The sequence below is a fragment of the Papaver somniferum genome, chromosome 3, assembly GCF_003573695.1.
Source record: "Papaver somniferum cultivar HN1 chromosome 3, ASM357369v1, whole genome shotgun sequence".
In the NCBI taxonomy this organism is placed as follows: Eukaryota; Viridiplantae; Streptophyta; class Magnoliopsida; order Ranunculales; family Papaveraceae; genus Papaver; species Papaver somniferum.
The window spans coordinates 131,370,240-131,514,418 of NC_039360.1; the positions used below are offsets into that span (position 1 = coordinate 131,370,240).

The window sequence follows — 144,179 nt, forward strand, 5'->3', positions numbered from 1 at the left end:
GTAGATAAGTTCATCTCTAGCAGTTGAGAATGAAGATTTGCAAGTGCTTTTTTTGAATCCTTTAACCTCAGTTCATGGTATTTAATGCAACCTTTAACAAAGTTAATCTGTTTTCTTAGAGAGTCTCGAGAGATATCATGAAGAGGAACATCATGAGATTCAGTTGTAACTGATGCACAAAGTGCTAGATGACCAACATATGATTTTTCTTTTTATGATTTCTCCATATGCAAGTGATTGTCTTCTCTCGGAAAAGAAGAGAATATAAGACAGGAGAGAATCAAGGAATTTCCAAGAATATCTAAGAATTTTGGTTTATGAAAAACCGAAATTATTTCTTCCCAAAAATAAGAAATATTCAATATTTTTCACTGAAGAAAATATTTTTGCCCAGATTCATGCTTCCTCACAATCAAGACTTTGGGAAACACGTGAGGATGCAAATCTCAACACCATCAGTGATTGTTGAGGTGAGAATAATCCTCACCATCCATAACCGAATCATTCATCGAATGATTTAATGACACAATTGACTGTGTTTCCTTGGGATTTTCTTTTCTCTTGTTACGCCAAGAGTCAGTACATAGTTTCTGAAATCCCAAAAACTTACATATCTTCCTTAATCTTTTTCGAAGATTTCGGAAGAGTTTGACTTCACAACAAGTAGTGAGATCATCTTCTTCACGAAGGATTAGTTTGCTAGAAGGGAAAACTTCGTGTATTTATAGACAAGGAAGTTTGGATACCAAATAATTTCCAAAACCGAAAATATTCTCAAGATATTCATAAGTGCACAGATTCGGTTTTCATAATTCCTGGAAATGCTTTGTCCAAAAATATAATCGAAATCTCTTGGAAAATCTAATTAGCAAATGCACATTACTAATTCTCAAAGTTTCCATCCACGATAAATTAATAAAACTTAATTAAAAGATTCTTAACTTATATGTTTCGATTCTGGGATTCTCTTCCATTTAGCCTTTAAGGAATATCTTTGAACAACTATAGAAATAAACATTCATCACATGTTCATATTTGTCGACATATTTACTTTGTAAGTTCTCTTTCACACTTACAATCTTGAAACAGATTTGCCACACTTCCAAACAAGTTTAGAATTGATTCATCTGACTTTCAAGAACTATGTGATTGATCAAACCAAACATTCAATCACAATCATGGGTTTGCAGTTCCACCAAAACAAGTTTCGGTTCTACCTCCATGTGAATACTACGCATAGTCACACTAGCTTACCAAAGATATGGTTGACTAGGTACTAGGATCGGCTCCCCACATATATATGGTATCTAACTTATATGTGTTGCACCCCTTTACAGGATCGGTTCCCCTTTCTACTGTAAATGTGTTGCACCCCATACAAGGATCGGTTCCCTCTTGCACTGCACCCCTTACTAGGATCGGCTCCCCTTCACCCCTTACAAGGATCGGTTCCCCTTACACGCCTTACTAGGATCGGTTCCCTTCACCCCTTACAAGGATTGGTTCCCCTCATCCATTTGGCAGTTGCATCCGATCATACCAAGGTCATTACTTAAGATTGGTTTTACTAATAAAAGTTCTACCAATACAAAAGTCAGGACTTTGTGAACAGTTCTACTAAGAACACAACACGTTGTGAGCGGTTCCACTTTATCACACATATTGGTTGTTCATAAGATAAGCAATGAATAACAAAACCAATAACTCCTGTCAATTTCCTTTTCGGTTCACAAAGCAAGTTTATGAACTTACTTCCTTAGAACATATGTAAACATTGTTACCTAGGATGAAATCCTCACCTTATACCGATACATAATCACAATAGCATTCAAATTATTATGGCGATGTCTTATCTACAAATTTTAATGGTTAAGAAATAAACCTCGTATTGTATTCCTTAATACTATGTCTATCTAGAGTTCAAACATGCTTTGCAGTTATGTTTTCAATATGCACGACTTGAAAGATAAGATAGGGAATGAGACAGTTCAAGTCAAATATCACTAACCTCAAGTGGAAGGATGATTGTTGTTGTAGCTTATCTTTTCTTCACATCTTCAAGACTTCTCAATACTTTTAATGTCTCATATCCTAAAGCTTTCAAGCTAACCTATATGAAGTATAACTCTAGTACATAATCAACCAACTCTTAACATGAGTTCTGGTTCACTAAAATATGACAACCAAACATAACAACGATTGGTGGGTTTAACCGAGCAATGCTCTAACAATAGATACCATATATATGTGAGGAACCGATCCTAGTACCTAGTAGACCGAATTTTGTAAAGCTAGTGTGATTATGCACAATACTCACATGGAGGTAGAACTGAAACTTGTTTTGGTAGAACCGGTAAACCCGTGATTGTGATTGAATGCTTGTTTGATCAATCGCATAGTTCTTGTAAGCCAGATGAAACAATTCTAAACTTGTTTGGAAGTGTGGAAAATCGGTTTCAAGGTTGTAAGTCTGAAAGAGAACTTACAAAGTAAGGATGCCGACATACTTGGAACACGTGTTATGAATGTTTATTTCTTTAATTGTTCAAAGTTATTCCTTAATAGCTAAGGGAAGAGAATCCCAGGATCGAAACTTAAGTAAGTTAAGAATATTTTTAATTAAGGTTGTTAATTTCATTTTGTAGGGAAATATAAGAATTACTAATGTGCATTTACTAATTAGATTTTCCGAGAGATTTCGATCATTATTTTTGGACACAGCATTTCCAGGAATTATGGAAACTGAATTTGTGCTTTAATCAATATCTTGAGAATATTTTCGGTTTTGGAAATTCCTTGGTGTCCAAACTTCCTTGTTTAAAAATACTTGAAGTTTGCCTTTCTAGCAAACTAATCCTTTGTAACAACAAATTTCCTCTTTTGTTGTTGTTACTGGTGTAGCCGCCTATCCGGAGAGGAGAGTAACCTAATTAGACGAAATCTCTTACGGCCGCTCAGTTTAAAGTCTTCTTTGGGATTGAGAATCTCTAGCGTGTACCGTTGGTGGGAAACTAGATAATTGCGGTTTATCTTTGTTTTCGATTGATTTGATTGACTAACATAGGTTGAATTCTGATTGCACCTAGTTTGTTTATTCTTGAGAATCTTCTCTTCTGATATAAGATTCACTCAAACTAGTTCATAGTTTCGACAGGGATCTTTAGACTGTTGTTAGATCTAAAGACGATCTTGTGATAATCCATTGTTAACATACTCCGTTCTGTGCGTGATTGATCACAAGAGATTCAAGTTATTGTGTGCAGGTTTTTATTGAAGATCAAAGAATATTTGAAGACGAAGAAGATATTGAAGATCTGACTTGGGTTTATAATCTTTAGTGTGCACAATACTTGATTCGGTAAAAGAGGATCCAATTAATAATCGGTTTATCCTTGTGGTAGATTGGATTGATTAATTGAGTAGATCGGCATCAACACAATTCTTTGGATTAAGAGTGTTGTTTTCTTAATCTTGAACGATTACTTCGGTAATTGAACATAAGATAGATCTAAGGACCAGACGAAGGAGTTTATGCTAAGATAAACGGAAGATCCTTTGTCCGACTCATATCACTTGGTTGAATAGAGTTGATACCAAACAGATTTTTTGTTCCTTTACTGTTTGGAATACGCATCAAAGGAATTGTTCCAAGTACGTGACTTATTTATAAGTTGGAGGCGTGGGAATACAGAAGGAACTAGGTGAACTACAGGTTTAGTTGCTTGGTCTCAACTATACGAAGTTAGGTGTAATTTTTTGTAGCGGCTTACAATCCTGTACAAGGTCCCGGAGTTTTTCTGCATTTGCGGTTTCCTCGTTAACAAAATCTTTATGTGTCATTTACTTTATATTTACGCATTATAATTGTTTTATTATAATTAAAGTAAATTACACAAACTTTAATTCATATTTACTTCATAAGCACTCTATTGTGTTTGGTTAAGTCCGAACCTTTGTATCAAGTAAACATACTTCGTTGTTGTATTGTCTCGATCTCGTATCCATAGATGATCACACGAAGTGTGAACCAATTATTTGTATTGTCTCGACTCAGTCCATAGACAATCACTTTCGGAGAAAGGACTTATAGGTAGGAAAAGTTTTAGCTTGAGGTATATTTGGGTACCCTCGCCTTTTCAATTGGTATCAGAGCAGGCAAACACGAAAAGATCTAACAATCTGTGTTAGGTGCGATCCAACCTGTAAGAATGAACTCTAGTTCTCATGAATCGACTACAATTAACGTACCGCAAATATTTGACGGAACAAACTATCTATGGTGGAAATATGCTATGAGATCTTTTCTTCAATCACGAGACTTTAATACTTGGCTATTAGTCGTCGATGGTTATATTCTTCCAAAGATAGATAATTCGGAAACTGAGTTTAAATGCTTAGAAGATTTTTCAAACGAAGAAAAGGCACTTGCAAGCAGAATTCAGATGGTTTGAATGCTATTATTCATGCTGTAAGTTGTGATTTAAAACATCACGTGTGAACATGTAAAACTTCGAAAGAAGCTTGGGATAATCTTCAGATCGTATTCGAGGGAAATTCATCAGAGGAAGAATCTAGACTTCAAACTCTCACTTCCGATTGGGAAAACCTTCGAATGGATGACAACGACACTTTTGAAGAGTTTCATATTAAACTCTCTGAGATAATTAATGCCTCTTTCTCGTTAGGAAAGACTATTTCTGAAAAAGATATAGTATGCAAGATTCTCAGATCGTTGCCATCTAGATACGATTCTAAGAAGCATGCAATCATAGAAACAAACGATCTTTCAACTCTCTCACGAAGCGCACTCGTTGGTAAGTTAAACATCTTTGATCATGAATCACAGTCTATTCAAAGTAAAGGAATCGCTTTTAAAGCTGCAAGAATTTTGAAGGCTCCAATGAAAAGGAATAGACAGATGGATGATTCAAATGAACAGATTGCAGAAAATTCTGATGATGAAATTGAACAATCATTGTCATTAATTACTATACAGTTTCGATATTTCTTAAAAAAAAGAAACAAGATATTCGTTAAGGATACTTATCGATCTTCACTCCCACATGATCGAGTTCCTGTCAAAAAGGATCATGAAGAAGATGATAAATATCAGCCACAGTGCTTCAAGTTTAAAGAGTTCGGTGATATTTCTAAAGACTTTCCCAATCTTAAGAAATACGCTGGAAGTAAGGCATTGGCTGTAACTCTAGATGAGACCTCTGATTCATACGATTCTGAAGAAGAGAAAACAACTAATATTTCATTAGTTTTCAATCTTATTTCTTCCTCCTCCATTAGTGATTTACCCATTTTAAGAATGGACATGTCTTCCGATGTTATTAAATCACCTAATAGTAAAGGAAAAAATAAGACAAGATGCAAAAACTATCTCACAAACAGAATTGCTAAGGGTTTCACATGCAGTTCCAGTCTATCCCAAGATACTTCGTTAGTTTGAGGTAACAAAAGGAGATTTTTTCATACTATACTAGATAAAGAACACTCTGGTTGTTCAAATTCCATAATGAGAGAAAATCTCGTACTAATGCCACTTGATCGGTATTAGAATTCATTCCTCACCACGTGTGCCAAATCTTTGAGTGAAGAAAAAGAAAAATCAAGGCACCTTGTGTAGATTATGGAAATAATATATAGGTATCTAGCATTTGAAGATATTTGATATATTCGTATTTTTAGGAATATTATATTTTCGTTGGTATGAAAAAATATAAAAAGATTCTTCTCCTATTTTTGATCATTCCTTGTCCGAACTATGGGTCTGGGTTAAATGATTTCTCTGGAGAAACTTCAAGTTCACAAAGATCATCTTAAGACTAAGTCTGGATTGTCTCTTGATATTAAGGGTAAAATCAGAAATGGAGATTATCTTAGCAAGAAGGAAAGAGAGAATACTCTGAAGAAAGATCAGTGTATTGAGGCATTGACACACTTTTCTGTTCAATCAAAGACATAATTACATGCTCTTGCAGAATCCTTCACGATTTCTCATCTGCAAGAGATTCTGGTCAAGCAACAAGGTTTTCTACTTGAAGAAATTCAAAAGCTGAAGAGTAGTAATCCACCTTCATTCAACTCTGATATGAAGGACTAGGTTGCAAGAATAATAGACATCAATTTTTGATTTCTTTTTTGATTGTATTGGTCTATTATGAATAAAACTATCATGAATAAAATTATTTTATTTATAATTTTCTTGTGATAGTTTTTGGTTTACATAGCCTGTGCTTGAATGCTTTTATCTTATTTCTATGTATGTTTATGGGATGTTTGATTTCGGTTTTACTACCTTAATATTCGATTTCATATATTGTGAACCCTTGTGGTTTGGGTGACTTTTAGCAGGATTAAGTTCTATCCCATCATGGTAGGCTTTATCAAAGAATCATGAGGGGTTCTGGTAGAAACAATATGTGACTAAGTCACAATATGTTGAATCGGTTTTGGTTTAGCATAAAAGAATATGTGTTTCGACGGTTTTCAACTTTTGCTTGCAATTGTTAAAACCGATTTTCAACCTTTCTCTGGTAAAGGTTGGTTGTTGTTATTCTTTTGTTTATGCATAAGGATGACAACATGATGATATTTCGATATCAATTCTCCCTGGACGAAGATGCAAACATATTGGAGAAGTGGATGTGAAATTTGAGGTAACAACCTTGTTAGTTAATTGTTTTCCTGTTTAAGAAAAGCCTGAGTTTATATTATATATATTTATTGCTTTTTCTTACCAAAATTTCGGTACGATTGGTGATTATGCCATGATGTGTGTGTGGATGTGTGTGATTCAATTGGTTCCGGTTATGAAAAACTATTGTTGTCTTACTTTTTATTGTGTGATATCAATTGTTTAGGCTTACAAAATTTCGGTACAATTGATGTTGTGTGTGATTCAATTGGTTTCGGTTAAGAAAAACCACTGTTATCTTGCGTTTGTATGGTATCGATTGTTTTGGCTTACAAAATTTCGGTGCAATTGTTATGCTTTTAATGTCTATGTTGTTTCAATTGCTTCCGGTTGAGGTGAATAATTATGCAAGTTGATTTATGTTGGTTTCTATGAATTATTTATGGCTTAACGAAATAAAAGGTGTACGGGATGAGTTGTTTAGTCCAATTCAATTCCGGATAAGAGAAACTAAGTTAATTCTGATCTTAGTTAGACTTATCGAAGTGAGGTTTCGGTTATTCAAGTCTAATCGAATGCCTTAACAAGAAATGCTAGTTAACTAACCTAGTTCTTGTCTTGTTTAAAATTGAAAGGTCTAAGTTTATGGATGATTAGAACCCGATGAGAAAAATAGAGTTATCTTTATTTTGGTCTTATCGAATTAAGCGGTTGTTTTTGAACAATCGGTTTAGCAAAGGGACTAAAGTGCATAGTTGTTTTTGTTTTGCTAAATTAAATTGGAAAAATTGTTTCGGAAAATTATTTCCTTGGTAACATATCAAAATAAAACTACTTGTAGTTTCGGTTTTGATATTGGTTATCAGAACATGATGTGTGGAACCCTCGTGCCTAACTCTACAGATTGCAAGTGAGATTTGTAAGATTCTTTTCGTATTGTCCTTTATTTTTTCGTTTCTTTGTCATTTTTGTGACAAAAATGGGGAGAAATATATGGAGTAAACAGGTGATACTGGCATTAATTTTATATTGATTGGTATCGCAAAGGAAAAGAACATTGGTGCTTGAACGTTTATCTAATTAAAGAGTGAAAGCACATACTAAGGGGGACTAACATGTCATATGAATTGGTATAACAAAGACGTGCATATTGAATATCTACCTATCTTCCTTAGGGGGGGGGGGGTATTAGCTTTGTTATTATAATGTCAACAACGACATTTTGAAGGATTGAATGTAAGCAGTTTATTGTGATGTTGAATTCGGGAATCAAGTGTATGTGTAATGAATTCTTGTAATTTGTTTATCCATATGATGTAAGAGTTTTGTCACTAAAATTCACAAAGGGGGAGATTGTTAGAGCATTGCTCGGTTGAACCCACCAAGCGTTGGTATGTCAAGTTTGGTTGTCATATTTTAGTGAATCAAATTCCAAGTTAAGACTTGCTTGATTATGTACTAGAATCAACTTCGTATAGGTTACCTTGAAAGTATTAGGATATGATACATTACAAGTATTGCGAAGTCTTGAAGATGTGAAGAAGCAAGGAGCTACAACGAAAACAATCATCCTTCCACTTGAGGTTAGTGATATTTGACTTGAACTGTTTCATTCTCTAACGTATCTTTCAAGTCGTGCATATTGAAAACATAACTGCGAAGCATATTTGAACTCTAGATAGACATAGTATTAAGGAATACAATACGAGGTTTATTGCTTAACCATTAAAATCTGTAGATAAGACATCGCCATAATCATTTGAATGCTATTGTGATTATGTATGGGTATGAGGTGAGGATTTCATCCTAGGGAATAATGTTTACATGTGTTCTAAGGAAGTAAGTTCATAAACTTGTTTGTGAACCGAAAAGTAAATTGCCAGGTGTTATTGGTTTTGTTATTCATTCCATATCTTATGAAAAACCAATATGTGTGATTGAGTATAACCGCTCACAACTTGTTTGTGTTCTTGGTAGAACTATTCACAAAGGCCTGACTTATGTATTGTCACTTATTAATCTTCCTGAGACATAAGCAGCTTGAAATAGTGAAATTATTTTCTCCGTTAGAGGCTTCATCCTATTAACAATTGAAAAAGCGGGGGTCTAACAACATCACCCAATATTTCGTTTGGAAATATGAATAGACAAACTCCAATATAATTTCAAGAGAATCAACTAGACAGTTAGACTCAATCTATAAAAATTATGTCAAAGAGTTTTATATCTCTATCTCTTAATTCAATCCGCAATCAGCAAATAGGGATTTGCGAGCCCGATTATAAGTGGATTAACTTGAACGGTACCAAATACCAATGTTCAAGTGTCAATCAATTCACTCAACAACCCTAAGGTCTGATACAAGAACTGATTGGTCTTAACGTACAACCTGTGATATTTCTATTATATATATAAAATATAATGCGGAAAAGAAATAGCACAGACACCAGATTATGTTAACGAGGAAATCGCAAATGCGGAAAAACCCCGGGACCTAGTCCAGAATAAACACACCCTGATTATAAGCTGTTACACCAAATTCCTACTACCTATTCGGACTAGATGTAATACCTTCTTCAGCACTTATAGAACTCCTAGCAGAATACATATTCTCTTTAGAAATTTTTCACACAAATCTTCTAGCTGAACCCGAGGTTCTCTTTAGAATATACACCAACACGATTAATACGATTTGATATTTTGTTTGCACAAAACACCGATTTGATTTCCCTTTAGATGTGAATCAAGGTTTTGGAAATCCTGTGTTTATTTTGATAAAAACAATTACTAGGTAAAAGTAATATCAAAACAAACGTGTATATTAGGGATTATTATACTCTTCAATAAAGGAAGAGAAACCTAATTATTCGACCACAAGAACAACTAGAATAAATCTAGAGATATCTTGTTTAAAACTTCTCAAGGATTTTTACGAGATGCCTCAAAAGAAGTTTTTCTTTCTATCCTCTGATTTCGACTAACAAGTGTTGGTATACGACCGGAAACTGAAATCTATCAAACCTAGGGTTTATGATCAACAACTCTTGAATGGTTTTATATCAGAAGATAAAACCTTAGAACAGACAAGAGGTGAAAAACCTAGATTACAAGTTGTATGATCAATCGCGAGGATTAAATCCAACCTGGCTTTGTGATCCCTAATACAAAGACTTTTATCTCACTCTTGTTCACGAAGAATAAAAGACATGGAAAACAACCTGCAGAGCTTACGCCAATGTTCCAAAGGGATGAAAAACGTGTAAACTCAGGAACTCATTATTTATAATGAACAATAGCTTGGGAGCTAAGCAAAGCTATTTTCCTTTTACAAGACTCTCCTAAATATGGAAGTCTTTCCTAAGTTAAAACTCATGCCAAAATAATTAAATAAATAACTTATTTAGCAAAAATTATATTTATGTGAATAAATTACATTTTAACTTAGACAGGAATCACAAACACTTTAATATGGTAATCAAAAGTGTTTGGACCAATAGCTAACTTTCCTAGATAAGGAAACATCACCAACTTGACCAAAAATCAGTTTTAGTCACGTATTGGGCCCAAGTTCACGGACCACTCCAAAGCCCATGGAATGTTTCCTACTATTGAACTTAAATCACTCATAACTTTATCGTTATAACTCGGAATTGAGTGATTCTTGGCTCATTGGATTCGAAATCTCATTTATTATAACATGAGATCCTATATAGGGATAAAGGTTATTGTCTCCAAGGTCATGAATCAAATAACCTCAAGTATATATACATACATGTACATTTACCGTCATTGGAATTGTTCCATATAGTTAGCATATATCTTCATAGATTAGAAAGGTAAAATTGAACAAGAATCCAAATTAAATCAATCACATACCTTTGATGAAGTACTTTTTGATGTCTTCTTGTAGTCTTAAATCTTCAATCTTCATCCTTTAAGGATAGCTTCGATTCAACTTCTTAGACCTAATCTAGTATGAAACTATCTTTAGTATGCTAAATCAAGAATGCATTTTGGCAACTAAAATTGACAACTAACTTGACATACCAACGCTAGTGGGTTCAACCGAGCAGTTCTCTAATAATCTCCCCCTTTTTCAATTTTAGTGACAAAACCATTTTACATATGGCTTGTACTTGTTAAAAGTAAAAACGACAATCTTGTACTTGGTTCTTCAACTCTTCATGTGTTCATCCTGTACTTGTTGAAGATCCATCAAAGTATTATTACACAACATCAAAGTTTCATTGTATCACAACTTTGACAATAATACTACGGTGATATGTATCACTCCCCCTTAGTCAATACTCCATCTCGATCATGGAAACCACTCCCCATTACACAATGATCCGAAAACCATATGTATTTGTAGTGTGAACTACATTATTTCTCCCCCTTTTTGTCAATAAAATTGGCAAAGGTAAAAGAACGGGACCATAATGAAATTTCCACAAGAGACATTTCATAGACCAAAAGAAAAAAAATACATACCAACTTAATTTAGATGCAATCTTATAGTCGAAGCTAAGAGCATTCATCAAGTAGTTTTAAAGATACAAGATAACCCCTATGAAATTCCATAGCCGCACACCCCGCAAGATATTACCATTACGCACAAGTTCAAAAGAACTCTCCCCCATTTGATGTCATTCCCGAGAGAACAACAAGAGCGACCTTAATTTCGAAAGAAAAGAAGGATTTATAATGGATCTTAGAAATCCTACAAGGAGATATGATTTAAGAACCAATCATTGAAAGTCTCTCATGATATCATGTTACTAGAAAGTTTATAACTATCTCATGGTAACAATACACAATATGTGATCATGAAGATCAAGTATTGTGCTCATCTTTTCTAAGATACAAATTTGTATAAACAAGAATTGATATGCTTAGAAGGAAGAATAAACTTTTCCACAAGGATTTACACCAAGAATGGTTACCATAAGAGTATGAAAAAGATTCTTTTACGATAAAAACAACATCCATGGCTTTGATAATTGCTTCTAACATGTTATATTTAAGAATTTTAATCACAAATCAAGTTAGGTAATTAAGACTCATACATGTGGTATCTAACCATATTCTTCTTCACCATAACTAATTCAAATGACTTCAAATGAACTGGTTAGAGAGTTTTTCAATTGCTATGAGATCTTATGTTACTACACAAGACACAATTGAAACAAAGATGATTCGATTCGATTGAATCGGCTCATGAACTTTTATAGCCATGGTTTGCATACTGCATTCCTTAGTAATTTAAGTACACAAACAAGTTCGTGGACTTAAGATAACTGGTTGACTTTTCCAAACTCAACAGAAATTCTCGGCAAGAGAACTTCCGCCAGTTCGCGGACTGAGTTAGGGAACTAAGCACACAAACGAGTTTTGGAAATCCCAACAGAAATTCTCGGTCGAGAACTTCCGTCAGTTCGTGGACTGAGTTCGGGGACTGGGTTCGCGGACTTGGAAAAGCCAATTCCTCCGGTTTCTCTCAATCAACAAAGTACGAAAACTTCGGATTAAGGAATACATGGTTATGTTATCTAAAATCTCATTCCAACCATTGAGACGTTCTCTGAGGATGTTATATACCCGTTATTCACAGACCATTTTGCCTCAGAGCAATTCTCAAAGTGATTGAAACTTTTCATGACTTTTGTCACTAGGTGAAGATAAACTTGATTGAAGCGAAAGCTTACCAACACATGTTTCGAGGAATATATAAGCGAGTTAAACTCAGCTCGAAATAATAAATTTTTCCACATATTCAGAAATTTCCCAACTTAATATGTGCGCCCCAATTCTTTTGCAATCCTCACCGTATTTATTAGGGCTTCTTGGCGAGGATGCACTTTCAACACAATCAGGTTGTGTTGAGGTGAGCAAAATCTTGCTCACTATAGGTATTCGAAACAAAATCATGCATGGACTCGAGGAATTTAAAAACTTCCTTGAAACTTTCAATAAATGTTCCATACCTTTTTAAGATGTTATCCCTTGTCAAGCTCTTGTCTGGGAGATCCTTCTTGATAATACTCGTTGCTTTATTAGTCTTCTTTGGTACCCATATCTGAGCAGCTTTTGGAGCAACGTATTTCTTTTTCTCCCCAATATAATTATGAAACTTCTTTGGGGGAATACTGAAAAAACTGGTATTATGAGACACAGTTTTTCTCCAGTTTGGAATATCAGATCTTTTCATCTTAACAGAATCATATCTGGTTTTATCTCGTTTAAGATATCTGCAACTCCTTTCAAATGACCTTGTTTTCCACAATAAAAACAATGTTTAGTAGAATAGAAAAAAGTTATGTTTAGTGTTACCTAAACGTGTATGTGCTTGTTTTGGAGCTTGATAGAATTTCCTCTTGTCTTCAACGGCAATTTGTAGAGATACTTTTCTTTTGTAAACCGTGGAAGGTTTTGATTGAGAAGAATCTTTAGCTTTGACAAATTTTACCTCTTTGCAAAAACTAGGAGCGTCATAGCCCAATCCTCGTGTATCACGATGAATTCTACATGCTCCTAATATCAAGGTTAATTTATCTGAGCTGCTATTTCTAGACAAACTCTCTTTTAAGCTCGAGTTTTCTTCTTCCAAACTTTTTGACCTTTTCAAGTGCAGTAACTAGATCATTATTGGATGATTCACATTGAACTTTGATATCTTCTCGTTACGAATCAAATAACAAGTTCATCTCAATATTCTCCAAGTTATCTAGCTTTGCTTGAAGAGTAACTTCCCGATCTCGACCTTCGGAAATTTCTTCTTTAAGCTTTCTATTTCGTTGAGATAATCTCTTGCACCAATAGAATCAAGTTGGTCTTGCAAGTCTTTATTCCGACTACGAAGTCTGTCATATTTAACTTTCTCACTGAAAATGGTGCTTTCATCTTCCGAGAGTCTACGATGTCTTTCTTTAAGAAGATTATTAGCTACTGGATCATCATGGAACACTTCTTCGTCAGAATCAGAATCAGAAAGAATTTTTCCAGAAGCTAATGCAACCTCGCCTTCCAACTCTTGAGGAATATAAAATTTAGGTCCATCATCAAGAGTAGGCAAATCTGTTGCATATGTCGATTGTCTACGGCTCCATCTAGGACATACTGCAGAAAGATGCCCGAAACCACGACAGTTATAGCATTGGACATCATCCTTAGGAGATGACACACTTTTAAAAAAATAACTTTTTCCTGTATCTCAAGAGTTTTCTAAATTGTCGTGGAGTAACATCTTTAGTATCTGGCAAACCAGATTTATCCTTAGGGGATTCAGAATTGTTTGCAGCTTTAAGAGAAATCACCTCTTTTCTTGCGTGTTCATTATCAAAGATCTTTAACTTTACAACAAGAGTATTTTTGGAGAGTGTAGAAAGATCGTTTGCTTTTTCAATGGCATGTTTCTTAGACTCGTATCTTGATGGTAGAGACCTGAGAATTTTGCACACAATATCTTTCTATGGAATAGTTCTTCCTAATGCAAACGAGGCGTTAACTATTTGATAAAGTCTTTGGTCAAACACATCAAAGGTTTTGAAGGTTTTCCCAGTCAGATGCTAGGTATTGAAGCCTCGCTTCTTTTTCTGCGGCACTCCCTTCAAATACGGTTTCTAAGATATCCCAAGCATCTTTAGACTTATTGCACGTAGTCACGTGGTGCTGAAGATATGGGATAATAGCATTCAAACCGTCGGAATTTTTCTTTGCAACAAAAATCTCAGCAGGGCTATATTCACCAATAGGTTTGGGAACGTTTACATACCCATGATTGAAAATCACGTGCTTGAAGAAAAGCTCGCATAGCAATTTTCCACCATAAGTAGTTCGTGTCATTGAAGACTGGAGGTACGTTTATAGATATAACACCTCTGTCCATAGAATCAGATTGCTACAAACACAGACTTATGAGGTCTTAGTGTGTTTTCCTGCTCTGATACCAATTAAAAAAGCGGGGGTCTAACAACACCACCCGATATTTTGTTTGGCAATCTGAATAGACAAACTCCAATATTTCAAGAGAATCAACTAGACAGTTAGACTCAATCTATAAAAAGTATATCAAAGAGTTTTATATCTCTATCTCTTAATTCAATCTGCAATCAGTAAATAGGGATTTGCGAGCCCGGTTGAATATAAGAGGATTAACTTGAACGGTACCAAAGACCAACGTTCAAGTGTCAATCAATTCACTCAACAACCCTAAGGTCGGATAAAAGAACTGATTGATCTTAACGTACAACCTGTGATATTTCTATTATATAAATAAAATATAATGCGGAAAAGAAATAACACAGACACCAGATTTTGTTAACGAGGAAACCGCAAATGCAGAAAAACCTCGGTACATAGTCCAGAATAAACACACACTGATTATAAGTTGTTACACCAAATTCCTACTACCTATTCGTACTAGATATAATACCTTCTTCAGCACTTGTAGAACTCCTAGCAGAATACCGATTCTCTTTAGAAATTCTTCACACAAATCTTCTAGCAGAACCCGAGGTTCTCTTTAGAAGATACACCAACACGATTGATACGATTTGATATTTTATTTGCACAAAACACCGATTTGATTTCCCTTTAGATGTGAATCAAGGTTTTGGAAATCTTGTGTTTATTTTGATAAAAACAATTACTAGGTAAAAGTAATATCAAAACAAACGTGTAGATTAGGGATTATTATACTCTTCAATAAAGGAAGAGAAACCTAATTATTCTACCACAAGAAAAACTAGAATAAATCTAGAGATATCTTGTTTAAAACTTCTCAAGGATTTTTACGAGATGCCTCGAAAGAAGTTTTTCTTTCTAGCCTTCGATTTCGACTAATATACGATCGGAAACTGAAATCTATCAAACCTAGGGTTTATGATCAACAACTCTTGAATGGTTTTATATCAGAAGATAAAACCTTAGAATAGACAATAGGTGAAAAACCTAGATTACAAGTTGTATGATCGATCGCGAGGATCAAATCCAACTTGGCTTTGTGATCCCTAATACAAAGACTTTTATCTCACTCTTGTTCACGAAGAATATAAGACATGGAAAACAACCTGCGGAGCTTACGCCAATTTTCCAAAGGGATGGAAAACGTGTAAACTCGCGAACTCATTATTTATAATGAACAATAGCTTGGAAGCTATGAAAATCTATTTTCCTTTTACAAAACTCTCCTAAATATGGGAGTCTTTCCTAAGTTAAAACTCTTTCCAAAATAATTAAATAAATAACTTATTTAGCAAAAATTATATTTATGTGAATAAATCACATTTTAACTTAGGCAGGAATCACAAACACTTTAATATGGTAATCAAAAGTGTTTGGACCAATAGCTAACTTGCCTAGATAAACATTACCAACTTGACAAAAAATCCCTTTTAGTCACGTTTGGGCCCAAGTTCGCGGACCACTCCAAAGCCCATGGAATGTTTCCTACTAATGAACTTAAATCACTCATAACTTTATCGTTATAACTCGGAATTGAGTGATTCTTGGCTCATTGGATTCGAAATCTCATTTACTATAACATGAGATCCTATATAGGGATAAAGGTTATTGTATCCAAGGTCATTAATCAAATAACCTCAAGTATATATACATAAATGTACATTTACCGTCATCGGAACTGTTCCATATAGTGAGCATATATCTTGATAGATTAGAAAGGTAGAATTGAACAAGAATCCAAATGAAATCAATCACATACATTTGATGAAGTACTTGTTGATGTCTTCTTGTAGTCTTCAATCTTCAATCTTCATCCTTTAAGGATAGCTTCGATTCAACTTGTTGGACCTAATCTAGTCCGAAACTATCTTTAGTATGCTAAATCAAGAATGCATTTTGGCAACTAAAATTGACAACTAACTTGACATATCAACGCTAGTGGGTTCAACCGAGCAGTGCTCTAACAACAATAACTTTAGACATTACATTATAAGAAGTATTACGCAGTCCAATAGGTATGTAATCACTAAAAAAAATGGTTTTTCTTCTTCTTTGGGATTAAAGAAATATATGTCTTGTTAATTTTCTCTAGGACGTGTTTGCTTTTAAAGAACCTTTTCACCATAAAACATGCATCTTCACCAACTATCTCCCACTGAATTTTATAGAAGCCTGCTTGAATTCCTTCTGGACCAGGAGCCCTCCAATTTTCCATAATTTTTAGTGTGTTGTGAATTTCATCATTTCAAGGAATCCTTGTGAGAGCAGCATTGTCTTCAGTTGAAATAATATAAGGAAGAACATTGTATAGACTTTCATCAATAACAGGATTTACAGAAATACTGATATTCTTAAAGTGCATAGTCAGGTGACTAGAGATTTCTTCTCATGTTTGCAACCACTTATTATCATGACCTTGAATAGAGTCTATGTTGTTTCTAGTCTTCCTTATGTTTATTTTAGTATGAAAATACTTACTGTTGTTGTCCATATATTTAATAAAATGATCCCTCCACCTATGTGGATAGAATTCACTTTTGATATTATGCCATTTGCTTAAATCATTGTTGAGCTTGATTGTTTATTCTTTGTTGCTTGAATTAGAAGGCTGCTCCTGAAGAAAGCTTAAATATTTTTGCAGACTGTCCACAGTTTGATTGATGTTTCCAAAATGTTCTTTGTTCCATAAAGACAATTTCCTTATGGTGATGTGTTGTTTACTTACCAATTGATAGATACGTGAACCAGTGACACTGGAACTCCAACCATTAACAATAACAGTTTTACATGAAGTATCATTCAACCAAGTTAAGAAAAACTTAAAAGGTTTCCAACAACTAGGGATAGTGGCATATGTAACTAACATGATGGGACTATGATCACTTCCTATTATAACTTATTGTTGGGAAAGTTTAGACATCAATTAACATTGCCTAAGGCCATGTCTATTCTTGATTTCTTAGTATCAGTGCGCGTATTGTTATTATTCCAGGTGTAATTCTTTCCTACAAAACCACATGAGGAAATAATACTATTAACCATACCATCTGCAGAAGAAAAAGCATTAGTGTCACAATCAATCAAGTGAAAACTTAGATCTCCTAAGATTTCCCAAGGTCTGTTATTGCCATTACTAATAGTTTGAATGTTGTTCCACTGTTCATTTTTCCTAGAGTAGTTTGAATAACCATACATATGCGGTATTGAAAATCAAATTATTTTAGGTTTTATCTGACTCTCTATTTGTGGTGCTTGTGTTGGATTATCCTTTGCGTTGATTGTTTGAGAAGTTTGAATGTCTTTATTGTATGTAGTGGCAGTATTGGCAGAAGTATACAAGTTGCAGCAAGAGGAACATCTGCATCGACTTTGGATGTTTTTCCTAGCCTAATATCCTCATTATCTCCTTCCCCTTCCCCTTTATTAACCAAGAAATTCATGTTGATAACTTCTCCATCCTTAGGTGGTACGAAAACAGTGTTCTTCACAAATTTATTTTGAGTGATTTTGGGAAGATGAGCCAAGCTTGAAGATATGGTAGATATATTCTTCCGTATTGTTTTTGGATTACCAAAATAGTATGGCTTCTCACGTGCTTTTGCTAAAACATTAGCTGCATCCTTACAAGCAACTTTGCAGTGCGTAATAACATAACGCTCAGAACAAATAACCATAGCTTCTGCATTAGAAAAGGCCTATTTCGGCCAATAGGAAGCGAGGGTTTCATCTCAACGTGGAAGCTTATTTTTCCAAGCACTTTAAGGGGGAAGATAGGGCTATTATGCGTTAATCCTAATCACTTGACTTTGATCATATAGTCAATCGATTATATTACCGCAACTATTTTCAAGTGAATATCAAGTTGTCGTATTGTCTCGAGTATTGTCCATAGACGGTCACACTTGGTATCGGGCTTATAGGTTTATATAAAAAGATTGTGGTGTATTTAGGTACCCCTCGTATTTTCATGAACGTTGATCGAGTACGTCACATGATGCATAACATGATATAATCTATGAAGATTTTTGGAAATCCCAGTTTGCTGAAAGCCGGTTTGATGAATTCTCAGTTCAAGTTTTCATAGGATTTCCGGTTAGACATGAAGTTTTTATATGGTGGAATAGTTCTTCAGCAATTGTTATGTTATCGTGTATTGATCTTTGTGGTACGAATTGATAGGGGGGCTTATTAAAAAAGCTAGGAGCGGTCTAATTTGATTGACCAAGATTTTTGCAATGATTTTATATGTGATGTTGCATAGTCCTATTGGTATGAATTAAGAAGGCTTTGATGGATGATCTATTTTTGGTATCTGCATATGTGATTCATTCAAGTTGTCGGAAAAACATTGTAAGTTAGCTACAATTGAAAATTAGTTGTCTCCCAAAACACTTTAAAGAACTTACTCGTGTAGCCATTTGAACCAGGATCATTCTCGGAGTTTATTGAGAAGAGAGCTTGTTTAATTTCTGTCGTGGTTACTTTTTTAATAAGCAGGTCCATTTGTCTGGGAGTTAATCTTGGATCAATATCTGCAAAAAGATTGTTATCTATAACTGTTGGTGGGGTCATGTACTGTTCAGAATAATTATCAAGAACGAGCTGAATCACATCACCTTAATTATTAACTCAGTTGTTTTGAGAGTGTTTGGGGTTGTTGTATATTGTTACAGGCCCGGTAAATAGCTTATTTAGTGTGAAAGAAGGTTGTGTTGAAGTCGCTTGATTGAAGCCACTAAATCCTGGGTCTCTGTTACGAATATGTTGCATGACATTGTTACAAAAATAAAAAAAAAAAAATAATAGTAATCCGCTTTCATTTAAACAAGTACGTTGGTCACACACGTGACCTACAAGTCATTTGGTTATCATGTCCGACAAAATCTTAGCTTCCTAGGTTGAGTCCTGACTCTCCAACTCTGAACTCGACAAACTTTGTGATTTTGTGAGGGTTTGCGGAATCAAATCATCCAAATTCTGATTTCATCAAGTTGTTGTAATTTACAATCAGTCCAATTGGAACGGGCATAACAATCAAGAAATGTATCAACATTTGTATTGGACATGGTTTGAAGAACACTAATCTAATAAATCTTCTGTTTTTTCTCTAAGAATGATGTTGTCTTGGATCCCTGACTTTGATCTTCCAATGTTCATCAGGTATGCTGGCAGTTTGTGATATCTTTCTCCACTTTTTGATCCTGGCATCTCCACTTTTAGAAAGATCACAAAATGCATGCAACTTCTTTGGCATTTTATCGTAAACTTGCCACCATTTGCTATGAGCTGAATCGCTTGCAAAATCTCTATGATCCATTTTATCCCAATTACAATCATAATCTCTGTAACACATCCATGGTTTCAGTCCCAAGTAATGCACCGCATAAACCGAACCCGGTAACTCGTGCGCAGCATCTTCAGCATTTAGGAAAAATTTAAGAAAATTCAGTTTAGTTGGAAATCTATGCCACCATGTAAATGCTTCATTAAGAAATCCTTGATCACCTCCATTATACGACTTCAAAGTATATCTTTTCTTCATTAAACTTTCAAATGCGCAATCAGATGGCTCGATTAACATAACACCCGAATTGAATATTACCTTATCGTTACCCACGGCTGATAATTGCGGATACTCGAAGAACTCATCGATGTTTTTGAGAACAACAAGGTCAGAATCTATGAACATGACCTTATCATACTCCGTGAGTTGCCATAGTCTAAGCTTACTATAATTCCATTTGTTGTAAGCATTTTTCTTTGCAAGCGGACTTCTAATCCGTCCAATTATCTTAATCTTCCATCCTGCCTTTCTTAGGCCCCTGAGACTTTTTACAGACACTGAATTATCAACCAGAATAACTAGATCTTTTGTAGAGTTGGTCTGAATTATGCTTTGAGCTAAAGCTATTGCACCACAAACATAAGCTTCAGAAGAATGGAGTAGTGTCACATAGGCTTCTCTTGGCCGACTGATTGCCATAGCTTTGGTAAGTTTTGACAAATTCGGGTTCATTATCTCTTTCTCTGCAGTTTACAACACAAGAATAATAAATAATAAATATCAAAAATCATTTACAATGCTGAGAATAAATTTTTGATGTGGTTTGTTGTCCTGATGTAATAAAATACTCCATACGTTTTTGAAAAAGAGATACTTTCACGTTTTCATTTTAACTTAAAAATATGTTAAATTGTTAAAGTGATAGTATCTCTTTTCCAAAAACGGAGGTAGTATTAGTAGTCCGGGATTATGACCAACTGACCTATTCACCCTAGGAGGAGTCTAAAATGAGGGTAGATGGGAAGTCTCTAGGAATTAAGTCATGAAATATACAGCCAAGAATGTGTTGAGAACACCTTGTCAGCTGCAACCACCAAAATTCAGTCATGAGAAGACATTGGTACGCACCTACAACAAGTATATTAGTAAACACATTCATCTATCTAACCACCTCTCTAAGAATAATTGATAATTTGGGGGTGGGGGTGGGGGTTACAACTGTTGTTGATAGTGTCATAAGAAAACTACATTTGACCTAATTAATTTAATAACTCTTATACCAAACTTAGATAATCTTTAATAACAAGAACAATCGCATATTCATTCATATGCATATTTTCTGTGACGTAAATATGAGTTTCTGCCACCACTTTTATTCACATTACGTTTTCTCTTTTTACTAAAGGTGGCAAAAAAATAAATGTAAAAGGCCATTTACAATGACTTAAGGATATCAAAAGGGTATTAACTTTAATTAAACACAACTACCAAAAAAGAAAACAGTTCGAATTTACCATCAATCACATTCCTTATCAGGAAAAACAAGCACATTTTCAAGATTGCTAATAGGGTATCAATTTTACCAAATTTTATATAAGACAAAACACTTTTAACCTCTGGAGTGGTACACCCCCAAAAATACTTGCACCCCCTATTAGCATCCGTGCATTAAGCAGTTGCATTACGCGTTTTTGCTAACAACTAAATTCTTGTTCACGGACCATTTCAAGATGGTGCACAATTTTGGACTAAATAAAATGTCTATGGGCAGCCATGGTGATGTTGATTTTAAGAACCCTCCAAAAGAAAACTCTTTTCTTTAGTTAGAAGATTACAAGGTTTTGAAAAAGTTGATCCTAGAAATTTGTTTAAGATTTCAATAAGCGGAAGAAAAAGAGAGATATTGACGACGTAGTAATGAATGCTAACCTTGTTTTTTGTAAGTAAGACCAAGTTGACAAGTTCCAACAGGCATAAGAATTTTCTGAGCCAATCTTCTCAAATCAGGTCTGTAAATCCAGACATTCCCTTCATGTCCCAAAAGATCATCGCATCTGAATATCTCCCACATAGGTCCGCATGATGATCCAACAAACACGACGTAAACAGGCCGATCATCGTCCGCATGCTCGTTCCGTACTGCTAAATTAGCTACAACCAAATTCACTTGTAATCTAAAAACATCTCTAATGCCTTGACCTTGTTTAGTATCATTAGAACAATAAGGTACATTTACAACGACAACATCGAATTCCCCGTACGTTTCATAATCCGGCATTGGGATATCCGGACATGATGGCGACCTCCATTTCTTCTCTTCGTCAATCCATTCCGGAAAGTAGTCTCCCCATTTTCGTTCTTTCGATACTCTTTCCAAGTTTACTAATGTCGTAGCACCTAACTCTTTCCATTCTTCCTCTTCTCCATGATCATTAGTACTACTACTACCTATATTAACTAAACCAATTTTGATGTCTCTCCCTTTAAACTCTCTTATAAAAAAATCAAAAGGTAGAGATTGTTTGGTTCTCACATGTTGAACCCTCTTTGCAGATGTTGTCGCAGGTAATGATGAATATTCATCTCCATTTCTCAAAGCATGGGTGATGATATTCTTATTGTCTATTCTTGAAATAGAGGTGAAGATTAGAAAATAAGAAAGAGTTATGGAGAAGAAAATGATTAGGATGAGAATGAGTTTCAAGTTGATGTTTTTGGTTCTTGAAACCATTTCAACTTCTTCGTCTTCCTCCTAACTTGTGTTGTAAGGGAGGAAAGTGAGAAGAGGCAAATGAAACGTCTTGTACATGGTGGGGAGTGTTAGAGAGGAAGTGGGTGTGCATGGATGGGGTGCACGTTAGTAATGTATTTAGCCGTCCTCATTGAATTGATTTCTATGTGGCATGTATGTATAGGAGTAGTAGATAGAGATGGAAATGGTCCATGATAATGATGATAATATTGGACTTTGCATGTATTAAGACAACGAAGCGTTAAGAAGCTTGATCAATCAAATAAAAAATTAATGTAATTTTAAAAACAGTTTATTTGCTGTTGTTGTTATTCGGAAATTGAAAAATCCCACTAGGAACATTGATAATTTGGTGGTTACACGACCACAAAATAATCTGATGCCAATTATCGGATACGGGTAAGTTTCTTCTTCTTAATTTCCCCGAAAGAAGCACACTCAGGCTCAAGAAATTACGTAACAACGCATTATGACATGCTACTATCCGTTTCGGAAAAAGAGATACTGTTTTTTTCTTCATTTTAATCTGAAAATGGGCGAAAGTGGAAAAATTATAATAACTCTTTTTCAAAAACGGAAAGTGCATTATTTTTATTGGATTTATTCACGTACCGGATGAATCTACATCCGAACGTAGTGAAAATTGTCACCTGAAGAATGAGAATAAGAGTGATTTGTGAGAACAAGGTGAAAAAATGACTTAATATGAATATTAGCTATCAAGTTCATCGATGGTCATTGCCTACCAGATATATAAATGATCCATAACATTATTGGATGCAAAGACTCTGACTTTTGGTATAAAGAAGTGGATTGGGTAGATAGCTACATATATGGTGGTTCGTACAACCAAAATTGTAATACTAGCTAGTTGTTGTGTACATACATGACATATCAAATTATGAAAAAAGAAATCTGATCCATATGAAAATCATTTGCTTCTTCATTTGAAGCATAAAAACATTTGCTAGTTTTATTATGAGCAGCCAAATTTTGGTGGCACGCATATAAGTTTGTCAAAATTTTCAATTTCTCATGTATAAATTCCGTTATGATGCAAAAGATTAAGACTTCGCGATGCAGGCTTTGCGGATGACTTTCAGAGAAACAAAAGGCTTTTCAAAGAAATCAACATCTCATAATATACTTATTTTTGATAGAACATGAGCATCAGAGGAAAACTAAATAGATTGAGAGAGAAATCTCCATTGCATTGTGTATATTAGATTGGCAAAGTTGTAGTACATATACCGAGATTACAACGAAAAGAATGGAAACAAAATAAACAAAAGATACGTACAAGGGACACGTACAATATTATGACAACACTAAATATATATGCAGTTAAGAAGAGGATATGTAAAGATACTATAGTATCTCGTAACACCCCCCCTCAGACTCAAGATGGTGCTGAACTCATCTTGAGTCTGGAAAGCAAGAACTTTAGTCGAGGAGTAGGATGTGACTTGGTGAATAAATCTGCCAATTGAAATTCTGAGCTTACGTGAGGAAGAGTAATTGTTCCATGCTTAAAGTGATGTCTTGTAAAATGACAGTCAATCTCTATGTGCTTTGTTCTTTCGTGAAAAACGTCATTATGAGTAATCTGAATTGCAGCTTTGTTGTCACAAAATAGAGGTGTAGGCGTAGAAATGACAACTCCCATGTCACTGAGTAACCATCGAAGCCATATGATCTCAGAAGTAGTATGAGCTAGAGCTCGATATTCTGCTTCAGCACTTGAACGAGATACAACAATCTGCTTCTTACTTCTCCAAGATATAAGAGAATCTCCCAAGAACAAGCAGTACCCTGTAATGGATCGCCTATCTGTAACATCCCCTGCCCAATCTGAATCTGAGTATGTTCTAAGAATAAGTTTAGATTTAGATGAGAACTGCAACCCCTGATATAAGGTTCCCTTGAGATAACGAAGTATTCCAAGAACAACAGCATAATGAGTAGAACGAGGAGCTGACATGAATTGACTTACAATATGAACTGCATGACTTATATCAGGTCGAGTAATGGTTAAGTAATTCAGACTTCCTACCAATTGTCGATATAATGTTGGATTGGATAAAAGCTTTCCATCTGAAGGACCATGTCTGACATTCACTTCTAGTGGAGTGTCTGTAATTTTATCATCAGTAATTCCAGAGCGTGCAATGATTTCAGATGCATATTTAGCTTGAGAAACTAAATAACCATCAGCTAACTTGCTCACCTCAATACCAAGAAAATAACTGAGTGGACCAAGATCCTTCATTTGAAAACATGTACTTAGATGGTTTTTAAGATCTCTGATACCTTCAATATCACTGCCAGTGATAACCATATCATCTACGTACAATAGAAGGATAACAATACCTTTGTTTGATGATCGTGTAAACATTGTTGAATCGTAGTAACTCTGTGTAAAACCATATTAAAGAATTGCACTACTGAATTTTTCAAACCAAGCATGAGGATCTTGTTTCAGTCCATAGAGAGCTCGACGAAGTTTACACACCTGAATTGGAGCATGATCTAATACAGGAGGAGGACGCATGTAGACTTCTTATTGAAATTCCCCATTAAGAAATGCATTTTTCACATCCATTTGATGAAGATCCCACTGTCGAACAGCAGCAACTGCGATGAGTGTACGAACAGTTACCATGCGAGCAACATGAGCAAATGTTTCCTCATAGTCTATGCCATATTCTTGAGTATAACCCTGAGTAACAACACGAGATTTGCACCGTTCAAGACTCCCATCTGACTTGGTTTTGACTTTGTAGACCCATCTGCTTCCAACAACTGATTTTCCAGGGGGAAGATCTACCATTTCCCACGTACCAGCTTCTTTATGTACAGTCAACTCATCTGTCATCGAATCCTGCCAGTCTGGTATAGCTGCAGCTTCTCTGTAGTTTCTTGGTTCATAAACAGACATAATGGTAGATAATGAGCAATGATAGTCAGAGAACTTAGATGGAGGTCTTCGATTACGAGGTGGAAATGTGTCAACTTGAGATTAGAATCTCTTTCCAAGGAAACATTGTTAGGTGGAGGCATAGAGTGGTCGGACGCAGCTGGAATCTGATGAGTATCATCAGTATGTGGAACAATTTCATTACTAGACACAGGCACTAGAGATGTATTGGTGCTAACTTCACTAGAAAAAGGATCAGTGTAAATGAAGTTCTCAAAGGAAGATGATTTACTGTTTGGAAGAAACCAAAATGGAACCTTTTTCCCAAAAGGTTACATGTCTAGAGACTCGAAGTTTTCTACTAACAGGATCATAACATCAATATCCCTTCTGTTCAATACCATAACCAAGAAACACACAAAGAACATTCTTTTGAGTAAGCTTATTTCGTTCACGCTCAGGAAGGAGAACAAAACATGTTGAACCAAAAATTTTAAGCTCAGAGTAATCAGGTTTCTTACCTTAAAGGCATTCATAAGGAGAAATACCTCCAATGATAGATGTTGTAACACGATTGATGGTATAAACTGCTGTAAGAACTGACTCTCCCCAGAAATTTGATGGAACTGATGCAGAAACAAGTTGGGTTCTAGCTGTTTCGATAATATGACGATGTTTACCTTCTGCAACTCCGTTTTGTTCTGGATTTTCAGTACAAGATAGTTGTAATAATATGCCTTGAGTTTTGAGAAAATCTTTGAAAGGAGTGGATATATATTCACCTCCTTGATCAGCACGAAAGATTTTGATAGATTTACCAAAGGTTTGACCATAGTTGAAAAGGTTATATATAAGTTAAGAAATTCTGTTCTTGAACTAAATAGATAAACCCAAGTAAACCGAGAATAATCATCAATGAAACTCACATAGTATAATGCACCTCCTTTTGACATCACTGGAGTTTTACCCCAAACATCAGAGTGAATAAGAGCAAAAGGTTCAGTAGTTTTTGAGGTGCTTGCGTTAAAAGAAAGTGCTGGTTGTTTTTCCAGTTTACAAGAAATGCAACTAGCTTCTTTTTCTACTTGTGTATCTCCTAGTAGACCTTTATTGACCATATATGAAAGACGAGAAAATGAAACATGACCTAGTCTAGAATGCCAAGACATAAAAGGAGATGTGGAATGAGATGTAGAGGTTGTAGCTGCAACATGATTTCCGAGTTTTGATGGAATAATCAAAGTCTGTAGAAGATACAATCGACCCACTCTACGGCCTATCCCAACTAGCTTCCCTGTTTTGAGATCCTGAATAGCACATCCAATAGGAGAGAAAACAATGTTAAAACCTTGATCACATAGTTGACAAATTGAGATGAGATTCATTGTAATCTTAGGAACAATAAGAACATCTGGTACACAAATGTTATTTGAATCTCTAACCACCCCAATGTGACTGGCGGTTTCAACAGTTCTATCAGCAGTGTGAATCTTAGGAGCAACAACTGGACAAAGACTGTCAAAAACTTTTGAATCATAAATCATATGATTGGATGCTCCAGAATCTAGATACCATCCAATTGAGAAAATACCTGAGGAAGTAGAAAAGACTGATGCAGTTGCAGTATTGTTACTGACTGAAAGAGCTTGTTTAATCATCTCCTGTATGTCAGCAAGACTAGGTGATGATGTATCAGATGAAACTATTGATTGAGATGGTGCAGATGGTAATGCTTCAGCATATGAAACTGGTGCAGCAGAGAATCTACTTGAACCATTAAACCTGGTTGTACCATTAGCGTTTAATCTCCACATATTCCTGAAGGTTGGAGATGTACAGTTTCTGGTAGAATGCCCAAGTTCTTTGCAGTAGTTGCACTGTGTGGTAGGAGTATCTTGCGGTATTGCAGCAGGTGGCAGAGTGCAGTCCCTTGCTATGTGACCAGTTTTCTTGCAATTATGACAAACGGGTTGTGAAGAATCACGCTGTGTTGCAAAACTATTCTTCTGATTGTTGAAGTTTGGACGAGGTGCAGGCATAGCAAATACTCCTGAGATTTCTGGCTTGATACGTTTGCGTGTTTCTTCAGTGATCAGCTCAGATAAAGCAGTTTCTACGGATGGAAGAGGTGAACGATGAAGAATAGCACCTCTGACTGATTCAAACTCTTCTCGTAGAGCCATCAAGAGTTGAACCAGTCTTTTCTCTATATTTTTCCCATATTTCCAAATCAGTTGTCCATTTTGGCTACATAAGTGCAAGTTGATTCCAAATTACAGACATCTCATAGTGAAAGTCAGAAATCGATTGATCTAATGGTTGCTTCATAGAACGAATATCTTGTTCAAGTTTGTATCTTTGAGCAAAGTTAATTTGTGTGTACCTTTTTGAGAGAAAGTCCCAAGCATCTTTAGCAACTTCAAAACTTGTAAGATGCATACTGATTGAATTAATCACTGTGTTGCCAATCCAAATCAGGATCTTGCGATTGTTTGTCTCCCAGGTTTCAAGACTACTTGATGATGTTTCGGTTCCCTTATCTTTGATGATAGAGGTAGATTATTTGGGTTTTGTTTCTGTCCATCTATGTATTTCCACATGATTTTGCCTTTGAGAAAGCTTTTTATAAGGAAAGACCAGTGAGTGTAATTAGTACCATCTAGTTTTGCAGTAATAGGCTGAAAATCTTCGCGTGACATGATTGTCAGGAGAATGAGAAAAAAATAACTGGATTAGGGTTTAAAAAACTAAAGATAAAAAGGTGCTAAGGCACAAGAGTAAAAGATTACTGGCTGGCTTAAGGAGATTGTTTGTTTGCAGCAGAAGGCGGCCTTTCAGATCTTACCTAGCTCTGATGCCATGATAGAACATGAGCATCACATGAAAACTAAACAGATTGAGAGAGAAATCTCTATTGAATTGTGTATATCAGAATGGCAAAGTTGTAGTACATATACAGAGATTACAACGAAAAGAAAAGAAACAAAAGATACGTACAATATTATGACAACACTAAATATATATGCAGTTAAGAAGAGGATATGTAAAGATACTATAGTATCTCGTAACAACTTTTAGCATCAAGCTTTTGAGAAGAGGCACAAACAGCAAAAGTTAGGATTTTAGAGCGCTTTTTTTTTAATGTGTTTCATGTACTGCCTCCGTTTCTGCAAAAGGCATTATACTAAAATGAAAAAGTAATACAGTAGAACCCCTATAAATCAATCCGCGATAAATTAATAATTACGATAAATTAATAAATTTTGCTGGTCCCGAATCGGGACCAACGTGCTAAATTAATAATTCGCTAAATTTATAAAATAATATTTTTTTTAGCTTTCTATAGGTCCCTTCGAATGTATAAATTAATAAATCTCCGATTTATATAAATTTAATTTTACATTTATGCTAATCTGGTAAAGAATGATTTAAATTGTGATTTGATTTTTTTTAAATTAATGTCACATTGAATTTCATCTTGGATTTTTCTTAACGTTAGAAGAGTTTTTGGTGTTGTCGTTTCCTGATGCAATAAAAACCTATTCAATATTGTTGCATCTATGATAGCTTCTTTACGGGAAGGTGGCTATGTAACTACACTTTCATCTTCGACTTCCACATCGTCAGTTTCTTCTTTTCCCATGACACTCTAATTTATTCTTTTTTAGTCAACAAATCTGAAATAATATCCTTTTGAGGGCAGTTTAAAAGAAATTCAACATCCATTCCACCGTGATCTAGTTCCTTCATTATTTAACGTTTCACTTGGATTCTTTGATGTGTGTGTCACCCATTAAACAAATCTTACAATGACGAAACAACTTGCAATGGAATAAGGTGTATTAGTTCATTTTGTTGATTTTTTTTTTAGAGTTAAACAATATTTTGATAAATTACTAATTAATATGTAATTAGTAAAAGAAAATGCAATTTAATAATTATTAATTTATGCGATTATTTAATATCGCGATAAATTGATATATTTTGCCGGTCCCGACGCTATTATTTTATAGGGGTTATACTGTAGCAACATTTTTGCAGAAATAGAGATAGTATTTTACTAAATCCATAAGTGTCTAAATTTTGATTGATTGAGAATTATTTCAGATGTTCTGACCATGAAACCTTTTTCTATTTTTATTTTGAAGATGTCTATTTTGTTTGTCTTAGCATAACTATAGACAATTCTCAGAATATGTTACTCTCAGACTCGTTCATTTATCTATTCAATAACACTAGTACTGTCTTCTACCGTTTTTTTCTCATTCGTGTGTCTTTTATTCCTCAGCTTCTAATTAAGTTTCTATTCAATCAATCTACATGCTAAAAAAGAAGAAAATGTTCCATGATTGTTGTTTATCATTTGTCTTTAACCTGCTTCAAATCTATATTTCTTTCATGTTTGGCCTGTTGAATTTATTAGTAGTGGAGCAAAGGTCCATAACCAAGAAGATAATTACAAAATATCCACTCCCTCAACATTCAGATAGTTATTTCTAAACTTGTGTTGTTGACAGTGCTTGTGTTGTTGACAGCACTGTCATGCTTCTCTCATTGATTCCTGCATTGTAACCATAAGAGGATACAAAACCAGATTCATCTATGAAATCGACTATTAGTCACACTAAGTATATTGTAATTGGTTGATAAATTAAAAATTCTCTATCAAATTTCAGAAATGGGATTGCTTAGAAGACACACATGCTTAGGCAACAATCGTATATATACCTTCTTTCTTTCATGAGAAAAGTAGACTTGGTATTCAGAATAACATGAGACAAATAATCTTGCTTGCTCAACACCTTAAATACATAAAGCCCTGTATTCCTCTTTAACTCAGAAGATGCAGAATCCTGAGTTAATTTAAGTTAAAGAAAAGAATAAGTTAAAGAAAGCAACTTTAAATCTCATTTCAGGGATACAAAAAGTTCCTGGGGCATAGATCACTTTCAGGTCTTTAACAAAACTTGATAAATTGATTGTACAAGCTCAAAACTCTTTTAGTAAAACTATGATCAGTTTATATGGTTGCTAAAATCAACATTAACATCCTATAGATGAGGTTCTGGCGTTGACCCACTACACAGTCACGGAAAACCACCTTATTATTATGTTGCAGAAACTAGTATAATAAATTGGGTAAAAACTACACTAATTCATGAAACTCTATAAGAGTACTCTCATCTGAAGCAATATTTTATTCGTATAGGCTGATTTCTACATATATATATAACAGTAGGCAGTAGTAACAAATCACCATTGTCAGCAGCTAGGTTAAGAGGATGGCAGCGTTGGCAGTTGAAGCAGAAGATTTCAGCACTGGAGTATATTTACTTTTAGGGCTAAATAAACTGAGTGAAGGGGTTGTTCTAGGAACTCCTAAGGTGATATCTGCTCTTTCTTTGATTCTAGGGAGAGTTGTAAGAAATAATGAAAAGATAATGGAAACAACAAAGATGATGGACACTATTACTATCTTTCATGCTGTCAGAGCACCAAGCTTAAGCATTCAGCAATATATAAATCGGATTTTCAAGTATGCAAGCTGCAGTCCTTCCTGCTTCGTCATAGCATACATATACATAGATAGATTTCTAGAATGTGCAGATGTTCATGTGACGTCTCTAAATGTTCATCGACTCTTTATCACAAGTGTGATGATAGCAGCTAAGTTTATTGACGACTTGTAAGTAGAACTATCAGACACCTGTTTTACTTTTCAAACTTTACTTGCGAGAGACTAATATAACAAACTATTTGTGACCAAAACCTGGAAAATTGGATGACAAAATTGAGACCCTACACAGATTTTACAACAACGCATATTATGCAAAAGTGGGAGGAGTAAGCACTGCAGAGATGAACAAGATGGAAATCAGTTTTTTGTTCAGCTTAGATTTCAGACTCCAAGTAACAGAAAGAACTTTCAAACACTACTGCTTGCAGTTAGCGAAGGAAGGGACCAAGTAAACTACCGACACATACAAGGTGATCCAAGTTATTGAGAGATGAAAAATGAAAAACCGAAAATACTCACATTTTGCGAATGTTGCATAGTTAACCTAGCTAAAAGCATTAAACATTGCAGTCCTAAAATATGTTTTGTGATTGTTGCAGATTTAAAAGTGCTTAGTGCTACTGCTAAAGTAAGAATGTTAATATATATAGCTAATAACTAAGTCTCAGCTGGCACACAGAAATGCGAAGTTAATCATCTCTATGCAACCAGAACAGCAGGACTACCTTATCATCTATACAAGGGCAATGCTAACAACTCTCACACCGCTCCCTACTGCTGGAGCTTCTCCGACCATCAAATTCTACACAAATAATGCGCTCTTCTAAGGTGTCTATAAAATTTACTTCTTAGTTTGTGAACAAACACTATGTAGTTGATACCATTTAAGAGAAAAATACACTGCAATACTACTAGTAATGATTAATCAAGATTCAAAATTCATTAATAAACTTAATAATCCATTAACAAACCCACACTTTCTTAAACCCAAATAAACCGAAAAAAAGAACTAATCAACCTTAATCGAAACATCAAAATTTCTCTCAAAATTCTTAGAAAAGGAGTTCAACTCCAAATTGCATAAAAACAAACCAGAGAAAATCAACGGTAAGACTTCTGAAACCTGGAACGAGCACCACGACCACCAAACTTCTTAGGTTCACAACGTCTTGGATCAGCAACAAGTAGAGTACGATCGTACCTGACAAGTATATCTTTGATCTCTTTCTTTTGTTGTTCATCAACATACTTCTGATAATAAGCCACTAAGGCTTTAGCAATACTCTGACGAATAGCATAAATCTGTGAAGTATGACCACCACCACGAACCCTAATTCTCATATCAACACCAGCAAATCTCTGACGACCTAATATGAGAATCGGTTCATAAGCTTTGAATCGAAGAATCTCTGGTTCAACCAACTCGATTGGACTTCCATTGATCTTGATTAAACCACGACCTTTCTTGCAGTGAGTTACAGCTACTGCTGTCTTCTTACGCCCGAAACACTGGACTGACTCGGTTGGTGCCGCCATGGTTGAATCAGAGCTTCTTCTGAGATGGGAATGAGAATGAGGACAAGGAGGAGAAAATCGATGGCTATCTATGTATAGGAAAAACCCTAAAGTGGGGATTTAAAATAAGATCGTCATTCGCTGAGTTGTGCCACGAGTTACATGAGACGATTCATTATTTATTTATTTTGACCAACCAGGGTCCAGAAGAGGTTATAGTAGATGCTATCCTTGGGTCGGAGGCCGAGGTCTTATTAAGACCTTTTTTTTTAGAGGGTCATTATTGTTCCCTCGTCGGAAAATGCATTTTCTTAGAATAAAGCCTATTCTTATGCATAAAGTTAAAAAAATATGTTTGAAATACCAGATGGCATGATAAATGAGTTGCGCCACTATAGGAAAACCAAAAAACAACATAGTTTCTAGCGAACAATATTTATTATAGCACTGGTGATAATGTGATTATAGTTGGCGTCATAGTTACCATCGCTCGATTTTCTTTATATCGCTCAACAACTACTTTATAACACGACGCTATTCCCCCCCCCCCCCCACACACACACCCCATCTTCTATATGTACGCCCATATTCTTCTTCAAATCACTCTTACATACTTCTATATTTATTTCACCAATTTTTGTTTGCCAATTTCTGTATTTGTATCCGCAATTTTAAATTTCATAATCGTCAATGGAGGAATCCAATGAAAAGAGAAATGTTATTATGAATCGGTTTAGATTACAGCAAGAAATGCATCAAGGGAGGTTCAAGACCTTGACGATGAGGAAGCCGAAGATAATAAACTAATCGACACTCTGATGCTCATTCGAGCGAAATACCTAGAGTTCCAGAGCCAAAAGAAGTATTCTCAAGAAGATATACGTATCGAGGGAGGGAATTTTACTACTAGAAGTTGATGCACGATTATTTTCTTCCCAATTGTGTGCACTCTGATCAAGATTTCCAACGTTGATTCCGCATGCCTCGACATCTGGTGAAAAAGATTATTGAAGAGCTTTGTTGAGTAGAACCTCAATTTAATTATCAGTTTGATGCACTGAATATTAAAGGTCATAGTCTTGAATAAACATTTTGGTTTCTTGGGGTATCTGGTGAAGAATTTGATGAACATGGTGAAAAGGGTGAAGAATTTTGTGTTGCGGGAGAAGAATTGTATGGTGACCTTTCAAGTACTTGTTGATTAGCTTCTAACATGTTTGTATTATATTTATTCAACACCTTTAAAATATGATAGCTTTCAAATTGGAAAAAATTTCCATTCTTGTGTGCCAATCTGTACGATACTATCTTTCCACGTCAATATCCGCAACACCACTCTCCCGGTTTCTCTTGGATTGCATTTTCGCAGCAACATAAGAGCCGACTTCCTTATTGATCGTAATGAAGCATTGTGCCAACCCAATCGCGTCATGCTCATTGATATTCATGGTTTTCTCTTGATACATCTCAAAAATATATTTTCCAAACATGGTGTTACCATGTTGCTGTGCACCATCAATACAATCTTGGGTAAAAAAAAACATAATTACGAAAAATACATTCATCTTCTGAGATATTGAATTTTGCACCCGAACTTTGATACTTTTTTACCTTTACCTTTGCCCTGAGATTGAGAATTCATATTACAATAAATTAAGAAGTGTAGAGAAGGTGTGATTAGTTTTTCTTGTTTTAGATTAGAAGAATATTAAGAGATTGAGAAATTCTAGAGAGATTTAGAAATTCTGGTGTGAGTTGAAATGATTTTGAAGTTGGGTATTTATAGAGGGGGAATTTCTATCAGTTGGCCGAGGAAATGCTGAGCAATGATCAAATCGACGAGCAATAACAAGACTATCGCAGGTGATTTTTAAACCATCGAGTGTTATTCTGACCATTGAGTGATGGAGTCCCTATTTCTCGTTAGAGATTCTGTCGCGTATGCCTAAGTAATATATTTGACACTTTGGCACATACGTTTGCCACTTTTCCATACCAGTGGCGAAATATGTTGTTTAACAAGTGCATAAGAATGGGTCTTATCTAACAAATTTTGTTTAAATTTAGAACCAAATGTTGATGTGGACTTAAAACCCAAGGTCATTAAGAAAGTCTATTTCTCCTTTACCTCAACTTTTCTATGTCATCTTTTTTGAAAACCTTGACTCTGACATCTGAAATTAAAATTTGGTGGAAAAGGTCTTAAATCCTATATGTCATACTTTTTTTAAGACCTTGGTCGCTTGCATATTGCATGGTACCTAAGATTTAAGATATCATACTTTCTCCTTTACCCCCACTTAGCCATGTCATCCTTTATGTTGAACTTCACCTCTGAATTGGTGATGAAACTTTGGAAAAAGGTCTTAAATCTTAGGAGTCATACAATTTTAGGATCTTGACCCCTTTCACTGGAGATGTTCTTAAGACCTGCAAAATAAACTCTCTACATTCAAAGTAGGAATGGTGATGAAGGCTTACCTCCTGATTAACCAAATAAATTCAACTTTTGTCGATAGATATTCATAGTCGTCGGATTGTAGTCGGTTAAACTGTGCTTTTTTTACTGGTCGAGATTTTTACTTATTTTATGCATACAGTGGTTTACAACTTTATATTTTTAAGAAAATTAAACATTACTCATTTTCTTTAAACAATTTAGATTTATAATCTGATTTTTTTATTAGAAAATCACAAGAAAAGAATAAACTTAACCGGAATCTCTTCAATTCGGAAATACATTTTGGTTCGATTTCATGGCATGAAATAATTCACCTTTTCAATAAACTTAACTAGAATCTCTGCAATTTGGAAATAATTTGTGGTTCGATTTCATGGCATGAAATAATCCGCCTTTTCCTCGTTTTTTTCTTCATTCAAGTTGCTTTAAAGATATGGCATGAAAACTTGTAAGTTTATGCTTTCCTAAAGGTAGTTTCTTTGAAGAGATATTGTAGAACGACGTGACTGTAGATTTTGGAGTTCCACTGCTTTTGCAAAAGAGTAAAGCTGACTCTTTTAATCATCTTGTGGAAAATTGTAGAGGTAGACTTGCTCCGTGGAAATCTATATACATTGCCCAACCAGGTAAAACTGTGCTTAATCAAACTGTTATAGGAAGCATGGAAAATCACCACCTTGCTGTTTTCCAAATGCACAGAGTATAATCTCTGATATTGACTCCATTCAAAGGGATTTTTGGTGGGGAAAACAACAAAGTAGTAAAGGCCTCTACATAAAAGGTTGGTCCGATGTAGCCTTACCAAGGGAGTTAGGTGGTCTCAACATTAGGAGGACTGAAATTATAAATCAAGCTCTCCTTGCAAAACTTGCATGAAGAATAATTGAGCAACATGATGCCCCTTGGGCTAAAATCCATAGTGGTAAGTATTTTGATGGAAAAAATCCTTTGATTGATATTTTGCCAGAGAATGGCAGGTATAGAGATTATTAGGAAAAAGGGGATTTTAATAAAGTGCCACACTTCCAATTTGCAGTTTAAGAAAATGCCACCGTTTTTTTCAGAGTTTATTTAATGCCACACGTTTGACCTTTTCCATCCAAAAAAACTGTTGCCATCAGTTAGTGCATAGGTGGCATTTATCCAGCTTAGTAAAAGACATATACACCCTCAAATCTGTCACCAACTCACCAAACCCATTCCTTATTTTGGCAGTTCCCTTCTTTTCTTACACTTCTTGTAGCTTTCACCGTCAGTTCATAGCTCAATCTTCTCAGCTTACAGCTCTATCTCTGCTTAAACATCTCAACTCCATTTACTCCAGACATCACCATGTAATCTTGCATACTCAGCTTCACCAGGACCACGGCCAGCTTAACCTCCTTTCTTCATTTCCAGCAATCTCTGCCTGCGAACACATCAGAACTACCACCAAACTGCAGCGGCAACAATACCAGCTGCACCATTTCATCTCATAAACATACATCTCCTCATACCATTTCCAGTTTCAATTCAATTTCATTACCAGCACATCTGTTACTCATCTCGCTTGCAATCTCGCCATGTCCAGTTCAACAACATCATACCCATCCGTAATCCATCACCTATTCCTCCTTGTTCCCTGCAACATCCACCAGTAAAACTCTCCAGCATCAACACTGTCATGTCACCTGTCCTAGCATTCATCTAAGTCACCAAATACCCGTGGAACTCTGTAGCAACACTTCAGTTCCATGGCAATTCATCACCAACCATCGCAGTCATTTTCTCTTGTTTCATCTCAAGAGCCTACAACAACTCCCTGCAGCTCCTGTGACATTAACCAAGCACAAACCACCTTGTACACAGGCTCAACTGGTAGAAACTGAGCTTGAAGAGGTGAAGAAAAAACCATTTAGGACTTTTATCGAACACCTAATGTGCCATTCTCATCTTGGTGTAACATTGAAATTTCTAGCGCTTCTAAACTCACCGAAACACCTGCAAATTCAATCCCATGACAGTTCTACCATTTTATATCCATATATCCCCTGGAAAACCATCTTCAGTTTCATTCAACACCTATCAGAAAAAACGTCACCAAACCCATGGAACCAACATCATACATCTCCATTACCACCAACCAGTTCAGTCTCTGCAACTCCTTCTTCAACCTGCCATCACCTGCAACCATGGCCCAAGCCATGACATCACCACCAATACTGCTTCATCATGACAACCATCATAATCAAAACAATTTACAGTAAAAAACAATTAGAAACCCTAATTAACATACGAAACTGGAAAAAAAATGAAAATCAAGCTAAACCCTATTCTTAAAACAACTTGAATTCTATGAATTAAACATAATTTTGACGAACCCTAAAATTATTTCCCAAAACTTTAAGAAAGAATTTTGACAAATCCTATATGTAGGTTTCACAAAACTGATTTTGATACCATCTCATCACTGTTCTTGCTTCATCACAAAATTCTAACCAATTCTCGATTTGATTCAAACCCACAATCATCACAGCATCCATCAGATCAATATCTTGATCTCTATCGGCAAATCCAACCCAATGTTCAATTTATTCTCAATTATCCACGACTGTAGCTCAGTTCAATTTCATCATTGTACCCTATCAATTCTTCTTCATCTTCCATTTCTAAAGATCGACAACAACATCAACTCCAAATGTTCATCTGAATCACCAAGAACACCTCCAATTTTAAAACAAATCCTCAATTTGAACCTTCACAATCTCAACAGATCTAATTCTAAGACCAATCTTCATTTTTTACTCGATTTCATCTCTCAATTTCTCTGTTTTTTTCTCGACCTAGTTCTCGGCAATAATAGCAGCAGCTGCTGCTTTTCTCCTCTCTCAGATTCTTTGTTCTGCTTTCTCCTAATTAGCGATTCACAAGTCTTTAAGGATTGTGAAGGGTAAATAGGGAATGATAACATATTTTCTTGACTTGTTCAACGCATATAGACCGGTTTGGTAGGCCCTGACGGAATATTTAACGGTTGTGGCATTTAATTAACTCTGAAAAAACGGTGGCATTTTCTTGAATCGGGATTTGCAAGTGTGACAGTTTGTTAAAATTCCCTAGGAAAAATTATGTCATGGAAGTTGGTACTGGTGAAAGTGTTCATATATGGAAACATAATTGGATACCAAACTTACCTGGCCCTCCTAGATCCTCCTTGTATTCTTCAAACATAATTTTTGTTAACCAACTTATTGACCAGAATACAAAAAATTGGAATTTTAAAACTTTGCATGCCTTGTTTGACCAGCAAACTGTTAATGCTATAAGTAACATTAGGATTCCAATGTATGGAAATGATAAAATAAGGTGGAGGCCTGCTGCTAATGGTGTTTTGTTCTGTGAATACAACCTATAGAGTCATTCTAGATGAACACCTAAGAAATAATCCAACCAAAAACAATTTGAATATCAAATGGAAATCCTTTTGGAAGTATAAACTTCCACCTAGGATACATCATTTTTTGTGGAAATGTCTTCACAATTGTGTTCCTGTGAAGGAAAGATTAGCTAGGTTCTCTAGACATCAAGATACCAATTGTGTTATGTGTGGTAATGGTGTTGAATTTTTACACCATCTGTTTGTTGATTGTGTTGTTACAAGAAGAATTTGGGCAGGTATTAACAATCAAATTCATGCATAATTTGAATCGCAAAATTTTCATGATTGGTTATGTGGTGCTTTTAGTATTCACAATTCTAACTTGCAGGTGGAAAGTAAAAAAGTTGAAATAATAGGCTGTACTATTTGGCACATATGGAAATCCAGGTGTTCTAAACTTTTTGATAATGTGCAGGTCAATGAAAATTCCATTATATGGAATATCAAAACTGAATTAAGTGATATCATATCTTTAGATGTTACACCTTCAAATACTGTTGGTACCAGTATTGAAACAGTACCAAGATGAAAATGTTCAGAACACTTAATAAATATGATCAATTTTGATGCATCTCATATTATAGATACTGGATGCTCTGGAATTGGACTAATATGTAGAACATACGCAGGTGAGTGCAATGGAATATGAGGACAGCCAGCAAAATCCCTAGACCCAGAACAAGCTGAAGCAAAGGCGCTGTTGGAAGCTGTAATGTGGGCAAAAGAGATGGGAAAAAGGAGGATTCATTTGGAAGGGGACTGTGTTAACGTAATAAATGCCTTGAATGGAAATAGTTTAGCGGTCAAATGGATTATCTTTAATTTGATTTATGATGCACTTGTTATTAGGAGAATTTGATTTTTGGTGTTGATCTCATGTTCATATAGATGCAAACCATATTGCAGACTCAATTGCAAAGTATGCAAGGTCTGAAGTAAGTAATTTTGCTTGGGTAGAGAATATCCCTGGTTGGATTCTAAATCTAATCCAACAGGATGAAAACTATTTGTAATTTTCATTTATTTCAATATATTTCCTTTCCTATTAAAAAAAAAGATTTTGATATCATTATACTTCATATGCATGATATGTCTAATGACATCCATTCCATTGTTTGGGGCATCTCTCTTATTATTTCAGAGTGATAACTTAATTGGATTGTGACTTTTGTTTTAGTAGGTTTTTACCAAAGAACTTTAATAATGCATTTTTGGGGAATCATCGAAATGGTTTGAAGTGCAATGCCGTTTATAAAAACAGTAAAAAAATCTGCGGTATTGAAATATTACAACTTACTGGTTAAGACTTGTCTGTGAGGAACGAAGCATCGTTTGGGCACTTCATATTTTTAGGTTAAATACTTTTAGTTGGGGTAGTTAGCAATCGTATCACATACTACTTGGATAAATAACAACGTGTGTTGTTCAATTTTTTATTTTGGTCCAATTCGAGGCTGGAGTTTCGATGCATTATCCCGTAAACCTTTCATCATCTGCAACTATCTTATAAAGTACTCATGAATAGTGATAAAGTTTTGGTTGTCCAATTTATTTCGTGCTAGAGGAAATAATTTCGGTATTTGCATTGAAGAATGTATTTATGTTTTTAGTAATCCAGAATATGCGTTTGTAATTGTTGATCAGTTTAGAACTTTCAGTGGAGAGAGCTATGGTATAAAACTGGTGGTATTAAGGGAAATTCTGGTTTGGGTGGAATAATATACTCATTTGTTATTTAGTATATATATTGGGATTGTGTTTCAACGGTAAAATAGGCGGGAGAAGATGAAATTAGAGTTTTATAGTGAGAAATCTATTAAACAACCCTTTAGTATTAAGTATTAACATATTTTGTTTATCAACTCAATGTGAGAAGATAGCATTGTTGTCTTGCATAGGTACCTTATACGGTTTCCTAATAAGATAATAAGTGAACACAATAATATTTTGGCTAGTTGCTTAGGAACCAGTGGAGCTGTCTAACGGTTTGGAAGATAACTGGGTGTGTTAGGGTATTTATCTTTTTTGAAGGATGGTTTGCCATGGTCTCGCTTGGAATAAATTAGTGCATGTTTTGGGATAATGTTGACTAAAGAATATGCACACGACATAAAAGTGTGTTTGTTGCAAAATTTTCCCTCCATGGTGAATCATGCATATTTATATCCGAGTCCTATTAGTTTTGCTAACTAAGTCGACAAAATCAAAACTGAATTCTTAAAATAAAAATAATTAACATACATACATATGCGTCATGGATGGAATTCTAATAAGTAGAGTTACATCATATCTTTCAAAGTTAAAAATTATACATACATGCATTATTCTTTATTCTTAAAGTTAAAGAGAAAGTACAACGTCATATTATGAGTTAGGAAGAAAAACAAATGAGTTTTTTCTTTCCTTTTGCTTTTGTTGTAAATAAAACAAACAACTATTTTGTGTATCACATGATTTTGTTTAATAAAGCTAGAGACAAAAACTTCACTTTCAAGTTAGAAGACAAGCATGTGTTAAACAAACAAAACAAGCCGTCACTATTACGAGGTTTAATATCATGTGACATATAAAGTAGAGAGACACATATATCACTTTCAAAAAGAGTAAGCAAGTATATGATAATGGAAGGAATATTAATTTGAGGTATACTCTTTTTTGTTTTTTGGAAATCCTATTTGATAAAAAGATTGAACCAACAACTTTTTCTTAGTGAAGGATCAATGCTCAATTGGAAACAAAGTGTTAATAATGTAATAAGAGATCAATAAGAGGCAAGATACAAAGAAGAAGAAGAAAGGCCCTGTACCATTAGTTTCTTGTTTCCTTTTGCAGAAAAGAATGAGAAGCATGCAAGTATTACATGTGTTGAAAGGGACTTGAAAGAAGTTTAGAGATGTTTAATATCAGGGATGACAACCGTTATATGTGTCTAGTACACTACATGAGTGGTTATCCACACTACTAAGTGGCACACTATTATTTTTTAGTAAAATTTGTATGTGTATATTTATTTTAAACAAGGTTTATATTTAAGCTTAAAGTTAATGTCTGTGTTAGTCTATAAATATTTTATTTTATAGCTAAATTTTTCATGTTGAACAAATGATCATTTTTGATAATTCTTGTCGGCAATTCTTAAAAGAAATATTTTCATGTATTGGTAGCTAAGTTTGCTACTTCACATGAGTTAAATTAAGACCTTTGAAATTGAATACAAGTAAAACCTAGCTTATAATGAATGAATTATCTACACAGGCTTTCAACATACTTCTCGAATTACCCACTCGCCAAATTTGATATACCATGTTGTCTAGTTGGTGAATGGGCTAGTAGCGCATTTGAAAAGTTAGTTGTCATATGATTTTGATGGTTTAGTCCTTTTAGTTCTAAAATTTTATCTTTGTTGTAATCGTTTTCTTCTAGTATCATGATTAACTTTATCTTTTGATTTGGTATCTTCTATTGTTTTTCTTTTCTCGGTTCCTGATAGTTAAAGTTTTTTTCCAATTTTCTTTTCAGATTAGGTCATGGTCTAAAGGAGAGAGCAACATAGGGTTTTGGTGTCCACCATTATGAGATTGAGGATTTGATAAGATTTTTGAAGAAGTTGTGGAGGTTTCTTCCAGGTATGGTTTCTGATTTCTTCAACAATATCTAATATTAGATTTAGGGCGATAAGATACTGAAGATTTTTTGCGTATGCTTTATAGCATCAGTTATGTTTCTGTTTGAACCGTTGTTCATTTATTGGGATTTTTTTATTAATTTAGGGTTTGATTTTTTATTGTGTAGATGATTAAAAAAGCTTTGTTGGCGGTGAATGAAGTCATTACAAGAACATTTCTTCTTATAATAATCAAATATTGTAAAGAAAATGTGTTTAAAACAAATCTTAACTAGTGTTAAGATATACATGCATTGATGATCATATGACTCATTCTGCGATCTCGCAGCAGCTTCACATAATCCAAGTACCGATTTCTTGTAATAAATCATAGCAATCAGCTTCACATAATCCAAGTACCGATTTCTTGTAATAAATCATAGCAATCAGCCTCGCATCAAGATTATTATAAGCTTTGGTAAGCCTTTCTCCCATATTTATGACCTTGTTGTGGATTCCAACACATTCTTGTTTCGTTAGTTTCACTTCCTCTTGAATTTCTTTCGCCTCTTTGTTCAGATTTTCTACCTTTCTCAAACATCTAATAACTAAATGCCCAAGGTTTTGGATGACACCTCTAATTTGATAGAACACCTTGTCAAGGTGTCGACGAACAACATCAGAATGAACCTCCATGTCTAGGTTCGTAACAGGAAGAAGAGAGTCGCTTGTAACCCCAACATACTCTCTAACGTAATCTCGATCTACGAAGCAGCCAACAAACACCAACAACAAGATCAAGACGACCTTCAAACTACACATCGTTAGGGTATAGATGGGAATTGGGGAAATGTAGATGAAGGCTTTTTAGACAACGGCTGGATAGAGAGAGAGGGAGGGAAGAAGAGAGGTATTAGAATATTGGGGTTTTGTAATAATCGTTGTTCACATGTTCTCGTGTTTCTTTTTTTTTCCTTTTTTTTTTGACACATATAATATTCTCGTGTTACTTAGGGCGGTTCCTATGGGTATGACCATACATACACCCTCGGAAAATCTAAATTCGACGCATAATTAATAATGATATATTATATTATATTATTAACTAAATAATGATGACTTGAAATGAATATAAATATTCAACACATAATTAATAATGATGTTAAATAATTGTAAAATTTGACGCATGATTAATAATAATGATATTAGTTACTTATGAGCACAGTCACTTAATAGCAAATTTAACTTGTTTCGTTTTCTCTCTAAGTTTTTTTTTTCTTTATTGAAAGAGAAATTTATTAGAATGAGGAGAAATGTACTAGAAAAAAGAAAATTAAGTAAAAATTACATTCCAGCTGAAAACAGTATTAGAAGAATTCAGAATCATATTTTTCCCAAAAACAACAACCCAAGCAAGAACCAAGCTTTGCGCTTTAATGCCAAGATCTCCATTTGTTTTGAATAAATAGTTTTCTTCAAAAACACGAGAATTTCTTAATGTTATTAAGTCTCAAAAAACTCTTCCAGAAGGAGATAAGCATGTATTATGGCAACAATGAGCAAGATTATAAAGAGTTCCCGGGAAGGACCAGTACCAATTTGACAAAGGTAATAACATTAACTAAACCTTGTGTGCTATGCAGTGTAGAAGTAAATGATCTGAAGTTTCGTTACAGTCACCACAAAAGCCATCATCTTTGATGATCCCTTTTCTGGAAAACATATTAATAGTGTTAAGTTTATCATGCATAACACCACGTGAAGACATTTATCTTAGGAGGAATGTTGGATTTCCAAATAAAAGTATAAGGAAAGTAATCAGCACCTGGAGAATCATTTAGCTTAGAATAAAGAGACTTCACAGAGAAAACACCTTCAACATTCAAAGACCATTTTCTGGTATCATAAGTACTATCAAGAACTGAAGGATATGAGCCAATGAATTGAATGATACTTAGCAAAATGATTAGTCTCACTATCATTCAGTCTTCTCTTCAAACCAAATTTCCAACTGTTATCCAATGCAATATGACTTGCAACTGTTGAAAACCTATCTTTATCCAATTTATAAATGTCAAGGAACAAAGCTTCCAAAGAATCTGTACCAACCCATTTATCACGCCAAAAAGAAGTATGAGTATCATAGTGGATTCTTAATTCAGAATTTAGATTTATCAATTGTCTAGTTTCAACTATTTATTTCCAAATCGGGCGGGAAAATTCAATTTGGGAATTATGAAAACAGAGTTGAAATAGGTTTTGAAGAAAAATAAGAAAAATGTGGTTTTGGAGATTTTTATACTCAAAGTTTTAGTATTGGGGATTTTTATGCTCAAGTTTTAGTATTATAGAACAATTTAATTTCCTACTAACTAATATGAAACAAATCATGCCTAATAGTTGTTTGGTAAAATGTTTCAGTAATTAAAAGTACTTGTGTTTATATTATATACATGGTATTGATTATCTTCGTTATTGCAGGAGGAGACATTTGAAAAGTCAGATTGCATTAATATTAGTGGAAACAAATATAATATAGAGCTTGCTCTTGGTGGGGTTTGAGTATGTAGATGATGTATGGGATTTTTCCAAGACATCTGGAAAAGTGATTGGATTTATGTAGTGAAAAGAACATCCGTAAAGCTACAAGTTTACTTGTGCTAGAACAAGAAAGTCTAATCCGTATCTGAAAAGCCATTAAAGCTTCAAGCGACTATAAAATGTGGTTGTCAAGCCAAGCTAGTGATACAATTGTTGATGGTGGTTTTCATTTCAGGGATAATCTTGTGTATGTAAGGATCTATACGACATAAGAGTTGATTTTAGCTTTGAATTTTGTTTCGTTTTGATTTTTGTTTTTGTTGTTGTTTTGATTTTTGATTTTGTTAGGTTATTTGTGGAATCAGATTTGAGATTCAATTTGGTTAGATAAATTTAGATCTTTCCAATTTTGAGATTTTTGGTTTGATGTTCAGTCAAATTTCAGAGTACTCAGAGAAATTGGATGTATATACACGATATACATGGACCGATACATCATATTTTTTTTTGTTTCCTTTGATGCTTTCTTTTTACTTATTTTTGTCTTGTAGGTTGAAGTGTCTTTTGTTAGTTCACTAGATGTATTCTATTACTTGGATGAATGTTTAGCTCATCATATCGATATCAACACAATTCTGGAGTTTTTGAAGAAGAAAATTGTGTGACAGAAGTGGACACATTTATTTCCCCCGCATGTCAATATTTCTTTTGTTGATGGAACCAAGTTTGTGTGTGTAGATTTTGATGTTTTACTTCGGTATTTTTCATCTCATTTCCATTATAAAAGTCAGAAAACTTTTGATTTGGTTGTTGAAGTTGGCAGCAATGCTTCCAGTAGCGGTAGTAGTTATTCTAGTAGTAGTGTAACTGAACTTGAGAAGCTATGGTCCGTTTTCTTGAAAATGGGTCTGTGACAGTTACCAAGACTTTTAAATCTGATGAGCGACTTGCATTATTTCAGTGAAGTGAATAAATATGAGGTTTAGTATGGGTATCAAAAAGTACACCAATTTTTTCGTTCGAGAACTTGTATGGATAAAACGTAATACAATTGCAAGTAAATTTAAATTAAAGATCCATGAACAATATGTATAGAGAGTTTTCTCTTATCTCTTCCACAATCAATATGTGTACACTAAAAAGTCCATGAACCTGATTATGTATAAGATTTCTTGAAGATATCACAAATCAATATACAAGATCGATCTAGTCGTATCCAAATCAAGAGGATCCGAATTCGGTCAAGTATGAAACTTGTTATCTATCTTTCAAGAAGCGAATTCAACAAGAACGTATCTCGTTATTAATCACAATTAATAAAGACTTAAACTACCTATAATGAATACATACTACTTGTAATATTCCTATTATAAAGATAAAACAAGAAAATGCGGAAAAGTAAAAACAAAACACCAGAAGTTTTGTTAAAGCTGCAGCAAAACCCCGGGATCTCGTCCAGGATTGAATGCCGAACTATATTAAACCGCTACAGACACTAGACTACTTCGGACTAGAATTTATAAGTTGAAATTAAATCAACCCTCTAGGAAATTTAGATGGAGTCGTGCTCCTTATGTCTCTTGAACCTCGCAAGGTTCTAGGAAATTGATTCCCTTAGTTGGGATCCTTTATAGCCCAAGAGTTTCTTCAACCGAAGTGAAGACTTTTGATACCAATCTTCGTCTAACAGATAACCCTATTTGATTTCCTTCTAGATATTTTAGATCAAGGATTAGAAATATGTTTGCAATAGATGAAACTAGCACACCTCACGAATCCGGAACACTTACATTTAGTTAACTGAGAATCCTGATTACTAACCACCTCTTAAGAAAAATATAAATTGATCAATGAAGAATTTATATGTCTATCTTGAGGAATCACAAGACGAAGAGAACTTTGCGACTTATATCTATCTCAATCCTTATTGGAATTGAAAAAAAAACTCGACAATTAATAAGAACAAGATCAAAATACACGATCTATCAGGTAAAAGATAGTCATACCTGGCTTCACGAATCCCTAAATGAAGTATTTAAGTCGTAAACCTAGTTATGTTTCTCAGAGGAAACTTAGGTTAATATATGACGAATGTAGCAAGGAACTAGGACACAAAAATGTCAGGGATTGAAGTTCCCAATTGTTTGAGTCTCTCTATTTATAGACTTTCAAGACTATTAGTAGCTTAAAATTCAAGTTAAGATAACATGAGACTCAAGAAAACACTTTCTCAATTTAGATGAAATTCTTATTAAGAATTCATGTAAGCATGTGAGAAGATCGTCTTGAAATTGCACAAAAGAATATACATTATGGTCCATGGTACTTGAAGGAGGGAGATTTATGGAAAATAAATGTATTATGTTATTATTATTATTTATATTTTATCAGTAATTTTTTAGTTTTTTACTATTAAATAAATAAACTAGGAATTACCAATAGGTACCATTATAGTGTTCTTAGTTAGTGGCAGGTCCACCCATTAAAACCCACTAATCAGAGGTCCATAATTAAAAGAAAACATGAAAATGGACCAAATTTTTTAAGCCCACGTCCTGCACACGTGTGGGATATACTACGCACATTTTTAAAATTCCCAAAACACCTTTATGTATATAAAAGCAGGGTAACTAAATTTCATTTCACTTTTTTGTTTTCATTTTAATTTCTCATATCCAAACCGGGAGAGCTGCTAGAAGAGAATTTGTTTCTTAGGTTTTCATCGCCGAATGCGAGAATTATTTCGATTTTGTTTGATTAACCGAGATTTAGTTAGTTTTAATGTTGTTTTATTTTATTTTAAGCTATTTAGATCTTGATTTTCACTGTAATGGAGAAATTCAATTGAGATACGTACATGAAGTTGTTGCTACCTACAGATCAAGATAATCAACAAAGAATCAGTCAAGGTATGTGGTGTATATTTTATTCTTAGGTTGATTATTCAATTCATCTCAATCTGTTGTTGGAGATCATTATAGATCTTAGTTTTTATTTATTGATGGTAGTACACATAAATCTTAGTTTTAGGTTTATTTTTGTTTTGGTTTGTTTTTTATGAATCTTGGTCATAATTACTCAATTTTTTGGTTAGATTATGGTGTTTTTAACATATTTGAACTATCGCTTTGATTATCTTGTTGTTTTCGCTTCTTTATTTTATCAAATTCGTGCTTGTTTGTTGTTTCAGGGGTATTATCCAGCAGTACATATGTTGCATACTGATACAAATTGCTTTTGATTCTGTTTTATTTTTAGTTTTATCTTATCACTTGTTGTTGTTCGATCTATAAGTACATATCTTCGATACTGAAATAAGACTCTCTCGATTCCGTTTTTTTGACAGATTCATTACATATGGTTGTTTTTTAGTTCATGAATTAGCAGTACATATGTGTCATACTGATACAAACTGCTTTTGATTCTGTTTTATTTCTTAGTTTTACCACTTGTTGTTTGATCCATAGGTATATATATGCGTTATTGAAATAATACTCTCTCGATTATTATTTGTTTGTTCGTTGTTTTTTGTAAATGATGTGTATAATTTCTTTGATCAGCTTATGCAGTGGGTAAGCGTATTATATAGTTGATATAAAATCACTGAAATGTGGTTTTTAAGCGATTTTGTCCTGGAATCAAAATCATCTAATGTTCCGGCAGGGGTCCTATGTTTTGTTGCAGATAAATCATATTGTATATACGATGCACTGCAGAAAAATCACAGTATATATACGCTGCACTGCTGAACAATCATAACTTAAAAGCAGCACTCCAGATAAAATCGCAGTGCATAAACTATGTATTGACAAGTGGGTGAAGGCAAGTGCATAAAAGCAGTACATAAAAGCATCACTCCAGAGGAAAGGCAAGCTTGAAGTCCAAAATAATCTCTGAAGAGGTGAGAATCTTTCTTGTGACTTGCTAACTGAACAAAGAATCCTTAAATTTTATACAATTATTTATTACAGTTTAAGTTTATTGAGCAAGTGGTCACCATATAAATTGAGTGCATATTTGATGTATTGAGCATGATTATGAAAGATTGTATACGTTAAACTTTGTTAGTTGATATAGTTTTCTAGTGATAAGAAACTAGCAATGTCATTGGTTCTTAAATAATAAAACCACTATTGATATTGAAACTTTAGAAATGTCGGGGATTGGAAATTAATTTTAAATACCCTTCCACCGAATTGTTGAGCATATTTGTTGTTACCATTTTTTCAAATGGACAGTACCTATGTTTTTGCTAAACCAAATTTAGACGGAACATATCATCTATTCTCTACTGAAAACCCAACTGTCATGTAGAAACATATAGATTTTCTTATCTAAAGGGCAGTTCTTATTTGGCAAAGAACCAATTCTGGAGAAGGAGAAGAATGGTTAGGTTGTGGATGGGTTTTCCACTAGCAAGGACCACTGCTATTTTGATACATGATTACAATACATATGCGAAATACTGAAATATGTATTGTATTTCTCAGTTTTTACTGCATTCTCATGCATTTATAGTGTGTTTGATGGAGTGCGTAATGAGTGCACTGTATTTTCATTTTTTTTATGTATTATGATGATGGAATGAACTAATACTCATTTATATCTGTTGTTCATCATGGTCGTGTTAATATTGTTATTTTTTGGTCACATTTACAGGTTCAAGATATTTAGTTCTAATCCAAACACTAGGAAATTTTTAAGTATACCATTTATGTTCTGCAGATTAACTAGTTTTGTTTTTAGTATAACATTTATGTACTGCAAATTCATAGTGTCTAACATACGTAGACTCATATATGTAAGCATAAACATGGGTTTTTAATCAGTATGGAAGTTATGTACCGAAAATTCTGAGTCTTTTTCCGGTTTCTATTAGTGTTGCTTTTTAGTTTCTGAGAGTATATCATATATGTACTGTTATATTTTGCAGGTTTATTATCCTCTAGCATATGCTTAGTTTCTGGAGAAGACGTTACACTAGTTCCTGAAGAAGATGTTGCTTCTTGGTCCTCTTCAAATAAGGATAATCTCATGATGTTTGATTTCTTATGATAACACATTTTTTGTTTGGATGAATACATGTTTATACATGTGCATGGTAAAACTAAAGCTCATGAGGATCTGCATACTACAAGTCTTATTAATGCATGCATATAACTTCATCTTTTTATCTTGATTATTTGAACCAATGATAAGTGGTTTAGTTCTTATATATGAAGGTTAGAGAGTAGAAAGTTGATTGACTACTATTGTAGGTTTTATCTTGGTTGCAGCATGACTTGCTGAGATAGAGAAACCCAAGTTGCATCTGACATGTAGTGGTCTCTAATACCACCAAAGTATGTCTCATTGGTCTCCATGTCTGCATATTGATACTCATTTTTATCTGTTGTTCATCATGGTTGTGTCAATATTGTTAGGTTTTGGTCACATTTACAGGTTCAAGATGTCTAGTTCTAATCTAAACACTTGGAACTTTTTGAATATACCATTTATGTTCTACAAATTCACATTTATAGGTTCAAGAGTTTAACGCACATAGACTCATATATGTAAGTATAAGCATGGTTTTTTAATCAGTATGTAAGTTATGTACTGAACATTCTGAGTTTTTTTTTTCCGGTTTCAATTAGTGTAGATTTTTAGTTTCTGAGGGTATATCATATATGCACTGTTATATTTGCTTTAGTAGCTGAATTTTACATGAAATAATGCTCTGGTGTTGGTTATTGTCCATGAAAGGCAATCGATGCTGCTAAACAAGTTAAACCGAGATTTGGGAAGAGCAATTTCATTGTTCTGGGAACTATAGAAGGGTAACTTGTGAAAATTATGGAGGAAATCCTTGCATACCTGGAGTTAAAAGTGAATAAAGTGTTTTCAGTCATTATTTTTCTTTCAGTGCATCCATTATGCACTCACTTTCTCAGTATGTATCAGATGTACTGATTTTTTGGTTGTATGTGAAGTACTTGAAATTAGTATGTAATAAACCAACACGCCTTGGTTTTTGCTCAAGCTTATGTAATTTTTTATTTATTTCTTTTCATTGCATCTATTGCTAATTTTGAAGTTTCCATTGTACACTTTTTTTTTGTAGTACAACCAATATACATTTTTATTTTTTTTGCAGTACAACCAATATATACTGAATTTAAACTTTTTTGTAGTACAATCAATATATACTCTATTCTTTTTGAGTAGAACAAATACTAACTGAATTTAAACCAGTACATGTAATTATAGACTTAAACTAATTAAAGCAGTGCAGCAGATATACACTGAAATTTATCACACACATACATTGAGTGATCACTATAAATTAATGCTCAGATGTAAATTTATTTGAGTTTTAACTGTGTTTTTTTATAACCAATATACATTGTAGTATTTTTTTCATAGTACAACTAATATACACTGCTAGTATTGAGCACCTTTACTTCCATAAGAATGTGGCTTTACTTCCATAAGCGTCCAATGCTTGAAGGGAGGTCCGCGAATGACGATGCTTCGTCTATCTTTTGTAATTGCGCATCACTCAAAGTATATCCACTCAATCTCATGTTGGCTACTAAAATATGTAAGTCTTTGAGTCCAGATCTATACAACTTCGTACCAGGTTTTGGCACAACCTTCCCTACAAAAATTTAGTTAATTTTATTTCAGTGTAGCATTTATGCACTGCACAATCATCATGTCTGAAACACAATCATATATGGAAGCATAAACAATGTTACTTAAACACAATCATATATGGAAACATAAACACATTCATCAGTATTGACCTTATGTACTGCATACCCAAGATCATTATCTCATAAACCAACATAATGATTTTATAGTACAAAAGCACTGTTATACCTCAGTACAACATATATGTATTGGTATACAGTGAAAAGAAGAAAGAAAAAAAAAACACCTCATGTCACTTTTGATTGTTATTCAACAGTTTTTGAGTTATGTGTACTGAAAAATCTACATGCAAGAAACACAAACAATCTTATATAGAAGCATAATCAATGTTACATAATCAGTACTGGCCTTATGTACTGCATACTCATATGCCTAAAACACCCAAAATCACATGTGAAAGCATAATAATGGTTACTATTCAGTATGTGAGTTATGTACTTGATGTTCATAGGGCTTAAATCCAATGAAAGAATAAAAGACTTATTTCTTAAGTACTAGAGATATGTAATGGTGGATCATTATCTCATCAACCAAAAATAATAAACAACATATTGATTTTTTTGAGTATATAAACAATATAGTGATTTTTTACCTCGGTATTGTATATATGTACTGGTGGATCTATGTGTCAGAAAACAATAAAAACACACCGCGTGTCACTTTGATTGTTATTCAATCAGTTTTTGAGTTATGTACCCACAAATCTATATGTCAGAAAACACAAACTACAAACACAAACACTAAACGCATGTCACTTATGATGATTTTCATCAGATTTTGAGTTATGTACCTCTGATTAAACAGTCAAAATCCAAAAAAAAAAACATCTTATACGCAGTGATGTATCATATTGGTTAAAATAAATTAGGTTTTTCCCGTACATCATATATGTACTTCTGATTCATACCTTTTTCTGCTACTGATTTCGATACTTTTTTTTTGTTTGTTTTTTGCTCGCTTATTTGGTTTTTTGTGTTGGTGAATCTTCATAATCATCTTCTTCTTATATAGGAGCAGTACTATCTTCGTAGATTTAGAAAAAAAAATCTTGATTCAATATGGAAAATCGAAATCTAGGTTTAGAGTTTAGAGTTTTGGTTTCTCAAAGATCGGAATCTAGGTTTTTGGTTTGTGATTCCTTGATTGAATCACAAGAATTCTCTTAGAATAGAGAAGGAAAAGGAAAAACGAAGAGAGACGAAGATAGAAGGTGTTTTTGCTAACCAGTGGGTTCGAACTTCGAATAGAGAGAAGACGTTCACACGTATCATGGAGGGGCAGCCAGGTCTTTTCCATCTTGTGGACCTAAGAATAATATTAATTTCGGTTGGACCCAGGAATAAATAACTATTTGGGCCTGGGACCAAACAAGAAAATTTCCATAAATAAATCAATACTTCTTAATATAAAGGAGGATGTTAAAGCTGACGTGGCGGCTCCAGATTCAACCTTACATTTTCTCCCAATAAGGAAACGCCATGTGGCAAATTTGACTTGGTTATATATCCGGAAGATGTGTTTTTAGCCCATAATATATACCACTAGATACGCCTGTTCAGAAAAGATACCTCTTAACGGTATATATGCATGCAAGCATGCATTTGTTGGATAACAACATCCGAAAAGATACGCCTTTTCCTTTACCACCTTTTCATTTGAGATTCTAGAATGAAGGGACGTCAACTGTTTATTATAAAAAAGATAGACGCCTTCAGACTTTTCTTCTCATTTTGAACGGGTTAATTTTCTTGGGTTCGAGTTACGAGTCTTCCCTTCCAAATACTCCAGTTAATGTACGCTAAATTTAAAACAATCCATCAAATTGATACCACTGCAACAAACCTCTTCTCTTCATCATCCTCTATTCGATCATAACCGTAAGAAATATAACGACCAGAGAGTATCAAAAGGCAATTTTGATAACCGGATGTTGCTTGTGTAGGTAATTTGGGCACAAATCTATATGAAGGTTACCAGGCAATTTTCAACAAAGCCCAATATATCTTCCGACTTCGTCACAAGAACAACAAGCGAAGTTCTTCTAGATTTAGCCGTACCAGTTACCGACAATGTTTGTCATCATGGGAGGGTTGAAGCTAACAACTTGGGAACTTCTCCAAAACACTATTTGTGATCTTATGCAGCTATGGTGTACATTGGTTACTCAAGGTATGGGGTTTTCCATTGATGTTACAGTTATGAATCAGAAATCTGGAATGACATTCGTATCAAGAAAAAAAAATTGGTACATGTGTTTGGTTTAGTTGGTGGGAGTCATATACAAAATGCTCCTATATATATTCCTATGAAGGTTTAAGTACATATATATCCAATAATTTATATATAGGTTCAAACTATTGCCAGTTGCGCTCAATAAGTTCATTTCAAGTTGCCGTCACAATATGACAGCAACGAAGTGTATCTATGTCATCAAATCTAAGTTGTAGGTTGGGCATATGGGTCTGGAAATTGAAGATCTCTATTGGTACTTGCGCTAAACTCCATCGTGGGATACAACATTCTTAATAAGGTACACATACAAAGTTTGGGACTTGCCTGAGCATTATTTGGTACATTTTCGTATGTTTATGTTATTTAAGAATTTGCAAAATAGATGATCCAGTGGAGGGAATGGAATAGAGAGAAACACTGAAAAAAACATATTGTCCAAGTTATTACATTAAAGTGACGCAAGTAAGTTGGTTTTCGGAATGGCGTTTTGTTTTTAGGGTTCTAATTTATATTGTTCAATAACATTTTCCCTAAAGATCCATTGAAGGGGCCAACGTAGGTGCATCTGTTGGTAATTTTTGATGGCTTCTAATTCAAACTTACCACCAAAGCACCAAGATGCGGGTACAATCTCACTGCCATGGTTTCATATACAAACTTTATTGACATTGGCATTTTTGCACAACTACCATAGTTTACTTGATATATAAACTTAATTGACATTGGCATTTAACCACATCTACTATAGTTTAATACTGTAACTTTTATCTCTTTGTTTGATCATCAGTTCGTATAAGCTTTACTTTATAGAAGTTCTTTAGTCAAGTCATTTGCAGACAGAGTGATACTGTAGATTGTGATGTATTTTGTATCTTGGCGCAGGTAACAAGCCACGTTTCTAACTCAAAATGGTATCACTTGTGTCTCCTAATTTGTAGGAACCTGAAGACACTCAACTAAATTCCACAAAGTTCGTCCCCATGTCCCCATCAAGAATTAAAAGTATCAGAGGATTGCGAAAACGGTTATAAGAAAATGCGCATTCCTTCAAGTTTTCGGTGAAATAAAATAATGTTTTACGACGAATTGATGGTATAAAATTTTGTATAAGATTGCATTCCTTGAGTTTTCTCTGTAACATAATAGTTTATGTTGATGGTCTGAAACTTTAATATAAACACAGTTTAACGCACAAACGATTAGCTCTTATGAACTATACTTATGGCTACTTTTTCTGTGTTAGGTATAATGAACTTGTCCGGGCTTACAGAACCTGTATATATATAAAATATTAAAATTACTAATTTTTACTAATTTAAAAAATAGTAAAAATTATCTACTAGTTAAAAAATAATTAATTAACTTTTTGATATATTTTTTAGGGTAATTACAGAAGAGACTAGAAATTTATTTTAAGATTTTCAATAAGTTAGCTAGGAAAGTTGCCGAAAGGTAGTAGATATCTTGGGAAATAAGTTTTAAATATTTTTGTTAAGTTTACGGTTTGTTTAAGGGGAGTTATCTATATAAGGAGCTCCAAAAACGAATATCGGTAGACTGTTAAACTTAGTTTAAATCTATTGTGATTTTTATTTATGGTCGGGTTCATCCTGAGGTCTAAATAATTATCTTATCCATAGTTTTGATTTTTCGGGTTCACGAGGTCTATATCATTTATTCATAATCATTATTCGTAAGAGTAATATGAGGTCTGAACAATTTATCTTACTTTTACCCAATCTATCGGTTACTTATCAATTTTCATTCAGTTGTAAAAAAATTATCTTATAACGCTTTCGATCAGCAAAAATAGTTATCAGAGGAAAGTCGGTTTCATGGTTAGTAAGATGTTACTAAGACGAGTATTCAGGGTTAATAAGTTGTCACCAAGACGAGATCCAAGAAGATGTGAATATCTGAGCAAATTAAATAAGGATATTCTGGAAGAGGTACAATATTATTTGAATAATTCATCAAAATATCTATTTAAATCATGCTCGGTTACTTATCAATTTTCATCAAAATATCTATTTAAATCATGCTCGCTTGTAGAAGATAATAATAGTGAAGAAGACAATGTTGAAGATATGTTTTGTCGTCATGACAATGATGTACAAAATCAAGTTATTGTAATACCCCGATTTCGCTGTGGATCGCCGATGGCATGGAATATAAGTAATGGTTTGTGTTAGAGCACTGCTCGGTCGAACTCGCAAGCGTTGCTATCTCAAGCTTGTTTGTCAATGTTAGTTATCAAAAATATAAATCTTGATTTCTAGTCTACTTATAGATGTCTCGGACTAGGATAGATTGTGTAGTTAAGCATTAGACTTCACGACTTTCATCGATCGAAGACGAAGAACTACTAAGGAGAGCTTGTGGAACTTCATCAACAAAAGGTATGTGAAGAATGAAACTCATCTATCACTTGGAAAGTCTATTTCTACTCTATCTCCTGTATTGACACATAAGTCGTAGTGCTATATAGTTTTCTACTATGCACATTTGATATTTCGAGCTGAGTTTAACTTGATTACATATTTCTCGAAATATGTGTTGGTAAGATTTAGCTTTAACCAAGGTCATCTTATATTTTTGACGAAAGTCAAAAGATGATCATGTGAAAATTGTCGAGTAACATCTTACATGGTTTGTGTGATACAATCATTTGGTGTAGACTTGGAATGTTTCGTTATGATTATTTCAATAACTTGAAAATTGCTTTGATTTTAATAGTATGTGAAAACGGCTAATGTCATCCTCTAAGAAAGTTACAATGATTGAAATAGATTTTAGAACACTTAACCAACATTGGATTATAAACATGTTATGTACTTTTGCATATATGTGATCCATGTCCGGGAACCATGGTATGCATACCCGTATGTGTACAAGTTGGTTTGAGAATCTGGGAACTTAAGTATACTTACTCGTACGCATAATGGCGTAAGGTTTAGGTCCGAAAAATTCTGCTGGGTTTGGAGGTGTGCGTACCCGTTCGCATACTGGCGAAAACCAAACTTGGTCCGGCTACTTAAGTATGCGTACCCGTTTGCATACTTGAGCGGTTAAAGTTCTAAAATCGGTTGGGACATGAACTAATACATTTATATAATAAGAAATGCATTCTTTTCAAACTGTGGCTATAATGTTCACGAATTGATTCGAGTGAATCAAACCGATTTTGCTTCAATTGTGTTCTTGTATACTTCTATGAGAATATAGCAATTGAACAACTTTATAACTAGTTTCATTTGAGTCATTTAAACTAGTTGTGGTTAAGATGAATAAGGTTGATACGAGAGTGTTCATATAGATAACCTCGGTTGACTACTGTTGAGCCAACATAGTGTACACGTTTAGGTACGGTTACTCAAACCTAAATGAAGGTACATTTCATTTGCGTATAACAAGCTAAGTTAAATCTAACGGTTGAAATATATTAGCTCGAGTCTAATCAGGTTTCATCTAACGGTGAATATTGAATGCTTTGTTACCAAGGTAACTTAGATTGCAAACCCTGATTTGAAAACTATATAAAGGAGAACTCTAGCAACTGGGAACCTAATCCCCACACCTCCTGTGTGGTACTAGTTGCGTACTAGAGTCGATTCTCCTTTAACCTTAGGTTTTTCACGAAACCCTGGCCATGTTTGGGAACTTTGACAACATAAAACTTAGCTAGGGAAGAATTTTCTCTAACTCGACTAGAGTTATCATAAGATGTATTAGTAAAGATGTTGTTTGTCCTTCTATTGTATCCATCACAGGTTTATTATATATTATGTTTGTCTCACCATACTCTAACCCCATATTTTTACAAAATAGTCTTATATTAAGGAAAAAATTATATGGAGGAAAATATGAAAATATAAAAATTAATCAAAAATTAATAAATAAAATGAAAAATTAAAATAACTACCTATATAACCGCCTAACCTAGGTAAGGATATTGGTATCCTAGCTATTTTGGAGAATACCATAACCTTACTTTTTTGGGTTCCTAAAATCAAGGAAGATTTAGTAGTTCCTGTTCAAGATTAGGATTGCAGTGAGACAAACATATTTTTATTGTATTTTCTTGATAACCCAACCTAGGATAGGAATTTCCAAGGGGCCAAACACGACCTATAGGTTAACGACTTGAAGACTTCTTTGGGATTGTGAAGCCAAACCCAACTATTTTCTATGTAGGTGCATGTTCTGATCTTACTTCTTCTATCGTGATTCAATATTATCTTTGCTAAGATTTGCTTGAGAGTTATCTCCGATAGGTAAGATTAAAAGTAGTCACAAACATCTTCGTCTCATCGTTTGTGATTCCACAATATCTTGTTTCTCTACCATACGATTAAGATTATTGTGAGGTGATTAATAATACTAGGCTGTTCTTCGGGAATATAATTCTGGTTTATCAATTGGTTCATATGCACTTTGATTTATCAAAAGATGGAACAGAACTCATAGATATTTTTTGGGAGACAGATTTATCTATTCCAATGGACTTTTCTCTGTGAGACAGATTTGTTTATCAAGTCTTCGACTTTGAGTCGTAGAAACTCTTGGTTGTGGGTGAGATCAGCTAAGGGAATCAAGTGCGTAGAATCCTGCTGGAATTCAGAGATGTAAGGAGCACAACTGTACCTTGATCATTGTGAGATTGATTAGGGCTCAACTACATTCCATTCTGAAGTTCATTGGTAGTAGGCTAGTGTCTGTAGTGGCTTAATACAGTATGGTATTCAAAGCTGGACTAGGTCCCCGGGGTTTTCTGCATTTGCGGTTTTCCTCGTTAACAAAATTCTGAAGTCTGTATTATATTTTTTCCGCATTATATTTTGTTATATACTAGAAATATCACAGGTTGTGCGTTGAGATCAATCAATTAGATAATCCAACATTTGGTTGTTGATATAAATTGATTGACACTTGAACATTGGTCTTTGGTACCGTTCAAGTTATTTCTCTTATTTAATCAGGCTCGCAAATACCTATTTGTTGATTGCAGATTGAATTGAGAAATCGAGATATAAAACTCTTTGATATACTTTTCTCTAGATTGAGTCTGACTGTGTAGTTGATTCTCTTGAAAGTATATTGGAGTTTATCTATTCAGATTGTCGAACGAAATATTGGGTGTGGTTGTTAGACCCCCGTTTTTCAGTTCGTTCTTTCCTAACACAGAGGCCTTTTCAGCACAATTGGCTCCAGAGTTGGCAGAAAACTCTTAAGTTAAGCATGCTCGGGCAGGAGAAATCCAAGGATGGGTGATCTCCCGGGAAGTTGTTGTTGGATGACCGCAGCGATGCTCGTTGAAAACCCCATATTATCGGAGAACCGCAATGTCTAAGTGGGGACAATATCGGTGGAGGGCGGGTAATTTTAAATGGTATCAGAGCCGACGACGGTTCACCGTCCGAGGATGAGAGAGTATGCTTGATGGGAAAGGTCAGGTACTAGTTTCCTCAGGGGAAGGGAACGTCGGGGATCAGGGCGTGAATATATTCTGGTGCCGAGGACGGCTCCAATTTAAGGTGGTGGTATTGTAATACCCCGATTCGTCAGGTAGGGTTCGCTGATTGGAATATAGGTAATGGTTTTTCCTTTCCTAACACTGAGGAATTTTCAGCACAATCGGCTCCAGAGTTGGCAGAAAACTCTGCAGTTAAGCGTGCTCAGGCGGGAGTAATCCAGGGATGAGTGACCTCCCGGGAAGTTTCTATCGTATTACTGCCCCACAGTGCCGGATAACCGCAGTAGATAAGTGGGGGAAATATCGGTGGAGGGACGGGTCACTACAAATGGTATCAGAGTCGACGACGGTTCACTTCCGAGGGTGGGAAGGTACACTGGGCGGGGTTGTTCCAGGTGCTTCTCATAAGGGGCATGAAACGTCGAAGATCTGGGCTTGAGAATATATATTTCGGAGTCGAGGACGACTCCAATTTATGGTGGTGGTATTGTAATACCCCGGTTTCGCTGTGTTTCGCCGATGGAATGGAATATAAGGAATGATTTGTCCTTTCCTAACACCGAGGCCTTTTCAGCACAATTGGCTCCAGGATTGGAAGAAAGCTCTGCAGTTAAGCATACTCGGGCGGAGCAATCCATGGATGGGTGACCTCCCGGGAAGTTGTTGCTGGATGACTGTAGCGATGCCCGTTGAAAATCCCACACTGCTGGATAACCGCAGTGGCTAAGTGGGGACAGTATCGGTGGAACAACGGGTCATTACAGTTATTGTTGATAGATATACAACTCCGATCTTTGATAAATATATCGAAGATAAAGCACATATGAAATTTTCTTTTCAAAGGCGAATAACATCCTATTGCTGATAAAGAGAAACCGCCCCACAAAGTTTCACATCGTATCTTTGATAAATATCTCGAAGATGAAGCAAATATGAAATTGTTGAGAGATATACAACTCTGATATTTGATAAATATCTCGAAGATGAAGAAAATATGAAATTTTCTTTTCAAAGGCGAAGAACATCCTATTGCTGATAAAGAAAAACAGTTCCACGAAGTTTCACATCATTTTCAATAGTTTCAGGTGAGTCATTTAATCCTGATAAATTTATTAATTTGGTAGTTCCTGATATTGATGAGTTATCGTTTCCAGAGAGTAAGCTAGTTGTTGATTATTGTGATACACAAATGGTTTTTCATATCTATCATACTAAGGGAGAATTTGTTAAATCAACTTTTGAAGATCCTTTTTGGGTTTCCATCATACCTCATGCTTCTATACATGGTATATATTATTTTTTACGGCATCAGTTCATGTGTATGAAGATTTTAATCAACAAGTTACATGTGCAGAACATGGTACCGACAAGATTTAAGGACGAATTTTCTCCAACACTAGTAGAATGATGGAAGGAGATTTATGAAAATAAATTTATTATGTTATTGTTATTATTTGTATTTTATTAGTGATTCTATAATTAAAGAATAATTATTAATTTTCGGATTTATCTTTTAGGGTAATTTTTAGAAGAGTCTAAAGTTTATTTTAAGACTTTTAATAAGTTAGAAAAATTGCTTAAAGGTAGGATATACCTTGGGAACTAAGTTTTTTTTTGTTAAGTTTAAGGTTTGTTTAGGGGAGTTATCTATTTAAAGGAGCTCAAAAAACGAAAATTGGTAGGTCTTTTTGATAAGTTAAAATTATCTTATGATTTTTATTCATAGTTGGATTTTTCCCGAGGTCTGAATACTAATCTCCTATCTATAGTCGTTATTCGTATTGAATTAACGAGGTCTTGATAAATCATATATATAGTCGTTATCCGTATAGAATTAACGAGGTTTAGATATACCAATAAATTTTAGGATATCTCCTTGAAGATCAACTAACTCATATCAGTTTTATCTAATCTATCTGTTACTTATTTGACTATCGTTTCACGATAAGAATTCTTTGTGTGCGCGTCCGATCTTCATCAATACTGGAACCGTGTATAATGACAGTTCTTGGAAAATATGTCGTATGAACTTATAAGCATAATCGTGTTCAATAACACTCAAAGCTTGAACCACGGTTCACAAACATAGAGTGATGATGTGAAAAAAGTTGTCTTAGAAGTGTTTATGAGAGTTGTCGTAATGCCAAACATATTTGTGAAAATAGTTTATGTGCATATGCTTATTTCGATACTGGGTAGATTTGTGCAAGGGTATGTTGTACTGATCTTAGATGATCAAATAAAAGTAATCATCAATTGAGTTAGATTTGGAAAAGATAAGTAACCCTCGGTTCAAAAACACGACCTGAGAAAAAAAAATTATTTAGTATTAATCGTTGATAATCATTACAGGACCTTTTTTACACATTAAATACCTCATGATTAACCCTAACAGATGATCACTAATGGAACGAACACCTGTCCTATGACATAATTATACGAAGGAAATAACAGACCGAGATAACAAAAATAAACTATTACTCAATACTGACTCGACTAAACTATGAGCTACCCCCATGGCACCTTAAATATTATTCTTCGGATGGTGGGATCATAATACTACCCTCTCCTCCAAAAAATCCTTGACCTCAAGTATAGATTTCAAGAAAATATGATGTTATGTTAGATTTGTCTTCCCAAGTGGCATTCTCCTCTGTAGAATTGGTCCATCTAATCAGGAGCTGTAAGATTGACTTACCATTCATGTTGTTTGTTTTGGTGTCCAGAATAGTGATTGGCTTGACAATTATTTGTCCTTCATGATCTACTAAAGGTGTAATAGGAATAGGTACCACTGACTTACCAATATGTTTCTTGAGCTCAGAGACATGAAAAACAGGGTGGGACTCTAGCTTCTGGAAGGAGCTGCATCTTCAAAGCCAGAAAATGATTTTTTCGGATAAAAGGAAATGACCCTTAATATTTAGTTGACGGCTTGAAGTTTTTCTGAGAGCAAATGATGCTTGTCTATACGGTTGGAGCTTTATATAAACCATATCCCCAACTTCAAATTCCCTATCTGTTCTATTTTTTCACTGAACAACCTCATCCTCTCTTGAGCTTTATGAAGTTTTTCTTTTAGAATCTCCAACATTTTATTTCTTTGTTTGATATACTCCTCAACTGAAGCCACAAAAGTCACTATAGCTGTAGGAAAGGCTAATGGGGGAAGGATTATAGCCACACAAGGCTTTAAATGAAGACATCTTCAAGCTAGAATGATAGGTGGTGTTATACTTACCATACAACCAAAGAAAGCCAGTTATACCATTTCTTAGGATGGTAGCCAGTCATACACCTCAAGTAATTCTCTAGACATGCATTCACTCTTTCATTTTTCCCATAAGATTGAGGGTGGTATGTTGTGCAGATATTCAAACTAGTACCTCAAATCCTTAAGAAATCCTGCCAAAAATTGCTTGTGAATACCCTATCTCTGTCAAAAAAGTCTTTGCCAATGAAGCTACATTGTAAGGGTGTCATAGCCCAATAAAATGTCTGTATTTAGTAAGTGTGTCTACTACTACCAAAATTACGTCTTTTCAGTCACTTTTGGTTATCCCTTCTTTTAAGTTCATGGATATACGTTGCGAAGCTTGTTCAGGGATGGACGGTGGTTGTAGAAGACCATCAGAAAAATGATGATAAGTTTTTCTCCTTTGGCAGACATCACAATTGGTTACAAATAATACCTCTTTTTTCATACCTTGCCAATGAAAATATATTATTGCTATAATAGGTAGCTTGATTTCCAGAATGTCATCCCATGACAGATGAGTGTATAGAGGCAATGGTTGTAGTTTTGATGTTGCTGATGCTCCCTATATACAATATACCTCTTTATCTGAGGACCTCCTCCTTGTAAGTAAAATGTTCCGCTGCAAACGGGAGATAATAAAAGTTAATGATCTGTTGTGCCCTCTGGTCATGAGTGTATCTGAGTATGATAGCTTGATTCAGGTATGCCGTAGTCTTCAATGGTGTGTAGAATCCATTCTAACTATTCTGAAGTTGGTTTTCTAGACAATGCATCAGCTGCGTTGGCAGTGGCATTGGCATTGGGACTGGTAAAATTTCTAATATAAAGTCCTTGAATAATCGGGTAGAGCAAGTAGTGGTGTATGTGCCATTGCATGCTCACAAAGATGGTTAGTTATTTTTATATAAATTGGTAAGCAGTGCGATTGTCAGGCAACGCTGACTTAGTCAAACTCAATTTTTCCTTCCTCAAGCTTTCCTGATTTCCTAAAATTTCTTTATGTTTGTTTATATGAATCTTAATCCAATTTTCTGGTCAATATAATGATTTGAACTTGTTTGGTTTAGTATTTTGATTTAATTCTTTAAACCTAGTTTTAAGAAAAATTTCAAATCCCCAATTTTCTGATGGTTTAGTCTTTTCAGTTCTAAAATTTTATCTTTGTTGTAATCTTTTTCTTTTAGTATCATGATTAACTTTATCTTTTGATTTGATATCTTCAATTGTTTTTCTTTTCTCGGTTCCTGATAGTTAAAGTTTTTTCCCAAATTAATTTTCAGATTAGGTCATGGGATAAAAGGAGGTAGCAAGATAAGGTTTTGACGTCCACCATCATGATATTAAGGATTTGATAAGAGATTTGAAGAAGTTGTGGAGGTTTCTTCCAAGTATGGTTTCTGATTTCTTTAACAATATATAATATTGGATTTTGGGCGATAAGATACTGAAGATTTTTTTGTGGGGATTGTTTGGGGGGTTTCTTAGGGTCTCATGTTGATTATATTATTCTTTGGGTTTTGCTAATTTTAACTAAATTCTACTTAGTAGGATTTTGTCTTAGAAGATACTTATTTGGAAGATATATTAAGTTAATTATTAATTGCATTTTATATTAGATTATTATAATTAGTGGTGTGATTTCAGAAGATTTTCAAAACTTGTCAATCATGTTTGTAAGTATGAGCTGGTTTTCTAGTACAGTTGATGAAATGTTTGTCTGTTGAGTATAAAAATAACTTTGAAAATCATCTTAGTTCGCCTATTGAAGTTACATTGTTTTAAGTTACCTAAAATAATTTTTTTTCATTTTCCTTTATATTCAGAAATAGAAGTAATTCATTGCAGTACTTTGTATCTCTGTGTAGTTATATTTCTCCTCATCTGTTTGGGTTGTTCTTTTCTCATAATATTTTTTTGAGTTGTTTATTTATGGTTGTTCCTGAAGAGCCTGTAAGAGTGCTAGATTTAGATGAATATTTTGAAGAGTTCCCTTTTAGGTTAGCTGGTTTGATTTGTGATAAGTATCATAACTATCACAAAACTTATGTTAAGCATCATTTGAATAGAGTCTGGACCATTAACTGTACTGACTTCAAGTTAGCCAAACATTTAATCCAAGGAATGGAAGGTTTTCTTAACCTTTTTGTTGTTATGTTTTGAAAGATGGAAAATTTAGATTTAGCAATGACAGTTAGACAAACTTTGGTTTTTGGCTAGTTATTTGTTGTTCAGCTGTTGGGTGATCTGGAGTCTGTCTTTGATTTGGAATAAAATACTACATTAATGCCAATGCAGATCACTATCCCTTTTGCTCTAATTAATAAAGTCCAGGCTAGGAAAATTATTGAGAAAATTGGTAATACAGAGGCAGTAGATACACCTTTGGTAATTTTTATGAAGCAAAAGTTACGGTGTCAATGAAATCTCCGATGATGAAAAAAGTTGTTTTCAATACTGCTAGGAAAACATACTACATGTCTTCTTTTTATCCTAAGTTTCCTTTTCATGCTTGTACCTAGTGTTTTGTACTTATTCATGACGAATACAAGTGTAAGTAAATACAAATGAGAATATATGTAAAGGCATTACCTGCACCTTCACCTAAACATTCCCATGTTGCTGGTTTGGGAGAAGGGAGAGAATTATGGAGTGGCAAAGATTTTTTGTTTATTTTAGTTCGATTTATTTTTTAGTTACTTATCTGTTTAGAAATATGAAATTTCTTTGCTGGAACATGAATGGGTGTTGCTATGATAAGAAATAATTGCATTTATTGAATATATTTAAGAAGAAAAATTTGATGCAATTTGTCTGACAAAAACAATGGTGGACACAGACGCTGTCAATAAATATAATCATCATTTTCCGTATGATTCTTAGTTTATTGTTCATTTTGTGGGTAAATCAGGAGGTATTGCATTAGGTTACTTTGCTAAGCCCAATATAGAAGTCATTAGTAGTTCTCTCAATATGATTCATATAATGTGTGATATACCTCATGTGATTATGAATTGTATTGTATCCTTCATATATGGGGCCCTAAACATTAATAAAATGAGAAATCAATGAAATTTTCTTAGTCACATGAATAAAACTAATGATCGTCCTTGGTTATTATTAGGGGATTTTAATTTTATTTTAAATGCATCTGAAAAGCAACATGGTAACTCGGATAGTTCTTTTCCGACGGACTTTGTTAGATCTAAACTTGTGGACATGAAAATGAACGAAGTTTTTGCTTTTGGAAATCCGTTTACTTAGTGAAATAGGAGATTCAAAAATCCTTCTGAATTGATATTTGAAAAATTGGATAGAGGGTGTGTAAATGATGAGTGGTTTTTTGTTTTACCTCATACCCGTGTTACTATTTTGGCAAGAGTTTTTTTGGATCATAGTCATATTCTGCTTAATTGTTTTCATTATGAGCATCATATTAATATACCTTATAAGTATTTTAAATGTTGGCAGTTGAATCCTGAATTTAAAGGAGTGCTTAGTAATTCCTGGTTAAAGAAGGTTAATGGTTCTCCGAGTTATATTTTGGTAGGAAAACTCAAGAATCTGAAACATGATCTAAGTCGCTGGAATATCAGTTCTTTTGGTCATATTAAAACTATAATTAGCAGGCTAAACTCTGAAATTAAAAAGATGCAAAGTCCCACTTATACTCCTTCTATTGGTAGATTCATTTTGAATTACTCTAAGCAGATGGATTATTGGTATGAGATAGAAAATAGTTTTTATAAATAAAAAGCTAGGATAGACTACTTCACTCAGTATGGTAAGAACACTCACTTTTTCCATAATACGGTGAAACTTAGGAATATATATAACACGATTCATACCTTAAAAGATGATCATGGGAACTGGTTGGAAAATAGTGATCAAGTGGTATTCTTCTTTCAATTCATTTCAAAAAACTTTATACTTCATTGATGGTTATTTTCAATGATGTTGTAGTAATAGGTTCGTTGAGACTTGTGAAAGCATATTCTTAGACTTAATTTTTAAAGAAAAAATAACAAACTCAATTAAAAAGTGTTGTATCAATTATGGAGAGACTGGTGATAGGATTCCACCATTGGTCGATATTAGTGATTTAATAAAATAATAATTACGCAACTCAACATTCAAATAGATTCTAATAGAATTGCCTAAACATGTAGAAGAATAGATGTTAATCCAAGCATAGAATATCAAAACCCCAAAGCAAGCATATTCTATCAAGAGAAAATACACCTAACTAATCAAAATCATATAAACAGTTTTTAGTTCAATGCAAAACTCATAATAGAGTTGTTGTAATTAATTAAAAATAGAAATATATCACTTTTACCGAATCAACGGCTTCCTCCATAACCCCAAGGATTGGGTTTAGCTCATCAGGATGTTGGAAACACGCTCAAAAGTTGGTTTCATTGCTCAAAGTGTTTACAAATGATAAAAATGGGAGAAATATAATAAAAACCGGGTTTGTAACAGTTATATTTGTTACAAACCGAGCTGTTATAAAGAACGATAAAAATAAAGTGTCGTTGTTACTGTAACACAACGACTGTCTTCTACAGTCTAATGTTCTTCGTGTTCTTCGTGCAGCAGCAACAATGTAGTTTCTGCAACTTGATTTTCTCGACTCTCTGATGCTCTGAAACTCTCCAAAACTCTTCTTCCCCCTCTGTGGTTCCCAGGACCCTATATATACTCGAAAGGACCAAGGATTACTCCTCATAACTCCAAAAGATCTCCGGTCACTCGACAGTGAAGAGGATTATTCTCGGGAATATCTTCTTTCCTTTATTTCCTTTTCACGCGTTAATCTTCTTACAACACGTTCCAAATCTTCATGATCACGCCTCAGATGTAGTGTATCACACTTCCATCTCACGCCATGCACGGAAGAATACGTACAATCCCGTGAATATCTTCTCTTAACCACTTTCCCTGTTTTGTATAATCAACGTACACAGCCATCTTCTTTCGAATCTGAAATAGATACCGGCCCTGTTTACATGTAACAGGCCCATACCAACCCATTTGAGTGATTGAATCACTCCATAAGTTTCCAAGATCAAAAGCATCAACTCTCGAGTTTCCTTAAGCAAAACCCGAACTCCCTGATTCACTCAAACTTGATGATTCAGCCAGTTTTGATCAATTCTGGCAACGGTACCACGCCTGTGAGACTGAAACAAGTCTTGCCAAACAATTACAGCCATTGAATCTCACTGAATCGCACAAAACCTCCAACCCTAACTCTGCCACCATTTTCCCGCCAAAACTGGAAATTCAAAATGAAAAAGATGAAGTGCCCTGATCCAAAATATGGGCGCCATTAACAGCTGAGGCGCCTAGGGGTTCCCTTATCCAATCTGAAGGTGTCTTTAGTACTTTTCCGGGGTGCCCGAGCAACTTTTCGAGCCGAATTTTCCAAAAATGATTATTTCTCAAAAATACCTACAAACATACAAAACACCATAATAAGGACGAAAATGAGTACTAATAATTCGAAACATTGAGGACAAATTAGACACATAAATGCGTCTATCAAATACCCCCAAACTTATTATTTGCTATTCCTCAAGCAAAACTAATAAAAAAAAAAACCGAGTTAATCTCGGAAGGGTTTACCAGAGGTGTACCCACAAAACCATTACTCCAGACCCTAGATATCTACGCAGAACCTTGGAAGGCACTAAAGAATCTCCTTGGTTGTCATACTTATTGACTACAGGAGGAAGTACCCTGATGCGAAATTCCAATTGTTGTACACGAGTTTGCACTCAAGCATACTAAAATTCATATAAAGCGACAGAGCTCTACTCAGATAGTTTCTGGACATCATAAACCAGACTCAACCAATCACATGAATAGATTAAGAAGATGGATGTAGAGAAAAACGTTGATGATGTTGACTAAGGTGAACCTATCCTAATGGACTGAGATACTGGTTTGAACTAATATCAACATACTGGCATATACAAGGGAACCAGAGGTCGATAATCCTAACTCTAGGTCAACTCAGCTGGCATATACAAGGGTACCAGTGGTCGACTTTGTATTTATTCCGGTTGGTCTGGTGGTCTGGTCTCAATTATTTTTTTTATTTTTTTTTAATCTCAGTCACTCTATTTCTCCCTAGCAATGGTAAACAGAAAAAAAAGAAGTGATCAGGATTCTTTCGATGTTTCCATCACGAGGATATGGCGACACTACCATGTTTTCTTTTTTTTCTAACACCTGAGCTATGTGCTTTTATGAATAGACTCTTCTAGATGTTTCCATCTAATCAGATTGGTTCCTCAACTCCTACAACCAAAATGCTTCCATCCACTTAGATTGGTTAGTGCCATCCTTAATAAATATAAATTTCTAGGCTCTGGAGTTTATTTATTGCAGCTAACAAAAAGTTTCTTCCCCACCCCCAAACTTAAATCTAATATTGTCCTCAATGTTCTAAAGATGAAATTAAAAGCATGAACAAGGAGAAACTGTTACCACTTGAGGAAAAGAAACAATGAAGGATATTACCGTGTCGCATGAGCGTGGGTGCCTCCCAGTAATTGCTAATTTTAAAGTCTCTAGCTAGACATCAAATACCTCAAAAAGGATTGTCACCTTCCAAAGTCGTATACCAATAGTCGAAACAATTGTGGTCTGTAAGAACAAAAAGAGCTAACAAAAATATGAGACAACTATACTGGTTCAGAAAAATGAAAAGAAGGAGCACATCCTCATCTAAGTTTTCTGTCAAGACAATTGAGTTTATCTGGGGCGCATAATTGAGTTTCATATGTGTGTCTCGATAAAGAGATTCATCCGAAATACTTGCCTCTAATGCCTGGGTTGCCTCCTGGACAGTATCAGGAGGATCGGGTTGCGGAGTCTGAATATATTCAAGTAAAATATATGACGCACAAGGCTCGAGTCCCAAGTTAGGAACTCTAATTAGGGATACATGACGATCACAAGAGCCATCACTACCCCCAAACTTAGGGTTTTCACTACTCACAGACAAACCTCTAACTATTTCTTGAATTTCTAGATCCTCAGAGTCCCTAAAATACTCAAGAGTTTCTTCTAGTTCTGTACCCCCAAACTTAGGGTTTTCATTACTCTCAGAAAGACCTAATAGTATTGCCTGAATTTCTGGGTCCGTAGAGTCTTTAAAATACTCAAGGGCTTCTTCTAAAGATTGATCACACATCTGGTCTAAGAAAATGGTTCCCTCAAATTCATCTAAAGGATCTCCCAGTAAATTTTCATGCCAATTATCCTGAACTAAAGTGCTAATCATATTCACTTCTTCTAAATCATCATTCTCAGAAGGTTGTCTAGTAACATTAAATACATTTAGTTCAGTGGTCATATTACCAAAGGATATGTTCATAAGTCCGGTTCTACAGTTGATGACAGCGTTAGCTGTGGCTAAAAATGGACGACCTAAAATCACCGGGATTTGAGCACTTGGGTCCTGAACTGGCTGGGTGTCTAAAACAACAAAATCCACTGGATAAATAAACTTATCAACCTCAATCAGAGCATCCTCTATGACACCACGAGGGACTTTGACAGACCTATCAGCTAATTATAGTGTCATTTTAGTCGGTTTCAACTTACCAAGACCTAGCTGGGTGTATACATGATACGGGAGTAAGTTAACACTAGCTCCTAAGTCAAATAATGCCTTATCGACAGTGTGGTTACCAATTGCACAAGATATGGTAGGGCATCCAGGGTCCTTATACTTAGGGTGTGTTTGGTTTAGAAGAATTGAACTTACTTGACCAGCTAAAAAGGCTTTCTTATGAACATTAAGCTTACGTTTTCTTGTACAAAGATATTTAAGGAACTTGGCATAAGCAGGTATCTGCCTAATTTCTTCTAATAAGGGAATGTTGATGTTCACCTGCTTAAATATTTCCATTATCTAGTTGAAGGTTGGCTCCTTCTTTGTTGGGGTTAACAACTGAGGATACAAGGCTCTAGGCACAAAGGTAGACCTATCAGGAATTTCTTGGGAATCCTTAGAGACTGTTTCAGTTTCCTCAACCACGGGCTCCTCTTGGGAAGTAGAAGGTGGAACTTCAGTATGTACACTAGGCATGGATACCTTATTGTCTACTGTTTTACTGCTCCTAAGGGTTGTAACAGAATTCACATGATTGTACGATTTCTCTCCTTTGGGGTTAGGATCAGTATGACTAGGGAGATTTCCATCTTCTCTCTCACTTATATACTTAGCTATTTGGCCGACTTGAAGTTCTAATTTAGCAAGAGTCTGGGAATTATCCTTCAAATTCTGCCAGGTTTCTTGTTGAAAGCTAAGGTGGTTAACTGATAACATATCATGGTTCTTTGCTAACATAGTAAGAGCTTCTTCTAAGGTAGAGATCTTTTCTTAGAAGTGTTCTGAAACTGGGTTTGACCTGAAGGGTTCTGAGTATAACCAAAACATGGGGTGGCTGAGAATTACTAGACTGACCTGGATTCTGGCCTTTAGACCAAGAAAAATTAGGATGGTTTCTCCAATCAGGGTAGTAGGTTTCTGAGTATGGGTCAAACTTCTGACGGTTCTCAAACCTAGCATTGTTATAAGCAACGTGGGCTTGCTCTTCACTAACCTGACCTTCCCAAAACGAGCTATTGGGTTCTACTCCACAATTAGAGACTTGAGAGTATCTAATCCTATCATCAGGTTCAACAAGAGACCTATGTTTAGACTGATTTAATTCCAAAGCTTCTAACCTTCTAGATAAAGCAACAAACTTAGCATATGACCCAAAGCTTGTATCTACCATATTGGTGCTACTTCGATTGACCAAGAGTTTCTTAGGAGGTTGAACACAAGGTTCCCACTGTTGGGATTTTACTAGTCTTGTAAGGAAGGAATCCTTAGTTGATGTTTGTAATTTTCACCTTAGTTTAATATCGGGTTTGTTTCTCGGTAAAAAAGATATATATATATATATATATATGTGCCACATCATGCTTGAACTGGTTAAATGCATTAAATGCATACTTAGCTGTTTGGTTCCATTGCCGCATCCAGTCCATCAATGTTCGGTTTGGGCACCCACACACAAAAAACCAGAGGGCCCCGGTTCGGATCGGCAAATGCGCACCTCTATGAGTCGGTAGGTTTGGCAGTGGCATTGGGACTAATTAACTCGTGAAAGGTATTATCTTCTTCTTGTTTCGGCTGAACCCTTGAAATCAATTTCGTATTGGTACTTGCAAATCCATTCCAGTTTCAGTTTTGATTCAATCCTATGTATTATATGTTGTTTTCGTTTTACCCTATGTTTATACATATGCTTTTTAACTCGTCAATACAGCATCATATTCCTATCTGCCTCTCTCTGTGTATTTGTATATGTTCTGATTCAACTCCATTGATTTAAGCTTCTTATGTTTTGTAAATTTACAGAAGGAAAGGGAAGACTATTGAAAAAAAATCAGCGCGCATCTTGAAATGGAGGTCACAAACACCTCAAAAGAAAAGGCATCTCAAGGATACAAGTATGACGAGAGTGATTTAGAACAACTAAAGGTTGCCTACGAAGAAGCTGATCGCGATTACCAAAAGAAGCAGAAAGCGTATTTGGATGCAAAAGAGAAGCGGGCAAATGGAATTGACGTGAACAATTACATGGCTTTAGTCGAGGAACAGACAGACGCCCTGTGCAAGCGTGTTGAACTTTTTATAAAACTTATGAATGAAAAACGATCTAAAAATCTTGCCAACTCCATATTGGTAAGTAGCAATTGAGTAATGAATTATTCCTTGTTTTTTACTTCCATTTGTTGTTGGAATGTGAAATCTGTGTTGCTAGTTGGAGGAGACTTACTTTGGTGCTTCTTATGATTATGGGGTTTGTATCATACTTGTTTCATAAAATTGGCTTTTAATGTTTCAGGCATGACATCATACTCAACTTGAGGATTAATGGGGAAGTATGGCTGGAATAAAGCTGTTGAGGGATTGCAAGGTACTGGTGCACTTCATCTCTGACAAACAGTTGGTCAGCTGTAGGACCTAGCAAGCCTATATCACTAGCAATTTAAATGTTTTTATGCTTGCAGTTGATTTTTTCAGTACCCATGTTCTTGACACGCAAGTGAAGTTCTTCTAGATTACTTCCAGAGATGGCTAATTAAATAAAATTGCACATTGGTTATACTTGGAACAAAGAAACTTGGGAAATTGGATATGCCCCAAAATCGACTGTCATTTTGGGGATATGTTTCAGGGTTCCAGTTTCCGGGAATATGTCTCGGCCATCGAAAATCCCATCAAAACTGAGTATATAGTATACACGTCTTTTAATTTTTACATATGTAATCTCAATTGTGTGCGAATGTTGACTACTTAACGGTTTTGGATGAGATTTTGGATGACTGGGACATATTTCCGAAAACTAGAATCCTAAGTCATATTTCAAAATAACAGTCAATTTTGGGGCATATCCCCAAGTTTCCCAAGAAACTTCTCTTAAAAAACATTGCTGGTACATTAGTCTTTCACATGATAAGACTTCGACATAGGAAAGTCTAAAAGACTACTAGACCAAAGAAATTTGAAACCTATTTTGCTACTGTCTTTTAAGGAAGACAGTCAGCTTCCGTTTCCTTTTCTTCTCTTTCCTTATATAATGCAACTTTGAGTGTAGTTCTTCTTTTCTCATATCTCCAAAGCTATCTAGCTGTTCCATTTCTCTCTATTCTCTGTTGCTTCTGCACCACGCCGAATTCTTTCATTTTCATGGATTCAGACAAAACTAGCTAGCTGGTCCAGTTCTCTCCATTTTCTTTTGCACAGCACCACACCAGGTTCTTTCATTTTTCATGGATTCTGACAACCAAGAAGTTGTTTACGAGTTCCTTCCACTCCTTAGAATATACAAAAATGGCCGTGTAGAACGTCTCCTTGCATCAGAAACTGTTCCGCCTTCTTTAGAAGACCCAGAAACTGGTGTGTTTTCTAAAGATATCAGCATCTCATCAGACCCTTGTATCTCTGCTAGGCTTTGCCTTCCTAATAATCGTACCCACAACCATAAAAACTTACCTCTTCTTATATACTTCCACGGTGGCGGTTTTTGTCTCGGTTCGGCATTCGCACTTTACTACCATCGCTACCTGAACACTTTAGTTTCTAAAGCCAATGTCATAGCAGTGTCAATCGAATACCGATTAGCACCTGAGCACCCACTTCCTATTGCTTATGAAGATTGCTGGACTGCTCTTCAATGGGTGCTTTCTCACTCTCGAACTGACAAACCCATCTCCAGTGCATCAAACCATGGCAAAGAGTCATGGCTGAATGACTATGCAGATTTCAACAAGATATTTTTGGGCGGCGACAGCGCTGGTGCAAATATTGCTCACAATATCGCCATGCGTGCTGGCGCGCATGGCTTAAAATTTAGAGGCATGTATTTGGCTCATCCTTACTTTTGGGGGTCTGAATCGATTGGGAGTGAAACAGACATGGACACTGAAGTGAAGGCAATAAACGAACGGCTTTGGCTGTTCGTTAATCCATCTTCTGTCGGCATCGACGATCCGATGATAAACCCGTTCGGACCGGGAGCTCAAAGTTTGTCATGTCTTGGCTGTGAAAGGGTTCTTGTTTGTGTAGCTGGAGAGGATCCAGTGAGAGAAAGGGGTCGGCTTTATTGCAATGAATTGAAGAAAATCGGATGGGAAGAAGATAGAGTCAAGTTTTTCGAGAGTGAAGGAGAAGGACATGCTTTTCATCTACATTTCCCTGAGACCAAGAATGCTCAGCTTGTTATCGAACGCTTGGCTTCATTTCTCCGATGTTAAGCAAAAATATTTATACTGTACTTTTTTGGATAAGTCGTATACTTTTTTGTGGTCACTAATGCTTGTAACTAAAACAACTAGACACATTTTGATCAGTGGCCAGAATGAGATAATAATGGAACCATTAATTAGCAAATCAGCTCTATATTCAGCTGCAGTTTCAAATCCTAATCCTCTAATCAGCAATTACGCCTTTAATGGTTTTGCCACTACTCTTTGCAGCTCATTTCCGCTTAATCTAAACAGAAACTTAGCTCGTAACCAAATTTGCTTAAAATCTTGTGGTCGTTCAGGGATGCTATCTTCATTTACATTACACTGTAAAGAAATTGGCAGAGGAGAATACCCACTCTCACTGTCGTCTGCTTATGAAATACTCGGTGTTAGTCCTTACTGTACATTCGCAGAACTCAAGTCAGCTTTCCGATCAAAAGTAACCACATTTCTGACAACACGTACGGGAAAATAAATGTTGATTAAATTTGCAAATGATAATGTATTTTTGGTTCTCTATTGCTGTATGTTTAGGTGAAGCAATATCATCCGGATGTGAGCAAAGATGTCGAGAATTCAGATGACATGATTCGTCAAGTAATCACAGCTTATGAGGTACCTAATAGGATGATATTTTTAGTCTTCCTAAATTGCAATTTTTAGCACATGTACTAATACATTTTAAATTGCCCTGAAACAGATTATCTCTAAGAATCCTCGATTCAACGACATTGATAGGTAACACTAGCTAGCTATACTAATTCACTATCCTCCTGAATTGGCATTCAATAGAAGTTCTTCTCTTGTGCCTTTTCGTCAAGAATGTGACTCTTTGGTGTCAATATTAGGGACAAATTAAGTAATGTAGATCCTTTCGATGAGCCGGAATGTGAAGCTCTCGATATTTTCATCAATGAGACTCTTTGCATTGGCAAAGGTACTACGATCCACTAGAACTTCTCAAAATCATATGCAGAATTTAACTCAATAATGCTGTTGGACGCGAATCAGCTAAAAATGCTTGTGGTTTCAGGATGTCCATCTTCATGTGTAAAAGCCGCGCCAAATGCCTTCTCATTTGATTCATGGACAGGAACTGCACGCGCAACTATTCAAGGTTGGCATTTGTTACATATGTTTATGCAAAACATTCCTAGCTTCCTGTCTTGAACATTATTGGTACGAACACAACTAAACAGGGCAAGGAAATGACTACGGGATTCAGAATGCTGTTAGCGGGTGCCCGAGAAATTGTATCCATTACGTTACACCATCACAACGAATTATTTTGGAGGAATTACTCAACAGGTACTACAACTAGTGCTAGAACTAAATTTTCCGCTATAGATGTTAAAGCAATACGGTTTGTTTTTGGTTGTGATTTATTTGATGTTCTGGACATGTTTATGTAGTATTTTGGAGTCTCCGGTGGTTGCTACGGCCGAAGCGGATATCTTGTATTCTCTCATTACTAAAGCTAAGTTTGAGAACAGTAGATATCAGAAACCAAAGAAGAAGAGTAGCTTTTAAAATTTAGATTGGTAATGAAAATAACCAAAGTTTGCAGACCTCCTTGCTAAGCAAGCAGTACAACACATATCTCTGCAAGATAACAAAGACTGTATGTACATTCATGTGTATCCTGTTACTTGATTTAATATTGTATGATTTACCGTACACTTATCTGATCTAACTTTTCAAACCTGGTGCAAATTTATGAAATCTAAATTTCAAGTGATGTGCACTTCTTGGAATAAACTAAAAACCATATACCTAACTGCCACCAAGCTTTCATAGCTCAGTTGGTTAGAGCACCAGTTTAGTAAGCGGGAGGTCTTGAGTTCAACTCTCAATGAAAGCAATGAAGTTCTTCTTTTTTTCCGACGTAAAGCAATAATTTTTTATTTTTTTTTTGAGTGCAGTTTTGGTCTCCTGTCAGGAGGCTACAGATTGAAGCTTCAATATTACTAAAACTTTCAAAAGGGAAACCTGACTCTTTAGCTGACTTAGCAGCATCAACTACCTGATTATCGTCACGACTAACAAAATCAAAGGTACATGAAATGAAGCTAGAGATTAAATGTTTGATCTCCTTTATTAGATTCTTATTCTCCCACTGTATTAAAAGTGAATGATTATTGATAGTTTGAGTGACCAGCTTTGCATATGCCTTTATCTGAATTCTTGTAAGATGCATTCTCTTAGCTTAGTGCAAAGCATCACGAATAGCCATACACTCCACAACTTCTGGGTTTGGTGCTCCACTTCCATAAGTTCCTTTGATTCCAAGGCAGCAACCTGTGAAATCACGCATTACAATGCCAGTTCCAAATTGGTTAGTGTGGTGATTAAATTAAAGAGGCATCAATATTGAACTTAATAACCCCTTCTAAAGGTGGTATCCATCTAGACACATTGATATTGTTAGATTCAGAGCATAACAAGTTATTGGAAGCATGCATATGAGAAGCAAGATGATAAATAATTTTATGCACAGTGTTATGAGGGTTAAGTGATACTCCCTGGAAAGTTACGTCACAACTATCCTTCCGTATTATCCAAGCTCCAATCATTAGAGAATAAATCTATTTTTCATCATCAGTCGAGTGAGAAGGAGAAAACAAGCTAATAACCCAATCGGAAACTGAGTTGCAGTTAACACTAACTGAACCCAGGCCTGGTTCTGAGGTGGGGCTTCTTGGGAAACGACACGGGGCGAGAATTTTTGGAGGGTGAGAATTTTCGGTTTAGTGGTGTGTATATACTAATATTTTTAGTGGCCTGCTACCGTTTAGTCACCCATATCACACGTGCGATAAAACGATCCCATTATTTCTTAATAATTATATTCCTAAATTGTCGCTTCTGCCTTAAACTATATATTCAAGAAAAGGAAAATCCTTGCCGGTAAACCTTAGCCGAGATTCAAAAACTCCGTGAAGGAGAAAGTTCATTACAATTCCATATTTCCATTCACATGTACTCTGGTAACAGGAAAAAAATCATTCCATTTAATTCATAGGTAATCTCTTATATTATAGTTTTATATAGTTTAATAGTCATAAAATTAAACTAACTTGAAGACTGTTTTTGGATGGTTATAGGATTAGGGTTATTGTCTTCCTGGGGTTAGTTGATTAACTTGATTTTTATTTGTTGATTTCACTGTGGATATTTGATGATATCTTACTGGATGGTTGTTTTTGATATTTCAATTTGATTGACTGATCTTAGTGGATGCTTAATGCTTTTGGTATTTGAATTTGATTAACTGATTTTTTTTTTTTTTTTTTTTTGATACCTTACTGGAAGCTTTTGATTTCATATGATTCATATCTTGTAATCTTATCGTGGCTTTTGTGTTAGCCGTAAAATTGCTTCTTTGATTCTTATCCTATTAGTTTGTCTTCTCGAAATCTAAAATTTGTTTATTTTCATGTTTGATGGAAAATTCCTCCTGACTTATTAATGTTGCTCTAAAGTTGCGTGACATAAATTACTTCGTTTTTGTGTTATATAATAAATTTTATTTGAAAAACATATAACTATAATTGCGAAATAAAAATTCTTTTGCGTAAAAGGGTGTTATGTACTCTTTCGCACAAGGTCGTTGAAATGTCAGAGACGGCCCTGACTGAATCAATATGAATGTTGATGCCTCTTCATATTGCTCTGGCATGTCTACATTCAAATAAGATATGCTTCATTGTCTTTTCAGCACCACCGCAAATGTCACATCTGGTATCCAGTTCTTCATTGTAAGTGGCCCTTTTACAATTAGTAGAGTGTAATTCTCTTGTGCATTTCCGTGCAAAGAGTTTGATACGTTGAGCAACCTTGCAGCTCCACAACGTTTTCCATGCTCGTTTTTGCACAGCAACCCCATTAACTTGAACTTCTCTGTCGTTGTATGTCAACATTTTGTAGGTGCTCTTTACTGAAAACTTACCATCCTTAGCAGGATTCAAATCATTGTGTCTTCCTTAATGTTATCAATGAAAAGACTTTGAATCTTGATAGAAGTATCAACATCAAATAAAACATTCAGTAAGTTGACATCCCAATGAGATGCATCGGGAAAAAAAAGTTCTGCCACCTTATCATAAAATCTAAAATGATCACTCATGGGAACAGGTGGATAATTCATGAAGGAATTCATCTGTCCTTCCATATTTTAGTTTTGTTGAAAAATAAGAAGACCTTTTGTTATACCATTTGTCATGTACCCAACTCCTTGAGCCCGATTCGCGTGACTGAGTTGGATACAGACTCACCAGGTTAGCTATGGTAATCAGTGTGTATAGGAATTCTATTTCCTCGAGTTCCGTTTCTTGTCTATTTTCCTTATTTAATGTATTTTGGGTCGTTGATGTCCTTCTTCTCAGATTAGTGTTTACATACCCAATCATTGTAAGACCCTAAAATTCATCAATGAAAAACTAAATTTCTTTCAATATTGAAGGTTAGGCTCTGCTTGCAGAGAGAAAGCAGCTTGCTGCTAGTTATCCTTGATCAATCCCTTGTAGTTGTACCTCAGTACACTACAAATGGTATCAGATTCACTCCTGGACCTGTTTACATGGATAACAAACAGTTCATCGCAGATCTCACCCAAAGTGTTGCTCAAAACACTACTTCCATCACTGAAATCAGAGATCAATTCGATTCGTTGAGTTCTTCTGTCACCGATGTCAAATCTACATTAGCTCTTATTCTTGGTTTACTAGAAAATAATCAATCTACATAATCAATCACTCCTGGACCTGTTTACATGGCTAACAAACAGTTCATCGCAGATCTCACCCAAAGTGTTGCTCAAAACACTACTTCCATCACTGAAATCAGAGATCAATTCGATTCGTTGAGTTCTTCTGTCACCGATGTCAAATCTACATTAGCTCTTATTCTTGGCTTACTAGAAAATAATCAATCAAAACACCATCCAGATCCATCTTCGGCTGAATCTCAATCTCCACCTCTCAACAATATCTCTCAACTCATTAAAACAATTTCTCATTCTAACAACAATCGAATTTCCAGAACTCCTAAGGTCGATTTTCCTAGATTTAATGGCACAAACCCTCGAGGTTCGGCTCTTAAATGTGAAAGATATTTTGCATTTCACAAATTTCTGGAAGAGGAGCGAGTGGATTTAGCTGCTATTCACTTCGATTCACAGGTGGATTCATGGTTTATGAACTATCAACAAGGTAAACAGTCTATTCCTTGGACTACATTTGTTAATGATTTATGTGCTCGATTTGAGGATGTTGCACAAGATAATTATGTGGGAAGTTTCAATAAATTAGCTCAGACTACAATTGTAGAAGATTATTTCGATAAATGGGAGCACTATAAAGGGTTTATGGTAGCTAATAATCCTGGCTTACCTGAAAGTTTTTATACCCTCAGCTTCATTAGTGGTTAAAAGGAGGATATAAGGGCTACTGTGAAAATGTTCAAACCAGCCACAACAACTGAGGCCTTTGTCTTAGCAAGGTTACAACAAGCTTCTTTACTTCATCGCCCAAAACCCAATAAAACATTTTCTAGACCTTTTTTTCCAACACCATTATCTGTGTCTCACCCACCCTCTACTATTAAATCATTTTTATCTCCTCATACCACTTACAATAAACTACTTACTTCTTCTAATCCAATTGTAACCCACCCAACCTCTCCACCAAGTACTTCCACTGACATTTCTTTACCACCTATCAAGAGGCTTACTCATGCCAAATGCAAGTGAGAAAAGACAAAGGGTTATGTTATAATTGTGATGAGTTCTATAGACAGGGCTATAAGTGCAAGACACAACAATTATTTATGCTCATACCTGATGAGGAGATGGAAGACTCAACACCAGAGTCTCCTGCTGACTCCAATGTTTCTTCACCAACTACTAGTGACTCTAATATTGAGATATCTCTACATGCTTTAACAGGACATGTAGTTCATGATACCATTAGAGTTTCAGGCCCTTTAAAGAAATATCCTATTATGGTTCTAGTGGATACTGGGAGTACCCATAGTTTCATTCACTCCAGCATTGTCAAGAAACTAAACATTCATGCTTCTCCCATAGGGCACATGGTAGTGACAGTGGAAAATGGTGAAAGCATCACTAGTCATGGTCTTTTTCAGAACATTCATTGGGAAATGCAAGGGCATCAATTTTCCTCTGATTTAAGGGGCTACCACTAGGAGGATATGATATGGTTTTAGGAGATGATTGGTTACAAAATTTAGGGGATGTTACATTCAACTTTACTCAGTTGAAGATTTCCTTTCTTCATCATGGAAGTTATATCACGCTTCAGGGAAGTCCTTCTAAACCTTCTCTTCATCTTATTGAAGGTTCTTCTTTTAGGAAGTTTATTAAAGATTATACTCCAACACTAATTGGCCAATTCTTTGTTGTTTCTGCATCACCTCCTCCACCTATTCCTCCTCCAATTAGTGCAATCTTGGATACCTTTTCTGATGTCTTTGCAGAACCTACTACACTTCCACCTTCCAGAACCTTGGACCATAAAATTCCACTAAAACCAAATTCTAACCCTACTTCACAGAGGCCTTATAAGTTCCCTTATATTCATAAATTTGTGGTTGAACAGTTGGTCCAGGAGATGCTTTCTGCAAGGCTTATTCAAAATAGTAACAACCCATTTGCTGCCCGAATTCTCCTTGTAAAGAAGAAAGATGGCACATGGAGATTTTGTGTTGATTATAGAAAATTAAATGAGTCCACCATTAAGGATAAATTTCATATTCCACTGATTGATGAGCTATTGGATGAAATCAAACGAGCAGTTATCTTCACAAAAATAGATTTAACGTCTGGATGTCATCAAATCAGAGTCTTTGGTCATGACATTCACAAAACAGCTTTTAGAACTCATCATGGACATTATGAGTTTAAGGTGATGCCCTTTGGCCTCACCAATGCACCTGCTACATTTCTATCTCTGATGAACTAAGTATTTCAGCCATTTTTAAGGAAGTTTGTGCTTGTCTTCTTTGATGACATACTCATTTATAGCAATTCCATGGCAGATCATGTTCTACACTTACAAAAGGTTTTCTATCTACTCCTTATTTTACAAACTATCTAAATGTGTTTTTTCTCAGCCCTAGTTAGATTATTTGGGACATTTCATCTCTGCAGAAGGAGTGGTTGCTGACCCTGATAAAATTGTTTTTATGACCACTTGGCCATTACCTACCAGCTTGAAGCAGTTAAGGGGATTCTTGGGTCTCACAGGCTACTATAGAATATTTTTTAATAGATATGGTACTATCTCTAAACCTCTTACTGATATGCTTAAGAAAGATGCATTCCATTGGTCCACATCATCATATGAAGCTTTCAATACACTCAAAACTGCTATGACAATGGCTCCAGTGTTGGCCCTGCTTGACTTTTCAAAACAGTTCATACTGGAAACTGATGCTTGTGACAGAGGAGTGGGAGCAGTTCTCATGCAAGAGGGCAGGCCAATATCATTTTTCAGTAAAGCTTTGGGTCCTAAAGCTCTAGCTCCATCCACCTATGACAGGGAATTCTTGGCCATTGCATGGCTGTACAAAAATTGAGATATTACCTTTCTCACAGTAAATTCATTATCAAGACTGATCACCAAAGTTTACAATATCTAATGGATCAGAAACTTTCTAATACCTTACAACATAAGTGGCTCATCAAATTGATGGGATTTTATTATATCATCCAATACAAGAAGGGTAAAGAGAATGTGGTTGTTGATGCCTTATCCAGAGTACCAATTTCATTTGCAGACTACAATGCCATTTCTGTGAGCACTCCACAGTGGGCACAAGATATTATCTCAAGCTGTGAAGGTGATTATGTGTCTCAACAACTTATAGCATCCTTACTTGTCTCTCCAGATCAGCCAAAGTTTTCATATTCACAAGGCATACTCATATTCAAAGGCAGACTCTACATTGGATCAAGCAATGAGGTGAGAAATTCCATTCTCCAATCTTTACACTCTTCTGCTATTGGTGGTCACTCAGGCATGCTAGGAACTTATCATAGAGAAAAATCTCACTTCTTTTGGCCAAAAATGAAGCATGATATCTTACAGTTTGTGGCTACTTTTGAGGTGTGTCAATGCAACAAGGGTTCTACTTATTATCCTAGTGGACTTTTACAACCCTTGCCAATTCCATAGAGAGCATGGAAGGATATTTCAATGGATTTTAATGAAGGACTTCCATTGTCCAATAAGAAGAGTGTCATCTTGGTAATTGTGGATAGACTTACAAAATATAGTCACTTTATTCCATTAAGTCATCCCTTCACAGCTATGTCAGTAGCCAAGGAATTTCTCAACAACATATTTAAGCTCCATGGGTTACCAGCCTCTATAGTTAGTGACAGAGAAAAAATAATTATAAGTCATTTTTGGAAAGCCTTGTTCAAGTCATTGGGAACCACCCTCAAGCTTTCAACTGCCTACCATCCACAAACCGATGGACAAACTGAGAGAACTAACGCTTGTGTGGAGCAGTACCTACGTCGTATGACTAGTTCTAACCCTAAGCAATGGACACAATGGATAGATCTTGCAGAATGGTGGTTCAACACCAACTATCACTCTAGTCTGAAGATGTCACCATTTCAGGCCTTATATGGTTATCAACCTCCTCATCTCATTTTTCCAGTCATGGCCACAACTTCAGTTGCTTCTGTGGAGAGTTATTTGAAGGAGAGAGATGTTATGTTGCAACTGCTGAAGGACGATCTAACAAAGGCACAAGATCGTATGAAGTTTTATGTTGATAAGAAAAGATTAGATAGAGAATTTGCAGTGGGTGACATGGTATTTCTTAAGCTTCAACCTTATCGTCAGTCTTCTGTTGCTATCCGCAAGAACTTCAAGCTCTCTGCCAAATATTTTGGTCCCTTTGCAGTTCTGAAAAGAGTTGGCGTAGTGGCCTATAAGTTACAATTGCAAGTTGGGTCTCGCATTCACCATGTCTTTCATGTGTCCCATCTTAAGAAACAAATTGGTCTCTTCGCTTCTACTTTACCATTTCTGACTGTGGTGGATAACAATGGTCACTTTGTTGTTGAACCAGTAGCTGTGTTGAACACTAGAAGCACTCTCAGAGGTAACCAGTCTATGCATCAAGTTCTCATCCAATGGTGCAACTCTTCTGCGGAGGATGCTACCTTGGAAGACATGACTCACATACAAGCTCAATTTCCATAATTTATCCTTGAGGACAAGGATTTTTTAAAGGGAGGGGCATTGTCATGTACCCAACTCCTTGAGGTTGAGTCGCTTGACTGAGTTGGATACATACTCACCAGGTTAGTTAGGGTAATCAGTGTGTGTAGGAATTTTATTTCCTCGAGTTCTGTTTCTTGTCTTTTTTCCTTATTTGATGTATTTTGGGTCGTTGATGTCCTTCTTCTTAAATTGGTGTTTAAATACCCAATCATTGTAAGACCCTAAAATTCATCAATGAAAAACTAAATTGCTTTCAATATTGAAGGTTAGGCTCTGCTTGCAGAGAGAAAGCAGCTTGCTGCTAGTTATCCTTGATCAATCCCTTGTAGTTGTACCTCAGTACACTACACCATTCCATGTATATGAGAAGTTCTTAGCTGAGATGTTTTGGTGAATAATATCTCCTGATTTAAAGTATTTGCTTTCCAAGACTTTAGTCATCAAGTTGTTAGGTTTATTGCATATTCCCCAAGCAATCTTAGTGAGCAAAGCTAAGTTGAGTTTCTCCATGTCTCTGAAATCTAGTCCACACATCTCAGTAGGCCTGGAAACATTTAACCAAGCAGTTGGGTTATGACCTTTATTACTGTTACACCCAAAAAAAAAAAATTCAATACTTGTCAGTTGTTGAAGAAGTTTTTCTGGTAGCTTGAAAGTTCTCATATGATAAATTGGGAACTTTCAAGCTACCAGAAAATCTGTTTTGAGACAGAATTAAGAACATGCTTGATCATGGTGACTCTTCCTGCTTGAGAAAGGGAGATAGAAGACCATGTAGAAAACCTATTTTCAAAATTTTCCTTTATTCTTTTGAAGGATTCTTGTTTTGAGTGTCGAAGAATAAGAGGTGAACCACGATACTTTTCTTTTGAGTTCATTGTTATAACTCCAAGAATTTTTCTTAATGTCTCTGCTACCTCAAGCTTGGTCTTCTTACTGAAATGAACTGTACTTTTCTCAAAATTTATAACTTGCCCTGATTGAGAAATGAAATTTTTTATAACTCCAGTAAATTGTTAACAACGGAGAGATCTGCTTGAGTAAAGATCAAGCAATCATCTTCAAAAAGGAAATGATTAACAGCTGGTGATAATGCAACCACTGTAATACTATTAATTGTTTTATCCATTTTTGCATTTGAGAGTTGTCTTGAAAGAAACTCCATAACAAAAATAAATAGATAAGGTGATAGAGGATCACCTTGTATGATACCTCTAGATGGTGAGAATTCTTCACTTGGTGACCCATTAAGCATAACTGACAATGTAGTAGTACTGATTCATTGATAGATTAGGTCACAGAAAATCTTCGCTGAAACCAAAGTAAGAAAGAACTTTAATCAAGAAAGGACATTCAAACTTGTCAAAAGCCTTTGACATGCATCCATCCTGTTTCTCCTCTTTTCTTCTTCATAGAATGAATAATTTTTTGAGCTATCACTGATTAGTCTTCCTAAAACATATGCAGCTTGAAAAGGTGATATAATCTTCTCCATAAGAGGTTTCATTTAGTTAACAATTGAAAAAGCGGGGGTCTAACAACCACACCCAATTTTTAGTTTGGCAATCTGAATAGACAAACTCCAATATACTTTTAAGAGAATCAAATAGACATTCAGACTCAATCTAGAGAAAAGTATACCAAAGAGTTTATATCTCTGTTTCACAATGTAATCAACAAATCAAACAGATAGAAACCCGAGAGCCTAATTATTATGTGAAACAACTTGAACGGTACCAAAGACCAATGTTCAAGTGTCAATCAATTTATATCAACAACCAAAGGTTGGATTATCTAATTGATTGATCTCAACGCACAACCTGTGATATTTTAATTATATACCAAAATATAATGCGGAAAAGAAATAACACAGACACCATAATTTTGTCAACGAGGAAAAGCGCAAATGCAGAAAAACCCCGGGACCTAGTCCAGCTTTGAACACCATGCTATTTTAATCCGCTACAGACACTAGCCTACTACCAACGAATTTCAGACTGGAATGTAGTTGAACCCTAATGAATCTCACACTGATTCAAGGTATATGTCTCTGATCCCAGCAGGATACTACGCTCTTGATTCCCTTAGCTGATCTCACCCACAACCAAGAGTTGCTACGACCCAAAGTCGAAGACTTGATAAATAAATTTGTCTCACACAGAAAAATCTATTGGAATAGATAAATCTGTCTCCCACAAAAATACCTACGAGTTTTGTTCCGTCTTTTGTTAAATCAAGGTGAACAGGATCCAATTGATATACCAGACTTATATTCCCGAATAACAGCTTAGAAATATCAACCTCACAATAATCTTAATTGTATGGTAGCGAAACAAGATATTGTGGAATCACAAACGATGAGACGAAGATGTTTGTGACTACTTTTTATCTTGCCTATCGGAGAATAAATCTCGAGAAAATCTTAGAGAATATAGTACTCAATACGATAGAACATGGCAAGATCAGAACATGCAACTACATAGAAAATAGTTGGGTCTGGCATCACAATCCCAATGAAGTCTTTAAGTCGTGAACCTACAGGATTTCGTGAAAAACCTAAGGTTAAAGGAGAATCGACTCTAGCTTATACAACTAGTATCACACATGAGGTGTGGGGATTAGGTTTCCCATTTTCTAGAGTTCTTCTTTATATAATTTTCAAATCAGGGTTTGCAATCTTAGTTACCTTGGTAACAAAGCATTCAATATTCACCGTTAGATGAAAAAATGATTAGATTCAAGCTAATATCTTTCAACCGTTAGATCGACCTTATCTTGTCATACACAAATGAAATGTACCCTCATTTAGGTTTAAGTAATCGTACCTAAACGTGTACACCATGTTGGGTCAACAGTAGTTAACCAAGGTTAGCTATATGAACACTCTCATATCAACCTTATTCATCTTAACCATAACAAGTTCAAATGAATCAAATGAAACTAGTTAAAGAGTTTTTCAATTGTTATATTCTCATAGAAGTATACAAGAACACAACTGAAGCAAAATCGGTTTGATTCACTCGAATCAATTCTTGAACATTATAGCCACGGTTTGCAAAGAATACATTCCTTAATATATAAATGTATTAGCTCATGAGCCAACCGATTTTAGTACTTTAACCACTCAAGTATGCATGCGGGTATGCATATCTAAGTAGCCGGTCTGAGTTTGGGTTCGCCAGTATACGAACGGTTACGCATACTTAAGTACACTTCCAAAACCCAACAAAAATTTCAGGACATATACCTTACGCAAGTATGCGTACCGGTATGTGTACTTGGTACACGAAATTTCACAACTATAAGTACGCATATGGGTATGCATACTTTACTTCCGGTCATGGATCACATACATGCAAGAATGCACACTAGGTTGATAATCCAATGATGGTTAGGTGTTCTAAACTCTGAAACTTTCTTAGAGGATGAAAATAGTCGTTTTCACACACTATTAGGATCAAAGAAACTTTCAAGTTATTGAAATAATCATAACGAAACAGTCCAAGTCTGCACCAAATGATTGTATCACACAAACCATATAAGATGTTACTCGGAGATTTTCACATGATCGTCTTTTGACTTTCATCAAGAATATAAGATGAACATGGTTGAAGCGAAAGCTTACCAACACATAATTCCAGAAATATGTAAGTGAGTTAAACTTGGCTCGAAATCTCAAATGTGTATAATCGACAACTATATAGTAATACTACTTTTGTCTCAATATAGGATATAGAGTAGAAATAGACTTTCCAAGTGATAGATGAGTTTTAGTCTCCACATACCTTTTGTTGATGAAGTTCCACAAGATCTCCTTAGTATTTTTTTCGTCTTCAATTGATGAACATCGTGAAGTCTAATGCTCAACTACACAATCTATCCTAGTACGAGACATCACTATAAGTAGACCAGAAATCAAGACTTATAGTTTTGATCACTAACATTGACAAACAAGCTTGAGATTTCAACGCTTGCGAGTTCGACCTAGAAGTTCTCTAACAACAATAACTTTAGAAATAATCTTATAAGAAGTATTACACAAACCAATTTGGTCTGTAATCAGCTGCACCAGTACTTTTCTTCTTTTTTGGGATCAAAGAGATATAAGTTTTATTGATCTACCTGAGAATGTACTTCGTTTCAAAGAATTATTTAACCACAAGATAGACATCTTCACCAACTATGCTCTATTGCTTTTGTAAAACCCAGCTTGGAATCCTTCAAGACCTGGTGCACTCCAATTCTCCATGCTTTTAAGAGTAGAGTATATCTATTCATCAGTGGGAATTCTTGTGAGAGAGATATTATCCTCTTCTGTAATAATTGTTGGCAGAATGTTGTATAGACCTACATCTATGATTGGGTTGCTTAATGTGTTGATACTTTAAAATGTTGAGTGAAATGCTGAGAGATTTGATCCCTTGACTGCAACCAATTATTTTTTGAATCTTGAATTGAATCTATATTATTCCTTGTTTTCCTTTTGTTGAATTTAGTGTGGAAGTACTTGCTATTTGTGTCCATATCTTTAATAAAGTGATCCCTGAACTTTTGTTGATAGAACTGAGTCTTTATTTTGTGCCACTTGTTTAGTTCATTATTGATGTTGATAATTTCATTGTTGGTGCTTGGATATGAAGGATAATCTTGAAGTTTATGTAATTCCAGTTGAAGACTGTCCATCTTTTGATCAATATTACCAAAACGCTCTTTGTTCCATAAGGATAATTTCTTTCTAGTAATATGCAGTCTATTAACCAACTGATAAGTTGGTGAGCCTGTCACACTATATTTCCAAGCATTAGCAATAACAATGGAACAGGAAGCATCATTTAACCAAGCCAGGAAAAACTTAAAAGGTTTCCAACATTTAGGTAAAGTAACATCAATGTCTAACATAACTGGACTATGATCACTACCTAATTGAGCAAGGTGTAAAAGCCTAGAGTTTGGGAAATTTAAGGACCAATTTCCATTTCCTAAGGCCATATGTATCCTAGTTCTTATAGTGCCAGTTCCCATGTTATTATTAGACCAAGTATAATCTTTACCTACAAAAACTATGTCTTCTAAGCCACAACTTGAGAAAATATTGTTAACCCAGCCATCCGTGGAGGAAAAATTGCTAACATCATTATTAATAATGTGGAAATTTAAGTCACTTAATACAATCCAATGACTATTATTAGCTTCACTGATTTGATGAATGTAACTCCATTTTTCTTTTTTCTTTGCATAGTTAGAGTAACCATACATTTAAGTCAACAAGAATTCTGGCTTGTTAGGATCAGACTGAACTTGAACATTAAACATATTTTTATAAGTATCAACAACATCACATGGGAATCCGTTTTTCCAAAGTAAGACTAGATCACCAGATAAGCCTACTGGTTCAATTAATGCAATATTAGGATAATAGAACTGCTTTAAAAGTGGTTTGTATTTGTTTTGATCTATTTTTGTCTCACATAGGAAAATAATATCTGGGTTTTATGTTCTTATGAGATCACTCAGATGATTCCTAGTGGTTGCATTTTTGAAACCTTGAACATTCCACGAGATTATCTTCATGATTATAATTGCTAAAAAGAGAAGAAAATAACAAGTAATATATGTTTTTCTCAAAGTAAGGAAAATCAGTAAAGAATAACAAAAATCAATGATGGTGAGGATGATTTTATAGCAGGTGAAAATAACCACAAGGAACTTTAAAAGGAGAAGATTTATGAGTTCAATAGTTAACTGATTCTCTTTTTCTGTGTTTGCATTCTGGTTATCTCTAGTGGTGACCCTTTGAGTTATCTGGAAATCAGTGTAGGAAACATTGTTGGAAATGGTGGTTTTTGTTAAAATGTGCTTGTCTTAGTGACATCTTCGGTAGCTCTGCGTCTTTTTCCAAGCCTATTAGTTTCTTCATCTTCCGAACCCTCTGACTTCTTCAGTAAGAAATCAAAATTAACAACAACACCATCCTTAGGAGGAATGAAAACTGCAGTCTTCACTGATGCTTTGTTATTCTTCTTATATGTAGGAACATTGCTTGTTGAGTTGATCACAATGTTTTTCCTTATATTAGTAACTTTGCCAAAGAAGTATGACTTTTTGTGAGCTTTGTCCAGATTTTTTTTACATCTATGCATGCTCCCTTGCAGTGTTTGATGACATAATAATTAATGCAGTTTCCACTCGGTTGTCTTTCATAAATGAATTTGATCCATCGAGAAATCCCAGCATTAGTTACTGCTTCAACTCCTCTTCTCAAAGGATTGGTGAGATCAAATATTAACACAAAATTTTACAGGATCGCTACCTACTGGAATGGCATCCTTGGGTTCATTGGCAATGACTTGTCCCATGATTTCACCTATCTTAGTGAGTGCGGCAACATTCATATGTTCATGTAGTAAAAACTTCAGTTGTACCCAAAACTGTTGAAAACCCTAAATGTTTCTCTGTGTAAATCATGTCAGGTATGTAATCATGCACCACCAGAAAATGCCTATTGACACTCCAAGGAAGTTCATCTATGACTTTGTTTAAAAGGGACCAGTTGCTAAACTTGAAAATCATTATGTTTGTTTCAGCTTCTACAATTCTCAAATCATCAGATGTCATGAAAGGCCACGTAAACCTATGAACTTATCCACTGTCTCAGCTTTCATTCTTCCTTCTATTATGATCTTTCCAATTGTGCTTTCCTCCCAAGTTGAATCTGCTTCTTTTTCTTTGTCATCTGCTAGCGAAAAATCCACAATATCAGAGGTATCACCCAAGTCCTGAACAACATGTTTGAACTTATTAACTAAGTCTCCCACTTGAGTCGAACCTTGTCCTTCCATCTCTAGGGTAAGGTTGTGTTTAATGGTGTTGTTCAGCTGCCTGAAAGGTATTGTTATATGAAGATCGAGATTAGGGTTTTGAAGGTATATTTGGCAGGTATTATACCGTAAAGTCTGGCTACTATCGATGAAACTTGATGAAAGAATATATTGTTTTCCATGGAAAGTATTGCGGCTGGCTATTGATCAGAGTAAAAATAGGCAACTAATTTTCGGAATGAAACTGTTATTTTTTGAAATTCAAAAATTTTGAATTGAGATAGACGCGGGCTTCATTAATGTTGTGAATCGCCGAGTTAAAACGAGTGTTGTTCTTCATCCATCACAAACCATAGTTTCCCACACGGATTTCCTGTTCCATCAAACGAATGATGACAAACTCGACAAACGCCATAATCACAACACATAGTAAGGCAAACGCCATAAGAGATAACTCAATCTGTAAACACATATTAGAGAAAAAAAAGTAAAAGTTAGTTAAACATCATAAATCTTTAAAATGAAAAAAAAAAGTACGAAAAATCTTTAAAGAAAAAAAGAGTTAAAAAAATTAAAAATGGTTAAACATAAGAAGAAATGTACTAAGAAAGAAAGAAACTAGATTTCAGATATTAAATGATGATCATAGAGGCTAAGTTTCTCCCTCTTTTAACTGTTATATGATCAATGAAAGCAATAAAGTTTCTTTTTTTCCTGTTTAAAGCAATACAATTTTATTTTTTTTATTTCTTTTAACTGTTATCTGAGGACTTAAAAGCAGATTTGCAGTCCCCAAATTTGCTGATGCTAATACATATTATCTTATCTTTTTATTAATTAATTTGCAACCCTTCCAAGGGTTTTGGAAGGTTTGAAGGAGGACTTTAAACTTAAAGAAAACAACAAGGAAAAACGAGATTACAAATGGGAAATGGCTGCTGCAGGCATTATATTGTGCATACTATACATGTGATGTTGTGCTCCTCACCAGCCATAAAAACCATCGCTCGCCACCAAACACCAATGCACACTCATTCCTCCCAACACAGCTAAAACCCAAAGAAACTAACAAGAGAATGAAAAAGGTAAAACAGAAAGGAAAGCAAGGGATATGTCAGATTCTACGATCCAGCTAATCAACCACCGGCTTTTAACTGTTCTGTGGTGTCTTCAGGTTGAAGTCGATTGCCAATGGCCTCAGAGGTGGCAATGGAACCAGCACTACTTTTTTCTGTAGTAAGCTGGTTTTCTTCTTTATGGTTATTTGTACTCTCTTCCAATCGAACAACTTGAGCAAAGCTCTTGGGCAATTGCTTTAGATACTCGGAGGTTATTACTGCACTCCTATGCTCATTTCCTCCGACCACCGGATGAGTCTGATTATTCAAGCTGCTTCCACCCTGTTGTTGTTGTTGCTGCTGTTTCGCCTTCCTCTCTTGCATTGCTTTCTGCCTCTCTTCATAAAAATCGAAATCATCAAGAACTGACAAATCAGTTTCATAATTCTTCAGAATACCCAGCATTTCTAGACCTTGTTCCAATTTCACCTGTGCGTGATTATGTAGAATTTATTGAACGAGCAAAATGTTCAAAGAAAGAGAATTACAAAATTCCAAAAGAGTTGCTTTCTAGAATATTAAAGACCTGTACTAAAACTTACCTCCTGTGTATCTCGGCTGTTTGTTACAGGCTTACTATCATTGTTTTCAAGAATAATGTGACGAAACTGACTGTTGGGTACATCCTTTATTATGTGCCACTTGACAGGGAACTGCCCGCTCCACTTATCTTGCTGCCAATAAGACACACTCTTATCGAAGTCTACAGGTCCTACCATTTCTGCCACGCCACAGAACTGTGCACTAGCATTAACCTGCAGTTAATTCCACGATTGCCACGATTAATAACATAAAGACAAGTGTAACAAGAAAAAAGGTACAGAGCTGAAAAGAAAAGAGTCTAATTCGGCAAGAAGATAGGACACCATATGTTATCAAGTTGATGTTTTTCAACTATAGCTCTGCCGCAAACAAAGCTAAAAAAGTCTAATTGAGAAGAAAACAGAATACTTTTAAAAAAAAAAAAATTGTTGTTCTTGACAAACGACAATGAAATCTGCTAACTCGGGTTGACGCTAAGTAACGTACCGAGAAGAAGAGAAAGACTGGGCAGGATCCATTTTGCTTCTCCTTTGCTTCGTAATACGCACCATCTAGTTTCCTGTTCCCATTGGGAGTGCTTGCCCAGATTCCATACTTTATACTCTTGTGGACATTATCTTCGCTGTAAGATTTGATTATAAAGAATTTGGCATCCTCATAGTTGGTGACAAAGTCAGGCTGATTATATAATTCTTTCCGTGCCCCTGAAGCAGACGACCCAGTCTTACTACCACCATCAACAGAAGAAGCATGTTCAGTTGTGATCTGGCTCTTTGGCTTTGAGGCTCTTGGCCCTCGGTTTTGCTCACTGAGAATGTCAGGAGCAGTGGTATCACAACCGCACGCAGATACGCTATCTCTTCCTCGCCTTTTAGCCTTTTCAATAGCCAGCCAACTCTCACTTGTTCCCAAACTTGATATTGAGGGACTTCTGAAACCAGATCTTGAATAAATCCCATTATTTTGATAGCTTCTGGTATAAGAGGTTGAACCTGATCCATACCGATAGCCATATGTTGCTCTTTGTTGTTGAGATGCCTGCAAATTGTTTAAATAGTGAGCTTACATCAACCTGATGTTTATAATTTGCTTCTCCCACTTCTCTATTTTTTTCATTGGGTAGATCAGCCCGAGCAGATTCAAATAAACGTTTCAGAAAAGGAGAGAACAATTACGGACTGGCAAAAACGTAAAGAGATAAGAGACAAACCATCCCAGCATTCCGGCCCAGTGATCCAAATGTGCTGATAGATTGCGGCGAGGCTGCCGGAGACAGCAACGGATTATAAGACCTCTGCGCATCTGGGGATTTCGACCAATCTGACCAGAGTCCACCGGATCCAAAACCATCATAAGCCTGCCTCGAATCGTAAAAGCCAGAGTTACCAGAGTTTCCAGCAAAGCCACTGCCTCCTCTACCATAAGAACCAAACTGAGGCTGACCACCAGCTCTTCGCCCATAATACATGCCATCGCCTTGTTGATCCATACTAAGTGGAATAGCCAGATCACCTTGTGAAACCGGTGTTGTTGCAGTAATGTATGGCATGCTTGGAGGAATTGGTTGCTGGTAGTAAGGTTGACCTGAATACGGGAACTGTTGTTGAGAGTAGAGTTGGCCATCCCCTCTTACAGAAGGTAGAGGTGTTGTGACGGGGGAATATGGACCATATGGCATTTGAGGATTGTACCCATAGCCAGCATGAAACATGAGGGACGGATTATCATTGAAGACACCCTTAAAGAAGAGAGTGTGAGAAAAGTTAGTGTAATTATTACAAAACATGAAGGCAGACCATAGAAGGGGAAGAGATGTACTTACAGTAGATCCAACATCTAGGCTTTCTAGACCAACATAATGACGGTAATCACCCCATTCACCAGCACTATTATCATAACCTACGTGAAAGTACAGATTGAAAACAGTATCTCAAACACGTTGACAGCCCAGAATCTTACAATCCCAGAAGGTACAATATAAAATTTAGGAGAATCAATATACCACTTCAATCATCTTTATCTAAAAGCAGCGTGGCAAAACCTAATAAGGAAAACTAATTGACAGGTATGAGGATTAGAACTTACTGTAATGTACAACATATTCCAATCCACCATTTAAACTACCAAAAAAAAATATCTCATAATTCACTAGAACTTATGCTAGTTTGCAAAAATCTATTTAGTGATAGCATTGTTAAAGCATGAAGACATCTGGGGAAATAAAAAAAAAACACAGCAATTTGACCTACCCCCATAGTAAAATGATTGAGCTTGAGGCGCATAGACGCTTGGAGAGTAAACAGCGCCACCATCTCCAGCTGCCCCTGTAGATTGCACATTTACATTTATTTGTGGATTCCTAGAGGCACCCTGAGAAGGAACGGTCCTTTCATCTTTATTAGGATGATTCTGACAATATATCAAGAAAACAGGAGTTAGTTGCTATCACATTCCAAGACACGCATATTAGCAGTCTAGTAGCTCATCCGTGGACAAAAGAGTGTCTCCGTATAATTCCTAGCATAAGAAAAAGTGATCCACCAAATCTAAACAAGACAGTTTTTACAAGGTAGAGGAATTAAAATTACCTGTCTGGTCTCTGGCTCAGATACTTTCTCTTCTGCATCTACAGTTGGCAAACTCAGCGGTTCTGAGGATTCTGAGAGGTCTGGCATAAAACAACAACATTAAAATAATCAACGTTTGAGTAAACCCCGTCACATAAAACATATATAAATCCTGTTTTAAATATTCAAAGTGAACAAGCTAATCAAGCTATAATACAATGGAATTACAAATAACACCGCACAGCAATCAACAAATGCACATATCGACTACTAAGGCATTAAAAAGATGAATTCGACGTTATACTGTCAAAAATTGTGTAATCCCATGATATAACACATGAGAAATTGCTCAAAAGCAGCTAATTCCTAAGTTAAATGGGAGACTATAGTGGCTTGCAATGTACAAATCCCACAGTATGTTAACTAAGCGGAGCGAATTCCAATATCACCATACCTACTGATCACATAAAGCGTATGTACTGCCACCAGAATATTAATAAACCTAGAATCTGGATCCAGACTGTATTAAACCTCAATGTCTAATTTCTATATGAATAGAAATCAATTGCGAAAGATAGGGTTAAAGTTCTCCTCCTTATGTCGTAAACAATCCACTCTGAGTATAATCAATACATATAACAAACAAATTCCATTGGAATTTGAAAGCAAATGACAAAACCCAATACCAACCGACATGCAGAAAACAAGCTCTACATGATCCTTACCAAATTAGCGCACCAAAACAAGTTTAAATTTCAATCAAATCAAAACCCATAAAATTATTAGGTCAGTACTGTAATCAACAAACCAAAAAATGAAAAAGAAAGAGGGGACTGTAACGAACCGTTTGGTATGATTTGATCTGGTGTCTGTATGGTTGATGTTGCTGTTGTTGTTGTTGATGATGATGCTGTGGTTGTCGCCATAAATTAAATCAAAGATCTCAAATTCTAAGAATCTATCTAAAACCTAATTTATTAAAAAAAGAAAACCGAATGATTGGGAACCAATTTTGAATCTTTGTAGAGAGTGAAGTGAAAAGGTTTTTATTAGGTTTTTAGTTCGATTCGATAGACGAGGAAACAAACAAAGGGCTTTGTAACTTCTTCCTCTTCATCTGTAAGGCAAATCTTGGGCGGGTTACGGGTAAATACCTGTGCTAACGGGTATAACCTTATAAGAAGAGAACTTTGCTATTTCGTCCACAATACCCGACCCAACTTAATCGCTAGTCCAAGGGGAAATAACATTTATCTGGAGGTCCAGAAAAAGATTTGAGAAGCGAAAATTACTTCTTTACCCATGATATTTCACGTGCGAACACAGTCACGTTTCTCCTAAATCAAGATTCAAAGCCAACATCGATATAAACTAGAGCACTCAATAAAGATCAAAATCAAAACGAACAACGATTTAATCCCTGAAATCGAAAACGCAGAAATCAAAAGTAACCCGAATCTGAAAGGAAATCATCAACAAGATCATTACAATCTTCATCTAACCTAAATCATCAAAACCCGTAGATCTGAAAATTGATTTCTACTCAAATCGACAAAAATGGTTATAACAAGAACAAATGAAAGAAGAATAAATTAGTTTCGGTTCTCAACCTAAATCAAAGAAGAAGAAGAAATCAATTGAATCAGCATCAAATAAAAATAAGAAAATATATTGATACTCAACCAAAATCAAAAAAATCTGGGTTTTCATCCAAAAACAAAAAAAAGGTACTGGTTCTAATTTGTTTCTATCTGTGAAATGTTTCTACTTCTAATTTTGTTTATTTTTTATACCAATTTTCTTATATGATCCTACAGTATATACATATCAGTATGTACTGATAAAAAACCCTTGATATGTACTGCCCCTTTTGCTGCATCTGATCTTACAATACATATCAGTATGTACAAACCAAAATCCTTGATATGTATTGTAGGATATGAACCATCGGTACTTTATCTTACATAGATATAATGTACATATTAACATGTACTGCTTAAACCTTTGTATGCTTGATATGTACCAGGTAAACCCTTGATATGTATTGTATATTTTGAAATTTCCTCATATGATCCTATAGTAGATACTGAAATGTACTGTTAAAAACCTTTGATATGTACTGATCAAATGTTGTGTATGATCATACTCATACAATACATATCAATATGTAACGCATGTATCATAGTCTTTAACTTTTGCAGTTCATATTATGTTCTGTATGATCCCACAGTACACATTAGTATGTACTGTTAGAAATCCTAGTTTATATTTTGATATGTGCTGTTGAAAGTACTTTGTTATTGAATTAGTACATATCAACATGTAATGATGGATATATATGACCAGTTCATGTTACATCTAGTAGATACAGGTTAATCTTATGTTATAATATGTACTAACATGCAAATTGGTATGTATTAATTGAAAAACTGACTTTTAACAATTCATATCCACCATTAAATATCAACATGTACAGTTGGATAAGTTTGTAATTTAGGTTTCTGATGCTTGTTGATTATACAGGTAAATGACTATGTGGGTTTGTGGTGCTTATGGTAGCTTTGTAGTCAATGGTGCTGGTGGAGGTGTATACGCTAGGTGATAGTGCTGGAGCTGATAATAGCTTTGCTGGTGGGCATTGATATAGTGCTGATAAGGGATTTGTGGTTGGGTACGGATCGGTAATTGGTTACGGGAGCAGTGTGGCATTGGAAAACTAGTAGTTGTGGTGTTCGTTTAATCCTTTATTTGCTTAAAACTAGTAGTGTGGCAGTGGAAAACTAGTAGTTGTTTGCTTAGATGTTTTTCAATTGTAACTAGCTAATAAAGAGTTATTTTACAATAAGTAATGTTTTCTCTTTTTTTTTGTGTTTTGTATGGTATGTCATGGTTTATGACCAATATTCTTCTCAATGCAAAATGTAAAAAAAAAAATTGATTTATAAAGTAGCTTATGTACGGATATTGATATATATACTGAATCATTTTGTTTCTTTGGAATTTTTTTTTCAAGTAACACAATGGTTGAGTACGTTATCGTCTCTTATATTATTTTTCCCGTCATTATTTTGTAATATTTTGCAATATTGTACCGCTGTTCTAAATTCTTTGTTTGAATTTATAGTTTTGCAACATACTAGTCAGCATGAAGACGATTGAGAAAAAGTATGAAGCCTCTTTAAGAAAACAACAGTACATATCTGCAAAAAAGAAAAACTGCAAAAAAAAAAAAAAGAGTATGAAGCCTCAAATACAAGCAGTACATATCTGCATGTACTGTAAAACCTTGCGCGCAAATAAGAAAACTGAAATTTTAACTCAAGACTATTTTTAGTACAAAAAGGTCTACAATTTAGTACAACATGGTCTACAAAAAAAAAAGAAAAAAAAAACTTAGCTTCAATATTTTTTATGGTACTGCAACATACTAATCGTATGAACTTGAAATAAAATACTAAAAAGAGTATGAAGCCTTATCTAATAGCAGTACATATCTACCCGTACTACAAACATGGTACTTAAAAGAAAATTCTGCCATAAACATAACTTATCCAACTTTAGTACATATTGTATCACCCGGTACATATCAATATGTATACAGTGAAACTTTAGTACATATATACTGAGCGAAAACCTAGTACATATTGATATGTACCAAGTGAAATTTAGTAGATATCACACATTTGATATCGTCTCCTTGTTTGATGAGCACGCTGATGGTGCCAACTCCTGTAGACCCCATTATGCAATATTAGGTAAACATCACAGAGAACAAAATAATAATAGGACAAAAAAAAGTTCGAAAACAAAAATAAGCCCAACTGACAGTATGTATCAATATGAATCACTACGTGTACAAGCATCTTAGTTAACTATCTTACCTAACATAATACATATCGATATGTACTGAGCGAAAACCTAGTAGATCTCGATATGTACTAAGTGAAATCCTAGTAGATTTTGAGTGATTTTGTCTAGAATTAAGTGCAGTTTCTGCAAAGACTGATAAGAATATCATTGCAGAATATGTACCTGTCATTGCAGAAAACTTTTTAAGCCGAGAAAGAACTGCTGGATCTAATGCACGATTACGAGCAATGCCATTTTCATAAAATCCAAGGATGATCTGACACAAGCAAGAAAGTAAAAGAAAGTGTATCAACAGAAGATAATAAAGAAATGCAACAAACTTATCTTACTTTCTTCATATGTACATTCAGAAAACCATTGAACTCTCATGCTTCTTATAAAAGCAAACACATCATAACATGAGTAAATAAGTTTCTTATTAATTTAGCAAACAAACATCAGGATTTGAAGAAAAACACATTACAAATTCACGTAAACAGACATAAATGAATTTAGTACATTTTAATATGTACTGAGTAAAACCTAGTAAATATTAATATGTGCTGACTGAACCCCTAGAACGTATTAATCCAGTCAAAAATATGTTTTGGCGAAGATCATCTGATCGTTACAAGAATCCCAAGAACAAGAAAATGATTATATTAAGAACACAAGCAGATATGCATATTTTGGAGATGTACCAACAATAAATATATTGCAAAGTCTATTTGAATGAAAATATCAGACATGAATTCATTTTCTTCTCAGTATATCAAATTATCTACTCAATTGATAAAACAAAAACAACATAGTAGATCCATAAACCTAAAAATCGTACACCAAAATCACTATAGAATCCAATCGTACACTCAAGTTCACTCTCGGTACATCAAATATACATAGTATACTCAATTCATATGCTACAATACATATTTTCTAATACTCACTACATATCCTACATTACATATCCTATAGATGATGCGGCTTTACCGAAAAAAATCCAAAATTTCATTAATAGTCATACAAGTCCCCACTAGAGCTTAAAGAAGCAAAAATTTATGTAAAACTTATGTTTCTCTAGCACTAATTTCATTCTAAAAACCCAATATTTATCACCGGAGGACCAACCGTGTATTTCTTTTAATAAGTTGATGATTCTTCATCACCTACTTGGCAATCAGGCAAGAAAGTCATTTTTGTATGTCATATCAATAAACACAAAGTAAATGTTCCTCCACCATTATCATCAATCCAATCATACATTTAATTTGCAGAATGAGAGTAAGAGTCTAATAAATTAGGTTAAAATTTCCTAAATATCTTCCATAAGAATGGAAGATCCATCGCTGTAAGTTCAAGATAAAATATGTACCATCAAACCAATTGAGATCCAAAATCAAACCAATTGGAATAATTCAAAAATAAATCCCTAAAATACACGATTATGTAAAATCGATCAAAAAACAAATCTAAACTTAGATCAACGACAATGGAACCCACTTACCAAAATATATTTGCTTGAAAACACGACTCCATCAGAGATCCTAACGAGTTCACAATCTTCATATCTAGATCAGAGATCGAGCAGGGAAAGGAAAATGCAAATGATGATGATAAGATTTAACTCTCCTTATTGTTTGATGTCAAGGGTATTATGTGCATCTGTGAAAGAACACATTACATGTGGTGGACCAGTAGTAAAGAATTTTGGTCCAAAAACATGTTTTTGGACTACCGATTAAATAATTTCTATGAGTGAATTAGACAGTAACCGGGTTCTCTAAAATAGGATTAACTAGTAATTCCTAGTTATAAGAAAGTATTTGGATTCGGATCCGAATAATTTTTTAACACCCGTATTTCTAATTGGGCTAGTTACCATGGTGTGTGTCAGTAAGGTGGGCATTGGCCCGAAACCCGCGGATTTAGCCGGGACCATTTGTATTTTTGCTGGTGGGTGTATGGACAGTTCGCTAATGGGTTAGATGTGGGTGGGATTTTTGAAATTAAACAGGTTACAGATTGGACCCGGGTGTAACCTTGAAAATCCGTTGGACATCCATACCTGTTAGTACATATTTTCTTTTATCAAAGTTCTTCAGTATAAATATGAAGTTAATACATTTGTTTTTTTGCCAAATTAGATATTCGTTTTGTGTCATTCTTTGATGAGTTTAAAGATACAAGACCAATATATGCACAGGTGGGCATACTTGATCCCAAGTACACCAAAAACATCTTATTTTACAGGGGTCGGGTTTTTGTTTCTCTTCAAATCATTACACTAAGATCCAGTTTTAAACCCTTAAATAATGAAGTCTTATTTCTAAAACTACCCATGAAATTGTTGTCTATATTTCTCTATTATAAACTTTAATTGTAAAACAAATCCATTGAATTATCCGCATACAATCCGTCCATCCGTGCATCTACAGGATGCAAATCCGTTGGATGTTGGATTGGATGCGGATGAGGAACAAACTGGTCTATACCGGCCCATGCTCACCCATGTGTGTCAGACCCGCAAATGCACCTTGCAATTTTCGCACGAGTATGACCCGGCAGAAACGTAGTTTAGTGAGTTCAAGCTTCACCCACGATTATTCGGCCTTATAAATTTGCACCAATGCAAACGACAACATTAGTACAAGTTATGCAATGGGAGACTTAACTTGACTTCCTATTGTTGATAGTGGTTTTTAGACAAGGGGTAAAATCGTAAAACCTTACGCATAGCATGACGTCACCGATGACCACATTTATTAGAACATTTAATGTACTTATGTAAAAAATTACCAGGGTATCTTTTTTCAAATGCTAAACTAGGGTTTCGACACACATAACCCTAAGCCGCACAATCGCTACGCATCATGGAAACTATGCCAAAACCAAAGCCGCATAATCGTTGCGCATCATGGAAACTATGCCAAAACCAAGCCGCACGATCGCTGCGCATCATGGCAACTATGCCAAAACCAAAGCCGCACGATCGCTGCGCACCATGGCAACTATGCCAAAAGCAAAGCCGCACAATCGCTGCGCATCATGGCAACCGTGCCAAATTCGAGCTGCATAATCATTGCGTTTCACGGTAACCGTGCCAAATTCGAGCTGCACAATCATTTTGCCACATGCGCCATTGGAACATGCCAAGCGACGCTGGCGACCTAGCATGCCAAACCGTGCAAACCTAGGGCCAAGCCGCCACACGCGTCATTGACACATGCCAAGTGACGCTTGCGACCTAGCATGCCTAGCCGTGCAAACCTAGGACCAAGCCGCCACACACGCCATTAGCACATGACAAGGGACGCTTGCGACCTAGCATGCCAATATGTGCAAACCTAGGGCACGACGGCCACACGCGCCATTGGCACATGCAAGGAGACGCTTGCGACCTAGCATGCCAAGCCATGCAAACCAAAGGCCAATCCGTGACACGCGTCATTGGCACATGCCAAGCGACGCTTGCGACCTAGCATGCCTAGACGTGCAAACCTAGGGCCAAGCCGCCACACGCGCCATTGGCACATGCCAAGCGACGCTTGCGACCTAGCATGCCTAGCCGTGCAAACCTAGGGCCAAGCCACCACACGCGCCATTGGCACATGCCAAGCGACGCTTGCGACCTAGCATGCCAAGCCGTGTTAACCTAGGGCTAAGCCGCCACACGCGCCATTGGCACATGCCAAGCGACGCTTGCGACCTAGCATGCCTAGCCGTGCAAACCTAGGGCCAAGCCGCCATACGCGCCATTGGAAGATGCCAAGCGACGCTTGCAACCTAGCATGCCTAGCCGTGCAAACCTAGGCCCAAGCCGCCACACGCTTCATTGGCATATGCCAAGCGACGCTTGCGGCCTAGCATGCCTAGCCGTGCAAACCTATGGCCAAGCTGCCACACGCGCCATTGACACATGCCAAGCGACGCTTGCATTTTGGCATTGCCACCTGCACCCAATGCGAAACCTACAGCCAAGGAATTCCACACAAGCCATTGACACATGCCATGCAACCCTTGCACTTTGGCATGTCGCGCCTACATCAAAGGCCACAATTCCTCTCAAGATGCAAAATCTTGACCGTCGAATGTCGCCACTGAGCCGGCACATCTCTCAAGCTCAACTTATCAAACACCAACGACATGCTACACGTTTTCCACGAAAACACTCGAGACATCAATACATGTCACAAACTGGGGGATGCTATTTAGGGTTTTGGTTATGGTTTACAGCGTGCGGCATACACAAATGTTCGTTTCAAGACAGTGTATTAAGAATAAAACGGTTAGTAAATGCAGGAAGTAATGGTGAAACGCTCTTTAATTATGGAACATCAATTCCATCAAATTCCATCAATATCAGGCGTTATCACTTCTTCCCATTTAACTCATCCGTTTATTTTTCTTATGAGGCCAGAGTACGTTTCACTTAGACTTGTATAAATAGGCCTTACCTATTTCCACCAAGACAACAAGTTTTTTGGTCAGGAGAAATACAATACTCAGAAAGGCAACTTTGCTAGCTTTCCAAAAAGCCTTCACCTTCTGATACAAGTCAAGTACTACTCTTCCATAACTGTTCTGGTCTCAACATTCTCTTCGCTTCCCTCCCTAAACCAGCCCTTCTCCTCCTATTTGTGACCGAAGCAAATCCGGAACGACCATTTCTTGGTTTAGGCCGGAGTTGTACAGATTGATCTCTCGAATCTAAAGTACTCCCGTGCAGTAAATTTGTTTAGGGTTTAGATTTATTTCTCACTCACCTACCGAAATTACCAAAATCGGCAGAAATGATTTTCACCCATAAACACCTATTTACCTTAATCGCAGTAGATACTATAAACAAGGGTTAATGCCATGATTATGCTTTACAAAATTGGAGAGTACTTACAAATAAACAAGAACACATAGACAATTTTAATCCAAAGAAATATTTTTCATTAATTTAGGGAAAGATAACAAAAATTATGTCCAACTGATGGACTTACAAGCTTATATCCTAATTAAGCTTAAAAATCACTCTCTACTGCGATATGGTGCCTTTACACTTGAAGACCTACAATCAGAAGATCTCTCTGGCATATTTATAGCGCTAAGACCATAGTCAAACCATATGCAACCGATTGCACATTTTATGGACAGTCATATGTCCATAGGCAGTTATCCCAACCTCTTGAGTGTTTTTCAACTACTAGCTCTGTCATGTCTTTCCAATTGATGATGAACCTGTCCTGAGTGGTTAGGCCTTTCCAAATATGATTATAAATCTATTTTATAACTGTTTTAATCCAAATCATTTCTCTGGCATGGGTGTGATGTGCATACAACTCATAATCGTCAGTATGAGCCAATATGCGGTCATGATGGCGCTATACTTGTCTTGGCCTGAGCCAACGTACAACCATTATGACGCCATAATTTTCCTGACCATATACTTAACTCATTCTGATGTCATTATCTAAGTAAATTCATTCCATTCATGCCTTAGTTTGCTGCTTGGCTCAGCTTTGTACGGTAAGTGCATCACTTGCAGAAAAAAATTGTCGAGCAATAGAAAACAATGTCACATTTGGCAACACCACTGTTGCATATACGTTTTCCAAACCTTGTCCAATGTTTTGGAAAATGCCTAGTCATTTCATGACTTGCATTGCATCCCTAATTCCTTCCATGAATTGAGCTAACTCTAAATTAAGAATATGAAACACCATCACATAATGTTGCATGTTTCAAGTAGCCTGTCTTATCTTTTCCATCTCGTCGTTTCGTCGTCGGATAATTTCGCTTCGTGGGCGGGCTATGGGTAAAGACCGATGCTAACGGGTATAACCTTATAAGAAAGTATTTGGTTCCGAATTCGGATACGAATAATTCTTCCAACACCTCTAATTAGGCCAAATCCTATGGTGTGTGTGTCACACCCGCAAATGCACCCTGCAATTTTTGGCACGAATATGACCCGGCAGTAACATAGTTCAGTGACTTCGAACTTTACCCACGATTTTGCACCAACACAAACAACAACACTCATGCGAGTTATGCAACAAAAGACTTAACTTGATTTTTTGTTTACCTTTCATTGATTGTAACCCATACTACAAACAGGAGTTAATGCCATCACTATGCTTCATAGAATTGGGGAGTACTTACGAATCAACAAGAACACATAGAAAACTTAAACCAACGAAATCCTTTACATTATTATCTTAGGGGAAGATTAAAAATTTTGTCCAACTAACGGATTTACAAGCTTATTTCCTAACTAAGCTTAAAACTCACTCTCTAATGTCATTTGATGCCTCTACACTTGAAGACCTACAATTGCATGGTTTTTCTGGCCTATTTATAATGCCAAGAATATAGCCAAACCTTGTGCAACCGGTTGCACAACCAGTGGACATCCATATAGGCAGTTATCATAATCGTTGAGTGTTTTTCAACTACTAGATTTTGTGATGGCTTTCCAATTGATGCCGCACCTATCCTAGGTGGTAAGGCCTTTCCAAATACGTTTATAAAGATACTTTATAAACGTTTTAGTTCAACTCCTTGCTCTGACATGTGTGTTATGCGCATATAACTCATAACCATCAGTCCAATCTAATGTACGTCCATGATGACGTTATATTTGTCTTGTCCTGAGCCAATGTACAACCATCATGGCGCTACAATTTTCTTGGTCACGCACTTAACTCATCCTGATATTATCATCTAAGTAAATACGTGTCATCCATGCCTTAGACTGATGCTTGGCTCAGCTCGTTATGATAATTGTATCACTTGCATTATTTTTTCCGAGCAATAGACAAGAATATCGCGGTTGGCAACGCTATTATTTCATATGCATTATCCAAGTCTTGGATAATGTTTGGGTTAAGGATATGGAACACTATCACATAATGTTGCATGTCTCAAGTAGACATTTTGTTGTGAACTAATCTCAAAATTGCATGTGACACATTTTTTACGGGGTGAGCTCTCTTTTGACCTAGATCTTTGTGGGTATGTTCTAAGCAATCCCTCGCGAGACTTCAATTCATCCACTAGGGAAAATTAGTGGTTTAAAAGGCTTATTACATTCGTTAAATATAACTAAGAGACCAACAACGTGGTGTAGGTAGGATATCATTATATTTTGTTTTACTCGTGGACGAGCAATATTCAGGTTTTGATGTATGATCAGTGCCTAATAATGCGTGTTTTTAGACAATTTTATAGGATTCTATCACATCCCAAGTGTTTTAATTTCTCATTTTATATTAAATCTTGTATTTTGCGCATATATTCATTAGCGGGTAATTTTGTCGGAATAATCTCATTTTATATTGTGTTTTCGATGGTTGAGTAAATGATGAATAAGAGATTAGATTGCTTGTGCAAACAGAGGGTAAGAAAAGAGAATTTGGATGTGTTTATCGGCTCAAGAAATTGTTGAAATGACGAGCTACTAAAATATGTAACAAAGCTTAAGTTTTGATGCTAGTGGGGCTAGCTGAAGACTGTACTTTATAGATCACAACTTGCTTCAGTTGATAACTGAAAATGCGGGGGTACCAAAATGCACCACCAACTTTTTCTTAGGCAATATGTATGGACAAACTCAATACAACTCTAAAAGTTCAACTCAATCAAGGAATAATATCTGGAGTTATATATATATATCTTTCTTGCAATTAGAACGTTTCCAGAATCAAATCCATGAACCTAATTACAAAGACATTACTTAGACGGTACTAAAGACCAATGTTCAAGAATCAAACAAGTTGTATCCAATAAACTAGGTCGTATGTATCTACTATGATTGATTCCCGCACAACCTTTGATATTTCAATTATAAAGATAAACAATATAATGCGTAAAAGTAAATAACACAGAAACCACAAGTTTTGTTAACGAGGAAACCGCAAATGCAGAAAAACCATGTGACCTAGTCCACATTGAACACCAAATTGTATTAAGCTTCTACAGACACTAGCCTAATACCAATTAACTTGGGGATGGAACGTAGTTGATCCCTAATCGAGTCTCCCACTGATTAAGGTACAATCGTTCTCCTTACGCCTCTTGAATCCAGCAGGACTCTGCGCAATTGATTCCCTTAGATGACGTCACACCAACTAAGAGTTGCTTCAACTCAATTGAAGAATTTAAACCAATCTTACTCCCACAGATAGAGCCTATATGTGATTTCCTTTAACAATCAAAAAGTTTGATCAAAGGTGATGAAAATCGATAGTAATTGACAGAGTCTAGCTATCCTCAAAATCCGGACTTATGCAACCCGAAGTGCAACCTAGATTATTATTCACCTCATAAGTATATAATTTGTGGAATTAACAAAGTTTGAAACGAAAAAACTTTGATGATTATATCTATCTTGATCAGGTGAGCAACTCAAGAATCGATCAAGATCAGGATACTCGAGTTATCAAGAAAAGATAACTTGATCTGGCTTCATGAATCCCTATGAAGTATTTGTAGTCGCCAAACCCTAAAAGGGTTAGGAAGAGGACGACTCTAGTTACAATTAGGACACACACAAAAGTAGTGTCGGAATTTAAAAATCCCAGTTGCTTGAAGTTCCCTTTTTATAGACATTCAAAGCATAGGTTGCTTTAGGTTTAAGCTAAGATAGCTTTAGAACCAATCAAATATCCACCGTTAGATGAATATTTGAATCTGATTTACATAAACAAGATATACGCTTTGGGTGAGATCGTAACTGAACCATATATAAAGACTATGTTCAAGGTGGTTAGCCGAAACTAGACGATTTGAATTTAAAAGCTTAATACTCATTTTCATGAACACTTACGGCATTAACCTTGAGTCACAATCGTGTGATCAAACAAGTCTAGTTTTTTTACAGAATTGATCAAATGCTAATTATCTCGTAGAAATAACTTAATCGCACTTGAAAATAATAGACATGGTTAGTATATGCACAATATACAAAAACCATATCCGTTCGTGACTCAGGTCAGTCAGAATACGTGTACCGGTTTGTAACTATTAAGCCAAACCAAGTTCCGGAGTTAACAGAACTATTTAGGTATGCATACCAGTATGTGTACCTTAAGACTATGACCGGTTCCGGAGTTCACATAACTATTTTGGTTTGCGTACCGGTATGGATACACAAACGAGTTCCATAAAACATAACTATTTTGGTACGTCTACCGGTATGGATACTCACCCGATTTCGTGACCACAGTTCCTTTATGGTTTGCACACGGGCATGCGTACCGATCTGGTTCACAAGTTAAACAGATTTTTTACATGATGTGCATAAGGATATGCGTACAAATAATCTACAAGTCGACATATAGCTACTCCTCTACTTGTACGAGTACATGTAATACGGGTTCAGATTTATAACTGTTTTCCCGGTTTGTAAGACTGATAACACTGTTTTGTATCCGAGTCTATAGTAGTTCTATATTTCTCTATGGATCGATTGGAAACATAGTCAAATAACATCAACGACACGTATCACTGTCTCAGGCTATTTTTGAATGATAAAACTTGAATAATGATTTTGATCCCGAACAATAAATTTTCCTTAACCGAAATTCATCAAGTATGAACAAATGTTCATTAAGCTTTTTTATTATATTTCGAAAAGTCCCCTAACTTGATAACTAGTTCTCGACTCGAAATTCTTGAATATACATGATAGTCTAAATAGTAATGCGACATCGTCTAAATGATAGAAAAGTGAATATAACTTGAGAAATATGTGGTTCAGTCTTCACTTACGTTTCATTTTTGAAGTTCTCCAAAAGCTTCGGTTGATCTTCGCCATCAAACGGTATAACGCAATGATGACTGTCGTTATCCACTGTTTCTCAACTATATTTTTATCCTAGTCCAAAACTTAACTAATTGTAGAATAGAAATCAAGATATAGTTTTGACAACTAAATTTGACTGCAAGCTTGACATAGCAACACTTATGAGTTCGACCGAGCAATGCTCTAATAATAACATAAAAAGTGGCCAGCAATGCACACCATGTTTGGTATTCAAACTTAACACCCAAGTGGACCCTCTATCCTTTCCATTTATATTTCAATTCCAAGATCAGACTTTTTCCCTTTCTCCTTATCATGTTGACAACCATTTTTATTCCCCTGATAGTTTCAGTATTCAACCTCCAGCACCACCGACCATTCTCTGTCTCCTTCTATTTCAAGCTTTCAAGTACCTCTGTCGCCATATTTCTCCAGTAATCCTTGTACCCGTTTCAAGATAACCCTAGATATCATTAGTTATTACTTGAGAAACACTAAGCCAGAAAATTTGTCCCTAAAAGAAGTGAGAGTGGTAACTAAAGGTCTGAAATTCAAGATTTATGCAACATCAAATTCATCAGACAATAGGGTGGATCTGTATGATGAAGACTATGCATAAGTGGTGAGTTCAGAAAATATCAAATCCCTAATTTTCTAATTGTACTTTATTGAAAATTGGGAGACTTTTGTATAAATTGAGGAGGCAGATGTATATTGAAACTAAGATCGGAGTATCTGGTGCAAGTTGTAGTAGTTTAGGTTTTAATTCCAGTATTTTGCATATGTTCTAAAATTTTATGCTAGGGCGGAGATTAAACCCCCTTATTGTTAGAAATACTTGGTTTGATTTTACTTGTTCTCCATGAAATTTTATCAATAAACATGATTTGATTTCTGAATACTAGCAAATTACTTTCACCTTATATGTCAAGCATCCATGGTAGTTAGAATAATTCTTTATTATGTATTTAAGCTCTATGTAAACTGATTTAGCTCGATTTGTGGTTACCTTTGCCTTGAACAGATATGTAATACTAGGAATTGACATATTTTGATGAGATTAAGTCATCATATTTGTTAGTGATTGTATCATATCTTCAAGGTAGTTTGAGGATATCATCTATATAGCTCCTTGGAACTAATATATCAAATTAGGGAACTTCTAAGCATGTGGGCGGTAGATTCAAAGCCCCAGTTTATATTTATATTCATTTTAATCTTGCATTTAGTATAGTCATAAATATTTTGGTCACTCGAATACCCATTGGGTTCCATATGTGTGGAACCTTAGAAGTTTAGTTTCACCAATCCAACTCCCCGAAGCACCGACCCGTATTTGTCGTTATCTATGTTTTAGATACTGTTTGCTAGCAGTATATAATCGTAGGTTTCTAAGCCTACCAATATGTTGTAGTAAGACACTACTTAATAATTCTCCCCCTTTTGTCAACAAAATTGGCAAAGGCGAAAAATAGGGATCATAATAATTAACAAAAGAGTTATCAGGATTATAGAACACATGCCATCTTTTATAGACGATTTCACCAAGAAATCTCGGTGTTTCCATCAAAGAGATATATAAGTAAAAGCATCTCCATAGCCGCACTCCCCACAAAGATATGAAAAGTTAAGCACAAGTTCAAAAATAACTTTCCCCCGTTGATGTCGTTCCCAGAAGAAAAACATGAGATACCTTACTCTAATCACAAGACAAGGATTCTCTTGGACATTAACAAATTTACTCGTCGGTTACTAACAAAGTAAATTTGTATCCCAGTATTTTACCTCTTCTCGTCCGTTACAAGTAAAGAAGTTTAAAATAGCGATCTTAATGTTAGAGGCACTAAGATATAATATTTTCGTGAGAAAAATAATCATCGTCAAAAATAATTCTCTAGGGAAGTTACAAACAAAGAGGACCATTTATACGATATGACTCAACATAAGAATTATATCTTCCTAGCCATGTACGGATATAGAGATTAAAGTTCACAATTTATTTCCTGGTGGTTATGCATTCAAGGAGGAACATCTTACGAAGTTCTAAGCAGTATATTCACAAAGTATAATCATGGAGAGATCGATACTGCAATTCTCAAAATAGTTTAATCCTCTTTAGCCAGTAACAAGCACAAAGAGTTAAGAGCTTAACTTATGAGAAATTATGATATATTTGTTTCAATCACTAGAATGTGATAGCAAATAACAAATCTCACACAATAAGCAATACATATATATAATCCATGAATATTAGGTATTATGAGTTATATTCCAAAATAAAATCTAATTAAATAAACATTAATATAAACATGCAAGAAGATAGTATTAGGATTAGCAAGTGCAACACATAAAAACTACTCTAAAAGCTAGCGTTATGTATTATAATTGTTTAAATTATAGTAAAGTAATCACACTTGTACTTTAATCCAAACACTTGGGTTGACAGTCTCTGTCTATATTAGATCACGCAAGGTATCTAACTTATAGGTTGATATCGAAAAAATTGTGGTGTACTTGGTACCCTCGTTATTTCAATTGGGCATCGCTTAGCTCCAATGTGGTGAAATTGCTTGGCTTTGCTAGTAAGTTAAACACATCTGTTCCTCATTATAGCTAAGTAAGGCCAGACAAAAACTCAATTTTCGTATAAAATAAAAGCTCTTTATGGAAACTTAGTTTTCGTATGGTTTTTGATTGAAACTAAGTATCCTATTTAATTTTTTGTGTTTACCTATTTATGTATATAAATATTCTAATATTTCTCTTTTACCTCTTTTATTTACTATAACTCTTTTTCCCTATTATATTTCCAATTTTTTTGATTAAATGATATGAATTTATTGAAATCTAACAGAATATAATTGGGATTATTTTATTTTATTTTTTACTTCTACTGTTCTGACGTCTATATAAGCTAAGAAATGCGTCCCTCCCGTAGTGGAGTTAATTTTATTAATTTTTGGTTTGGCTATATTAAACCTATAATGAAGCAAAATAGGTAATCATAGTGCTTGGGCGCTGTTAAGTGCATATTTTATATATCTTTAGTGTCAACTCCATGCTAGTATTTGCAATATTTTCTTGTAAAGTATGTGTATATTATGTTTGTTTTCTCTTATTTGTGTTTTAATAGGTGAATCATCCTAAAAGAAGTGAAAAGAGTTATAAAAAAAGTGAAGTCTACAAGTGGAGAAGGGCCAAAGACCAATTGGAACTCGTTCAAATGCAGGAATGCTTGCTATCACCTTGAAGAGAACGAAATGACGAAGCCAATGGCGAAAGAATGAAGTCAATCCGACGTCATATGAAGAATATGGAAACATTTGAAGCAAGCCGAAGATGTGGAAAACTAGAGAACCTACAGAAATGTTATAGGCACCGGTGTTTATACTCAGGGCAGCCACAAAATATTAATTAAACTGTCAGTCTTCTATAACTGACAGTTGAATGGGCACTGTTAAAGGTTCGTGGTCAGTGTAACGATTAACCACAGGAGACAGAGGTTCATGGCAGTGATGACAATAAGAGAGTTGAGATGATGGCAGTGATCAATGAAGGTTGCTGCCATGGATGTGCTGTTGAGTATCGATGGGAGGGATAATGGCTATAGTTGACTGAGACGCAGATGGAGCTTTGGCAATGGCCGCGGTGAGCTTTCCATGACTGAAAGATGCTGGAAGTTGCCAGAGGCGACGCAGACTGATGGCAGGTATCGATGGAAGCTACTGAGCTTGGCAATGGATGGAACTGAATTCTCGCTGTTGTCGACAGAGAATGATGGTGAAGAGTCAGGAAGGAGCTCGAGTTGGTAAAACAGGAACTGGGGTTTGGTTTTGGCAGCGATAGATCGTTGCCATTAAAGTCGACTCGCTCAGGTGAGAAAGAGAATAAGATGATAGTCTGATGAGTTCGAGATAGAAAATCGCGGAGCTGTTGATGGGTTCTGCCATGATTGGCAGTAGTGATGATGCTCGGTAATGAAGAGTTGGAGCTCGAGTTCTGCAAATGGAGTCTGCGGTGAAAGATGGCTGATGGCTGGTGATGAATTATCATCAGGATGCCGCTACGGTTGATAGTCGATGGAAGAGGAGGAGTCTGTAATGAGCAGAGACTGCAGGGACGTGCTGCTGTCATTGTTGATTGCTGGTGCTCGGTGAATAGTGAAGCTCGAGAACAAGTCAAGGAAAAAGAGTATAAGAGTTTACAGTTCAACTTACGTATGGGAACTTCCAGCCGTATTGGAACTCAGTTGGACTTATGGTGTGAATATCAAACCGTACAAAAATTCAGTTGAGGTTACGTAAGGTTTTACAACCGTGTGCAAACTCAGGGAAAAGAAAAGAAATTTGTCGTAGAAAAATATAGATGTTGTCAGTTGCGGCTGACTGACAGGCCACTGACGAGTTTGGGATGGACCGAACCAGCATTGAAGCAGGCCCGTTGAACTGTTTGGAGATGTCATTACACGAGCAGACTTGAGATTTTTGGAAATTTGGTTAGTTTGGCATCCTACTTCGCACGGATTTGGCACGGGCGCAGCCACAACGTGGAGACTATTTAATTAAGATACTTCTTAACCTAAGAATCATATCACACCTCATATTATACTTTGTTCTTTATTCATATTCTATGGTTTACCCCTTTAAGGGAAAACCGGGTAGTTGTGTAATCACGAAAATCTAAACTTTTGTTGATTAAGGATGAATTCAATGTGCTAGCGTGAAGCTTTATCAGTTATATCAATCTATTTGAAGTTTTTAATCATCATCGATTGTCTTTTCTATATTTAGGGTTTATGAATGATTCTTATATTGATTTGGGATGCATACTAAATTAGTTTATTGATTGTTCTGTTGCAAGTAGAGATTTGGAGCGATCCGTAATTTTCGTGCATCTCCTACACAAGTAGAGAACGTGAGACCTTGCAGAGGGATTCTGTGAAGCAATCATGTGTGAAGACAACACCAGTAAGTGAACCGAGCGTACTGAGTTTAACTGCTGGGATCAAACCTAAATTCACAAGGCCTAAAGCGTTTGGTTGAGTTACACCTTGTAAGCGTACCTCAAGGCGGCTCAGTCGGATAAAACCTGGTGGCTAAGCATACTTGTTATCCGGTGATACGAGGAGTTTTGGGGATATCTAAGCGTACTTGCAATCCTACGGTTGGTGATGAATGGTTCTGACGAAAGATAGATAAGTATGCTATAAGAGTCAACGTTTGGTAACGGCGAAGGACTCCTTGATCATCCCTTTCATCTTATTCTCTTTTTATTCTTTTTATTTATTTCATAAACCAATCCCCCTTTGTTTTATTATTTTGCTGAATTAAATAACATATCAATTACACAACTCTCCTGGGAACGATCCTTACTACCGCTATATTATCGACACCATCATATTTTGGCGCCGCTGCCGGGGATCGGTTGTTAATTGATTTGTTATTTGTTTAGCTTGCTTCTTTTTTTTTAGATATTTTCTTTTGTTCTTGTGAGTCGTCATGTTTCCTTACAAACATAATGTATGGAGAACAATACCAATCATCATATATACTATAGTGGTAATCAATTTGGATTTCAATCTCATTCATATAAAAACTACCAACCATACCCTACAGAGCATTATGAATACTCTCATACATATCAACAACCTTCTGACGGGTATGTAAGTGAGCAATCACATGGATAGAAGGATAGTTATGCTTCTGATCAATTGTTTTCTAGTAATGTACAGATGACAGAGAGTTTGGAAAGACCTACTCCTCTTTATCATGTTCTTTCTTCATTTATGTCAAAAGAAGAGATACAGTCTGAAAATTTCATCGTGAATAATGGCGGAAAATGTATTAATATCAGAACACTTTATAAGCAATATGATCAGTTAGAAGAAGCTGGAGCATCGGAAAAGACTCTCGAAGAAATTAACATGGTAATACGAGCGGAACTTCAACGTCGTTGGGATATTGAACATTATGAGGTTGACGAAGACTCTGATGAAGATGAGCAACCTTTGGAAAATCCTTGCAATAATGATAATGTTATTTCAACTGGGGATGATAATAACGATCACTCGCCTATTCAAAAGGAGGAGAATGGATATGACATAACTGTTGTTATAAATGGTGTAACATAATCAAAGAATGGTTTTAAGATTTGCACCAATGAACTAGAATTTCTAGGAGATGATTCTGATTCCGATGAAGAGGTTGTTGAATAGATAGATATTGACAATGAAACCAAATTAATTGAAGTTGTGGAAGACTCAATTGAGCTACCCAAGGATTATAATGATGCTGAGATTTTGACTGAAGCAGAAACTGACGAAGAATGGCTAAATAATTTGATAGAGGACCATGATACAAATGAGGTAAATAATTCATTTCAATTCTTTACGAATGATAAGGATCCCGTAATACAAGAGATTGTGGAAGGTTTGTCTAATCCTTTACATATTTCTAAATATTTTGATCCACTTCACTTAGGGTTGAGTATTTGTGCTTCCAAAGTTTTAAAAGATTATCTTGCTTCTAAATTCCACCACTTGATTTGTTTGATTCTATCATTGCGCAGGTTCAAGAAGAGGAACCTATATGAGTTCCCTTATTCCATGTTCTCTATCCACTTTCGACTGTAGAAAGGACTAAGTGTGGGGGAAACTTTCAAGCTATAAAAATTTAATTATTCATATGTTATGATAATAATTGTGTGAAGTTGTTATTAGAATTGCAGATTGTTTTCTGGGCAGATTACCAGATTTTCAGATTGTTGGTATATGGACGATAACAAAAGAGTCGGGCCGACGACTTTAAACCAAGCGCTAAATGGGAGTAACCATAGGTTTTGTATCTTAAACCCTTTTATTTTATTTTTATTTTTATTGTTTTCATATCATATTTGCATCCCCATGTTTAATTTCATAGAGTTCAGAATCTATTTTAGAGGATAATCATGACGAATACCTTTTCGTCAGAAAAATTCAGAATGCACGTAGTTCAGTTCAGAGACCATAACTGTCATACCGTTTATCGAAATACTGTGCCCTTTTGACACTTTGTATAAAAAAAGTAGATGAACGACGGTTGTGAAATGGTGTTTTTCCAAATTCCTTACCAATTTGTACAATTTTTGCGTTTTATCTGTTGTTACGTCAGAATTCAGAATTCAGAATTTTCAGTTTTACACATTGAGGACAATGTGAAGTTTAAGTGTGGGGAGTCTTTTGCATATAGAGTTTTTAGCCTTTTTGAGTCAAAATTTTCAATTTTTTTGTATATATTTGAATAAAACCTCCAACTTGTAGAGATTTTAGAGTCACTAGCATACTTCTAGGTATGTCTACATAAAGATTTCTGACCAACATAACTGAACTTGGAAGTGTTAGGGAACTACGTTCGGGTTTCTTTCTTGTTAGAGTGTTAAATAATGGATTTAATCATGCCGGTGATGCAAATTAGGAGCAGGGAGAAATGCATTATTAGAGTTGCTGATCAATCATTAGTGGAGACTACCTATTTTCAAATCAACAGAGGCACCATACCAAATTTCTTTGTAGCTGACTAGAGAGCTTTCTTTTGAGTGTATGTCACCATATGTTAATTCTGGGTATATGATGTGTTTTCAAAGTTGTTGTAGATAGTGATAAAAGGGTTGTTTTAAGACTTGTGAAGGCAATGAATTTTAGACTTAATTTTAAAAACAAACAAAACTTATTACAAAATTGACTTCAAGATATGAGAAAATAACCAAGATACTGATTCCACTATTACACATGAATTAATGATGGTAAATAATCCAAAACTCTAATTATATTTTAAGTCCTTTATATCTTAATTCACTAATAATCAAGCAAATTTTCAAACATCAATTGTATCCCTTAAGCATAGATTATCTAAACAAAATAACCTATCTAATTGAATCACAACTGATTAGGAAAATTACGCAAACAATTTAAAACTCTGTAAAAGCAGTGATTGTGTGAATTATAATTAAATATTAGAGAAAATGTAATAGTTACCAAATTATTCATGCATAAATAGCTTCCTCATTGCCTTGGTTATGAGAGAATTAGCACATCATCATGTTGGAAACACGATCGAAATTCATTATTATTGCTCAAAAATGGTTTACAAATGATGAAAAGGGAGAAATATAATGAAAATCGGGTTTGTAACAGTTATATGTGTTACTGTTTCTCTAAGACCCACGCCTCTGTGTCGCAAACGCTGTAGCAAATAAGTCTGCCTCTGATGTACGACCCACGGCTGTGAGTCGTTGTCACAGTTGGAAAACGAATGTCTTTGGCAGTCTGTTCTTCGTGTTCTACAGCAGCAGAAAAATATTCTCTGCAACTCGTCCAATCTCTTCTCTGTAGCTCTCTATTCTCTTCCCCAACTCTCCCTCCTCCCTCTCTGCTATCCCAGAAACTATTTATAACCCAACATCCTCAAAATATCACGCAATAACTTCATCGAATTCTCCATTACTCGGCATTGATGAAAAATATTCTCGGGAATATTTTCTTCCACTTTTAGCTCTTCCATGCGTATACAGCTACTGAATCTTCCTTCTAGTGACCTTGTTCAATTTCCTATAGTCAATACAAACACGCCAACCGTGGTCACTCGGGTCGGGATTAACTCATTGTTATCATTCTGGACTACAGTAATACTGGATTTCTTGGGAACAACCTGAACGGGGCTGACCCACTTATTGTCTTAAATGGGGTAGATAATGCCTGGATCTAACAGCTTAAGAACCTTGGTTCGAACTACTTCTTTCATATTAGGGTTTAGTATCCATTGCATCTCCATAGAAGGTTTGGTATCTTCCTCTAAATAGATCTGATTTATAAAAACAGTAGGACTTATACCCTTAATGTCTGCTATGGTCCACCCTAAAGCTTCCTTGCTGTTTTGAAGGACGTTCACTAGCCTACTTTCCTGATCACTATCCAAGTCGGAAGCAACAATCACAGGTAAAGTCTCAGAAGGGCCTAAAAACACATACTTCAAGGTATCTGGCAATGGTTTTAGGTCCAACTTAGGAGGCTCTTCTAACGAAGGAACGAGGGTAGACTTAGAAACTGGTAGCGGTTCGAACTTAGGTTTCCATCCGTTACTAATGTCTAACAAAGGGGTTGAATCTAACAAATCATTCACCTCATTAATCACATTATCATCATCGAAATCAATCCCAAAGTGAGCTAGGAATTTCTCTAACGGATCTTCTAACAAAGTGTTTGGTAATGACTCCTCAACTAATGTTCCTATCATGTTTACCTCTTCTATGCTCGAGTCTTCTAGTTCAGATGGTAACTTACTAATATGAAAGACGTTCATCTCAATAGTCATATTACCAAAAGACAAGTTCATAATACCAGTTCGACAACTAATGATCGCATTGGATGTTGCTAAAAATGGGCGACCTAAACTCACTGGTATCTGGTTCTCTGGGTCAGGGACAGGTTGGGTATCTAGGATAACAAAATCCACTGGATAAATAAACTTGTCGACCTCAATAAGAACATCCTCGATCACACCACGAGGAATTTTAACGGACCTATCAGCTAACTGAAGTGTCATCTGGGTAGGTTTCATATCACCAAGTCCTAGCTTGAGGTACACATGGTATGGAAGTAAATTCACACTGGCTCCTAAGTCAAGCAAAGCTTTCTCAACACGGTATTTACCTATTGTTCAAGAAATGGTAGGGGATCCTGGGTCTTTATACTTAGGAGTAGTGGTATTCTGAATAATGGAACTCACGTGACTATCTAGGAAGGATTTCTTTTGGACACCAAGCTTACGCTTTCGTGTACACAAGTCCTTAAGAAACTTAGCATAAGCGTAAATCTGCTTAATCGCATCCAAAAATGGTAGGTTGACATTAACCTGCTTAAAAACCTCAAATATATCATTAAAGTTCGACTCGCTCTTAGTTGGAACTAGCAGCTGGGGAAACGGGGCTCTGGGAACAAAGCCGGGTACAACAGGACCCTCATTGGTCTCTTTAGAGACTCTATCAGTCTCCTCATTTTCTGGCTCAGAAAGGTGAACTACAACATGTTCACTATCAGGCATGGCAACCTTATTGTCAACTTTCTTTCAACTCCTAAGGGTTGTAATAGAGTTCACATGATTGTACGATTTCTCTGCTTTAGGATTGGGTTGAGTTTGACTAGGAAACTTACCTTTTTCCCTCAAAGATTCATTTATCTGACTAACCTAGTTTTTTAACTCAGAAATAGCTTGGGAGTTAGCATAACCTATATTTTTACTTTATTTTATCCCTTGAGAAACCATTAGGTTGATCTTATCAGAGTTTTTAATAAACGAGTCTAGAGTGTCTTCTAAACTTGTGATCTTTTTATCCGAAGGGTTCTGAAACTGGGGTTGACCTGAAGAGTTCTTAGCATAGCCAAAACCTAGGGGAGGCTGATAATTACCAGACTAACCTTGATTCTGGCCCTTAGACCAAGAAAAATTAGGATGGTTTCTCCAACCATGGTTGTAGATTTCTGAGTATGGGTCAAACTTCTGACGGTTCTCAAACCTAGCGTTGTTATAGACAACATGGTCTTGTTCTTCACTAACATGACCTTCCCAAAACGAGTTATTGGGCTCTACTCCACAACTAGAGACTTGAGCGGCTCTAATCCTATCATCAGGTTCAACAAGAGACCTATAATTACGCTGATTCAATTCCAAAGCTTCTAACCTTCTAGACAAAGCAGCAAACTTAGCATCTGACTCGAAGATTGTATCTACCACATCGGTGCTAATTCTATTGACCAAGAGTCTTTTAGGGGGTTCAACACAAGACTCCCACTGTTGGGATTTTTCAGCAATAACTTCTAAGAAGGTAAAAGCATCATCAGCATTTTTACTGGTGAACTCACCAGCGCACACAGACTCGACCATGGCTTTGGTCGAATAGTCTAAACCATTATAAATAATATCAACAAGTTTCATCTTATCAAATCCATGGTGAGGACACTGGGATAGAAAATCATTGAATCTCTCTAAAAACCTATAAAGAGACTCTCCCTCTTGTTGCACACTAGCACTAATTTTCTGCCTAACGGCTGCAGTTTTATCCTTAGGGTAGAATTTCATATAGAAAGCAACAACAAGTTCCTGCCATGTTTCAATGGACTCAGGTGGTAGGTTGTTCAGCCAGGTCTTGGCTTTATCTCTCAAGGAAAAGGGGAACATCTTAAGTTTCAAAATTTCATCAGTGAGGTCTTTTATTCTAACTGTCCCACAGATTTCCTCAAAGTCCCTAATACGAAAATAAGGGTTCTCATCATCTTTTCCTAAGAACATAAGGATCATCTGAAGAATACTAGGTTTTATCTCGAAATTATCCGTACTGGCTGGCAATTTAATGCACGAAGCTCGGTTGGTCCTAGTTGGGAACATGTAATCTTTCAAAGTTGCCATCGTTGGCACAGCTGAAGTACTAGGGGTACCTTCCTCACGAAGAGACAAATTTTCAAAACTGAAGTTTCAAAAAACGGGGCTCTCAAAAGAAGAGTCTTCGAGCTCCCCGCCTTCACAAGAAGAACTACTAATCAAACGACCTAGAGTGTTTCTTTTCCAAGCCCGCTCTCTGATAACCTCGGGCATACACTAGAAAAACAAAAGAAAAATAAAAGTCCTAAAAGGAAGGGAAGTTCTATGCAAACACAAACAAGGCTGACTCCACCACAGCAAACCCACTGATTTCTAGCAAACAAAAAGCATGATGGCTCCACTTAGATTGTTTCTAGACCAGCTTCTAATCCTTCGAATGGGAATTCGTTACAATTTGAGAAAACCCCTATGGAATCAATACGAGTCAAAGTAAGTTGAATAGAGGCAAGGGAAGTTGCGTAGAGCTTTGATACCCAAGGCCTCACTGCATTCCAAGGCGGCGCAGTCACGCATTCAACTCACAGAAACCATCTGAACTTCGAAGTATGCTCAAAAGAGTAACCAATATTTTTCGAACGACTTTTCTATTAAGCTCGTTACCATATAGGTCTCGTTCTATTCCAAATTTTAGGTTTAGGTTCGTGTTGGTTTTGTTTTCCTAAGGCGGGCAAGAAGAGAACGGTAATGAAATCCGAACCCTTATCTTGTATGGCAAGTTCTTGCCCTTTACTAGGAAATTAAAGCAGCCGTTTTCAAGTCCTTAGCATATATGCAAACGAAGGAATACAGTAACTCGCTGACAGGGGATTTGCGAGTGTTTCGACAAATTTACCTCCCGTTCCAAACGGGGGATGAACCACTGAAGTCGACTCGGGCCACAACTCCAATGTCGTGTATGAACCCGAGGGGCCGAGGTGATATCGTAATCACCGTCCTTCTCTGCAAACAGTTTATTATTTAATACTACCCTTTCGTAGGGTTTAAAAATAAAAGAATGTCCAAATGTCCAAGTCCAAGGTCCAAAAGAAAAGGAAAGTCTAAAAAAAAATGTCTCTTTTTTTTCTCTTTTTTTTAGTAAAAACAAAAAATTTCTTCTTTCGCTCCTTTCACTTTGCCTTTTACTCCAAGTCTTTTAGTATTCACCAAAAGCTTTGGCAAAATATTCTTTTGCTCCAATTCCAAATTCTGTAAGGAAAAGACAAAAACCCAAAAACGTAAAGAAGAACAAATAAAATAAAAGAAAAAAAAACCTAAAAAAGAAAAAAAAATCTAAAAACTCTAGCCTAAAGACAAGTCCGCGTCGGCGGCGCCAAAAATTTGATGTGTTTTCAAAGTTGTTGTAGATAGTGATAAAAGGGTTGTTTTAAGACTTGTGAAGGCAATGAATTTTAGACTTAATAAAAATTTAAAAACAAACAAAACTTATTACAAAATTGACTTCAAGATATGAAAAAATAACCAAGACATTGATTCCACTATTACACATGAATTAATGATGGTAAATAATCCAAAACTCTAATTATCTTTTAAGTCCTTTATATCTTAATTCACTAATAATCAAGCAAATTCTCAAACATCAATTGTATCCCTTAAGCATAGATTATTTAAACAAAGCATAACCTATCTAATTGAATCACAACTGATTAGGAAAATTACGCAAACAATTTAAAACTCTACAAAAGCAGTGATTGAGTGAATTATAATTAAATATTAGAGAAAATGTAATAGTTACCAAATTATTCATGCGTAATAGATTCCTCATTGCCTTGGTTGTGAGAGAATTAGCACATCATCATGTTGGAAACACGCTCGAAATTCATTATTATTGCTCAAAAATGGTTTACAAATGATGAAAAGGGAGAAATATAATGAAAACCGGGTTTGTAACAGTTATATGTGTTATTGTTTCTCTAAGACCCACGCCTCTGTGTCGCAAACGCTGTAGCAAATAAGTCTGCCTCTGATGTACGACCCACGGCTGTGAGTCGTTGTCACTGTTGGAAAACGACTGTCTTTGGAAGTCTGTTCTTCGTGTTCTACAGCAGCAGAAAAATATTCTCTGCAACTCGTCCAATCTCTGCTCTGTATCTCTATTCTCTTCCCCAACTCTCCCTCCTCCCTCTCAGAGTTATCCCAGAAACTATTTATAACCCAACAGCCTCAAAATATCACGCAATAACTTCATCGAATTCTCCATTACTCGGCGTTGATGAAAAATATTCTCGGGAATATTTTATTCCACTTTTAGCGCTTCCATGCGTATACAGCTACTGAATCTTCCTCATTTAACTTCTCCACACTTCTGCAGAGACCCAGCTCAATCCAAACACGATCAGCACACGTTTAACCACGTTGTAATCCCGTGAATATCTCATCCAGCGTACGTGTTGCTCTGACTTTTTCTTGCGGGTTATCTAGTCAATTTCAACCGAAGAAATCAACCATATCCTTCTTGTTAACCTTAATAGAGTCCCCCCCCCCCACCATCAATATGAGCCATTGAGTCTCTGTACAATGCCTTCCAAATTCGAACGAAAATTCTTCAGGTGAGAACCATGTTTTCCCGCCTTTTTTCAGAATTCAAAAGATGAAGATGGGTGCCCCTTATCCCTCTGTGGGGTGCGAATAGAAAATGGGTGTTGTGGACAAAAATGGGCTACACATAGCCACGGGTGACACATAGCAAAACTGGGGGTCCGTATAGCAAATGTCCTCCGGGGGTGCTCCGAGCAACTTTTCGAGCCGAATTTTCCAACAATATTTATTTCCAAAAAATACCTACAAACACACAAAATACCATAATAAGGACGAAAACGAGTACTAACAATACGAAACATTAAGGACAAAGTAGACACAAAAATGCGTCTATCAGTATAATGGTGAGCTACCCAACCTCCCACCAATACAAGCACTATTTTTGATCTCTTGAGTGATAATATTTTCAATCATGAGGGTGACGTCTATAGACGAAAACCACCTTCTTGTAGTTTGATTTGCAGTTAGCACCATTCTCTCTCGCCAACAACAGGTCCATAGATACACATCATCACCAAAAAGTGGAGCGACATCAAAATCTATAGGGAAAGTTGAAGAAGTTTGAGGTTTACAAGCAACAATACAAGGAAGAGCAAATTTCATATCCAAGTAAAGCAGCATACAATGAGCAGATTTATATATACATGTTGAAGACTTACATATAAGGAATGTAATTATATATCTAAGTATGAAGACTTATTTACAAGAGCGAAGATTTTAAAAGATGAGAGTTATTGAAGTTTATGATACGAAGACAATACAATTTGTGAAGAACAAAGTGGTAAAGTACTTCTTTCATGGCCATGTTAATTTTAATTTTGTTATTATTTTTGTAGTTGCAAACTTTTTATCAAAAAGAAAAAAAAAAAGACAAAAGAAAGAAAAAAAATAATACAAAAAGATTTGCATTTAGGGTGTTATTTGTTCAATAAGGCATGGGGAAGAAAAATCTATAAGGAAGTTTCAAGCAACAAGGAATAGAGGAAAAGAGATACAAATTGTCAGAGTTCTACGAAGTTCAAGAGTTTATCATCAGCAGTTAAAGACCGAAGACGAAGACCAAGAAGATGAAGAAGACGAGCCGATCGAAGACATTTCTATTGGATGTTGTGAGAGTGATGTTATCATCATTGCAATCGGATGTGAAGGTGGTAAGTACTCTCATCCTCGATAATAGTGGTTGATTATCTTTCTTAGAGATCATCAGAAAAAGTCTTTTATTTTCCACGATTTTGTGGAGTCTCCAGAAATTATTTCAGAAGGTTTCCTTCCCACCATTCAACGTATGTCGGATTTCTCTCTTCATTCCTACCTGCACACATGTGAGACCCATAAAAAAGTCGTCTTATTAAGTGCAATTATCATAAAATCCTTTTAAGTGAGGCAGAAATTGAGGCGAAATGCTTATTGGTCGCTCTCAAACACGCGTTCTCTCATTATGGTGTGGTTATTTCTCACTCAACATTTAAGAATGAGAATATGTTATTTGTTATTTCCTCATAGCTCTTTGGATGCTTGAGAAGCTGGAACGATTTCAAGTTGGAGCAGGTTTTGTGGGTATATCTCTAGTAAACCCTCACGAGACAATAACTCGTCCACTAGGGACACGTAGGGGTTTAAAGGCTTGTTGCACATGCTAAGTGCAACCGTATCCTCAACGGCATGGAGTTGTTGTATTTTAGATAGTTTGCTCGAGGGCTAGCAAAACCAAGTGTGGGGGAATTTGTTAAGTGCATATTTTATATATCTTTAGTGTCCATTCCATGTTCGTATTTGCTATATTTTCTTGTAAATTATGTGTATATTATATTTGTTTTCTCTTATTTGTGTTTTATTAGGTGAATCATCCGAAAATAAGTGAAAAGAGTTACAAAAAAAAGTGAAGTCTACAATTGGAAAATGGCCAAATACCAATTGGAACTCGTTCGAATGCAGGAGCGCTTGCTATCATCTTGCAGAGAACGACAAGACGAAGTGAATGGCGAAAGAACGGAGTCAATCCGACGTCATATGAAGAATCTGGAAGCATTTGAAGCAAGCCGAAGTTGTCGAAAACTAGAGAACCTACAGAACTGTTATAGGCACCCAAGTTTCTACTCAGGGCAGCCACAGAGTATTAATTAAACTGTCAGTCTTCTATGACTGACAGTTGAATGAGACTGTTAAAGGTTCATGGTCAGTGTAGCGGTTAACCACGGGAGACAAAGGTTCATGGCAGTGATGACCATAAGAGAGTTGAGATGATGGCAGTGATCAATGAAGGTTTTTGCCATGGATGTGTTGTTGAGTGTCGATGGAAAGGCTAATGGTTATAGTTGAATGAGGCGCAGATGGAGCTTTGGCAATGGCCGCGGTGAGCTTGTCGTGACTGAAAGATGCTGGAAGTTGGCAGAGGCGATGAAGACTGATGGCAGGGATCGATGGAAGGAGAAGCTACTGAGCTTGGCAATGGATGGAACTGAATTCTCGCTGCTGTCGACAGAAAATAATGGTGAAGATTTGAAGAGTCACGAAGGAGCTCGAGTTTGGTTGGATATGAAGATCGAGTTGGTAAAGCAGGAACTGGGGTTTGGTTTTGGCAGCGATAAATCCTTGCTGCCATTAAAATCGACTGACTCAGGTGAGAAAGAGAATGAAGATGATGGTCTGATGAGTTCGAGATAGAAAATCGCGGAGCTGTTGATGGGTTCTGCCATGATTGGCAGTGGTGATGATGCTCGGTAATGAAGAGTTTGAGCTCGATTTCTGCAAATGGAGTCTGCGGTGAAAGATGGCTGATGGCTGGTGATGAATTATCATCAGGATGCCGCTACGTTTGATTGTCGATGGAAGAGGATGAATCTTTAATGAGCAGAGACTGCAGGGACGTGCTGCTGTCATTGTTGATCGTTGTGCTCGGTAAATACTGAAGCTCGAGAACAAGTCAAGGAAAAAGAGTACAAGAGTTTACTGTTCAACTTACATATGGGAACTTCCAGCCGTATTGGAACTCAGTTGGACTTACGGTGTGAATATCAAACCGTTCAAACATTCAGTTGAGGTTACAGGGTTTTACAACCGTATGCAAACTCAGGGAAAAGAAAAGAAATTTGTCGTGGAAAAATATAGATGCTGTCAGTTCCGGCTGACTGACAGGCCACTGAAGAGTTTGGGCTGGACCGAACCAGCATTCAAGCAGGCCCGTTGAACTGTTTGGAGATGTCATTACACGAACAGACTTGATATTTTTGGAAATTTGGTTAGTTTGGCATCCTACTTCGCACGGATTTGGCACGGGCACAGCCACAACTTGGAAACTATTTAAGAGACTTCTTAACCTAAGAATCATATCACACACCTCATATTATACTTTGTTATTTATTTATATTCTAGGGTTTACCCCTTTAGGGGGAAACCGTGTAATTGTGTAATCATGAGAAGCTAAACTTTTGTTGATTAAGGATGAATTCAATGTGCTAGCGTGAAGCTTTATTGGTTATATAAACCTATTTGAAGTTTTAATCATCATCGATTGTGTTTTATATATTTAGGGTTTATGAATGATTCTTAGATTGATTTGGGATGCATACTAGATTAGTCTATTGATTGTTCTATTGCTAGTAGAGATTTGGAGCGATCCGTAATTGTCGTGCATCTCCTACACAACTAGAGAACGTGAGACCTTGCAGAGGGATTCTGTGAAGCAATCATGTGTGAAGACAACACCAGTAAGTGAACCGAGCGTACTGAGTTTAACCGCTGGATCAAACCTAAATTCACAAAGCCTAAAGCGTTCGGTTGAGTTACACCTTGTAAGCGTACCTCAAGGAGGCTCAGTTGGATAGAATCTGGTGGCTAAGCGTACCTGTTATCCGGTGATACGAGGATTTTTGGGGATAGCTAAGCGTACTTGCAATCCTACGGTTGGTGTTGAATAATGGTTTCGATGAAAGATAGATAAGTATGCTATGAGACTCAACGTTTGGTAACGGCGAAGGAATCCTTGATCATCCCTTTCATCTTATTCTCTTTTTATTCTTTTTATTTATTTCATAAACCAATCCCCCTTTGTCTTATTATTTTGCTGAATCAAATAACATATCAATTACACAGCTCTCTGTGAGAATGATCCTTACTACCGCTATATTATTTATTTAATTAGTGGGAAATATGTCGAATAATTTGTTGTGGTTACGACACGCATCAGCCGCATATACCGTTTCAAACTACGAAAATGAACCGAACCAAGCTAATTATCCATGAGCCGAATAGAATCATTAATTCGAACTTCCGAAATCATTAGTACTGGTTTAGTTCTGGTGGATGATAACCAAAAATTGATGATTTAAACTGATAATGGGAGTTTTCAGATTAGTTCGGTATCAACTTTTAGATAACTAATAACACTTACCTATTGAGTCTTTTTCAAACTTCAGGTTTCTTCTTTTACTCTTCAATACTTCAGTCTTGCTTACTATCTTGAAGAAAATTAAAACGTTAATTGTAGTGCCACCAGCAGGGCTCTTGTCCACCACAATAACCATAACTAGTCCATCACGGCAAGATAATATATTTTTTTTATTTTTTATTTTTATTTTTATGTTTTTCTAAGACTCACATGAAAACAAATCAACTCATTAAGGACATAAATGAATTCTTTTTATCATTTTTTAACATAACGATTAGTTAGAGCAATGGGTGATAATTAGGTATGAAACATGTTATAGGTTCTTCTTATACTTTGACTTTGTTTGAATTTCATAAAATTAAAACCCAGAGTTCCATAAATATGCGGGAGTTTGAATGTGGTTTTCAAATTTGGTGTTTTACTAAGTTATTGTCATGACATATGCTCAGGAAATACGAATCCATGAAGCTTACTACGATAGTTTTTTTTTTTGAATTACATGGACATAATTCTGTAAAGGGTGAAATAATGGAATACCCGCATTTTTCTCATTACGCATGATCAAATATGAGCTATTCAATGATATGATGATTTATCTCAAGCATGTTTTGCGTGTTCAGGGAATCCTGGTCCAGAACTAAAATTGCATCATTATGGTATATCACAAAGCTGTCCAAGAGCGAAAATTCATCTTTATGATGCATTTCGCAAGTTGAGCATTGGTCGAGAACTAAAAATGCATCACCATGATGCATCTTCTCGAAAGCCGCTGAAGCAAGTGGATTTGGTATATGGTAATATGTTTCCAAAATCTTATTTGTAAAAATGTAAATAAGACACACACACACACATATATATTAAGCAAATAAGACACACACACATATATAGGGGTGTTGGTTGAAGGTGCATTAAGTGGAATGCGTCTTTAATCTATAAAGTTTGATCAGTGGATTATATATGATGTAAAATTACCATTATGACGTGTTGGTTACACGATAGAGCTTCATGATGCATGGGAATCATTAGTATTGTGTTGTTAAACCTAGAACGCATCAAAATAATGTATTACAAAGATGGATTTGGCTTGCAACACGATTTGGCTATAGTTGCTAGTCCCGACTTGGATGAACTACATTATGTGCTTGATCCCTTCGAGCTACAGGGTAGGGTAAGTAGGCCGTCACAATGAGTTGCAGCATTTATGATCCAACAATGTTTCTATCATATCATCTGATTGAGATGTGATTGTGATATGTTGGTAACTCGTATCATCTTACTCGGAAATTTGTAGGAAATAGATGATTGTTTTCATACTTAATGAGGTAGTTGCAGTTCATTCCTTTGATGCTCATACTTCTTATCTTTCTTTTTTTATGCTCATAGTTCTTATTAAGCTACCAGTATTAGAGCACTGCTCGGTCGAACTCGCAAGCGTTGCTATCTCAAGCTTGTTTGTCAATTTTAGTTGCCAAACTATAAGTCTTTATTTCTAGTCTACTTATATCTAAAGTCTCGGATTATGATAGTAAGTGCAGTTGAGCTTTAGACTCCACGACATTTATCGAATGAAGACGAAGAACTACTCAAGGGAACTTGTGGGACTTCATCAACAAAAGGTATGTGGAGACTTGAACTTATATATCACTCAAAAGTTTATCTATTGTATTTCCTATTTTGAGACAAAAGTCGTATTACTATATGGACTTCAATTATACACATTTGTTATTTCGAGCTAAGTTTAACTCACTTATCTATTTCTCGAAATATGTGTTGGTAAGGTTTTACTTTAACCAAGTTCATCTTTACTCTTGACGAAAGTCATGTTGATTATTTCAATAACTTGAAAATCGCTTTGATGATAATAGTTCGTGGGTAAAAACTGTTGCCATCCTCTAAGAAACTTGATTGAAATGAGAGTTTAGAACAAGTAACCATGTTTGGATATAAGCATGGTGTTTATTCACATTTGTGTACAAATCCAAAACCGGGAACCTAAGTATGCGTACCCGTACGCGTACTGGTTGGTTGTTCGAAGTCTGGAATCTAAGTATGCGTACCCATACGTGTACTGGAGGGATTCCGTTGAATTTCTGCTGGAGTTTGGAATGTGAATTTGTATGCGTGCCCGTGCATAGTGGCGTAACCAAACTCGGTCCGGCTACTTAGGCATGCATACTTAAGTAGGTTACTTTCTAAAATCGGTTTGTTCATGAATTAAAACATTTATATAATAAAGAATGCAATCTTTTGCAAACTGTGGCTATGATGTTCATGAATTGATTTGAGTCAATCAAAATCAATTTTGCTTCAATTGTGTCTTGTATACTTCTATGAGATCTAAGCAATTGAAAAACTCTCTAACTAGTTTCTTTTGAGTCATTTGAACTAGTTATTGAAAAAGCGGGGGCCTAACAACACCACCCAATAATTCGATTAGAAATCTGTATGGACTAACTCCGAAATACTTTGCTAGAGAATCAACTAGACAGTCAGACTCAATCTAGATAAAAGTATCTCAAGGAGTTAATATTTCTCTCTTGATTTGATTTTTACTCAACCTAAAAACAATAACGAGTCTTTATCAAATACAAGGAATACTTGGACGGTACCAAAGACCAATGTCCAAGGATCAATCAACAACCAAAGGTTGGATTTCCAATTGATGATTACGAACACACAACCTGTATTATTTCAATTATATAAAATATAATGTGGAAAAGAAATAACACAGACACCAGAAATTTTGTTAACGAGGAAACCGCAAATGCAGAAAAACCCCTGGACCTAGTCCAGATTGAATACACATTGTATTAAGCCGCTATAGACACTAGCCTACTGCAAACTAACTTCGGACTGGACTATAGTTGAACCCCTATCAATATCTCACTGATACATGGTACAGTTGTACTCCTACGCCTCTGATCCCAGCAGGATACTGCGCACTTGATTCTCTTAGCTGATATCACCCACAACTAAGAGTTGTTGCAATCCAAAATCACAGACTTGATAATAAACGAATCTGTCTCACACAGAAAAGTCTATCAAAAGGATAAATCAGTCTCCCACAGATAAACCCTAGGTTTTGTTCCGTCTTTAGATATAAAATCAAGGTAACAGGAACCAATTGATAATCCGGTCTTGTATTCCCGAAGAACAACCTAGATTAATCAATCACCTCTGTATAGTCCTTCCTGACTACACAGGCGGTTTGTCGAGGAATCACAAACAGTGAGACGAAGATGTTTGTGACTTCTTTATCTTTCCTATCGGAGAACTCTCACGATCTCAAGTGATCGCTGTCGTAAGCGTCAAAAATAATTCACTTTCTCACACAACTAAATTTAAATGAAGTACATGGTAAGAAAGAGTTCGTTCCCACAGAGAGGCTTTTGTTGTTATAAAATTTCAGTTTCTTAGTAACCAAGGGGGGAATTTTTGTTTTTATCTAAGCAATAAAAGTAATTGAAAGCGATAAAATAATTGTAATAATCAATAAGGAGAAAATTTTGGTCACGGGATAGTATCATTCACAAACGTGTATTTTCATCAATGACTGGAATTGGTATTTTAATCTCTCATTTATTAGAAGTCCTAGGATATCTTGATCGCAAGAGTATCCCGTTTATTTCCCGATTTTATCACTAACAACATTAAAAGATGCTATTGTGAAATCTACCTAGAAAGCAACCTAAAATGTAAAAGCACAATTAAGTTTAACTCCCTAAGAGCAATAAATTCTATGAAATAAGACTAATCAATGCAAACAAACATGTAAAAGAACTAATTCGTTTTAACAAAGGTTATGACTCACATGTGACTAGTAAGATATATCATTACAAGCACTACCCACATTTATGCTACTTGTAATCAGGAATTTATCACTTATTCGTATAATAAAACTTAATCTAGCAATAGATATGAAGACCAATCTAATTGATTCCGGACTCAATCAAACTAGCACCCAAATCATGCAACAATATTAACAATGAATCAAAAACAATAAAGTTGAGACAAAACTAATTCATTGAACCAAATATCACTTGTGAAATCAACTTTTATCCCATAACCAATAATAGTTATTTAGCTACTCATAGCTTTTGAGTTCATCATAATCATAATCAATAATAAATTATAAAGATGAAAATATGCGAAAAACAAACCCTCATAGAATCGCCGCTCTCCTCCCAACTCCAAGTAGAAAAAATACGTCATACAAAGGAAGTACAAGACTTCCCTTTTTGTAGCTCTTCTTGTTTCCAAAACTACGTCTTCAAAGCCCAAAGTCCAAGTGGTCCACCAAGCCCATGTGTGAGGATTACCCAAGTGAAAATATGTCCCAAAAGATATCACCGGAAAATGGGTACATGTGCCGGAAATCGACAGGAGAAGTCGCCGGAAAAGAGCTCAGGTGACCGGCAAAGTCAAACCCGGTCACCGGTCAACGAGTCAACTGAGTCAAGACCGATTTAAACCATGACCGAGTCATATTGATCAACTCAATGATGTCATCAGGTGAGTCAGACCTGAGTCAGAAGCTAACTCAGCTGATTGGACTGAGTGGTCATGGCCTGAGCCATTTTGCAGGCCATCTTGCACGACCACAAATTCCGTTACACCATGATCGTGCATCATTGCTTCCCATGCTCAGTTTCAGCTTCAATTCCATCCCCACCTGCAATACCAGTATTCTCTTTCCCTTCAGCCACTTTTTCTGCTCTGCAACTGCAGTATCATCTTAACCACTAATTTCAATTGCAGTCATCACATGCCACTTGAAACATAGTTTGCCATGGCAATCACCATCACCTGCTCAAAGCCATCATCTCAAACACACTTTCACATGCCTTCACTTCCTGTAACAATAGTAACAGCAACAACTTCACTGCTCCATGATGACCTGCAATCCCAGACCAGCAACATCTCAGCTTTAACTGTATCAAGTTGGTTCCCTTCACAAATGCTTCTTGGACTGCAACTCCACAAAACCAGTTACCACCAGTGCCTTCACAACCCATTTCTGCAGCTTTAATAACTAGTCCATTCTCTTCTCCCAGCTAACTGCAACTCCACTTCCATATTTCAGCACCAACACCTGCAACCTAACATGCATCTATCACTGCATTCCAACAGCAACTAAAACCAATGCCTTGCTTGACTCATAACAGACAGCATCACTACCATTGATGCATCTTCCTTAGGCCACAACTGTGACTCCACAAACTCTTGGAAATCACCCTCAATAGCACATACCACCTGCAACATAGCCATTCTGCAACTCAAGCTTCATTTGCGCCTGTAATTTCCCATAATTTCAGCTACTACCTCATACATTCATTCTATCTCAGGTTCCCTGCGAGACACCGACGACCTCACCATTCTCTGATAAAATCTCCATCAATTTCTCACAAATTCATCAGTTCAACCACTAATCTGAACTCCACCAACTGCAATTTTGATTCACACATTCCAACAGCAGCTGCGTCTCTTTCCAATTCTGCAACACCAATGCCATTCTTTGGCTCAGTGCCATCTTCTTATACCCTCAACAACAGCTTGAATACTCACCATCTACTGCAGTTTAGCTCAATGGAAGCTCAGACCATTCACTCCAGTACCTGCGACAACGCCATATCCTTTGGCTCCACTAGCTGCTACTTCTCTTCAATTACACTTACAGTTCAATCATCATTCTCTTCCGTTACCAACCATAGAACATCACCTTACAAACCTGCAGCACCAACTGCAGTTCAGCCAGCAATCCAACCCGTAAGTCACAGACACAATCTGATTCCTTCTTGTTCGCAAGTTCTAATTCAGCTCAACATACACCTGTACTGCAACTCATTCTTGAACTCAAGCAGTGAACCTTCATGACCAGTGCTCCATCAATTTCAGCTATAAAACATCATTACCAGAAACTACTTCATTCCCCCCTGCAATCTGAGCTCAAGCCATTACCTACTCCTTTAGCTTCAATCATTCTTCTCAGCACCACCAGGTTCATCTCCATACCTGATGCGTCTCAATTTCGCAACAACCCATTCCATTCTCGACAGCACCGATTTCATCTTCTGATTCTCATCAACATATTCTGGGCAACACCCATTCACATCTCCTTCATGAACAACAAAACTTCATCTAAATCGCCACCACAAGTAACAGATTCATATCCAATTCCTTCTTGTCAACTGTCGAATTCTCTTTAATCAATCACCAGTTCTTCCATTCCAGATTTGAACCAAAACCCTAACTAAATCTCCACAAATTTTATTGAATCTGAACCAAACCCAAATTGACAGGACCTTATGTGAACCCAAGAATACCCAATTCAGCTTCAGAAACCCTAATTTCTTCATCTGCACTTCAAATCTCTCTTTCAGTTCTTCACAAACCCTTGCAAATCTCATACTCTGATCGATATTTCAATCAGCAACTTTCAGCTCTGCTCTCATCTCTCTCGATTCAATTTCTCCTTCTAGTTCTCTCTTTTCTGAATCAATGGCCGCCTTCAGTTCTCGATTCCAGACAAAGGGTGAGGAGTAAAAACTAATGATTGATAAGAAGAAATATTTTGGCTCTCTGATTTTTAGGTTTAGTATAGGAAATGAGGTTGGATATATCCACCCATGTACTAGTAGATAAGGGCCAACTAAAATGGCACCCCTCTACATGTACTGTCAGTTCTAGGGAACTGACAAGCTTAATTAATGATTTTGCTCATAACTTTCTCATGCGACATCGAAACAGTCACATTCTTCCGCCACGGGCTTCATCTTTTCGCTCTCCCTAAGATGCTGAGATGAAATCCAATATTTAAACGAGTTACACTTCCTTTTGCTCCAATGACTCCAAAACACCTAATAAACTAAAACTCACACATAAGATACATAATTTATATGAAAACTCGCAAAGAAAGCATAAATACTAGATATAAAATTAGGTGTTTTACAACACCTATCAAATTCCCCCACACTTAGACTTTGCTAGTCCTCGAGCAAATGAAACAAAACTTATTCTAAAATATACATATAACTCCATCTCATGAGGGTTTACTAGAGATATACCCACAAAACCTACTTTTTCAACTTACTAGTTCTCCGTAAAGATAGCATCCAACGCGCTAAGAAGACATAGAGATTTTGCACACTAGTCATAATAAGTTAGACACATAAATGAATACAATCTCATCCTTAAAAGTTGAGAGAGAAATAACCATCCCTTTTCGGAAGAAATTCGGGTTCGGAGTGATCAAAAGTCTCAACTCTGCCTCACAAGAAAGGGTTTTATGAAATTGCTCTCAATAATAAACAGCTTTTTATGGGTCACACATGTGTCGAGGTAGGAATGAAGAGAGAATCCTGTGACACGTTGAATGGTAGGGGGGCAAAAACCCTCCGAATTGTTTTGAAAACCCACATCTTTTAATATTTTTGAAAACCTTTTTTTTTTGACGATCTCTAAGAAAGGAAATCAATCACTTAACGAAGGTGGGAATATACTTACTTACCTCGTTATCCGTTCGGCGTGCAATTAGCACCACTCTCACATCATCCATAGAAACGTCTTCGGTCTTCAATCCTTATCTTCGTCTTTGTCTTCGGTCTTCAATTCCTGATGAAAACTCTTGAACTTCGTAGAATCTTGAAAATGTGATTCTTTCCTCTAATTTCTTGTTGCTTGAAACTTCATCATAGATATTTCTTCTTCCATTGGCTTTATTGAATGAATAAAAAACTAAAAACGAACTATACAAACCAAAATATGATACAATGAATTCTTTTTTTTTAACATGCAAGATAAATAAAATAAATACAAAATGAAAATAAAAAAAATATGAAAAACTAATGATGAACCTAATAAGAATTTTCTCTTGTCTTTTTTTTTGGTTGAGACAAGAGAAAATAAAACAAATACAAAATAAAGATAAAATAAAAACGCAAGTACAAAGGCCATGGTGCAAGTACTTTACCGCTTGATTCTTCACAACTTGTATGTCTCGATATCATAAACTTCTTGACTCTCATCTTTATAATCTTCACTCTTGTACAATAGTCTTCAACTTGTAAAAATTATGCTCCTTGTCTTGTTGCTATACTTAAATCTGAATCTGCTCATTTCTGTACTGTTGCTTGTAAACCTAGAACGTCTTCAACTTTCCTTCGAATTTGTGATGCTCCTCTTGTTGATGATGATGGTGTTTCTATGGACCTGTTGGTGTAGAGAGAGATAGAGTGTATGGTGCTAACTGCGAACAAGATTACAAGTGGTATGTAAGTTAGCAATTCGATGTCACTATTCATGATTGATAAAATAATATTCAAGAGATCAAAATAGTGATTCTATTGGTGGGAGGTTGGGTAGCTCACCATTCTACCCGGAGTTTACGTATGGTGACACACACTCTAAAAGCACATATTTAGACAGGTACAAAGAAGTGAAAGTAGGTGCCTCTCATGATGTAACATGGGTAGTCTCCACTATATGGGATCACAAATCTAATACCGAATTCGGTCTGCACCTCATTTTCCACTGGGATGGTTAAATCCAACTTTAACTTTCATACAAGTAAGAAACCCGATCATGTTCTCTGTCATCTCTAAGTTCAGTCACTCTTATGAGAATCTCGATGTAATCTTAGCGACATGTAAAATATGTGACTCTAAACTAACTACAAGTTGGAGTTTTCTTGTTCACTATTTTACACAAAAGTTGAAAATTTCATGAAAAATTTAAAAATTTACAATGCAAATGCTTAACCACTCCCCCACACTTAAACTTTACATTGTCCTCAATGTAAATTGAGTCATCCAAAGTAAGTCAAGGTGGGAAATTCTAACATGACATGTGAAAAGTAAAAACAAAACAAGACGAGAAAAACTAAAAACAAGACAAGAAAATAAAAACAAGACAAGAAATACTCATCCTATGGGTTGCCTCCCATTTAGCGCTTGGTTTAAAGTCGCCATCCCGACTATCTCCTTGCTTTCTATGCCTCCTCCAGAGGGAGTGCATCCACAAAATTAGCTCCTTCCACCACTTCGGAAGTGAAATTCTCATAATATGGTTTCAACCGGTGCCCATTAAATTTAAGTTCCTTGCTCGTAGATATGCTACGAATTTCTACTGCACCATGAGAAAACACATTAGTAAAAATAAAAGGTCTGATCCATCGTGACCTTAATTTACCCGGAAATAAATGCAAGCGAGAATTAAACAAAAGCACTTTCTTCCCAACACAAAATTGTTTTCTATAAATCATATTATCATGAAAGGCCTTCATTTTCTCCTTGTAAATGCGTGAGCTTTCAAATGCATCATTGCGAAGCTCCTCTAGCTCTTGGATTTGTAACTTCCTTTGCTTTCCAGCCCCATCATATTGCATTGCTTAATAGCCCAAAACGCCTTATGCTCAATTTCAACGGGTAAGTGACAAGGTTTACCATATACAATCCTAAAGGGAGACATCCCGATAGGTGTCTTGTACGCGGTTCTATAAGCCCACAAAGCATCATTAAGTCGCATGCTCCAGTCTTTCCTTGTTGGACTCACCATCTTCTCTAGAATGGATTTCACCTCCCGGTTGGACACCTCAGGTTGTCCATTTGTTTGGGGATGATAAGGTGTTGCAATCTTGTGCGATACATTGTACTTCTTCAACAAGGTTTGTAAGATCCTGTTTTTGAAGTGAGAACCCCCATCGCTAATTATGGCTCTTGGAATTCCAAACCTTGCAAAAATATTAGCTTGCACAAAATCTGAAACCACTTTAGAATCATTAGTTGGGGTGTCCTTAGCTTCCACCCGTTTGGAGACATAATCAACAACAAGTAAGATATAAAAAATCCCATGAGAATTGACAAAAGGAACCATAAAATCCATACCCCATACATCGAAAACTTCAATAAATTGAATAAAAGTTTGTGGCATTTGATTTCGGGCACCTAGATTGCCTGTTCTTTGGCACCTATCACAAGTTGTACAAAATATATATGCATCCTTGAACAAGGTTGTCCAATAGAAACCGCTTTGAAGTACCTTGTGAGCGGTTCTCTTACTCCCAAAATGTCCTCCGCAAGCATAGGAGTGACAAAAAAACAAGATAGAATTAAACTCGGATTCGGGAACGCACCTTCGTAATACTTGGTCACTACCTTATTTCCATAAGTATGGATCATCCCATATGTATTGGTTCCCTAACCTCTTAAGTTTATCCCTCTTAGCACGAGACAAGTTCTTTGGGATTTGTTTAGACACCAAGTAATTGACAATATCAGCATACCATGGTTCTCCAAAGGCAATTGAGAATAGTTGCTCATCCGGGAAACTTTCGCGCAATGGGATAACTTCCTTGTCCACAGCAAGACGACTCAAGTGATCCGCAATGGTGTTTTCAATTCCTTTCTTGTCTTTGATTTCAATATCAAACTCTTGCAAGAGCAAAATCCATCGTATAAGTCTCGGTTTCGTTTCTTTCTTCATTAGCAAGTACCTAAGTGTTGCATGATCAGAAAAGACAACAACTTTTGTACCAATTAGATAAGAGAGAAACTTTTCCAAAGCAAAAACAATATCCAACAACTCTTTTTCAGTGGTTGTGTAGTTTTGTTGGTCATCATTTAACGTTCTAGAAGCATAATAAATAGCATGAAGTATCTTCCCCACACGTTGCCCAAGCACCACACTAACCGCATAGTCACTTGCATCACACATGAGCTCAAAAGGCTTGCTCCAATGCGGTGGTTTAATGATAGGGGTTGAAATCAAAAGTTATTTCAAACGATTGAATGTCGCCATGCACTTTTCATCAAAGTTAGAAACCACATCTTTTTGCAGTAAGTTGCAAAGTGGTGATGCTATCTTGGAAAAATCCTTGATAAATCTACGATAAAAACCTGCATGACCAAGAAAAGAGCGTATCTCCCTCACTGTAGTGGGAGGGGTTAAAGCACGAATAAGGTCTATTTTAGATTTATCAACTTCCAAGCCTTTAGAAGATATTATATGGCCTAAAACTATGCCATGAGTTACCATGAAATGGCACTTCTCCCAATTTAGCACAAGATTTGTTTCAACACATCGTTCAAGGATTAATGACAAGTTATGCAAGCAAAGGTCAAATGAATCACCAAATACACTAAAGTCATCCATAAACACTTCGATTATGTTTTCAACATATTCCGAAAAAATACTTACCATACACCTTTGAAAGGTAGCTGGAGCATTGCATAAGCCAAAAGTCATTATTCTATACGCAAAAGTACCGAAAGGACAAGTGAAAGTGGTTTTCTCTTGATCCTCCGGTGCTATCATAATCTGATTATAACCTGAATAACCATCAAGGAACCAATAATAAGAGTGTCCAGCTAAACGTTCAAGCATTTGATCAATAAAAGGAAATGGAAAATGATCCTTCCTAGTGGTGGCATTCAATTTCCTGTAATCAATACAAACCCTCCAACCGGTTTTCAAACGAGTTGGGACAAGTTCGTTCTTATCATTCTCCACCACCGTCACACCTGATTTCTTTGGTACTACTTGTACCGGGCTCACCCACTTGCTATCGGATATGGGGTAGATCACACCCACGTCCAACAGCTTTAGTATCTCCTTTTTCACAACTTCCATCATGGGGAGGTGGGGGTTCAAACGACGTTGCGCTTCCCTTGTAGGCTCTGCATCGTCCTCCAAACGAATCTTATGCATACAAACGGCAGGGATTATACCCTTGATATCGGCAATTGTCCATCATATGGCCGTCTTGTACTTCCTTAGCACCCTTAGAAGTTTTTTCTCCTGTAATTCACTAAGCTTGTTAGAAACAATCATATATAAATCTTCCTTGTCACCCAAGTACAAGTACTTTAGGCGATCGGGAAGAGGTTTCAATTCTAACTTTGGAGATTTAACAATTGAAGGTACCATGTTTTCATCACTGCATGGTAAAGAAATAAAAGAGATATATGAGTTTCCGGGCATCCTTGTAGTGAATTAAGATCACCAAGGGCTTCCTTGACTTCATTACCACACTCTACACCATTATCCATGGATGTAGTTAAAACAGTTTCCAAAACATCATCACCATTCAAATTTGAATACTTGTTGTGCCAATGTATCCATAACATCAATGGAGAAACAAGAGTGGACATCACTAGGATATCTCATCGTCTCGAAAATGTTGAAACGTATTGTTTCTCCATCAAAATCCATAGTTAGCGTTCCCTTGTCCACATTAATAATGGTTTTCGCCGTTTTCATGAAGGGACGCCCAAGTAGCAATGGAAGAGACGAGTCCGGTGAACCTTCATTCATCTCTAACATGCAAAAGTCAGCTGGAAATACTAATTGATTAACCTGCACAAGGACATCTTCAACAATACCCATTGGGTAAACATTAGAGTGATCGGCTAATTCCAATACAATTCCAGCCTTTTTAAGAGCACCTAACTCAAGTGAATTGTACATGGATGCAGGCATAACATTAACGGATGCACCTAAATCCAACATAGCTTTGTTAAATGTGGTGTTACCAATTGTGACTGGAATGTCAAAGTTACCGGGATTCTTACATTTTAGTGGGATTTTGTGTTGTAAGATTGCCGAAGCATTCTCCCCCACACTTAGCACTTCATTACCTTTGAGCCTTTGCTTATTGGTACACAAGTCCTTCAACACCTTCGCATACTTGGGAACTTGCTTGATAGCATCAATGAGTGGTATGTTCACATGAATCTTCTTTAGAACGTCTAAAATATCCTTTTCTAGTTCCGCCTTCTTGGAACTTGCAAATCTGCGAGCAAAAGGTAAAGTTGGAACATAAGTAGAAACCGGAGTTTTAGAGTTAGGAATAGGTACCTCGGGGGTTTGAGGGATTTCATCCCTATTTTCCTCCAAAACCGGTTCCTTTGGTGTTTCCACCTTTCCCTAATCAGTAATTTCGGGTTGCACAAGTTGTGTACCACTTCTCAACGTAATAGCATTGACACCCTCTTTTGGGTTGATAGGTTGAGAAGGGAGTTTCCCACTATTTTGTTCCTTCAACTTGTTTATATCAATCGTCATGGAGCCCATTTGTGTCTGCAACTCCTTGATAGCACTCTTAGTTTCTTGTTGACTTTCTTTAAACATGGTAGAAATGCCTTGCATCATTATTTGAAGCTTTGCATCGATATCAGAACCTTGATTTTGCATTGATTGTTGTGGTTGCTGAAATTGTTGTTGTTGCGGTTGGAATTGTTGTTGTTGTGGTTGAAATCCACCCGAACGGTTGAAAGTAGGTTGTTGAACCGAGACTTGCTTGTTTGCATAGCTAAAGTTGGGGTGATCTCTCCCTCCCGGATTGTAAGTGTTGAAGTAGGGATCACACCGTCTTTGTTGATTTGGAAAGACCGCACTAGCTTGCTCCAACTCTTCACCATATGAAGGTAAAATAACCACAACCATCTTTTGCATCATTTTCTCCATATTATCCATCATTTGATCACGATGTGATGATGAATTCATAACTTCATTCACTCGCCTAACCATTGGTTCACCTCTTGTGTAGAATTGTTGCGAGTTTGTATCCATGCTTTCAATCAACTCGGTAGCTTGGGACACCGTCTTGTTCACTACTGCACCACCACCCGCTGCATCAAGAATATATCTATCACTTGATTGGAGACCTTCATAGAAGTATTGAATTATCATAGCATTACTGAATTGATGGTGTGGACAACTTGTCAGTAATCTCTTGTATCGCTCCCAACACTCATACAAAGATTCTCCCACATTTTGCTTTATCCCACATATCTCTTTGCGAATTTGGGTAGCCTTTGCCGCAGGAAAATACCTCTCTAGAAAGAGTTTCTTCAACCCGTTCCATGTAGTGACGCTTCCAGATGGCAAAGAGTACAACCAATCCTTAGCGCTATCCATCATAGAAAATGGAGAAACTTTCAACATTGCACCATCGGCATCATTGACAATGGTAATGAATTCCATAAGATGCTTGTTTGGATCTTCATTCACCATGCCATGGAACTTTGGTAACTCCCTAAGCAACCCCGGCTTGATCTCGAAGGTCGAGTTTGTCTCAATACACCACCGTTGTGCATCAAGCCTATGAGAAGCCAAGTCCTTGAGTGTACGATTTGCATCACCCGTTGCTTCTTCTTCTTCTTCAACTAGTGGTTCTTCTACAAATGGAACATATTGTTCTTGTTCTAGTTGTAACTCTTCTTCCACTTCTAACTCTTGTTCTTCCGTCGTGTCTTGACTTGGTTGGAGTATTGTTCCTCTTCGAGTAGCTATCTCGCACCTTGGATAATTTCAATCTTTAGAAGCCAGGAATTAGGTACCTGAAAACAATTCTCGCAAACAAGTGAGAAACAAGACAAGAAACAAAAAACAAATGTGAAAGCAGAAATGACGATAACAAACTAAAAACTTAATAACAAGCCGTATGCCTCCCCGGCAGCGGCGCCAAAATTTGATCGCGGTCGTATGCGTCAAAAATAATTCACTTTCTCACTCAACTAAATTTAAATGAAGTATGAGGTAAGAAAGAGTTCGTTCCCACAGAGAGGCTTTTGTTGTTATAAATTTTCAGTTTCTTAGTAACCAAGGGGGGGATTTTTGTTTTTATCTAAGCAATAAAAGTAATTGAAAGCGATAAAATAATTGTAATAATCAATAAGGAGAAAATATTGGTCACAGGATAGTATCATTCACAAACATGTATTTGCATCAATGACTAGAATGGGTATTTTAATCTCTCATTTATTAGAAGTCCTAGGATATCTTGATCGCAAGAGTATCCCGTTTATTTCGCGATTTTATCACTAACAACATTAAAAGATGCTATTGTGAAATCTACTTAGAAACCAACCTAAAGTGTAAAAGCACAATTAAGTTTAACTCCCTAAGAGCAATAAGTTCTATGAAATAAGACTAATTAATGCAAACAAGCGTGTAAAAGCACTAACTCGTTTTAACAAAGGTTATGATTCACATGTGACTAGTAGGATATATCACTACAAGCACTACTCACATTTATGCTACTTGTAATCAGGAATTTATCACTTTTTCGTATAATAAAACCTAATCTAGCAATAGATATGAAGACCAATCTAATTGATTACGGACTCAATCAAACTAGCACCCAAATCATGCAACAATATTAATAATGAATCAAAAATAATAAAGTTGAGACAAAACTAATTCATTGAATCAAATATCATTTGTGAAATCAACTTTTATCCCGTATCCAATAATAGTTACTTGCAACATAGTTTGCCATGGCAATCACCATCACCTGCTCAAAGCCACCATCTCAAACACACTGTCACATGCCTTCACTTCCTGTAAAAATAGCAACAACAGCAACTTCACTGCTCCATTATGACCTGCAATCCCAGACCAACAACATCTCAGCTTTAACTGCATTGCTTCAAATGTATCAAGCTGGTTCCCTTCACAACTGCTTCTTGGACTTCAACTCCACAAAACCAGTTACCATGAGTGCCTTCACAACTCATTTCTGCAGCTTTACTAACTAGTCCATTCTCTTCTCCAAGCTAACTGCAACTCCACTGCCATATTTCAGCACCAACACCTGCAACCTAACATGCATCTATCACTGCATTCCAACATCAACACCACCAATGCCTTGCTTGATTCTTAACGGACAGCATCACTACCATTGCTGCATCTTCCTTAGGCCACAACTGCGACTCCACAAACTCTTGGCAATCACCATCAATAGAACATACCACCTGCAAATCAAGCTTCATTTGCGCCTGCAATTTCCCATAATTTCATCTACAACCTCATACATTCATTATAACTCAGGTTCCCTGCAAAACACCGACGGCCTCACCATTCTCTGATAAAATCTCCATCAATTTCTCACAAATTCACCAGTTCAACCACTAATCTGAACTCCACCAACTGCAATTTTGATTCACACATTCCAACAACAGATGCGTCTCTTGCCAATTCTGCAACACCAATGCCATTCTATGGGTCATTGCCATCTTCTGATACCCTCAACAACATCTTTAATACTCACCATGTACTGCAGTTTAGCTCAATGGCAGCTCAGACCATAACTCTAGTGCCTGCGACAACGCCATATCTTTTCGCTCCACCAGCTGCTACTTCTCTTCAATTGCAGTTACAGTTCAGTCATCATTCTCTTCCATTACCAACCAGAGAACATCACCTTACAAACCTGCAGCACCAAATGCAGCTCAGCCAGCAATCCAACCCATGAGTCACAAGCACAATCTGCTTCCTTCTTGTTGGAAAGTTTTAATTTAGCTCAACATACACCTGCACTGCAACTCATTCTTGAACTCAACCAGTGAACATTTTTGACCAGTGCTCCATCAATTTCAGCTGTAAAGCAGCATTACCATAAACTACTTCATCCCCCCTGTAATCTGAGCTCAAGCCATTACCCATTCCTTTAGCTTCAATCATTCTTCTCAGCACCACCAGGTTCATCTCCATAACTGCTGCGTCTTAATTTCGCAACAACCCATTTCGTTCTCAACAACACCGATTTCATCTTCTGATTCTCATCAACATATTCTGGGCAACACCCATTCACATCTCCTTCATGAACAACAAAACATCATCTAAATCGCCACCACAAGTAACAGATTCATCTCCAATTCCTTCTTGTCAACTGTCGAATTCTCTTTAATCGATCACCAGTTCTTCCATTCCATATTTGAACCAAAACCCTAACTAAATCTCCACCAATTTTATTGAATCTGAACCAAACACAAATTGGAAGAACCTTATGTGAACCCAAGAATACCCAATTCAGCTTCAGAAACCCTAGTTTCTTCATCTGCACTTCAAATCTGTCTTTCAGTTCTTCACAAACCCTTGCAAATCTCATACTTTGATCGATATTTCAATCAGCAACTTTCAACTCTGCTCTCATCTCTCTCGATTCAATTTCACCTTCTAGTTCTCTCTTTTTTGAATCAGTGGCCGCCTTCAGTTCTTGGTTTTAGACAAAAGGTGAGGAGTAAAAACTAATGATTGGTAAGAAGAAATATTTTGGCTCTCTAATTTTTAGGTTTAGTGTAGGAAATGAGATTGGATATAGTCACCCATGTATTACTAGATAAGGGCCAACTGAAATGGCACCCCTTTACATGTACTGTCAGTTCTAGGGAACTGACAAGCTTAATCAATGATTTTGCTCATAACTTTCTCATGCGACATCGGAACAGTCACATTCATTCGCCACGGGCTTCATCTTTTCGCGCTCCCTAAGATGATGACATGGAATCCAAGGTTTAAACGAGTTACACTTCCTTTTGCTCCAATGACTCCAAAACACCTAATAAACTCAAATTCACACATAAGATACATAATTTATATGAAAACTCGCAAAGAAAGCATAAATACTAGATATAAAATTAGGTGTTTTACAACACCTATCATCAAGCCAATCACAAATTGTGCTCGTATGATAGAAGATGGAAGATCGGATCACACAACTACGATAAGAGTAGTATCGATCTGGCTTCACAATCCCAATGAAGTATTAAGGTCGTTAACCCGATTTTAGAGAAGAAAATCAAGGGTTAATGGAGATCGACTTTAGCGAGCGCACTAGTATCACACAGACGTGTGGGGATTAAGTTTTGCTCTAGCTAGATGTCTCTTATATATATCCTTTCAAATCAGGGTTTTGCCTTAGGTACAAAGCAAACTCTATCCACCGTTAGATGAAAACCTAATTTAGATTCAAGCCAATATCTTTCAACCGTTATATCGAAAGACATAGCTTGTCACA

The 144,179-nt window shown here is 36.0% G+C and overlaps 7 protein-coding genes, 1 long non-coding RNA gene and 1 other non-coding gene across 9 annotated transcripts; 5 read left to right on the forward strand and 4 right to left on the reverse strand.

The window, feature by feature from the left end:
• Window positions 1-19,566: 19,566 nt before the first annotated feature.
• On the reverse strand, window positions 19,567-22,777 carry LOC113357389 (putative UDP-glucuronate:xylan alpha-glucuronosyltransferase 5). Its single transcript, XM_026600763.1, has 2 exons — window positions 21,822-22,777; window positions 19,567-20,635 (listed from the first exon to the last, which is right to left on the reverse strand). Exons 1-2 carry the CDS (start codon window positions 22,621-22,623, stop codon window positions 19,716-19,718), a joined length of 1,722 nt encoding a protein of 573 aa, XP_026456548.1. The 5' UTR covers window positions 22,624-22,777; the 3' UTR covers window positions 19,567-19,715.
• A 1,266-nt stretch (window positions 22,778-24,043) lies between these two features.
• LOC113359993 (uncharacterized mitochondrial protein AtMg00810-like) lies at window positions 24,044-25,195 on the reverse strand. Its single transcript, XM_026603546.1, has 2 exons — window positions 25,157-25,195; window positions 24,044-25,057 (listed from the first exon to the last, which is right to left on the reverse strand). Exons 1-2 carry the CDS (start codon window positions 25,193-25,195, stop codon window positions 24,044-24,046), a joined length of 1,053 nt encoding a protein of 350 aa, XP_026459331.1.
• A 5,638-nt stretch (window positions 25,196-30,833) lies between these two features.
• On the forward strand, window positions 30,834-31,852 carry LOC113357390 (cyclin-P3-1-like). The gene is made up of 3 exons (XM_026600764.1): window positions 30,834-31,247; window positions 31,369-31,549; window positions 31,679-31,852. Exons 1-2 carry the CDS (start codon window positions 30,844-30,846, stop codon window positions 31,529-31,531), a joined length of 567 nt encoding a protein of 188 aa, XP_026456549.1. The 5' UTR covers window positions 30,834-30,843; the 3' UTR covers window positions 31,532-31,549; window positions 31,679-31,852.
• A 136-nt stretch (window positions 31,853-31,988) lies between these two features.
• LOC113357391 (40S ribosomal protein S16-like) lies at window positions 31,989-32,701 on the reverse strand. Its single transcript, XM_026600765.1, has one exon. The coding sequence runs from the start codon at window positions 32,613-32,615 to the stop codon at window positions 32,181-32,183; it is 435 nt and encodes a 144-aa protein (XP_026456550.1). The 5' UTR covers window positions 32,616-32,701; the 3' UTR covers window positions 31,989-32,180.
• Window positions 32,702-47,366: 14,665 nt separating this feature from the next.
• Window positions 47,367-49,764, forward strand: LOC113361639. Its single transcript, XR_003365243.1, has 3 exons — window positions 47,367-47,527; window positions 48,303-48,519; window positions 49,552-49,764. It is a non-coding gene; the product is annotated as an uncharacterized LOC113361639 (long non-coding RNA).
• Window positions 49,765-72,976: 23,212 nt separating this feature from the next.
• On the forward strand, window positions 72,977-74,243 carry LOC113357392 (2-hydroxyisoflavanone dehydratase-like). The gene has a single exon (XM_026600766.1). It carries the CDS (start codon window positions 73,124-73,126, stop codon window positions 74,105-74,107), a length of 984 nt encoding a protein of 327 aa, XP_026456551.1. The 5' UTR covers window positions 72,977-73,123; the 3' UTR covers window positions 74,108-74,243.
• Window positions 74,143-75,831, forward strand: LOC113357393 (chaperone protein dnaJ C76, chloroplastic-like). The gene is made up of 7 exons (XM_026600767.1): window positions 74,143-74,540; window positions 74,636-74,716; window positions 74,802-74,839; window positions 74,950-75,038; window positions 75,135-75,218; window positions 75,301-75,409; window positions 75,514-75,831. The coding sequence occupies exons 1-7, from the start codon at window positions 74,166-74,168 to the stop codon at window positions 75,629-75,631; spliced, it is 894 nt and encodes a 297-aa protein (XP_026456552.1). The 5' UTR covers window positions 74,143-74,165; the 3' UTR covers window positions 75,632-75,831.
• Window positions 75,832-75,888: 57 nt separating this feature from the next.
• On the forward strand, window positions 75,889-75,962 carry TRNAT-AGU. Its single transcript has one exon. It is a non-coding gene; the product is annotated as a tRNA-Thr (tRNA).
• Window positions 75,963-90,898: 14,936 nt separating this feature from the next.
• On the reverse strand, window positions 90,899-95,541 carry LOC113357395. The gene is made up of 8 exons (XM_026600768.1): window positions 95,252-95,541; window positions 94,429-94,508; window positions 94,090-94,249; window positions 93,663-93,739; window positions 93,051-93,578; window positions 92,327-92,878; window positions 91,840-92,052; window positions 90,899-91,726 (listed from the first exon to the last, which is right to left on the reverse strand). The coding sequence occupies exons 1-8, from the start codon at window positions 95,331-95,333 to the stop codon at window positions 91,316-91,318; spliced, it is 2,103 nt and encodes a 700-aa protein (XP_026456553.1). The 5' UTR covers window positions 95,334-95,541; the 3' UTR covers window positions 90,899-91,315.
• Window positions 95,542-144,179: the final 48,638 nt, after the last annotated feature.

What these genes read in the sequence shown, in the direction of transcription:
- LOC113357393 (XM_026600767.1), top strand. Translation starts at nt 74,166, where the DNA reads ATGCTTGTAACTAAAACAACTAGACACATTTTGATCAGTGGCCAGAAT. An exon ending in AGTCAGCTTTCCGATCAAAA is followed by an intron (nt 74,541 to 74,635) that starts GTAACCACATTT and finishes CTGTATGTTTAG; the next exon opens with GTGAAGCAATATCATCCGGA. An exon ending in AAGTAATCACAGCTTATGAG is followed by an intron (nt 74,717 to 74,801) that starts GTACCTAATAGG and finishes GCCCTGAAACAG; the next exon opens with ATTATCTCTAAGAATCCTCG.
- LOC113357395 (XM_026600768.1), bottom strand. Translation starts at nt 95,333, where the DNA reads ATGGCGACAACCACAGCATCATCATCAACAACAACAACAGCAACATCA. An exon ending in CTGAGCCAGAGACCAGACAG is followed by an intron (nt 94,250 to 94,428) that starts GTAATTTTAATT and finishes ATATATTGTCAG; the next exon opens with AATCATCCTAATAAAGATGA. An exon ending in ACAGCCGAGATACACAGGAG is followed by an intron (nt 91,727 to 91,839) that starts GTAAGTTTTAGT and finishes AATCACGCACAG; the next exon opens with GTGAAATTGGAACAAGGTCT.
- LOC113359993 (XM_026603546.1), bottom strand. Translation starts at nt 25,195, where the DNA reads ATGCGTCCTCCTCCTGTATTAGATCATGCTCCAATTCAG. An exon ending in TAGATCATGCTCCAATTCAG is followed by an intron (nt 25,058 to 25,156) that starts GTGTGTAAACTT and finishes GGTTTTACACAG; the next exon opens with AGTTACTACGATTCAACAAT.
- LOC113357390 (XM_026600764.1), top strand. Translation starts at nt 30,844, where the DNA reads ATGGCAGCGTTGGCAGTTGAAGCAGAAGATTTCAGCACTGGAGTATAT. An exon ending in GCTAAGTTTATTGACGACTT is followed by an intron (nt 31,248 to 31,368) that starts GTAAGTAGAACT and finishes GACCCTACACAG; the next exon opens with ATTTTACAACAACGCATATT.
- LOC113357391 (XM_026600765.1), bottom strand. Translation starts at nt 32,615, where the DNA reads ATGGCGGCACCAACCGAGTCAGTCCAGTGTTTCGGGCGTAAGAAGACA.
- LOC113357392 (XM_026600766.1), top strand. Translation starts at nt 73,124, where the DNA reads ATGGATTCTGACAACCAAGAAGTTGTTTACGAGTTCCTTCCACTCCTT.
- LOC113357389 (XM_026600763.1), bottom strand. Translation starts at nt 22,623, where the DNA reads ATGGTTTCAAGAACCAAAAACATCAACTTGAAACTCATTCTCATCCTA. An exon ending in TCTTACTTACAAAAAACAAG is followed by an intron (nt 20,636 to 21,821) that starts GTTAGCATTCAT and finishes TGTAAACTGCAG; the next exon opens with AGAAAGAGATAATGAACCCG.